The sequence below is a fragment of the Pongo abelii genome, chromosome 7, assembly GCF_028885655.2.
Source record: "Pongo abelii isolate AG06213 chromosome 7, NHGRI_mPonAbe1-v2.0_pri, whole genome shotgun sequence".
Lineage (NCBI taxonomy): Eukaryota > Metazoa > Chordata > Mammalia > Primates > Hominidae > Pongo > Pongo abelii.
Genome location: NC_071992.2, coordinates 84212846 through 84357024, shown reverse-complemented (window position 1 = coordinate 84357024; position 144179 = coordinate 84212846). Strand labels below are relative to the sequence as shown.

Here is a 144179-nt window from a genome sequence, read left to right as displayed (position 1 = left end):
AAAGAGTAATAGCTAATAAGTCAACAGTGAGAATACAATGAAATTTTTTAAATATGCTCAATCAAAAGAAGACATAGAGGGCAAAAAAGAATAAATAGTACATAACCATATAACCCACAAACTTCAGCCACTTTGATGTTTAACTCCAAACTGTCTTTTCAAAATTCTCTGCTTAGCCTTTTTAACCTATGCTACAGTCTGGAAAATATCTCTAGGTAAAACGCTGGAGCAGTTATATAATTCACCTCACTTGTTTTTATCCTCTCAGAGATCACAGTCCTGTGCTGCCTGTTGTCCAGTGTTTGAAATAGGTGTTTCATATGTTTTGTTTAGTTTTAAAATTGTTTATTCTGGAAAGATATATCTAGACCTTGTTTCTCCATTATGGATGGAAGTAGGCTTTTGATACCTGAGCAATATTTTTTAACTAAGGTTTTTAATGCCAGAACTTCTCTAAACTGGAGATTCTTAATAGGGCATTTATTTAGTATGTGCCAGGCATTGTAACTAACATGTAATGTTCTTTGGTCTTCTCTTGAATCTTATCATGTTGGTACTATTCTTGTCCCCATTTTATAGATGAAAAAAATGGGAGAAGTTAAGTACTCTGCCCAAGGTCCCACAGTTAGTAAATGGCATAGATGGATCTCAAACCCACGACTGCCTACACTAGTTTGTACTCCTAACCACTACTGTTATTATATATTGGGTTTGACTTACTGCTTTGGGCATGTCTTAGAAGGGGAAGAAGTGACCTTTACAAATTATTTATAAAAAGGAAACAGACTGTATTCAAAGTTACCCCTCTCTTGCTTTCTTCATATTATGATATGTTTTTCTGAGGGGCATATGAGAAGTGATGTTATATCTAGGAGTCAATGAGGGTAACACTGAAATTTTTCCTGTCCATAAGCCTCATCTTTCATTAGTGACCTCTGGAAAATTGTCGTGAACAACTGCTAATGAACTAGAGGTGCTATGAATGCTTAATAAGAGATACATACATTAAAGAAAGATAGATAAAAACTGAAAATACAAAGCAACCTAACCAAATGGCCAAAGGTACTGCACTAGGTAATGGTGTCAAATTAAATGTGGGCACACTCTTACTTATTACATAAGCTGCTTTCTTTTTCCTCCTGAAAATAGGGATTGAAATTTGCCTTTCTCTTTCTTAAAATTTCCTTTCTTACTCTTGAGTATCAAATTTCATTAGACTTGAGACAGTAATTTTTATAGACCTCTCCTTAAAAGTCAAAATAAAACTTTTCTGTTTGTGGTTTTTAACAGGTAGGGAAGTGGCAGTAAACAAAATTAAGATTTTAGCCATGGTAGTTCTTTTTGTGTAACTATGTCTTCCTCCTTTTATTACATTTAAACCCCTTTGACAGTAGTCCTATGACCCTACAACAAACTTACTAAGACTGCATTCAGTTTTCTGTAAAGTAAAGTAAAAGTGTCTTCATATAGGTAGCCCACCAAGCACTGGGTTGAGGGTCTAGGGTGAACTTTCAAAGACAGGATCATAGTTTAGAGCTGTAAATGGAATTTAAATGTTTTTGCAGCTGGAAACTGTCTGTGTGCAGTTTACGTCACGTGGCCCAACTCAAGGCTTCAGTAAATGGGTCTGTCCTTCCCAAGGTTTATCTGTGGTCATGATATCCCACAAATAAAATATAAATGGTATTAAGGTGCTTTGAAATGTACCTCATCTGGCTATAGTCCTGGGAGCTAAATGAAAAAAAAATGCCGAAGAGAGTAGAAATTCAGCATTTTTGTTATGCTCAATGGATTTTCTTTAAGACACTTGCCCTAATGGTGTTAATGGATTCTAATGTACCCTTATCTTTATAAGGTCCTTTCACTTAAAAAAAAAGTACAACCATTAAGGAAATTAAACATGAGTAGGTGAGCAGGGGCTGGGGCAAAGAATAGGGCAGCTTTGCATTTCTATTTTTTTGCATTGCCTTGTATAGGTTTTCATAAGTATTTTGTTCAAAAAGCAACTCTAATGCAAGTATCAAACTCTAAATAGAACAAATACCTTGATTTTCAATTTTTCATATGAAAACAGGTTTGCACATTTTTTCTCCATTTTTTTATGCTCTCATATTCTATTTAATATGCCTGGAATTAATAAATTAATATTTTGTATAATTATATGTAAATATTTCATTATATGTTAAAGTTTTAAATATATTTATTACATGTAATTAGACATGTTTCTGCCTGCTACTTAATATATTGTATGTTTTACATTTGTACTTTTTTTCTGTACTGGGTATTCTCTAAATACACATAGACGCATGCACAAACATGTACTTTCCAAACTCGTTTTCTGTATTTGTATAAGCCACCATGAACAATTTGGAGGAAAGAGGAAGTTAATGAGTTAATGAAGTAAACAAAAGAAATACATTAAATAACAGCTTAAGTATGTGACAGCCTCCACTTCAATCAGCCCAGTCTTTAATAACCATGCATATGATGTAGTGGGAGGAAAAGCAAGGAAGAAGTGCCATATACATCCAAACAACAGCACAAATGATGAAAAGGGTAAAGTGCAAATACATTTTGATTTTAATGTTACTTAACTCTTTTAGTGCCCTAGAGAAGAAATATTGAGTTCAACCAAAGGATACTGTCTGAAACCATCCAGAACTGACCCTCTAATTGCTCTGAGGGAAGCAGAATGACTCACAGAGGAGAGGTCGCAGGCTGCACGGGCCATTGGCCTGGGAGGGGTTAAGCAACTTTATCTGATCTTCAGCTATTTTACTTAACAATTAATGACCTACAGTCTGGACAAGTTAAAAGCTAGAAGTGAAGCCAGGACTCCTTGAGACTCCAGCTGGCATTAAGTGACAAGAAAGAATTCAGAGGCCAGACAAAGCTGTTATTATGAGCCATTGGCGAGGAAGAAAATGAAATTTTTAAATGGGGGAAAAATGATGAAGAATACAAGGTAGAACTCAGCAGCAATGTTATGTTGTGTTTTGAGCAAATTAAACCTCAGTTTTTAAATCTTTTTGCTTTCATTGTTAAATCTGATAAAATTTCAATCATAGAAAATTTTAATACTGTTAATGAAAGTGGTGATAAATAACAGTATCCATGATAAATGTATAGTGCCTGCAAAGTAAAAGATGATGATCAATTATTTTTCATTGACATTTCAACCAAAAGGCATGTGACATTTATTGATTACATTCTTTGGAAATAGTGCCAGTTGTCTTTTCAGCAGAAAAAATAATCTTGATGTATTTTCTTGCTATCTTTTTAGAAAAACATTCTAATCTCATAGCTTAGTTAATGGGTTCTGAAAATTACCAAATTATAAAAGATAAAAACTAGTGAGTTTAAACATTAATATTAGTCATTAATGTTAGTCTGAATGTTAGATCAATGTTATTGGGAGAAATAAAAGGTCTCTAAAAACCCTAGGATCATAAAATGCTTATCTGAATTTTATATACCTATATTATAGGGAATGGAATATCTATTAAATTAAGTCTAAAAAGTAACAGAAAAAGTGCTAATTGTAGCACTTGTCTGTACCTCCAGTACAGACAAGATATAAATGAATTGATGTAGACAGAGATAGGCTATGTTGTTCTAAGTCTTGGATATGCAGGAATCTCCAAAATCGGCAATTAGATGACTTTGGGGCTATTGTGTGCATCTGCCATTACAATCCACCGATTAAACTTATAATTGCCAGTTGTATCAGTAAACTAAATGCAGCATAGAAAAACTTCACTTTCTGAGGGGTCTTGGTTGTAAAAGTACATAAGAAGGTATACAGACTCTAGAATATTAAAAAGACAAATGCAAGACATGAGTAGATAATATGGTGTGAACATCAGTTATATGTGAAGAATATGTGCATTTTAAAAACAGAAGACTGTATGGTCACATTTGGAATGAACTGCCGTATTGGTGTCTTAGTATTGACATAGTAGGTTAGAAGCAAAAGCCCATCCAAAAGCATGTAGTAAGAAGCTTGGGAGAATTGAGGAAAAATAATATCACAATATTCAAAAGACTTCATCATTTTAACTTTCCATTGTTCAACCGTTGTTTAAATCTAAAACTTGCTTCTTAAACCTGTTGCTTAACAATAATTGTTTTAAGGATTTCCTTTCAATAGTCACCTTTACCAGATTCTTGCATTTAATCTGTTTCTAGGGCAAATCCTGCGTAAACACCTATTGACCCAAGTAAGATGTGGGACTCTACTGTAGTTTAGCATTTACTAGAGGGGAATCAACAGTTACGATTGCTTCTGAAACTTAAACCTGGGAGTTCCGCGGACAAATTCCCCTTGATAAGGCTGAAGTCCCTAACTATCATCAAAATTACTGATTTTAAAATTTCTCCTGGGAAGGAAAAATAGCATTAGCAATTTGAGACTCTTAACCAATGTTTTTATATCACAGTATATTTAGTGTCAACATTTCCCAGAAGACAGTTTACTTATATTGCTAAATGGTGAAACATGAATGCTTGCAAATTCCTCTGACAGAGCTCTCTCTGACTATGGCTGCTCATTCTTGATGGGATAGAGTCTAAATTTCTGAGTACAGTGTAAATCACCTGGTGTCCCAGCCAAACTCAATGAAGATTGAATGGCCTATCCTCATCTCTCTGACACATCTATTTCCATTAACCAAATTACCCTGAGATTCTCTCCAGGGGAAAGAAAATGGATATTTGGGGCCTGGGAGAAAATTCAACCTGGAGGAAAAAAAGTTGGCATGAATAACTACATCAGCCACAGGGTCAGTGATCGTTTCAGAGACAGTGTTCTGGTTATTACCTGAACTGCACATTTTCTTGCCACAATAATGATAATGCTATGTTCTGAAGGAAGGAAATCTACTTTAAAAAGTTAGAACCTTACCAGCTGAAGCTCTAAGTAGCCTTGCGATGGGGCTTTTTTTTTTTAAAAGAGCTTATCAACAGAGAAAAAGGAGAGTTTCTTTATCCATTTTGAGTTGAGGTTGACCTGAGCAGAGCTCTTTAGTTTAATTCGGTCCCATTTGTCAGTTTTTGCTTTTTTCACAATTGTTTTTGGAGTCTTTGTCATGAAGTTTTTGCCCATGCCTATGTCCTGAATGGTATTGCCTAGATTTTCTTCTAGGTTTTTTTATAGTTTTGGGTTTTACATATAAGTCTTTAATACATGTTTTGTTGATTTGTGTATATGGTATAAGGAAGGAGTCCAGTTTGACATACTACTGACAGTGCGACAGTAGTATAACTGGTAGAGTCACTGGTGACAGTGACCTACACAGAAGAATGTGGCTTGGAGGCCTGGTGACAATTATGGGATGTGGCAGCCTGAAACATATCAGCTATGCATGTGGAATGGTAGGAACATATCTATAAAATACCAAATGGCTGTAGCCCCAGGGCATTATGGAATGGTTAAAAGAAGAAATTTTATTTGTTGTATTCAATCCTGTTTCACCAACAACCAGCATTGGGTCATACAAATAGTAGGTACTCAAATTATATTTCTTGAATGAATAAATAAATGACAAGAATCAATTGGCCATGGAGACATAAAAGGGGACAATCACCTGGGAGCTCATTCTTTTTTTTTTTCAAATAATTCTTTTTTAAAATTTTAAGTTCAGGGGTATATGTGCAGGATGTGCAGGTTTGTTACATAGGTAAATGTGCGCCGTGGTGGTTTGCTGCACAGATCATCCCATCACCTAGGTATTAAGCCCAGCACGCCTTAGCTATTCTTCCTGATGCTCTTTCTCCTCCCCCTACCCTCTGACAGACCCAGGTGTGTGTTGCTCCCCTCCCCATGTGTCCATGTGTTTTCATCATTCAGCTACCACTTATAAGTGGGAATATGAGGTATTTGGTTTTCTGTTCCTGTGTTAGTTTGCTGAGGAGAATGGCTTCCAGCTCCATCCATGTCCCTGCAAAGGATATGATCTTGTTCTTTTTATGGCTGCATAGTATTCCATGGTGTATATGTACAACATTTTCTTTATCTAGTCTATCATTGATGGGCATTTAGGCTGATTCTATGTCTTTGCTATTGTGAATAGTGCTGCAATCAACATACACATGCATATATCTTTATAATATAATGATTTATATTTTGGGGGGTATATACCCAGTAATGGGATTGCTAGGTCAACTGGTATTTCTGCCCCTAGGTCTTTGAGGAATTGCCACACTGTCTTCCACAATTGTTGAACTACTTTACACTCCCACTAACAGTGTAAAAGAATTCCTTTTTCTCCACAACCTCGCCAGTATGTGTTGTTTTTTGACTTAATAATAGCCATTATGATTAGAGTGAGGTGGTATATCATTGTGGTTTTGATTTGCATTTCTCTGATGATTAGTGATGTTGAGCGTTTTAAAATATGTTTGCTGCCTGCATGCATGTGTTCTTTTGAGGAGTGTCTGCTCATGTTCTTTGCCCACTTTGTAATAGTGTTTTGTTTTCTTCTTGTAAGTTAGCTTAAGTTCCTTGTAGACTCTGCATATTAGACCTTTGTCAGATGGACAGATTGCAAAAATTTTCTCCTATTCTGTAGGTTGTCTGTCCACTCTGATGATAGTTTCTTTTGCTGCGTGGAAACTCTTTAGTTTAATTAGATTCCATTTGTCAATTTTTGCTTTTGTTGCAATTGCTTTTGATGATTTCCTCATGAAACTTTTGCCCATGCCTATGTCCTGAATGGTATTGCCTAGTTTTCTTCTAGGGTTGTTATAGTTTTGGGTTTTACATTTGAGTGTGTAATCCATCCCAAATTGATTTTTGTATATGGTATAAGGAAGGGGTCCAGTTTCAATTTTCTGCAGGGGGCTAGCCAGTTCTCCCAGCACCATTTGTTAAATAGGGAATGCTTTCTCTATTGCTTGCTTTTGTCAGGTTTGTTGAAAATCAGGTGTCTGTAAGTGTGTGATCTTATTTCTGTGTTCTCTATTCTGTTCCATTGGCCTATGTGTTTGTTCTTGTACCAGTACCATCCCGTTTTGGTTACTTTAGCCTTGTAGTATAGTTTGAAGTCAGGTAGCATGATGCCTCTAGCTTTGTTCTTTTTGCTTAGGATAGTCTTGGCTATTCAGGTTTTTTGGTTCCATATGAATTTTAAAATAGTTTCTTCTAATTCTGAGAATAGTATCAATGATAGTTCGATGGGAATAGCAATGAATCTATAAATAGCTTTGGGTTGTATGGTCATTTTTACCACATTGATTCTTCCTATTCATGCGCATAAAATGTTTCTCCATTTGTTCATGTCATCTCTAATTTCTTTGAGAAGTGATTTGTAGTTCTCTTTGAAGAGGTCCTTTACTTCCCTTCTTAGACGTATTCCTAGGCATTTTATTCTTTTTGTGGCAATTGTGAACGGGAGTTAATTCATGATTTGGCTCTCTGCTTGCCTGTTGGTGTATAGGAATGCTAGCAATTTTTGCGCATTGATTTTGTATCTTGAGACTTTGCCAAAGCTGTTTATCAGCTTAAGAAGCTTTTGGGATGAGACAGTGGGGTTTTCTAGATACAGGATCATGTCATCTTCAAACAAAGAGAGTTTGACTTCCACTTTTCCTATTTGGATGCCTTTTATTTCTTTCTCTTGCCTGATTGCCTCAGCCAGAATTTGCAACATTATGTTCAACAGGAGTGGTGAGAGAGGGCAACCTTGTCTTGCACCAGTTTTCAAGGGGAATGCTCCAGCTTTTGCCCATTCAGTATAATATTGGTTGGGGGTTTGTCATATATAGCTCTTATTATTTTGAGGTATGTTCCTTCAATACCTAGCTTATTGAGGGTTTTTAACATGAAGGGATGCTGAATTTTATCGAAGGCCTTTTCTGCATCTATTGAGATAATCATGAGGTTTTTGTCATTAGATCTGTTTATGTGATGAATCACATTTATTGATTTGCATATGCCAAACCAACCTTGCATGCCGGGGATGAAGCCTACTTGATTGTGGTGGATAGGCTTTTTGATGTGCTTCTAGCTTCAATTTGCCAGTATTTTGTTGAGGATTTTTGCATTGATATTCATTAAAGTTATTGGCCTGAAGTTTTCTGTTTTTGTTGTATAATATCTTTGCCAGGTTTTGGTATCAGGATGATGCTGGCCTCATAGAATGAGTTAGTGAGGAGTCCCTTCTTTTTAAATTTTTAGAATAGTTTCAGTAGAAACGGTGCCAGCTCTTCTTTCTACCTCTGGTAGAGTTCAGCTGTGAATCCATCTGGTCCTGGGCTTTTTTGTTGTTGTTGTTGGTAGGCTATTTATTACTGCCTCAATTTTAGAACTCATTATTGGTCTGCTCAGGGATTCAATTTCTTCCAGGTTCAATCTTAGGAGGGTATATTTGTCCAGGAATTTATTCATTTCTTCTAGATTTTGTAGTTTATGTGCAATGAGGTGTTTATAGTATTCTCTGATGGTTTTTGTATTTCTGTGAGGTCAGCAGTGATATCCCCCTTATCATTTCTGATTGTGTTTATTTGAAATATTTTCTCTTTCCTTCTTTATTAATCTAACTAGCAGTCTATCTATTTTATTATTAAAAAAACAGTTACAGGATTTGTTGATTTTTTTTGAAGGGTTTTTTGTGTCTTATCTCCTTCAGTTCAGCTCTGATCTTGGTTATTTCTTGTCTTCTGCTGGCTTCAGGGTTTATTTTTTCTTGGTTCTCTAGTTATTTTAGTTGTGATGTTACATTGTTAACTTAAGATCTTTTAAACTCTTTGATGTGGACATTTACTGCTATAAATTTCCGTCTTAACTCTGCTCTAGCTGAGTCCCAGAGATTCTAGTACATTGTCTCTTTATTCTCTTTAGTTTAAAAAACTTCTTGATTCCTGCCTTAATTTCATTATTTACCCAAGAGGTACTCAGGAGCAGATTGTTCAGTTTCCATGTAGTTGTGTGGTTTTGAGTGAGTTTCTTCATCTTTAGTTCTGCTTTGATTGCACTGTGGTATGAGAGACTCTTTGTTATGATGTCAGTTATTTTGCATTTGCTGAGGAGTGTTTTACTTCCCATTAGGTGATCAATTTTAGAGTAAGTGCCATGTGGCAATAAGAAGAACATCTATTCTGTCATTTTTGCATGGAGAGTTCTGTGTGTATCTATCAGGTCCACTTGATCCAGACTTGAGTTCAAGTCCTGAAATATTTGTTGACTTTCTGTCTTGATGATCTGTCTAATATTGTCAGTGGGGTGTTAAAGTCTTCCACTATTATTGGGTGGGATTATAAATCTCTTTGAAGTTTCTAATAACTTGGCTTATGAATCTGGGTGCTCCTGTATTGGGAGCATATTTTTTAGTATAGTTAGCTCTTCTTACTGAATTGAATGCTTTACCATTATGTAATGCCTTCCTTTGTCATTTTTGATTCTTCTTGGTTTAAAGTCTGTTTTGTCAGAAACTAGGATTTCAACCCCTGCTTTTTTTCTGTTTTCCATTTGTTTGGTAAATTTTCTTCCATCCGTTTATTTTGAGCCTATGTGTGTCTTTGGACATGAGATGGGTCTCTTGAAGACAGCATACTGATGGGTCTTGTCTCTTTATCCAGCTTGTCACTCTGTCTTTTAATTGGGGCACTTAGCCCATTTACATTTAAGGTTAGTATTGTTATGTGTGAATTTGATCGTGTCATCATGATGCTAGCTGGTTATTTTGCAGACTTGTTTATGTGGTCACTTCATAGTGCTACTGGTCTGTGTATTTCAGTGTGTTTTTGTAGTGGATGGTTGTAGTTTTTCTTTTCCATATTTAGTGCTTCCTTTAGGAGCTCTTGCAAGACAGGCCTGGTGGTAACGAATTTAACCTCAGAACTTGCTTTTCTGAAAAGGATCTTATTTCTCCTTCACTTATGAAGCTTAGTTTGGCCAGATATGAAATTCTAGGTTGGAAATTCTTGTCTTTAAGAATGTTGAATATTGCCCCCCACTCTCTTCTAGCTTGTAGGCTTTCCACTGAGAGGTCTGCTGTTAGTCTGATGGGCTTCCCTGTGTAGGTGACCCGGCCTTTCTCTCTGGCTGCCCTTAACATTTTTTCTTTTATTTCAAACTTGGAGAATCTGAAAATTATGTTTCTTGGGGATGATCTTTTCATGGAGTATCTTACTGAGGTTCTCTGGATTTCCTGAATTTGAAGATTGGCATTTCTTGCTAGGTTGGGGGAGTTCTCCTGGATGATATCCTGAAGTATGTTTTCCAACTTGCTTCCATTCTCTCCATCTCTTTCAGATATCTCAATAAGTCATAGAGTTGGTCTCTTTACATAGTCTCATATTTCTTGGAGGTTTTATTCATTCTTTGCATTCTTGTTTCTCTATTCTTGTCTGTCTCTCTTATTTTGGAAAGAGTCTTCAAGCTCTGAGATTCTTTTCTCTGCTTGGTCTATTCTGCTATTAATACTTGTGATTGCATTGTGAAGTTCTTGTAGTGTGTTTTTCAGCTCTAACAGGTCAGTCATGTTCCTCTCTAAGCTGGCTATTTTGGCTGTCAGCTCCTGAATTATTTGATCATGATTCTTAGCTTCTTTGCATTGGGTTACAACATGCTTCTTTGGTGAAATTTGTTGTTACCCACCTTCTGAAACCTACTTCTGTCATTTCAGCCATCTCAGCCTCAGCCCAGTTCTAAGCTTTTGGTGAAGAGGTGTTGTGGTCATTTGGAGGAAAAGGGGTCTCTCTGGCTTTTTGAGTTTTCAGTGTTTTGCATTGATTCTTTCTCGGCTTTGTAGAAATTTAAAATATACATGGTGCTGAGGCTGGACATGTCTATTTTGAAAAAATTTTGTGAATGATTTTAATGAGCATTCCTGACTATGAACCACTGATCCCAGCATACCAGACTGACTGAAGTTCCCAAACACCCTCATGAGCTATCAGGCTTTGGTATATTTTTTTCTTGCTGTTTACACTGCCCAACCTCATAATCTACATCTCACTTTTTATTTTGGACACATCCTGTTCATCTTTCAGAACTCTATTCATCTGGTTTCTCTGAAATTCTTCAGGAATATTGTCTTATTTATTAATTCCTTGTAGTGTCTGGCATTCAGTAGGTGATCAAAAAATATTACTTGATGAATGAATAAATTAATGAATGATTAAATTTTGCTAAGGGCTTTGGTAGATTACAAAATAAATAAAATGTAATCCCTTCCCTCTCAATAGTAGGAAGATATTATATATTATAAGGCAGAGTATAAGAAATGCCATAAAATCTTATTTTGCATGTTCAAAGGAGGAAGGATCTTATTAATTTCTAGTTTCCTAAAGACTGATTTAAAACATCAGGATGAGTACACACATAGAAAAGGTGATGGGGCTGTGGTTGGGGAAGAAGAACACAGGAGAATGGCATCAATAAAGACACAGATGATGGAAGCCAGGAATGATGTTTTTCTAAATGAAAGTGCCTTAGTATGTTTGGGTTGCTATTACAAAAACATCATAGCCTGGGTAGCTTACAAACAACAGAAATTCATTTCTGACAGTTCTGGAGGCTGGAGAGTCCAAGGTCCAAGCGCCAGCTGATTTGGTTCTGGTGAGGGCCTGCTTCCTGGTTCATAGATGTCCATCTTCTCCCTGTGTCTTCATATGGTAGAAGGGGCAAAAGAGATCTCTCAAACCTCTTTTATGCAGACACTAATCCCATTCATGAGGTCTCCACCTTATGACTTGATCACCTCTTGGAGGTCCTACCTCCAAATACTATTACATTGGAAGCCAGGATTTCAACATATGAACTTTTAGGGGACATATACATTTAGTTTATAGCGAAGGGGAAAAGCTAAGTCCAGGAAGGGCAGCCACCTGACTTAGCCCTTGAGGCATGACACATCCTGCAGGGGGTATCACACAAGGAAACTCCTGTGTCAGTCAGGGGGCAGAGGAAAGAAGAGAAGTGTGGGTGAGAGATTTTATTGTAGTTCCTGTGGAAAGGCATGGGCGAGGCAGGAAAAGCAAGCTAAGATTGGCTGGTTTGAATAATTCCAGTGGGCTTTGAGACATAGAGACTTTTCCTAATTTTCTGGTACCTGGACCCTGAGTGATGAGGACAGGTGGATAGTGGCCAAGATAGTGAAAGCCCAATAATGAAGTGGTTTGGGGTTTGGATAGGTTGGTTTGCCATTACAAAGCCCTGTCTTGGTTAAGTAGTTTTCTGTCTCTAGGAACTGGCTAACCCTGAGAGGCGCAGTTTCTCCAGAGTCAGCAAGGTCTCAGATTTTAAAAGCATCAGAGTACAGAAAATAAAAGACAGGGTTAATACAGGCAGGTTGGAGACATAGTCATGCAGGGACCTGAACTCTAGATTGAGAAGTTTATAGTAAATTAAGTAAATAATGGGGCAGAAAGGGGACAGGCCTGCATACATTATTCAAGTATATGTAAATTAACTACTGCCTTAGGTTTAGGTGTAATATGATTTGTTTTTTCTTTCATCATCTTCACTGCCCTCCAGCCAGGGTGATAGAGCAAGACTCCGTCTCAAAGAATGAAAAAAAAAAAAAGAGTAACAATGGCAGCTCTAAATATTTCTAGAGGTGAGGGGGTTTAGCTATGCATGTGTTAGATTAATACAGTTTATAGTATCAGCCAAACTCTGATGAATCCTGGCTCTCCCACTTATTAGCTGCATTAGTTCTTTTGGGCTGCTATGGCAATGAAACATACACCGTAGCTTATAAACAACAGAAATTTATTGCATACAGTTCTGGAGACTGAGAAGTCCAAGATTAAGTCACCAGCAGATTTTGTGTCTCATAAGGGCCCGCTTTCTGGCTTATAGATGGCTCCTTTTAGGTGTGTTCTCTTGTGGTGGAAGATGGAAGACAGCACTCTGGGGGCTCTTTTATAAGGCCACTAATCCCATTCATGAGGTTGGAGCTCTCCCAGAGGCCTCGCTTTCTAATACCATCACATTGGGGATTAAGTTTCAACATATTAATTTTGAGAGGACACAGCAATCAAACCATAGCACTAGCTGTGTTACTTTTTGTCACATTTCTGGGTTGTCACTCTTCTGGCTTCAGTTTCCCCATCTGTTAAAATGGAAATAATTGTAGCAGAAGTCTTATAGAATTGTGAGGATTCAATGAGTTAATACAAAGAAACCACTTTTGAAGTCCTTGGCAAATAGTAAGCACTCAGTAAGTGTTAGCGTTAACTTTTTTTTTTTTTTTTAGTGTTTTCGTTTTCAAATACATTGCTTTCATCTATATACAAATTATTTTTTTACATTAAAATACAGCTTCGTGATTTATTACAGAGTGACAAAAGTCTGCAATAATCACAGACCTGAACTGAAAATGGAATTCCAACATCTCCTCCAGATGTTCATTCCCTTTTGGTTCTCTTGCTGTTTCCTCGCCAACTCTGAGGTGCAATCCTCTTTTTATATTTGAAAAAGCCACTTCCTTGTTTCCCATCCTTCTCATGTAGATGAAATCCTAGCAAAGGTCGTAGGGTACATGCAGGAGCACAGCCCTCCGTATACCATGCTATGTTAAGTAAGAAGGCAGTAAAGGAATGAAGCTGAAGGTATAAAGATGCACTTCCAGCCCTGACCCTCACCTTATACTCACAAATTTACAGATAAGCTTCAAATATGTCTATCTCACCACAGAAAGTAGAATTCACCATTTTCAGAGATCTTCTGAGCAGTGGGCCTGCTGTTTTTTGATCATTGGAATCATTCCTCCTGAAAAATCTCATAAGAAGCTAATGAGAAATGTATCTAAAGGTAAACTGTAATTCTGGAAATAATAACATGGGGTAAAATAAAGGTAGAAGGCTTTGGTATTTGATAAGGAATATTGGAAAGTGCAGCTGATTAGTAAGCAACTTGTCAGTGTTGTTTAGCCAGTTCCACTTAAGCATTAAGTGGACTAACTGGTTGGCATAATTATATAAGAAAAATAGATGCTGAATGTGTACCTTCCGTAGTAGAACTGGACTTTTTCTTTGGCTTTACTGTAGCCTAGGTAAATAATCCCTCTAGAAAGAATCAGTCTTTTTATTTTTTCATAGTGTCAAACAACTTTATGATTTCTAGTAGCATTCTCCAACATGCTACTATTAGAAAGTGGCCTGGGAATTAAATACAACATCATAAGCCAGTCTGTTTGGAGTTTCTTATAGCATAGCTTGGTTTCCTAGAGATCAGTCTAAATTTAAAAAGTACAAGACCAGCTACATGACAGTTGAGTCCCACTGAAGTGTGGGAAACCACCAGACCTTAACATCTCTTAGCTTTACTCACTGCTATGATCTGAGAGCTTGTGTCCGACACCTTCCCCAATTCATAAAAATTGAAATTCTAACCCCCAAGGTGATGGTATTTGGAAATGGGGCCTTCTGGAAGGTGATTAAATCATGAGGATTTAATCACTAATAGGATTAGTGCCTGTATAAAGGCAGATCCCTTGATATAAAGGCAGATCCGGCAGATCCCTTGCTCTTTCCACCATGTAAGGTTACAGTGAGAAGGTGGCTGTCTAAGAGAAGGAGGCCCTACACAAGACATTGAATCTGCTGGCATCTTGATCTTGGGATTCCCAGCCACTAGAACTGTAAGAAATAAATTTCTGTTCTTTATAAGCCACTTAGTTTATGGTATTTTGTTATACCAGCCTGAATGGACTAAAACAATCATTAATTACAATAACCTCAGAGATTGTCTTTTCCCATATGCTCCACGGAGGGCTGGTATTTTCATGTAGGGTTTACAAAAAGGCTGCAATAAATGAATGGAAAGGTGCTAAAAATTTCCAGTTGACTGGAGTCTTCAAAGGAACTACAATCGCTCTTTTGTGGACCTCTTAGTTGCTGCCTATACAGTATGTATTTGTAGTCTTGCTCTAGGGCTATGTTAATAATCCCATCCTTTGTCACTATATAGTCCAAAGGGACTTGCACTATCTGGACATTCTACAGAGCATCATATTATCCAATATAATGATGACATCATTTAATAGCAATAGATAAGCAAGAATAACAAGTATGTTGGAGCACTTGGTGAGACATATGCTCCGGAAGATAGGAGATAAACTTAGTGAGTACTCAGGTTTTGCAGTAAGGTTTTTAGGGGTTCAGTTGTCTGGAGGTACCAGTAAGAGAATTAATTTAGACCTCTTGGATCAACCAAGATCCTCTTGGATTTGCAAGTGAGACTATCTTTGTGTTCCATGTTAACACCCATAAAATATTATCTACTAAGAAATCACACTAAACAACCAGGTAGATAGAATAACCCAGTTGATTGACATGAGGTAGCATCTGTCATTTGATTAATCAATGCAGTATCCACAGTAGCAAGGGTGGGTGCTACACATGGGCTCACCATAGCATGGTCTCCCACTCAGCAAGGCTGATGTAGCTACTAAAGCTGCTGATGTCCCAGTGTTAGCAACATAAGAAAATACTGAGACCCCAGTGAAGCATCATCCCTTAAGGAAATCAACCAGCTATATAATGGCAAGTTGATTACATTGAACCCCTTTTATTCTGGAAGGGGCTGTAGTTTCTCTTAATTAATTATAATTGATAAATGTTCTAGGTATGTTTTGTCTTTCCCTCTCATAGCGTCTTAAATAGCACTACTATTGGAAGGCACATGTAAGACAATGGCTACGTGAATATGAGATTTGCTGGTTCTATCTCATGTTGCACTCTTAGAAGCCGCCAAACTAATAGAATATTGGAATGGCTTGCTTGAGGCGTAGGGAGGCACTAGCATTGTGATGATCTGTGAGGATGGGGAGCCATCTTCCATAACACAGAATATACCCTAAATCACCAACCATTATATGGTGCTCTGTTTACAACAGATAGAACACACAAGATGGGAAGCCAAGAGTTTAAAGTAGGAGTGGCCTGTTGTATAAGTTTTCTATTATTGCCATAACAAAATACCAAAACTTAAAAACAATAACCATTTATTATTTCACAGCTCTTTAAGTTAAATGTCTTGTAGACTTGGCTTGGTCCCTGCTTAGAGTCTCACAAAGCTGAAATCAAGGTGTTGGCAAGCCTGTACATCTTTCTGGAAGCTCTGGATATGAATCCGCTTCCAAGTTCATGCATGTTGTTGGTCAAATTTAGTTCTTTCAAATTTAATTCTAGTCTAGTCTGTTTCTCTGCTGCTTGTTAGCTGGGGCTGGTCTTGGCTCCTAGAAGCTGCCTGCATTCCTTCTCATGCTTTCCATGTGTCCCTGTCAAGCAATGGCAGATCAAGTCTCTTTCACACTTCAAATCTCTCTGACTTCACTTTTACTGTACCTCTTTGACTCAAGCTGGATAATTTTTTTTGTTTTTAAGGGCTCATGTGATTAGATTGGGTTCACTCAAATAATCCAGGGTAATATTTTCATCTTAAGGCTTATAACTTTAATTAGATCAGCAAAGTCTCTTTTGCCATGTAACATATTCACAGGTTTCTGGGATTCAAGTGTAGACATATTTGGGTGCCATTCTGCTTACCACACACTAACTACCATCACTCCCAGTAACCTTCTTGGGGAATCTGTGCCTCCTGTCCTTATTATGCTCTGATCTAGAGGTCCTGGTTCCCAGAAAGCAAATGCTTTGACACAGCAAGTCGAAGGGGACACAGCAAGTTCCTAACTCTATCTTATTCAAATTAGCAATCAATAATGAAGAGCACAACTGTGAAGAATGATATTTGAATAATACAAAATGCAACAATTAGAGTACTGCAGTTAAAAAGTATGACATGTTGGTGGTGCATGCCCTTTTGCATTTGTAGGCACAATTTCCTATCTTCTAAAGGCATGGCAGGAGGGAGGGAACTCCTGCATTTTCAGTTACTCTGGGAAGGCTGAGGAGAAGGTGTGATCTGATAAGCTCCATAAATGATAGAAGGGAGGGAACTATCAAGAGGCGAGGGAGAAGACATTCCAGACATAGCTCAGGCCCTGGGAATGCACAGATGAAAGGCCTGATGTGCCTCCCTATCTGGGTGGAGGGGAACAGATGAGTGGGAGAGTAAAGGGTAGTGAAGGAGGATCCTGAGAAATCTGAAGGGAGCTGGGGACTCGAAGATGAAGCACTTGGTCATGTTGTATATAGAATAATTAAAAGCTTCTTTAGAGTTTTCATGAGTGTAAAATGATCAAAGTGGTGGAAAGAAAAGATAATTTAGGATGAAATGATTATGACTGACCTTAGAAAAAATAAATATATGACCACGTTTTTAGTAAGATATTTTCTATCAGTTTAAACAACTGGGAGATTCTGAATTAGAAAAAAAAAATTGAGTAACTGAGGAAAACTAAGTGTCAAAACCTTAAAAAGTTATATGACAAAATTTAACCACTGAAGAAGCTGAAACTTTCTTTTCCCCAGTGTTATCTAAACTGTTTTTTTCTCAAGATAATTTCTCAGTCTTTAGTGCAATAAGATGTTCTTTGTTGCTAACAGAGTACATTACTAAGCATGAAATTACTACATAATATTTGCAGTGACATGTTTTAAAGCTCCAGATTGCGTCAACAATAGTACTAAAAATTTTCTTCTACAAGACATATTATAACTTCATTACAGGCTACTTTAAGTTCTTTTTAGAAAACAGGTGGTGTATAAAAACTCCACCCCTACAGGTGCCAAGGAAGATGAGCTGAAAAGAATAACCCCCTATAGCATTTGCTGTGTTCCAGATGCTTCCCTAAACACCTGAGGCACATAATGTGTTCAATCTTCACAGCAGCCCTAAGAAGTAGGTACTTTATTAATAGAGATTAAGTGGCTTGCCCATGGTTACAGAACAGATACTTGGTGGAGTCAGAGCTTGAGTTTAGGCGTTCTGACATTACCGTCTGTGCTCTATCTAAACCACTACACCAGGGCTTAGCAATCTATGGTCTGTAGGCAACAATTGGCCTCCACCTGTTTTTGTGAGTAAAGTTTTATTAGAACACAGCCATGACCATTTATGTAAGGGTTGTCCATGGCTGCTTTTGCTCTACAAAGGTATGTTTGAGTAGTACCAACAAAGGTGATAGGCATGGCCTGAAAAGCCTAACATATTTACTAATTGGCCCTTTATGGTGAACATTTTGCTGATTCTTTCACTGCACTCACTATAGAGTTGCTTTCTGACAACTGAATTAGAGTTTGGCCTCATGGTAAAGTCTTTATCTCCATTAAAACAATTTATGTACTTCACTAGGTTTAGCATCTGAAGGGAAATAACTTACTGAGAATTCCAGATTTTACAGTGAGTTTAGGAAAAGATATTGAGCCTCTTTTCTCCTTTTAGTCCTTACAACATTTTAAGGAGAAAAATTCTATCCTGCCTTCTGCTTCTAGTTGGAAACAAATTTAAATTTGCAGAGAAGGTGTATCGGTCAGAGCTCTTCAGGAAAACAAAGCCAGTAGAAGAAAGAAAAAGCTGGGCACAGTGGCTCACGCCTGTAATCCCAGCACTTTAGGAGTCTGAGGTGGGCGGATCACGAGGTCAAGAAATTAAGACCATCCTGGCCAACATGGTGAAACCCTGTCTCTACCAAAAATACAAAAATTAGCTGGGTGTGGTGGTGTGTGCCTATAATCCCAGCCACTCGGCAGGCTGAGGTAGAAGAATCACTTGAATCCGGTAGGTGGAGGTTGCAGGGAGCTGAGATCGCACCATTGCACTCTAGCCTGGGTGACAAGAGTGAAACTCCATTTCAAAAAAAAAAAAAAAAGAAAAGAATGTATATAAAAAGAGACTTATTAAAAGAAATTGGCTTCTGCGATTACGAAGGCTGAGGGTTCCATGATCTACCACCTACAAGTCAGAGATACTGGAGAGCTGGTGGTATAGTTCCAGTCCAAACCCAAAGGTCTAAGAACCATAAGAACCAATAGTGTAAGCTCCAGTCTTAGTGCAGGAGAAGACTGATGCCCCAGTTTTAAAACAGGCAAAAAGATCAAGTTCTTCCTTACTCCACCTTTTGCTCTATTCAGGCCTCTAATAGACTGGTTGAGGACCAACCACATTGGAGAGAGCATTTGCTTTACTCTACAAAGTAATCTGAGTACCCTACAGAGTAATCTGCTTTGCTCAAGCTACAGACTCAAATGTTAATCCCATCCAGAATCAGACACACTCAGAATGAGGTTTGTATTAGTCTAGTCTCACAACATACCCAAGACTGGGTAATTTATAAAGGAAAGAGGTTTAATTGACTCACAGTTCAGCATGGCTAGGGAGGCCTCAGGGAACTTACAGCAGAAGGGGAAGCAAACACATCCTTCTTTACATAGCAGCAGGAGAGAGAAGTGCTGAGTGAAGAGGGGGAAGCCCCTTAGAAAACTATCAGAACTCACTATCATGAGAACAGCATGAGGGTAACCACCCCCATGATTCAATTACCTCCCACCAGGTCCCTTCCATGACATGTGGGGATTATGGGAACTACAATTTAAGATGAGATTGGATGGAGACACAGACAAGCTACATAAAGGTTTAACCAAGTATCTAAGAACCCCATGTTTCAGTCAAGCTAATACATAAAATTAACCATCACGAAAAGAATTCTCCAATCTCTTTAATCTGAATTCAGGTCAAAATAGTTCTCTTAGGCCGTTACAACCTAACCATCTCAGCACAGGTAGCAAAGCTCACAGTTGCTTATAGGATCCAGTGTCATACCTTGTACATAGTTGAAAAACTCTTTCTTCAATAAATGTGTATTGAGACATTGTGGTGTGCCAGGCACTTATGATATGAAGGAGAGTAAGACTTAGACCCTGACCTAGGGGCTTATAGTCTAATAGCTGAGGAAGAGAAATATACAGATAAGTTTTTGTAGTATGTTCAATAAGCACTATGATAGAGGTAATTCGGTGTTGCTGTCTTAGCATATTTAAGAGACTTTTTACTCAAGTTTTAGGGTGACAGAGGTGAGCCTTAGGTAAGAGAGTTTCTTAGAGGAGATTCTCTTTTTAGCTAATTCCTCATAAAAGGATAAGATTTAGCTTGGCAAAGTTGAGGAAAGACATTCCAAGAGAAAGAACTACATATACAATGGCCTACAGGTAAGAGAGCTCAGAGTTTTGCAAGATGGCACGTAGCCTAGAGTAAGGAAGGAGACAATGCAATAGATAAGAGAGAAGACAAGAAGGTAAGCAAGAATCAGGTGATAAAGGGTTGGGGGAAGGAGCTTGAACTTTATAAGTAATAGAAAGCAATGGCAGAAGAGTGCTATGATCAGATATGTGCTATAGTGAAAGTTCACTGAATACATCTGATTTTTTTTCTTTCCTTTTTCTGTCTTTTTTTTTTCTTTTTTTGAGACAGTCTTGCTCTGTTGCCCAGGCTGGAGTGCAGTGACACAGCCTCAGCTTACTGCAACCTCTGCCTCCCAGGCTCAAGTGATTCTTGTGCCTTAGTCTCCCAACTAGCTGGGATTACAGATGTGCAAAATTACAGCTAATTTTTGTAATTTTAGTATAGACAGGGTTTCACCATGTTGGCCAGGATTGATTTGTTCTTTAATAGCACAGAACAGACTTAAGGTGGCCAAAACCATGTGACAAGGCATGGAGGACAGTTAGGTTCTTACTGAAATAATAGGGGGAGAGTTGATGGTGGCCAAAGAACTATTGAGATTTGAAAAAATTAGACATTGCTACTAAAATGTCTTTGAGAATGAGCTTATGGATGATGAATCAGAATTTTCTTCTCATTACAACTAATTTTTAATGTTATATATGTAAAATCAAAAATTGACCTTTGATCCTTAGAATCATTCCTTTTTAGAGCCCATCGAAATGCACAGGCAAATCTAATATTCCTTTTTGAAGTTTCTTTAACATCTCTCTATATGTGTCTGTGTATATAATTGCTTTTTCTTCCTTGATATGAACAGTAAAGAAAATATCTCCCAAGGTAATCATAAAAGATTCATCACATCAATTTTACAAAACCAATCTAATTTTTAAGAATACACTCAGTGCTCTAGAAACCGCCTAGTGAGGGAGAGTTAATTACCTAATCATCTCTAACTCCTGGGATTCCGAAAGTGGAGGCGGGAGGTAAATGAAAGTCTGCCCCAGAGTGCTGTGAAATGCTCCCAAATTGCCAACACTGTCCTGACACTGGCATGCCCAACTGTTATGTGCCAAAAAAAAAAGACATTTACTTATTTTTGATTCCACATCTATAGATCCAACAATTAACTCATGTCTCAGACACAATAAATTAGGGGAAATATGTTTAATTAAAAAGGAAAAAAAAAGAAGCTTATAAAAGTACATAACATCTTTTTGAAGTAATGACTTTAAATACAATGGATGTAATTTAAGATAATGGATGATTCTCCCAAACCTCTGTGGAGTGTTTGAAATCTATCAGTTTAATAATTTATAGATACGACTCTTCCCTGCCTGGAAAGCATTTTGCTCCTTTGGTTGATCCACTCTTCTCTTGGGATATTTCCATCTATATCAATTGGGAATTAAGAAAATAAGGTGAAAGGGATTCATAGGTTAAAAAAATTGAAAAAATTGATAACTTTTAACATTATGGATTTTTGGCAGTCAATCAAAAGTAGTCTAAACTCTTTAATATATTTTCTTAGTATATAATTATATAATTCTGGGCTTAGTATTATTCACTGATATATCCTGATCAAGCAAAGGAGAAGAATACAATTTAACAAAAAACCTGTACTTTCTCTAGATTTATTTGATTGTTAGGTTTTCAAGAACTGAAGATCAATGCAAAAACATTAAAATTGAAGTGAGTTTTATCATAAAAAACTAATAACAGTCATAATCTAGTAGGTTGAAAAGGTTCTGATGATTTTTAAATATTACTTTTTGTTCTATATGACATTAGTGTAAACTGTAATAAACAATTTAAAAAAGAGGAAGGAACACTAATAAAGAATTATAATAGATATTACTGAATGGATGATATTATTATTTACTGAACTCCTATTTTGTGTTAAAGACTCTTTAAATGCTTTATGTGTTATCTCACTGATTCTAGAAACCCCCAGAAGGTAAGTTGCATGAAGCAGAGATCATTTTGCCTGTTCTATTCATTATTGCTTGCCTAGCACTTAGAGTAGTCTCCAGCATATGGTAGGTATTTGTCAAATACAGTTATATATAATAATCCTATGAAACAGGCACTGTTATCTTCCCAACTTTACAGATGGAGAAACTGCAGCATACAGAGAGGCTAAGGTTTCAGAGTAGGGATTGGAAAATCAAGATCCAATGTTCTTAACCATTGTGCTAAGTTGCCTCCCATAAGCAAACAAAACCCACAATAAAAGCAGCAGATAATGTTACTATCATGCAACCACTAGCATTCTCATTGTCAGTCATGAGAAATCTTTTTACCTATAAAGTGTGTCCTAATTAGAGCTTGTCTTTCATTTTGCATTTTTATGCTTTTATCTGATGGTGTTTTCATTTGGGTGAATATCTGGGTCAATGGGTCAATGGTCAATGGTCTGGGTCAATGTTGATGTGTCTATTTCTTTCAGTGGTGCTGATAATTTTCATTTTCCTTCAAAAATGATAGTTTTTTCATCTTCTTTATTTTGAATCCCAGTGAAATCGACTCTTCTCAGTCATCATTTCCCTTAAGAGTTAAAAGAAAAACTCATTGGACATAATCAGGTTCATAAAGCTCCACCTTGAACAACATAGCACCACATGACAGTTAGGCAGGTAGATGCCATCACACAAAACATCTTTACTTCAATGTGTGAATGATGTTGACCCACTTGCTTGGTCCTCAGGCAATGCTTCAGAATTTCACTGCCAGTGTGATACCCAAATCTTTTTGAAGAGCTCTTTAAACTATGCTGTTCTGAAATTACTGAAGGTACTTCAAGTGTAATTTTAAAAAATTATTTTTTCTCAAAATGTGTGCAGCAACCATGTATAAATTGGGAAGTGATTGTATTCATTCAGGGCATCTCTCATTTCTGATTCATATTTATATCATTGCTGGCAATTCTTACGTATGGTTTTCAACAGATTATAAAATAGATTGTACTTTCACAATGTCAGATGGATCAAAATGTTGCTAGACTTTTGTCTTGAGCCAAAAATCTGAAATAGTTCGGAGACTCATATAATGGTTTCAACAATTCCAGGCAAACTGCCTTCATAGTGGGTATGATCAACATGTCTCCTTTTCTATTGGCTGAGGGGAAGCTATTCATTGTCTGAAAATTCTTCCCACCTTTGTGGAGTATCCTACCTTTTGAGGAAGAACCTGACACTTTTCACTGAAGCTGGAAATTTCAGAGCTTGCTTTTCCAGCCTCCCTTATGACTGGGGCTTGTGCACATGACCCAGGCCCACCAAGCAGATGCATTTCTATTGATGCTGAATTGGAAGCAATGGACAGGGTGGCGAAAAGAGGTAGAGACTGCAGAGAATCAAGTTAGGAAAAGGTGGCCACAGCTGCATCTGGTTTTCAGAGATAGAGTGGCAGCTGTTGAGTAGCAATGTGAAAGGCTAGTTTCACTACTTCTGACTGCAATATCTTTGGCCAGGGGCAACAATAATGTTTCTATTGTTTTAATCCTGAGGTACACTCTAGAGTTGTTTCTGACTGTGTAACCCTGAAGTCTTGTTCTTAGGATATTTAGAGATGTTTTTCATGCCAGAGACTGGATCTCTGATCTCCAAATTTACTTTCTCCTCTTTGTGTGGACAAAGCTAGACTACTTTTTCTAGTCTCCATCATGGTTAGGTGAGTCCATGTGACTTGGTTCTAGCCAGTGGGATGTGAAGGCCATAATGTGTACCATTATGAGCCCTAGCAGATAAAAAACATCCTACATGAGAATTATTTATTTTCCCCTTCAGCCAGCTGAATGCAGAAGACACGAGGTCCCCAGAGAAGGAAAGACGCAAAAGATAGAAGACCCATTTAAGCCTCATGCCACATAAAATAAACTTGTTAACCCACAGAGATATGGGTACTCATCTGTTAATGCAGCCATCATTATTTTAACTGTCGCCAAAACTTGTACCAGAAGTGGGTTGTTGTCATGTAAAACAAAACAAAACTATATCTTTGGCTTAGCAGTCAGATAGCAAGTGAAAGAAAACTGAAGACAAACTGGAAAGCTGGAGACCCATGTCATACAGTAACAAAACTTTGGGAAAACTCTTGCATAAAATAATTTAATCTCAATATGCCTACTGAGTTTATAGTTCTAAGATAAATGTTTACAAAGTGTCAGAATAGTAGTGTGTGTTGACTCTGTTATTTTAAGGTCTCTTATAAGAAAGAGAATCTGGATCATAAAAGAATTATCTGGTTTGCATGTAAAAATAATGGAAACTAGAGAGTACAGACATTTGGGTCCTTGAAAGTTTAGAAAAATCTCTTGTATTTAGATCTGGAGCAAAAAAAGAAAAGCCAAAGAGAGATTTTAAGAGACAAAGTTCCATTAAGACCCAGCCCTGTAGAAAAAAATCAGCTTAAGAATATGATCTTCCCACCCACATCTTGAAGCCAGAACCCTCAAGGTGTAAGGCTTTAAATATAGAGAGAAAAGGATAGGTACACAGAAGCAAGTACATGAATGAAGCTTGAGAATTATTTCTAGGAAAGAATTTTCGCTGTGGTGGTTAGTATATGAAACTTCCTTGAAGCAAATATTGGAAGTTTTTAAGTAGCCAAAAGCCCATATATGTACATTTAAATAGATTTTTTGGAATGATGCCTATTCTGTTTTTTTTTGTTTGCTTATTTATTTATTTATTTATTTATTTATTTTGATGGAGTCCTGCTCTGTCTCCTAGGCTAGAGTGCAGTGGAGAGATCTCGGCTCGTTGCGACCTCCACCTCCTGGGTTCAAGCAATTCTCTTGCCTCAGCCTCCCAAGTAGCTGGGATTACAGCACACACCACCATGCCAAGCTACTTTTTTTTTTTATAGTTTTAGTAGAGACAGAGTTTCGCCATGTTGGCCAGACTGGTCTCAAACTTCTGACTTCAGGTGATCCGCCCCCCCATGGCCTCTCAAAGTGATGCCTATTCTTACGTCTTACTCTTACCTTCAGTGTCTTATCTGATTGAAAGCATTTCCTAAAATTATTTTTAAAAATTAAGGACTATAAATGAAGTTAATGACAACATTAACTCTTGGAAAATTAATACTTAGGTAGTTTCCTCCACTCTTCTAAGTTAGTTAGCCTTTTTGTCACTGAAGTGAATAATTATCTAACTAGCGTTTCTGTTCAAGGTAATAGGAATTCTATTTTTATTCACTCATTCATTCCTCATTATTCAATAAATGTTTCTTGAGTTTCTACTGTATGTCAGATTTTGTGCTAGGTGTTCACAAATATATGTATCCTTTTGGTTATTATTAACTTAAAAAAACTCCTTTGAATGATCAACCTCCATGTTGTCTTCTCAAGCAGTTATAATTACAGGTGTTTGTTATTAAAATGAATAGTGTGAGTTTCTTTCAAAGTCATCACACCTGAACATAGATCCATTTGGGAAAAGAAAAAAAGACAATATATCAGGTGCAAACATAAAATTATTCCAGACAAGACAAAATCTTGATAGTAATTGTAGATTTTGAAAATTCCACTCCACTATTAATGCAGTAACATTGTTTCTTAGCCAACACAATATAAGACTAATGATTCTAAAAACCCATTTTAAAAATCGGCACTTGCACAACTCTATGTCATAATGCACTTGATAAGGTTATGCCTCATGTCCTTGACTTTAAGTCTTTTAAGAAATATTGTTTCATTTACTCTAATTGAAATTTAAGTCTTATTTTACTTTTTAGGTTTAAAATTTCTTATAATTTACTAACAAGGAACTGCAGTTCATTATGGTGGCTGTAGAAAATTTATGCACAGATGACAGAACCTGAATTAGTTTGTTCTCACATTGCTATAAAGTTACTCCCTGAGGCGGAGCTTGCAGTGGGCCGAGATCGCGCTACTGCACTCCAGCCTGGGCGACACAGTGAGACACCATCTCAAAAAAAAAAAAAAAAAAGATACTCCCCAAGACTGGGTAATTTATATAGGAAAGAGATTTCATTGATTCACAGTTCTACATGGCTGGGGAGGCCTCAGGAAACTTACAATCATGGTGGGAGGTGAAAGGAAAGCAAGGACCTTCTTCACGTGAACAGCAAGAGAGAAAAGAGCAAGTGAAGGAAGAACTTGCCAAACACCTATAAAACCATCAGATCTCATGAGAACTCACTCACTATCATGAGAAAAGCATGGAGGAAAAACTACCCCCATGATCAAATCACCTCCTATCAGGTTCCTCCCTCAACACCTGGGGATTATAATTCAAGATGAAATTTGGGTGGAGACACAAAGCCTAACCATATCAGAACCCAATGGAACTATTATTTTAATTGAGAAACTAACTTGTTTAGGCTAATTGTTTCAAGACATATGTATGAAATGTCTTCTATGCGCACGTCATTGTGTGTTAGGTGTGGAGGATGCCAGGAATAGCAAGCTCCATTCTTGCTAGGGACCAGGAATAAAGATAAGGCTAGTATTCAAATTATTGTAAGTGAAAGCATGCTATAATAGTGAGAAACAAGAAGAGTATAGGTGTAGAGACCATTTTCAGAGGCTCAGGAAACATTCTCAGAGCAATCAAAATTGGAACTGGACCAGCAAATGCAGTAGGATTTTAGCATGCGTGAATTGTGCCTGAGGGTTATATTCCAAGTAAAAGTGACCATAAGCAAAGTCATGCTGGTCTCTAAGTATGGAGTTTATACTTAGAGTAGTAAGCAGTCTGATTTTCTGAGAGAATAGGATATATGAGCAGAAACAGCATGAGATAAATTGGGAATACACATTGATATCTGATCACCTAAGACCATTTTATTTTATTTGGATATATATTAAGATATGGGATTGCTGGATTATAAGGCAGTGCTATTTTTCATTTTGATAAGCCTCCATACTGTTTTCCATAATATCTGTACCAACTTACATTCCGAGTTTATATTTTTACTTTGATGCGTTCTCACTTATGGGTCCACTTTTATTCTTCTGCATGTGACTATCTAGGTTTTCCAACACTACTTAAGAAACTATTCTTTCCCTAGTGTATGTTCTTAGTACCCTTGTCAAACATCAGTTAATCATAGATGCATGGATTTATTTCTGGGTTCTCTATTATGTTCCATTGGTCTATATGTATGCTTTTATGCTAGTACCATACTGTTTTAATTGCTGCAGCTTTATAACACCTTTTAAAGTCAGGAAGTGTGATGCCTTCAGCCCTGTTGCTCTTTCTCAGTATTGCTCTGGCTATTTGAATAATTTGCAGTTCCACATGAATTTTAGGATTGTTTCTTCTATTTATATAAAAATGCCATTATGATTTTGATAGAGATTCTATTGGATCTGTAGATTACTTTGGGTAGTATGAACATTTTAACAATATTAATTCTTCCTATCCATGAACACAGAATATCTTTCAATTTAAATGTGTATTATTTAATTTCCTTTATCAATGTTTGTTGAATTCCCCCTAGCTTTTGTTTGGAAAACAATTTCTCCATTTTTAAAAGATAATTTTGCTGGAGAGAGTATTTTTGATTAACAGTTTTTTTTTTAATTCTGTGCTGTGATATATCATGCTATTCTCTATTGGCCTGCAAAGTTTTTGCTGAGAGATCTACTGATAGCATTTTAAGGGTTGCTTTATATATGATTAGTTGCTTTTCTCTTGTCACTTTCACAATTCTGTCTTTGTTGCTGACTTTTGACAATTTAATTATAATGTATCTTGGTGCAGTCTCCTTTGTGTTGAAAATTTTCAGCTCCATTTTTGGAAAATTTGCAGCTTCATGAATCTTGATGTATATTTCTTTCTCAAGATTTGGGAAGTTTTCAGCTTTTATTTCTTTAAATAAGATTTCTTTCCCTTTCTTTCTGTTTTCTTCTTAGATACCCATAATGCTTATATTGGTTTGCTTTATGGTATTGTGTAAGTCCTGTAGATTTTCTTCACTTTTTTTACTTTATTCTTCTCTAACTGAAGAATTTCAAATACTCTGTATTCATTTCTGTAGATTCTTTCTTCTGCTTTATTGAGTCTTCTATTGAATCTCTCTATTGAATTCTTGAATTTCATTTATTGAATTCTTCACTTTCCGGATTTTTGTTTGGTTCTTTTTAAAATAATTTCTATCTCTTTGTTCATATATTGTTTTTCTGATTTCCTTGAGTTGTCTATATGTGCTCTCTTATAGCCCATTGAATTCTTTTAAAACAATTATTTTGAATTCTTTGTCAGGCAGTTTGTAGCTCTTCATTTATCTGGGCTCAGTTACTGGAAAATTATTGTGTTCCATTAGTTGGGTTATGTTTCCTTGATATTTTGTGTTTTTTGTAGACTTTTATTAATGTCTGCATAGTTGAAGGAACAGTCACCTATTCCAGACTTTGTGGACTAGCTGTGGTATGAAAAGACCTATATCTGTGGTGGATGCAAGGGCATTAGTGAGTGGGGTGTGATGGCTCTGGCTCTGGTGGGAGTAGTGGTGGGGGGTGGCACAGCAGCATAGACTCTGGGAAGCTCTGTCAACTGAGGTCAGCATAAGCAAAGACAGTGGGGGTCCTTGATAGTCAAAGCTGTGAGTGTCCATGGTGATGGTGAGGGTTGCTGGGGTCTTCCTAGTCTCCTTTTTCCCCACATAAGGAAGTCACAGCAGAGGCAATCTCTCTTAATGCCCAAGTTTGAGGTGTGGGCATGCACGTGGTGGTGCCAGAGTCTGGGGCATGAGCACACATATGGTGTGGTACTGGGATCCAAGAAGGCCATGTGCAGAGCTTCACTAGTACCAATGTTTAAGGTGTGGACATCCTCATGGCAGCAATAACACCAGTTTCTGTGGTGTAGCACATATAACGAGCAAGGAAGGGATAGTGCAGCTCCTTCTGGGCTTGAGAGTGGCACAGGAACATGGACTCTGGGCAGCTCTGTCAACCGGAGTCAGCATTGGCAAAGGCTAAAGAGGCTCAATGGCAAAAACCACTAGGATCATTGTGCTCTGTTTACCCCACTGGTAGAAGTCAGAGCCAAGGGGATCCCTCTTGGTGCTGACTGTGCCAGGCTGGGAAATGGAGTGACACAGGTAAAATGCTTTCTATATTTTTCTATGTTGGCTATCATTGGATTTTGTGCTCCACTGGGTTGCTTCATTGTCATTGTACTCTTGGGTTTTCCCACAGCTATTTTCATCAGTAGGTAGTTGTCTCGTTGTTTTTGTGGAGAGATGAGCATTGGGATTTCTTAGTTCACCATCTTTCAGACACCACTCATTGCTTTTTTAAAAAAAAAAAATCCTTTAAAACATAATAGCTGTTTTGGAGAGACATAACTCATTGTAAGTTAAATTTCTTTTATTTCCTAACTTTATGACATCACTGTCCAAGTCCTGGGTGTTTAATCTAGGAGAGTATGAATCAAATGAGCAGATGCTGCAGAGCACCTAACACACATTACTATCTTTAAACAAAGGGTAGTGAACTGAGGTGATCCTCGTTTGACATATTTTCTTCTATCTTACATTGTTATTCTCTGGATTTTTACTAGTCTTCTTATATATATATATTTTTTTCTTATTTATTTTCTAGAAAAAATTTTAACCTACTATTTATGTTAAAAGAACACACGAGAATATTAAGATTAACCAAAGCATAAAAGTTAATGTAAGCATAAAAGCTTATAAGTTAACATAAACAAGATAACTGTATCATATTTGAGTACAATGGGCAAAATATAGTTTAAAATATTATTTATGGCTTTTCTCACTCTCTTGCTTTTTAGTTCCTATGGCTTTGGAGGTTGATTAGAGATGCTGGGTATAGAAGAAAAACAAAAAAATGCTGAGAGAAGTTAAATTTGTGTACGATAGGACATGGAGCTTATTCTCCCAGGAAAATAGAATATTCCAAAAAATAAGAAGGTGAGATGGATGAGACAAGAAATCTTAGGCTTATTATCAACTGAAGTTTTTTTTTTTTTTTTTTAATTAGAGAAATTTGGAATGGTAAAGAATATTGGGAATAAGAATTTTTAAACAAGTTTTGCCTTTTCTCCATCTTCAACCCACATCAAGGGCATCTTTTCATATGAAAGATTGACATCACATTACTCTTCAAAACTTTGGAGTCATATTTATGTTTGCTTGGGTATGTCTATGTAATGAATCAATATGAACAGCAAGAAGACTTAGTTTTCCTAAGGATCCATAGGTTTACCATGGGTTTCTACACAAATGCTACTGTTTAATGATGAATATTTTGTAATAACCAACTAATAATCCCATCTTATACAAATTGTTCAGAATATCCCTTGGCATTTTTGTTACCTTATCTGCTCACAGCTCTCTTCCATACCCTTTTTACTCAGCCATATGACAACTTCTAGGCGATCCTCTTTCTTCTCAATTTCTCTTTGATGCTACATTTCTGTCTTCACTGCATTGGAACTTAACTGGCTGCAGTTCAGGGCCTTAAATGTGGGTTAATGCTAAGTAGCAACCTCTCTTTGCCATGGACAATACTGTTGAAGTAGTTGTTTGAAGAGGCCCCAATCCTGCTGATGGTGAGGCTGGACAAACAGACTGAACTAACTAAAGTTTCACTCAGAAAAGTTCTTAGGACAATTCTGTTAAATGCTTGGACTTAGCAGAATAGTGAAAAACACTGGAAAAGTTGCAATGTATCCATTGTGTACACTATTTCAAATAACATGTATAAATAAACTTGGCAGGAAAATTTTAATGTTAACATAGGACAGAGAAACAAAGAGACACAAAGCCTTTTAAAAGCCCTTGGAAGTATATACTTTTTTAGGAAGAATCAGTGCCCATTTAAGTTGAATAGAAGAAACATCTGCTGACAATTTGTGATGGTGATAATATGGCAGCCCTGAAGTATTTCACACTTATTCAGGCAACATGGTGCTTTTATCTCTCTAAGTAACCAGTGTGTGTCCTGTTGAGCAGTTACTTTGAAAGTAGTCTCTGTTCTCCTGATAGCTTTGTGTTCTCCTTTATTTCAGTGTAATTAATACGCTCAATATAAATAGCTAAATCTTCAAAAAGATTTGCCTGCCGTGCAAGCACTACATTTCCAATTACACACTAAATTAGGCACATGATTGAACATGAACACTAACATTTTCCAACAGGTGGTGAATAAGCAATTTCTATCCATCAACTCAACAACAGCTCTCCGGCCAAAGAGTCACTCTGTTTTAGAGTTCTTCTGATATACCAAGTGTTTTTAGTCAATTTAAAAAATTATTCCCTTAATAGAAAGATTTAGGGGAATAGAATGTCTAATTCTAATTCTAAATTGCAGAGCACAGCAACAGTTAGTATTTCCATATGTGAAACTAAGATATATATGAGATTTTGCGTGTGCTACAGAGTTGTATCAAGCTAAATCTAAGTAAACTTAGTGTTACACCTCTGATTTTTTGAGATCAATAATTCCTAACAGATTTTGAGAAGACACTATAGTGCCTCAGGTTTTTTTCAAACGTCAGATTTTTGAGTATAACTTTGAGATATAGGTGCAAAAATTATCTGTATTCTGAAAATTAATATTTCCAGTTTCAGTTTACACTGAATAAAAAAAGCAAAGTGGAGCTACTAAATTCAAGAAGATGTCAGAATGAAGTTGATGTAGGTTGATTCTAATACATGAGACACATTTCATCAGAATTCTGGGATTAGTTTACCTGTTTTTAAAATGGTCTTCACCATTAGATCATATCTGGACAAACCAAAAAACATAAATTAATCAGGTGAAAGAGTTGTTCTAATGGTCATCAAATGATTTTGGAGGAGCTTCCTAAACCACAAAGCACTTTCACTGATGAAGTCAAGGCATCATATAATGTTGTTGGCATAATGTGCTAACCAGGAGTAGCACATAGCAAGCAGAGAACAAAGTCTCTGACAATATCTAGTTATATTTTACTAGGCAAATCCCAAGAAAAGGTTATGAGCCAAGATTGTGAGACTCAAGTGTGTGTATTTAAATAGTCCTAGAGTCTAAAAAGTACCACCTACTTATTCTGTTTGTGCTAACTTGATATGGTGGGTGGAAGAGGAATAAAGTTGAATATGCATGGCGAAATGATGGAGCAGATTCAGGAGCATGAAATGGGAAGCGCAAATCTGCTAGTGACTTCTCAGCAAGAACTGGTTGTTGAGTGTGTTAATTTAACTGCTTTCTTTTGGGCTATTGGGAAAGGTAGATGCAATTCTCTCCCATAGCTTTTGGACCTACTATGCTATAAAGAAATAATCTTTCTTCATAAGAAAATGATAAGAAACTTACACATTATGCTTGCTGAGATCTATTTTTCCTCCCCAGTTTTGTGCTTCTACCATATAACTGTCAGATCATTAGATAATTTTTGTTATAACGGAAAAAAGGTAAGCATTTAGAAGAGACCTTGATCCAAAAACCTTAAAATTTTAATTCATTGATAACTAAAACTGCACTCAGACAAGGCACATTACAAGGTGAATCAATTATGGATGTACTAATATAAGAAGCCCAGTGAGTAAAATGAAACAATTGCCACAACAACAAGAAAAGCAAAAACAAATTTCTAAATATTAAAAAAGTAATGATCTCTTATAATTTAAAGTGGCAGCCAGAGTGCTCCTTGCTACTCATAAAAACATTTTTCTGGGAAGCAAAAGGCTTCCATTCAGACCTAAGCTTGAATATTTATCAAGTATGGAACACTGGGAAATGGTTGAAACTTAGAGGTCTCAGACCCATTATCTGACAGGCAAGGAACTGTACATGGGGAGGTTTTGATGATGGCATCAGTTCTAAACTCTTACGATTTGATTGCCATTGCCCTCTCAGACTAGGGCACCCTATAAGGTGGTAAGTAAATGTGGGATATTTTCCAATGAATTGTGTGTCTCACAATTCAGGAATTCTGATCTCTAACCCCCAGAGCTTTCTAGAGCTAAAAACTACTGCAAATTAAGGAATATAAAACTTTAGAGGTTTGTAATTTATATGAAGCTGGAAAAAATTTGGGAAAAAAGTATTAAAATGTGCTTGTAGCCTTCATAATTCTTCATTCTGCCAAAGGGAAATAGAAAACATCTATTTTAATAAGGGAATCAGAGAAAAGGGAAACTTCTATGTCCCACACATATTGAGTACACATCTTTATATATATAATATTTTCTGTTCAGTTCATTTTCTGAGATGTAAATATCAGCAACTTGCATTTCATCAGTTGCATTCTCTTTATCATATTCATATGCCCTGATTTACAAGAGTTTCTCTTCTATGCTTTCATTGATGAATGTGTTTCCTGATTTGGTCTGAACATTTCCAGTTATAGAACCATATCATCAGAAGATGATGGGCTTGAAATAATTGAGAAATGTAATGGATCTAAATTGTTACTCTTCAGCACTCTTAGCTCTGCATTAACACGTAATGTTAGGCTGGTTGGAGACCATGGAGAGCTGGCAAGCTGTTATTAGATGAAGAAAAACATTCTCTCTCTCTCTCTCTCTCTGTGTATATATTTTATAAAGCAACAGTTGAGAATTAGATATTATTTTTCATTCTGATTTCCTTACTTCACCTTCTTCTTAGTTCCAGAGAAAAAAGTGATAGAGATGAAGGAGTGTTGGCATTTCCCTTATGCTGACATTATGTAAAATTCTCACCAATTCTCATTTGGTGAGAATTGGTCTACAGGCTTTTTCACTAGGTGTTCATTGACGAATATTCAAGGTATTAACTTCTCCTGGGGGAATTTGCATCTTAATTAGGGCTTCTTAAGGATTTTAATACCTTCAAAGCCCTAAGAAACAAGACTCTAATGGAGAAATTGGAAACATTGTATCTAAAACCCACATGTCCTGGATTAGTTCAAATATTGTGTATCATTCCAAATATGTTTTTATCTTCTTCAATAGACACGACTCATTTAAAAGTTCTTCCAAATGTAGTTTACTTTAATGGCTTTTGCAAGTCTTGTCATATAGGAATAATCAAATCAAAAAAATCCTTTGTCAGATTGTGCTTATGTGTTGGCTTAGATATAAGGTCCAGTTAATTCTAACAGATAGATACTTTTACAGCTATTTTTGGAAGGAGGAATTGTTGGACTTTCTCAAGTCATACACATAGGGGAGTGAACAGGACAGGTTTGGCTCTGTGGACATTTGGCAGTGTATCCTTCAATTATTTTTTAGTTGGCAAAAATTCCACTTAAATGGAAGCTGCATTACTTTTTATTTTTTAGTGATGTAATACCCAAAGTCAAAGCTTCAGGTGGAATATGCTAGAGTGGGATTCTCATAATTAAAGACTGAGTGAAAAAAGAATTAATTCTACATTTACCTCCCAAACTACTCACTGGAGTGTACCATGACTGTTTAAGTTGCAGTCACTATAGTCATCCTCATGAGGGCAAATTCTTTGTAAAGCACTGGCTTGTTACACTGACTAAATTTGTACTGGAGTTCTCCACACCGTGATTGAGAGTCATTACAGAACACATAATTAACATCAATGACTGAAAATTCAGTTGTCTACAGTTGTAGATTATGGACCATGGATAATTAAAATATAATTAATGTGCTAATTAAGATGTCAGCAACAGAAATATTTTGTTAATTCAATGATAGTTAATGCAGTCATGGTCCTAACGCATTTTAATTCTTAATGGAGAAACACTGATCTCTAATGGCTAATACTTCTGCTTTATGATATGTACAAAAGCAGTCTTAGAGGAAGCTGTGTGCTTTCATATTTCATATGAGTCACCCAACAGACACATGCATAAGAGCAGAAATGTCTCATTAACAGACATATGGATCAAGGAGCATTTCTCAATTCAAACTTAATATCTTCCTGCCTACATTTTTAACTCGGTTTATTCTTTACTTGCTAATTTTATAATCCACAAAGTGTTATCAGGGTATTTCTTTAGTGTTCATGGCTAATGGGCCTTTAGCAAACTGAATAAATTATTTGGCAGTAATACTCCATTATCTAGGGTATTTTGCAAAAGTTTCTATGTTTTCACTTTTTAGAGCTGAGTGACATCAATTCTCTGAGAATAGGTTAGAAAGGAAGATCAAAAAATCTCAAAAAAGTGATTATGGCAAAAGGGAGAGTTGTAAAGAGAAAAATCCTGGTGCTGTTATCTTGCCTGCTTCCACAGAAGTGAAACAGCATTGTGCTTCCCCTGTATGCATGTCTGTGTTCTAACCTGCTACCCCTTAAGCGGTCTGCCTCATGCTATGAGCAGTTAGTGGTAGGTTATTTATTCAACAACTGGTTGGTCCCACCTACCAAATGTTTGACACTACGGAACTACCCAAAGTTGATATACGTTCTACCTATAAAAAGAGAATTCCCCACCAAGTTGTACAAACTAAAGCAGAAGTAAATAGAGAAAAAGCATTTTATGTTTGCCTGTATTGTATGTGGTTGACTGATGAGTATAAACTTTCAATAAAAGTGATTTAAAGAATCCCTCATAGTACCTTCAGTTTTAGTATATATTGGTTGAAAAAGTGACTAATAGCTATGACAAGTTCGATAATTCTTTAAATATATTATTTTATTATTTTATTAATCATACCATTCATACATATAAAATAATCATATGTATATACAATTCTCAGTATGTACATTTGTAAGACATATACAAGTTAGTCTTCAGGGAATTCTTGATGTTTTAACGGATTCTAAGTCTCTGAAAAAAAGTTAGAATCCCCCAAATTCCACTCCCCTTACAGATGCCTTTGCCTAAACTAAACCAAGGGATTGAAAAATATTCACTTAGATGATCAGTCCTTTAGATTTTACAGTATTTTTTGGCAATAAGATATGAATTTTTAAAAAACCTATTGGTACATATAAATTATAGTGCAATGGCATTGGCAGCATATAAATGGTATATACAATAAGAGCTGTAGGATTTATAAGTAGACTGTCATGGGATAGTATGGTGGAGAAGGTTTCATAGAGGCGATGGGGACAGGAACTGAGACTTGAACTATGACGAGGCATGAGCTAGGCTGCAAAGAGGCATGAGGCCATTCCAAGCAGAAAGCAAAAATGGAGAGATAGTCATGAGCATTGTACCAGTGGGGAATGTGAGGAGGCTGGCATTGTAGAGTGAAATATGTACTTGAGGATTGGATTTGGATTATGGGCAGGCAGGATTGCAAAGGTAATTTGAAGTTAGAATATTGTTAGCAAATAACAAAAAGGGACTTTCCCATGTATAACAGCCAGGAGGAAAGGGATAACATTATACCTGAAGACATTTATCTGGAATTCCCTTGGGGTGCATGTGTCACTCAAAAGTATGGGTGCTCTTAAGGTCTTCTTGCTCATGACCACCAGTAGACCACAGAGGAAAATCTACACCATATATATTCTGGGGAGCTGAGATGTGAGAAGAAACATCAGGAACTATAAAATAGTGCTAGGTATTCTTAGACCTAATTCTAATTTTGCTACTTATCATTTTTTTGTGAAGGCACTAAGTTCAACTTTGAAAAAAAAAAGTTCCCTGTTCAACTTTTGGGGACAGAAAAGTTAAAGAGCATCCGAAAAGATGACAACTTACATCTTCTTGATACCTGCTGGATGCTGGGAGGAGACACAGGAGCATGACTAGGTAGGATAAGCTATGATCTGCTGTAGAGAACAGGCTGAGTTTGAAAGAGACAACCGGGCACTGTGGGTCATGTGTGTAATCCCAGCACTTTGGGAGGCTGAGGTGGGCAGAACACTTGAAGTCAGGAGTTCGAGACCAGCCTGGCCAACATGGCAAAACTCTGTCTCTACTAAAAATACAAAAAAAAATTGCCAGGCATGGTGGTGTGTGCCTGTAGTCCCAGCTATTCGAGAGGCTGAAACAGGAGAATTGCTTGGAGATTGCAGTGAGCCGAGATCGCTCCACTGCACTCCAGGCTGGGTGACAGAGCGGGACTTCATCTCAAAAAAGAAAAAAAGAAAAAGGAGAAACTAGGTCAGAGAAATGGACCATTTGTTTAATCGGCTGGAGACCCCTTGAATTCTGTAACAATTGTCCCTGTAAATGACTGTTGTGCTAAGGTTTCTGAGGAGTAATGAGAGCTTTTGAGCAGGGAAATAACAGGATGAAAGGAGGAATTTAACAAGACAATTCAGGCAGAGGGGTGCAGGCATAAGGAAAAAACAGAGGCAGGAAGAACAGTTATGCAGTTATTGCAAAGGTCTAGATGTCTGGAGATGAGCATGGACTGGGCAATGATAGAAATGAAGGAAAAAGAGGCAGACTCCAGAGATAATTCATAGGAGATTGGTCAGACTCAATAGCTATCTTTCCTATTACCTGGAGGAGTAAAGGCTCATTCAGAAGCTTCGAGCTTAGAGTACCAAGACTATGATAGCATTGCTGATATCCAAAGAGAAAGTAAGATGGACATATTGGGGTATAGAGAAACAAGATCTGTTTGGGTCTGAGTGTTTTGTATTTGATGAAAATAGTGGAGATACAACTGGAAATTCCTGAAGGATAGTAAGAGATTAAACATTTGGCTGTGAAGGGAAGAGTAGGTATATTTTTAAAGACTTTCCTTCTCACCCTGGAAATATTTTTTTTTCCAGGACAGAATAGATTATAAAGGAGAAATTGAACAGGAGATGAGAGCATTCAAGAGCTCCATTCAAAATTGTGAAACATGATTTTCTGTTTGATACTATTCTTCTTTCATTTATTCATTCAACAGATGACAAAGTTCAATGATAATCATTCTTTGAAGTTTAGCTACCCAAACTGGAGCCATGTCAAAAGACTCCTTGAAGAATGATTGCTGGGGAAGAAATCAATGGCATCAACAGAAAGAACAAAGACAGAAAATGTGAAAGGCAAGGGGAAAAGAAAAAGAAAGACATAAAAATTTAAGAAAAAAGAGGCAAAAGAAAACTAAAAAAATAGAGACTAGATTTCTTTAATGGCTCCAACAGAAATAAAAAAAAAAAAACTACATCTGCCTTTTGCTTTTGAATAAATAGAACATTTTACCAATAATGCCAAGATGAATCACAACACACATTTTACATATCTTGTAATTTTCCTATACGCTGCAAAGACAACATAGTTGAGCTAATACTACCCAAGTCTTACATGTAATTATAGGATGCCTATAGCATTTCTAGTATAATATATTAATGAAAACCAGTTCTTTAATTATGGCATAATATCATGAAAAGGTTTTATAGTCACTTGCTAAAACAGACCAAAAAAACATTTTCCCAAATATAGCTGAGGAAAAGTAGAATTGTATCTTGATGTCAGTAGATGCCTCTGCCAGGGTGTAGAAACAGCTTTTCCTGTCATTAAAAGGACAAACTGTAATCCATCTGCCGTGTATAGTTTGACAATCTGCAATCTTTAAACAGTAGGAGGGAAAGACATGTCTTCCAAAATTTCCCCTGAAGAAGGAGGCTTTCAGCAGTTCCCAATTACTATCTAGGCTGAATGTCTCACTTGAGACATCTGCTCAGCAGTTAGTAGTGAAAACCTGGCATACAGGAGATCAGAGGTGTGCCTCATAATTATTGTTGGCCTTAAAGTGGCCAACTTTTAGAATACAAGCCAATCACTAAGCTTCAGGTGTGCATTTTGGCAACCTTTGGTGGGGTGCCAGTATAAACCCCCAGACCTAACTTTTGTGCACATAAACTTCTGAGATGATAATCTTTCTAAAGTTCAAGGTGGAAAAATTCACTGTGAAGTGAGTCTGGGTTCAGTAATGAGTCAAAGATCTTAACACATTTCTACTGATAATGGAAGAATGAAAATCATAGAATGCCATAGATCTATGTTTCCTGCAGATAAGGATTGCTTTCTCGGGACCCATTCAGTTCATTACATTTATTAAACCAACTAAAAATCTTTCCTGGCACTGGTTCAGAATGCACAAAGCTGTTCTCTACAAAAACCTACTTTAGTTACCACGTGGGTGGTTTCCCAGGTAGGGGTGATTTTAAAGGGAAAATAAGAAAATGGAAGATTCGTTTTTGCAGATTTAGGCTTACCTTCTGAAATCTTGAGAATGCTGGGTGAGATTTAAGACAGACTCTGTCGTCCTATCATCAGTGAAATGCAAATCAAAACCACAATGAGATACTATCTCACACCAGTCAGAATGTCTTTTGATAAAGAGTCAAAAAATAACAGATGTTGGCGAGGCTGTGGAGAAAAGGGTGAACTGATACACTGTTGCAATGTAAATTAGTCCAGCCACTGTGGAGGGCAGTTTGGAGAGTTTGGAAAGAAATGAGAGTTGAACTACCATTCAAACCAGCAATTCCATTACTAGATAGGTCTAGATGTTTGGAAAATAAATTGCTGTACCAAAAAGGAAACATGCACTTGTATGTTCATTGCAGCACTATTCACAATAGCAAAAACATGGAATGAACCCAGTTGCCCATCAACAGTGGATTGGATTAAAAAAAATATGGTACATATACACCATGGAATACTACATAGCCATAAACAAGAATAAAATCATGTCATTTCCAGCAATATGGATGTAGCTGGAGGCCATTATCCTAAGTGAATGAACGTAAAAAAAGAAAATCAAATGCTGCATGCTCTTATTTATAAGTGGGAGGACTAATGGACTTAATGGTGGGACTAATAGACACTGGGGACTACTTCAGGGGGTGAGAGAGGGAGGGGGGAAGGGCTGAAAAACTACCCATCGGGTATTATGCCCACTACCTTTGTGACAGGCTCAGTCATACTCCAAACCCCAGCACCACACGATATACCTTTGTAACAAACCTGCACATGTACTTCCTGATTCCAAAATAAAAGTTGGAAAAGAAAATAAAAAAGACGAACTCTTTGGGGAAAAGCAATAAGCTGAAAGGTACAAATAACAGTATTGTTAATGGGGAAAAGAACCAGTTGATGCTTTCTCCATGTGCAACAGTGAGATTGTTTCAAAACAAGTACCATCTGCAAGTATCCCTTCCCAACAGCCAAAAGACCTAATGAGGGAGAAGAAAATGACAACCAAATGTAATATGGGATCCTAGATTGGACCTCAGAAAAGAAAAAGGGCACTAGCAGAAAAACAAGTAAAATCTGAATAAATTCTATAGTTTAGTTAGTGGTAATTCTACTATGTTTGTGCAAGACGCCAATATTAAGGGAAGCTGGGTGAAGGGTGGATAGGATATTTCTGTATCATCTTTGCAACACTTTTGCAAATCTAAAATTACTTTGAAATAAAAAGTTAAAAGAAAACAGAGTCTTCAGTAGGAAAATTAGTCCCTGTGCTAAACACTATTTACCAGTGTAAAGCCAAATCAACATGCTAATAGTTCTTATTTTGAACTATTATGGAATTACGGAATTATAAAATTTCAATTATTGTGGAAAATATATTAATGCTGAGTTAGGTGTTTCTTTCTTTCTTTTTTTTTTTTTTAATTGTATAAATGAGAGAACCAAGGCAAGAGCTGTGAAGTGACTTCCTTAGGAATCCACATTTAATTACACGGAGAGCTGGGAAAAACGCCTAGATTTTGTGCTTCTTTGTCCAATGTCACAGGCGTAACCTAAGTAGCATGTTACTTCTCTGAAATCAACAACCAATTCCTAAATGAGAAACAAGCATCTAATGTGTTCAAAGCACTGTGCTAGACTCTGAAAATACATGGTGCTCTCTCTGTCCATGACAAAGTCTATACTTGTAGCTATGTCTCTTTAAAATTCTCACAGTGTAGCTGAGAAGGCATATGCACTGCTAACTGAAGGTTTAAAACCAGTCGGCACTAAACATTTTATGTTAAATGAGCAATTTTGACAATAATTATCAAAAATTATAGTTTAAGTAGAAATCATTATACAACAAGACTCTTTACTGAAAAAAGTTAACCCTGTGTTGTTCCTCCATATATCAGCTCTGAAAGCATCCAGAACTCTGAGCTGGCAGGAGAGCAGAGGAAATACTGACTCAATTTGTTACCACTATGTCCTTCTCTGACTCCTTGCACGTAATGTAGAGGATCGTGGTGGTAACGGAAAGAAGCTTGCCATACTTCCTTCGGACAAGATGCCTTTGCCCCTTTCTGTATTTTTTCCAGGGAATGTTACCTCAAGGGAAATATAAGGAGGTTATTCATGTCAGAAACAGTGTTCTAAAAGTACAATGTAAGTAAAATATATTGTCTGGAAAGGGAGCAAAGAAGTTAAAGAAGGAAAGATGAGCAGCCTGCACAAATAGTGAAATGAGAGAGTTTCATATGTTTCCATGATTTTAATTGTGGAAAATGTGGAAGGGGTGAGTTGAAGTTGTCTCATCAGTGGCTTTGATTTTAGCAATTTGTATTCCTAAAAGCAAGCCTTCCTGAACAGGCAGGACCTTGCAGCAGAATTGCAGAGTACATGTTGCCAAGTGCATAAATAAGTTTATTTTCCAACTTTCGTCAACATTAAGCCATCACAATTTTCTCTTTTTTTCTTCAAGAAATCAAAGGTTATTATAAAGCCTTTGTAGAACAACCCCAGCTCGCCATCAGGTCTTTATTTTCTTCAGGCTCATCTTACATTCATCCTAGGGCAGTAGTTTAATATGTATTATGAGTTGCTTGACAATCCTAGATTTTGCATTCAGATACAATGTTTCCTTGAGAATTCTAGAATGATAGTCAACCTGGTATAAGATTCTGTAGTAACACATCAATTTTTCCTGAAAAGCAAATGTCAGTCTTATTATGCTCCACAGGAGATCAGATATTGTTTGAAGGCAGTGACTGGGTCTCCAGCGGCTTTGTAACCCACCCATCCCTTGACACTGTTTTCTCAACAGTAAGTGTTTAATAAATCTTAACTGACTGGCTCACTGAGTAAATGAATAAATGAGTGATTTGTTGAATGAGTTAAATAAATGATTTCACATAAATCATTGTTAACAATGCCTGGCATTTCTTCCCCAAGAGGCAGATCCTGTGATTTAAAATTATTCTATTAAATAAAAAAAGGTTCGTACCCATTCAAAGTCAAAGGGAGAGATGAAACAAATTTCTAGTCAATTCAAGGTTCACATTCACTTTTGCAAAATATATTTTCAGCTTCAAATATCCAGTGTTCCATGTTCCAGGCACTTAGTTTTGAATAAATAAACCTGGCCAAATAACCTCCTGGTCTCAGGTCTCATCCTGGCATTCTTGTTTCCCCTCCCGTTCTCCTTTCCCTCCTTCCTGTGGGCCTTTGTTCATTCTGTTGCTGTTTCCTGCAATGTCCTTTCTCAACATGATCAACCGCAAACTCCAGCCCACGTTCCAACATCTAGGGCACATCCAACCTGTGCTCCCCTAATTATTGTTGGCAAATGTGTTCTGCTTTCCCTTAGCCTTATAAGATTCTCTCAAGAAAATGAGTGAGGGTTCAGTGGTGTATGCTCACTTAGAAAACTGACATACATTTGGAACTTCAGTAATTCCTCTCCTTTCCTCGGCACTAGCCCCAGGACCTTCTTACCATTCCTGCAACATGGATCGTGTGCTCCTATCTCTGATTCTTACTGTTTTCTCTGCCTGGAAAACTCTTCCCCACATCACCTTGCGGCTTGCTCTCTCCTTTTGTTCAGGTCTCTGCTCAGGTGAGACACTATTGCTGAGGATTTACCTGCCGACCCTTCATCTTCATATGAAGAATGGCCTTGTGTTACTTACTGCTGAATTCCCTGACACACACTGGGCACTCAATAAACATTTATTAATATGTAGAGTAATAAAATAATACATTTTCTTTAATTCATGAGGCATATTAGCATATTAAATGATCAAAGGAAAGAAATACCATGAACTTACTTGCCCATGCTAGACCACACTTTAAGAAAGACAGCTGCAAGGTGTACAGACTTCTCCCTCCTCAGAACTACGACACCGTTTGTCAGAAGTGGCATATAGTTTACTGTCATGTTCATTAATTAATTAATGGGTATTATTTCATCATTTCTCCTCCCTCCAACTAGCTTTGAGCTTCCTTGAGTTCAGAGACCACAGCAAACATTCTTCTGCATCTTTATGGAGCTTAACAAAGTGCAAGATGCACAGCAAACCCTCAGCCGATTGCTGATTGGCAGAGCTTTCTCAGTTGTGATAAAGCAGAGTTGAGCAGATTGATGGAGAGTACACTCTCCTATTAGAAACGTTGAGCTTTAAAAATAAAATTAATGCTAAATTAGCATTAATAAGAAATTTCTGAAAGAAAATGTTTCCTTTTTTTTTTTTGAGACACAGTCTAGCTCTGTTGCCCAGGCTAGAGTGCAGTGGCATGATCTCTGATCTCTGCGCTCACTGCAACCTCTGTTTCTGGGGTTCAAGCAATTCTCCTGCCTCAGGCTCCCAAGTAGCTGGTACTACAGGTACATGCCACCATGCCTGGCTAATTTTTGTATTTTTAGTAGAGACAGGGTTTCATTTCTCCTATTAGAAACGTTGAGCTTTAAAATAAAATTAATGCTAAATTAGCATTAATAAGAAATTTTTGAAAGAAAATGTTTCTTTTTTTTTTTTTTGAGACAGAGTCTAGCTCTGTTGCCCAGGCTGGAATGCAGTGGCGTGATCTCTGTGCTCACTGCAAGCTCTGCTTCTGGGGTTCAAGCAATTCTCCTGCCTCAGCCTCCCAAGTAGCTGGGAATACAGGCACGTGCCACCATGCCTGGCTAATTTTTGTATTTTTAGTAGAGACAGGGTTTCATCATGTTGGCCAGGCCGGTCTCAAACTCCTAATCTCAGGTGACCCACCTGCCTTGGCCTCCCAAAGTGCTGGGATTACAGATGTGAGCCACTGCACTTGGCCAGGAAAATATTTACTTTTCTTTGTAACCAAATATGTGTTGTCACATCCAATTCGAATATGGATATAGTTTTCTTGGAGTTTAATTTTGTTGGTTTAATAGTGGAAAGATATATATATATATATATATATATATATATGCATACCATCAAAATGAAAAGAAAATGAAAAGAAAAGCATAAATTCTATAGACAGATTTTCAAATGCTTCTCTGGAAAATGACATTATTGATTGTTTTGGATATGAAGATTGGACAAAGTATCTAGAACTTTGCCTCAGAAAACTTAGACAAAGCCAAAACATTTTAATAAAACCTTATATTCAAAATGGATATAAAATCATCATGATTTCAAGGAAGTAATTTTTTTCAGATTTGAAGATACTGAAATGGCCTTGTTTCTTTCAAGAAGAGATGGATGAGATGGGTACAAGAGTTTCTCTCTTTTTCCTAGGAAAAGCACACACAAGAATGGCTTAGCCATAAACATCTGGTGAGTCAACACTGGACTTTTATGAGGATTCTGGTCTTTTCTTTCTTAGGGCAATGACTCAACTAATTGCCCAAGGGACACATGAAGTACAATATTTTTATGACAGTATTTTTTATTCTTTCATAGTGGTCACTAAAGAAAAAATTGTTGCTTGGAAACATAGACTCACAGGGCTATGTTTAAAAGATACAAACTGCTACTGAGTCTTGTTTTTATTCTCATTTTAAAGTTTACATAAACTGAATTTGTTTCCCTCAAGTAAATGTAAAATAATTTTTTGACATTTAAATACCATCAATATGCTTTAAAAATATTTTAAAATTAAGAGTTATTACAAATTTTAAACTTGGCAATAGTCATAAATACATGTCAAAACCAAAATAGAAAAAGTTAAAGAATATACCTTCAAGAACATGAAGGCATGAACAAACATGTATTAGGATTGTTATAATAAAAGTTCCTGTTATGATTTATAAATATGCTTGTGAAAGTACTTAGGTAGGAGACATTTAAGCTATCATAATTCAGGAAAGGTAAATTATAGAGTAAAGGTGTTTGTATGTCTTATCTATTACAACCCTTTTTGCTTTTTTTTTACATGCTACCATAAATATTAATTACAAAATGACTTCTGTAGGACTTCTAATATTGATTGTGTGTGTATCTAGGTACTCTATCAAAAGAAAGAGATGCAATGTAGATAGAAGCCTTCATCTTTCGAAGTAACAGACAAACTAGAATTTAAGCATTCCAAACGCTAGAGTATTGTTTAATCAGGTATTGCCCAAGTTGTGCTCCAAGTTGGTGGAGGGATGTGAGTGATGGTAAGGCTGAGGTGATACGCCGTGAGTTGGAACTGGAGCATCCTCACTCAAGAAGACAGGTGAGGGGGAGGCAGACCAAAGTCATGAACAAGTAGATTGAGGCTGAAGACCAAGGTAAATCTCCAGAGATGAGCGAGCAAAAGACACAGGGGAGGACAGAGCGAGGGCTGGGGCGGCGTGCTCTCTGACTTTCATGAGCTTGACTTGGACGCGTAATGGATGGGTGGACTTCAGGGACCTCAGAGAGTGCTGAAAGATGGGACTGTGGACAAGTCATTGCACTCCCTGGCCTCTGTAATAAAGAATGAAAAGAGCTCTGTGGTGCTCAGGGAGTGCAGCTGCAGGAGACATCACACAGTCACCTGGAAAACAGACTCCGGCTCCGCCCCTGCCTGACCTGCCCTATCGGCACACACTCTGATCACATTTCAAGCTATATCCGCAACATTTAACTTTCTTTTCTGGCCTGTTATGCTTCTCTCTCAGTTTGTTCCTTTTTTATTTCCATCCGCTTTCCCCAGTCTCTCTAGAATACTGGTGAATAGTTATCTGTCTAGTTAACTCAGAGTTTACCTCATTCAGTCATGACAACAATTCAGTGAAGCATTTCCTTCCCTGCTTTGCAGATGGGAAAAAGTGTGGCAGCTTGCTCCCTCAAACCATAATCTACAAAGAAACTGGCACCAGTTATGTTGTCAACTGTGTTGTAAAATACAAATAAATAAAAATCTACCATGATCGTCCCACTCATAAGTAGCCACTGTTGATACCTGGTGTGGAAATATATATGTATATCTGAAATTGGGATCAAATTGTTTTTGTAGTCCCCATCCAAGAATAACATATTACATGTATTTTTTTTTTCTCATTTCGGTCAGAGCTCTTTATGGTCACTTTAGAAAGTGCTCATATTTTTCATTCTCTTTTGTTTTTGAAAAGATGGGGTCTTACTAGGTTGGCCAGGCTGGTCTCAAACTCCTGACCTCAAGCAATCCTCCCTCCTCAGTGTCTCAAAGTGCTGAGATTATAGGTGTGAGCCACTGTGCCCAGCCATATTTTTTATTTTTACCTCGTTTCCCTACACCTCCTAAACTATCAAGGTAAGATTATCACCAGCTGCTAGATTCTTCTCTGAGCCACTTTAGCACAATGTATTAGTCTGTTCTCACGCTGTTATAAAGACAAACCTGAGACTGAGTAATTGATAAGGAAAGAGATTTAAGGACTCACAGTTCCACATGGCTGGGGAGGACTCACAATCATAGTGAAAGGCAAAGGAGAAGCAAAGGCATGTCTAACATGGCGGCCAGCAAGAGGGCATGTGCTGGGGAATTCCCCTTTATGAACTCATTAGATCTCCTGAGACTTATTCACTACCACAGGATCAGTATGGGGGAAACCGCCCCCATGATTCAATTTCTCCACCTGGCCCCGCCCTTGACACATGGGGATTATTACAATTCAAGGTTTGGGTGGGGACACAGCCAAACCATGTCACACAGTCTCCACTGTTATGAAGTTTGGCCTCAAAGAGGAGGTTCCTATGACATATTCTAAGTTAACAAATAGAAGCACTTTTACACATTTAGTTACCTCTATTATATCTGTGAGCTCACAGATATTCATGGTTTCAGTCTAAGAGGAAGGAGAATATTGAAAAATGATTTAGTTTATCAACACAGAATATCTTTGGAGAAAAGCAAAGGAAACTTCAGGACGAAATTCAAACTTTTAGCAAATTTTGATTTACACACTTCAATCAAAGGGCAACTTTTGTCTCCACGAATCTATACTGTCTGGTTTGTCCATTCCCAGCTAGCTTTTTGCCTTAATTTGGATAAGTCTAAGTGCAGCCTTATCAATCCAGGCCTGTTTCTTGGTGCTGTCACGAACAGTTGGCTCTGGCACACATAATGACACTTGGAAGGAAAGTCTTATTTTAACAACGCTGTTGACTTTCTAACTTCTGCATTACCACAGTCATCAGAGTCCAATTTACTCTTCAGGGGCCCTAATCATTCTATAGCTGAACTGGACAGAAAGAAAATAACTTGTTCACTTAACAGAAAGAAAGTCTATACTCCCAAAACAAAATGAGTCAGACAGTGATCTTTGAATTAACAGGCTCTGCTGACGGACTCTTTTCCCTACTTTTCATCAGTCTGGTGACAGTGGACTCTGGACAGAGATAAATGAGAGGTCAAGCTACCCTTCATTTTTCCAGAGGATTATTTCACCCACAGATAAGGCACAAAGAAGGAAGTAATAGTCAAGACCAGCCTGTGAGAAAACAACAAAAAAAGGATAACTAACAAAAGCCCCATTCTCCAGCTCTTGCCCCGGCCAGCGCTTCAGCACGGTGAGCACTCCCACTATAGCAAGCAGAGTTTGTTATTTTTTTCAGTGAGGGGGGTAATAACCCAACAAAGCTAATATGTGGCAAAGTTGATTGTGCCTCAAATAGTAGATGCTTGTGTTACTTTTCCTAACTTTATAGCTGGTGTTAGAATACCAAAAGAAAATTTTTAAAAAGTTTCTGCACCCAGTTTTTTTCATAGTACCGAAAGCCTGGCACCATACAAAAGAAGGTATGCTAAAATATATTTACTGACTGGTTTTAAATGAAGAGAAGAGTGATAAACTTCATAATGTCATTGTGAGATTTAAGTTTTCATTCTCCGTTTTGAGGAAGGAAAATAACTTTCCAAATGCTGTTATTATTCTTAGGATATATTGAGGAAACGAGAAGGATTATCATGATAATAAGTAAAAAGCAAACACAAAGATACACATGAACTTGTTATAGACTTTCTTATTGTTAAATTTGATTTCATCAACAATAAGAAAGAAGTAAGTCTACTTCCTTTTTGAGTCACTGTCAAACTTTATTCTACTATGGAAGATAATTTTTAGATTCTTTGAATTTTCTCAGGGAAATCCTAATCCTAATATATAAAGGACTTGAAGAGTTGTCATTTCTATTTCTCCGATTATTTTAAATTTATGGTTGAAAGCAACATAGAGACAGAATGAGTTTTTAGAGACTTAGCACTCCTTAAGGTTGCCAAATTAAACTCAGCAATTACAATTACTACTGATAAAACTACATTTAAATAAACACATCAATTAATGTATTTTCTCTAGGAAGTACTTGAGAAAACAGAACGCACAAATGGCTTATATGCTGCAGAATAAAACAGGTACATGAGAATCAAAAGATTTAGCTGATAATGACTTCTGTTTATGTGGATGTTACAGACATTACATGCAAACCAGCTCATTTTCACAAGGTGCATAGTGAAAAATGCTTTTCATGGTATTTCAAGAATAATTCTACCTAGGTTTTATGCTTATCTCTTGTTTAGAGGTTCAAATTAAATAGTTTCACTCTGTAGACTGTAGAGTGCTATGCAAATGGCAGTAGAGCAGCTTCAGAACCACTTCTAACTGTAACATTAAGTCAAACTGATGAGCACGCACATCTATTTGTCTACAATTTGTTTATGGTTCTGATTATACAGCTATGGGCTCTTTCATACCCACGTTATTTTGCCCCACAACCTTCCTCCTATGTCCCCTGGAACTTTTTCTCCATGGTTAACATCATCTCTCACATGCTCAAACACTTCTTATGCTCACTTTTTATCTTCCTGTTAACTAAGCCTTGTCTCACCCCTGAAGGAAGAGCTTCATCCCTTTCCAGTGAAGGCTGCTTGCCCTGTATGATGCAGGGTCAAAGTATCAGGTGCTCCTCAACTACCCAATCCACCGGTGCATCATGAGTCCTCAACATCCATGTAAACCACTTTTCCTATAAAGAGCAAATGGTAAATATTTCAGGTTTATGGACCATAAGTCTCTGATGCAATTGCTGAACTCTGCCATTGTAGCATGAATGCAGCTGTAGACAATATGTACATAAATGGACATGGCTGTGTTCCCATAATGCCTTATTTTTAAAAATAGGCAACTGACAAGTGAATCATAGTTTGCTGATTCCTGTGATATGTAAATGCATAAACAAAATTGTGACATACTTACACAATGAGATACTATACAGCAATGGGTATAAGTGACCTACAACTACATGTAGAAAAATGAATGAATTTTACAAACCATTGAGTGAAGGAAACCAGAGGGAAAAAAATACATATTATTTGATTCCATAGTAGTGCAAAGATGGGTGAAACGAATTTATGGTATTAGAAATGTGGAGGGGAGTTTCCCCTGGAGGGGGAGGTAGGAACTGCATGAAAGCATGAGGAGGCCTTCACAGTACTGGAATGCCCTATTTCTTGACTTGAGTCCTGTTATGCAGATGTTCGGTTTGTAAAACTTCAGCTAGCAGAATGGTTGTGGTATGTACATTTTTATGTATGTATATTATACTTCAATTAAAATATCATCTATTGTATACTGTGGGGAATACATTTTAAACAATTATTGGAGTTCGACTAAAATTCATGCAAAGAGCTCCAGATGGAAGCACAGTCTCCTAGAAAGAGCTATTCTCATGACAGAGACTGTTTTTCTTTTTGCAGATGCAAAACTCTTCATAATATATTAATAATCTAAACTACTCTTAAAATGCAGTGGCCTGCAAATATAATAAAAATAACCAAATGTGTTTTTGTGTCTCATTCTTTTCTGAAACTACTCTTTAACTGGTATCTCGGGACAACTTTAGGCATGAGAACAAACCCATTTGAAAGGAACACTTTGGCTTCATGGTTCTCACGGAATTCTAATGAGGAATGGGTCATTTTCTGGCACTAGGTAAGTGATTCTGACATAACCTGGACCTGTATAATCATATGATTAGAGCATTTAGGGAGAAAATGTATCACACACAGAAAATGATAGTAATAATAATTTATCAGTAATAAAGTAAATATGCATAGAGAACTTTAGAAGTGTTTTTTGTCGACGAATTCTTTTTCAGTCTTACCATCACTATCTGAGCCTCACTGTTGTATACCTAGATTACTGCATTAATGTTTTTTCATTCTGGTCACTTCTGTGCTGCTTTCTCCTTCTCTTTTAAATCCAACTTCACAACATTGCCAAAATGAATCTCCGAAAAGACCAAAATTTGTTAATGTCATTACTCTTATCAAAAGCTATGAGGTTCCCCATTTTCTATCAGAATGAAGGCCTGACACTAAATTGGCCTTCAATAACCACTACTGACCCATAATGTATGTGCTGTCTAAACTAGCCACCTTTTGCTACCTTTTGGCTTATTCATGAATCTGAATGTAATAAACTCATCAGTCCTACTCCTTCTTCCAGGGCCAGCTCTGATGCCACCTCATCTGAGAAGCTTTACAGCATCATCCCAGAGGTAGTTATATGCTCCTTCCTTCCAGTTAGTGCTATGTGAACTAACTGTAACTAACTGTATACACAGTTATTTCGATATGTCTTAAATCTCCAATTCAATTGTTAGGCTCTTATTAAAAATATCCTATTTTTCTCTTCAGTGCAATATACAACTTTATACATTGTAGGTACTCAAAAAATATTAATTTAATAGATGAAAAATTAGCAAATTAAAGGAAACTATATTAAGCAATGAAACTGTATTTATCTGGAAAAAAATTTCATACAAACTCTAGAATTGTGATAGTCTATCAGAGAATACTCAAAGTAAATGATGCTACTACTAGTTATTAACACTGTTATAGAGGAAGCCAAAAGCTGCTACATTCTTTACATTTTTATCCTGCTTTATTTTGCTCTGAGAGTGTTGTCTTTAACATACAAAATGCATTTTCAATGCACAGGATTTCAAGTTTCTTTCAAATCGGTAGCCTTACAATTATGGATTTTAATGAGGTATATATTTTGGAAGCTTAAATAGATAATTTCAATGCATAGTGTAATACTGAAGAGCCCAGAAGAGGAAAAGATTAATTCTGCCTCCTAGAAAGATGTGGGTGCCGAACAAAAGAAGTCATGAAACACTTCACCAAGGTGGAGACACAAGATAGGTGTTGGGGAATGAACAGGAGTGTGTCAGAGGAATGAAGCTTAGAAATGCAGTCTAGGCAGAAAAAAGAGAAAGGCTGTTACTCGGAGGAAATATATGTAAAATTCTAAATCCTTAACCTGTTCGTCCGTGATCTGTCTTGTGCCAGTCTCTTCAGCCTTCTCTCTCTTCCTTTTGCTCCAGCAATATTGATCACTTGCAGTTCCTTACCTGTAATTACATTATTTATGACTTCTGTTTAGAAAATTAGAACATGCACAAACCGAGAAAACATCTCAGACAAGGTTTGAGAGGTTCCAGAACCTCTAGCTGAGCAAATTGGTAGTTTTCTCTTGCATGAAGGCAGTCTGTAAAGAGGAGAGGTGATTGTTTTATCAAAAGCCCTACTGAACAACAACAAAAATCCACACAACATACCAAAGAAACTACAAAACATGGCACAAGCAAAGAAACAAAATACAGCTCAGAAATGGACCCTAAAGAAACAGATCTTTGAACTACCTGAACAAAAGCTTAAAGTAACTATTTTAAAGATGCTTAGAAGAGATGTGTGGAGGGAGGAGCCAAGATGGCCGAATAGGAACAGCTCTGGTCTACAGCTCCCAGTGTGAGAGACGCAGAAGACGGGTGATTTCTGCATTTCCATCTGAGGTACTGGGTTCATCTCACTAGGGAGTGCCAGACAGTGGGCACAGGTCAGTGGGTGCACTCACCATGCGCGAGCCGAAGAAGGGCGAGGCATTGCCTCACTCGGGAAGTGCAAGGGGTCAGGGAGTTCCCTTTACTAGTCAAAGAAAGGGGTGACACAGAGCATCTGGAAAATGGGGTCACTCCCACCCGAATACTGCACTTTTCCGACGGGCTTAAAAAACGGCACACCAGGAGATTGTATCCCGCACCTGGCTCGGAGGGTCCTACGCCCACGGAGTCTCGCTGATTGCTAGCACAGCAGTCTGAGATCAAATTGCAAGGTGGCAGCGAGGCTGGGGGGAGGGGCGCCCGCCATTGCCCAGGCTTGCTTAGGTAAACAAAGCAGCTGGGAAGCTCGAACTGGGTGGAGCCCACCACAGCTCAAGGAGGCCTGCCTGCCTCTGTAGGCTCCACCTCTGGGGGCAGGGCACAGAGAAACAAAAAGACAGCAGTAACCTCTGCAGACTTAAATGTCCCTGTCTGACAGCTTTGAAGAGAGCAGTGGTTCTCCCAGCATGCAGCTGGAGATCTGAGAACGGGCAGACTGCCTCCTCAAGTGGGTCCCTGACCCCTGACCCCTGAGCAGCCTAACTGGGAGGCACCCCCCAGCAGAGGCAGACTGACACCTCACACGGCCAGCCAGGTACTCCAACAGACCAGCAGCTGAGGGTCCTGTCTGTTAGAAGGAAAACTAACAAACAGAAAGGACATCCACACCAAAAACCCATCTGTACATCACCATCATCAAAGACCAAAAGTAGATAAAACCACAAAGATGGGGAAAAAACAGAGCAGAAAAACTGGAAACTCTACAAAGCAGAGCACCTCTCCTCCTCCAAAGGAACGCAGTTCCTCACCAGCAACGGATCAAAGCTGGACGGAGAATGACTTTGACGAGCTGAGAGAAGAAGGCTTCAGATGATCAAATTACTCCGAGCTACAGGAGGATATTCAAACCAAAGGCAAAGAAGTTGAAAACTTTGAAAAAAATTTAGAAGAATGTATAACTAGAATAACCAATACAGAGAAGTGCTTAAAGGAGCTGATGGAGCTGAAAACCAAGGCTTGAGAACTACGTGAAGAATGCAGAAGCCTCAGGAGCCGATGCGATCAAATGGAAGAAAGGGTATCAGCGATGGAAGATGAAATGAATGAAATGAAGTGAGAAGGGAAGTTTAGAGAAAAAAGAATAAAAAGAAACGAGCAAAGCCTCCAAGAAATATGGGACTATGTGAAAAGACCAAATCTACGTCTGATTGGTGTACCTGAAAGTGACGGGGAGAATGGAACCAAGTTGGAAAACACTCTGCAGGATATTATCCAGGAGAACTTCCCCAATCTAGCAAGGCAGGCCAACATTCAGATTCACGAAATACAGAGAACGCCACAAAGATACTCCTCGAGAAGAGCAACTCCAAGACACATAATTGTCAGATTCACCAAAGTAGAAATGAAGGAAAAAAATGTTAAGGGCAGCCAGAGAAAAGGTCAGGTTACCCTCACAGGGAAGCCCATCAGACTAACAGTGGATCTCTCAGCAGAAACTCTACAAGCCGGAAGAGAGTGGGGGCCAATATTCAACATTCTTAAAGAAAAGAATTTTCAACCCAGAATTTCAAATCCAGCCAAACTAAGCTTCATAAGTGAAGGAGAAATAAAATACTTTACAGACAAGCAAATGCTGAGGGATTTTGTCACCACCAGGCCTGCCCTACAAGAGCTCCTGAAGGAAGCGCTAAACATGGAAAGGCACAACCAGTACCAGCTGCTGCAAAATCATGCCAAAATGTAAAGACCATCGAGACTAGGAAGAGACTGCATCAACTAACGAGCAAAATAACCACCTAACATCATAATGACAGGATCAAATTCACACATAACAATATTAACTTTAAATGTAAATGGACTAAATGCTCCAATTAAAAGACACAGACTAGCAAATTGGATAAAGACTCAAGACCCATCAGTGTGCTGTATTCAGGAAACCCATCTCACGTGCAGAGACACATATAGGCTCAAAATAAAAGGATGGAGGAAGATCTACCAAGCAAATGGAAAGCAAAAAAAGGCAGGGGTTGCAATCCTAGTCTCTGATAAAACAGACTTTAAAACAACAAAGATCAAAAGAGAAAAAGAAGGCCATTACATAATGGTGAAGGGATCAATTCAACAAGAAGAGCTAACTATCCTAAATATATATGCACCCAACAGGAGCACCCAGATTCATAAAGCAAGTCCTGAGTGACCTACAAAGAGACTTAGACTCCCACACATTAATAATAGGAGACTTTAACACCCCACTGTCAACATTAGACAGATCAACAAGACAGAAAGTCAACAAGGATACCCAGGAATTGAACTCAGCTCTGCACCAAGCGGACCTAATAGACATCTACAGAACTCTCCACCCCAAATCAACAGAATATACATTTTTTTCAGCACCACACCACACCTATTCCAAAATTGACCACATAGTTGGAAGTAAAGCTCTCCTCAGTAAATGTAAAAGAACAGAAATTATAACAAACTGTCTCTCAGATCACAGTGCAATCAAGCTAGAACTCAGGATTAAGAATCTCACTCAAAACCGCTCAACTACATGGAAACTGAACAACCTGCTCTTGAATGACTACTGGGTACATAACGAAATGAAGGCAGAAATAAAGATGTTCTTTGAAACCAACAAGAACCAAGACACAACATACCAGAATCTCTGGGATGCATTCAAAGCAGTGTGTAGAGGGAAATTTATAGCACTAAATGCCCACAAGAGAAAGCAGGAAAGATCCAAAATTGACACCCTAACATCACAAGTAAAAGAACTAGAAAAGCAAGAGCAAACACATTCAAAAGCTAGCAGAAGGCAAGAAATAACTAAAATCAGAGCAGAACTGAAGGAAATAGAGACACAAAAAAACCTTCAAAAAATTAATGAATCCAGGAGCTGGTTTTTTGAAAGGATCAACAAAATTGATAGACTGCTAGCAAGATTAATAAAGAAAAAAAGAGAGAAGAATCAAATAGATGCAATAAAAAATGATAAAGGGGATATCACCACCGATCCCACAGAAATACAAACTACCATCAGAGAATACTACAAACACCTCTACACAAATAAACTAGAAAATCTAGAAGAAATGGATAAATTCCTCGACACATACACCCTCCCAAGACTAAACCAGGAAGAAGTTGAATCTCTGAATAGACCAATAACAGGAGCTGAGAAAAACAAGCAATGGGGAAAGGATTCCCTATTTAATAAATGGTGCTGGGAAAACTGGCTAGCATATGTAGAAAGCTGAAACTGGATCCCTTTCTTACACCTTATACAATAATCAATTCAAGATGGATTAAAGACTTAAACATTAGACCTAAAACCATAAAAACCCTAGAAGAAAACCTAGGCATTACCATTCAGGACATAGGCATGGGCAAGGACTTCATGTGTAAAACACCAAAAGCAATGGCAACAAAAGCCAAAACTGACAAATGGGATCTAATTAAACTAAAGAGCTTCTGCACAGCAAAAGAAACTACCATCAGAGTGAACAGGCAACCTACAAAGTGGGAGAACATTTTCGCAACCTACTCATCTGACAAAGGGCTAATATCCAGAATCTACAATGAACTCCAACAAATTTACAAGAAAAAAACAAACAACCCCATCAAAAAGTGGGCGAAGGACATGAACAGACACTTCTCAAAAGAAGACATTTATGCAGCCAAAAGACACATGAAAAAATGCTCATCGTCACTGGCCATCAGAGAAATACAAATCAAAACCACAATGAGATACCATCTCACACCAGTTAGAATGGCAATCATTAAAAAGTCAGGAAACAACAGGTGCTGGAGAGGATGTGGAGAAATAGGAACACTTTTACACTGTTGGTGGGACTGTAAACTAGTTCAACCCTTGTGGAAGTCAGTGTGGCGATTCCTCAGGGATCTAGAACTAGAAATTCCATTTGACCCAGCCATCCCATTACTAGGTGTACACCCAAAGGACTATAAATCATGCTGCTATAAAGACACATGCACACATATGTTTATTGCGGCATTATTCACAATAACAAAGACTTGGAACCAACCCAAATGTCCAACAACGATAGACTGGATTAAGAAAATGTGGCACATATACACCATGGAATACTATGCAGCCATAAAAAATGATGAGTTCATGTCCTTTGTAGGGACATGGATGAAATTGGAAATCATCATTCTCAGTAAACTATCGCAAGAACAAAAAACCAAGCACCGCATATTCTCACTCATAGGTGGGAATTGAACAATGAGAACACATGGACACAGGAAGGGGATCATCACACTGTGGGGACTATTGTGGCGTGGGGGGAGGGGGGAGGGATAGCATTGGGAGATATACCTAATGCTAGATGACGAGTTAGTGGGTGCAGTGCACCAGCATGGCACATGTATACATATGTAACTAACCTGCATATTGCGCACATGTACCCTAAAACCTAAAGTATAATAATAATAAATAAAGAAAGAAAGAAAGAAAAAAAGATGCTTAATAAGCTAAAAGAGAACAAAGACAAGTAAACAAAATAAAAAAAATGCATAAACAGAATGAGACTATCAACAATGAAATAGAAACTGTAAAAAAGAACCAAACAGAAATTCTGGCACTGAATAACACTATAACAAAATTGAAAAATTATCTAGAAAATCCACAGCAGACTTAAGCAGAAGAAAGAAAGAATCAATGAGTTTGAAGTCACGTCATTTGAAATCATTAAGTCAGAGGAGCAAAAAGAAAAAAGAATGCATAAAAGTGAAGAGAGCCTAAGGGATTTATGCAGTATCATCAAATAAAAAATATTTGCAATTTGGAAGTCCAAGAAAAAGATTAAAAAAGAGGCACTGAGCCTATGGGAAAAAAAATAATGGCCAAAAAGTCCCCAAATTTGAGTAAAGAAATGGGCATACAAATTCAAGAACTTCAATGTAATCCAACTATGGTAAATCCAAAGAGACCCACACCAAGGTATGTTATATTTAAATTGTTGGAAGTCAGAGACAAAACGAGACTCTTGAAAGCAGCAAGAGAATGTGACTCATCGCATACGAGGGAACCTCTATAAAATTCTGAGTGGATTTCTTAGCAGAAACCTGGCAGGCTAGACGGCAGTGAGATGACACATTCAACATGATGGTAGGGAGGCAGGGGAAACTGTCAAACAAGAATACCATGAACAGCAAATTTTTTCTTTAAAAATGAAAGCAAAATTAAGACTTTTCCAGATAAATAAAAGTTGAGGGAGGTCATTCCCACTATACCCGCTTTATAGGAAATGCTGAAGGGAGTCCATATGTTGAAACAAAGGGATACTAGCAAGCAACAGGAAGAAAGCCATATAAAAATAGAAAGTTTTATGCTAAAGGTAAATACATGGACAGATACAGTAATCTGTATTATTGTATTTTTGGTGCATAAATCCACTTTTAATTCTTGTATAGAATTTGAAAGACAAAAGCATAAAAGCTATGAACATCTGTTAATAAATGTATAATATATAAAGATATAATATGTGATATTAATAACATAAGATGTGTGGGGGGGAACAACAATACACAAAAGGAAATGAGAAAGAAATCAATGCATGACACTACAAGGAATGAACAAAACACAAAAGAAGGCAATAAGAAAGAAAAGGGAAAAAGGCCAAAAGACATATAGAAAACAATTAACAGGATGGTAATTAGTGAGCCCTTCCCTGTCAGTAATTACATTAAATATAAATTGGTTAAACTCCCAAATGGAAAAGCATAGATAGGCTAAGATTTCTCTTTTTAAAACAACAACAACAACAACAACAACAAAATAAACAAAAAAGCCAGAATTTATGCACTGTCTACAAGAGGCTTACTTTAGACCTAATGATATATATAAACTGAAAGTCAAGAGATGAAGAAAGATAATCCATATGAATGGTTAACCAACAGATAAAATTGACTTTAAGTCAAAACTGTTACAAGAGACAAATAAGGACATTATATAATGACAAAAACATCAATACACCAAGAAGATATAGCAATTATAAATATACGTACACCAAAAATTAGAGCTTCCAAATATATGAAGCATACATCAATAGAATTGAAGGAAGACACAGTGACACAATAACAGTAGAAGATGTCAATGGTCAATGTCCACTTTAAATAAAGAACAGAACAACCAAACAGAAGACCAAAGAGTAAGCAGAGGACTTAAATAAAACTACATATCATTTGGACTTACCAGACACAAAGAGCACACTCCATCAACAACAGCAGAATATGCGTTCTTCTCGAGCGTACATGGAACATCCTTCAGCATAGACTACACATTGGGCCACAAGGACATTTTAGCAAATTTAAAAATATAGAAATTATACAAAGTATTTTTTTTGATTATGATAGAATGAAATTAGAAATCAGTGGCAGAAGAAAAACTGGAAAATCTACAAATACATGAAAGTTAAGCAACATGATGTCATCTTAAGTAATCAATGGGTGAAAGAAGAAATCAAAGAGAAATTACAAAATGCCTTGAGACAAAGGAAAATAAAAACACAACATAGCAAAACTTAGGTAATGCAGTAAAAGCAGTGTGAAGAGGGAAATTTATAGCTGTAAATGTTGCTATTAAAAAAGAGAAATAATTAAAGTCAACAACCCATCTTCACACTTCAAGGAACTAGAAAAGCAGCAAACTAAAACTGAAGTTAGCATAAAGAAATAATAAAGATTACAGTAGAGATAAATGAAATAGAGAATTGAAAAACAAAAATAAACAATGAAATGGAATGTTAATTTTTTAGATGATCAACAAAATTGACATCCTTAGTTACATTAACTAAGAAAAAAAGAGAGAAGAGTCAAACATATAAAATCAGAAATGAAAGAGACATCATTACTGATGGCACTGAAACAAACCTCCCAAGAAAGAAAAGCCAGAACCAGATGGCTTCATCGAAGAATTTCCCCCAACATTTAATGAAGAGTCAATAATAATCTTCTTTAAAATCTTTTTAAAAATTGAAGAGAACACTTCCCAAATAATTCTATGACACCATCTTTACCCTGATACCAATGACATAAAAAAATAAAATTACTGATCAAAATCTCTTATTGATGCAAAAATCCTCACCAAAACACCAGTAAACCAAATTCTATAGCACATGAATAGGATTATAAGCCATGACCAAGTGGGATTTATTCCTGAAATGCAAGGAAGAGTCAACACACAAAAATTGATCAATATAATACATCACATTTACAGAATGAATAACAAAAACTACTTATCTCAATTGATACAGAAAAAGTATTTGACAAGATTCAGCACCTTTATAATGTTAAAAACACAAACTAGGAATAGAAGGAAACTATCTCAACATAATAAAGTCCATATATGAAAACCCACAGTTAATATACTCAATGATAAAAGACTGAAAGGTTTTCCTTTAAGATTAAAGACATGACAAGAATGCTGCATGTATATTAGATATAGAACTGAAAGCACTAGCCAGAATAGTTAGGAAGAAAAGGAAATAAAAGATATTCAAATTTGAAAATAAGAATTAAAATTATCTCTGTTCACAGATTACATAATCTTAGAAAACATGCATAAAAAACTGTCAGAACTATTAAACAAATTTAGCAAAGTTGCAAGATACAAAATCAACACACAAAAATCAGTTGCATTTCATATGGTAACAATAAACAATCCATAGAGAAAATTAAGAAAACGATTCCATTTATGACAGCACCAAAAAATAAAATACTTAGGAATAAACATAACCAAGGAGGTGAAAAACTTGTACACTGACAATTACAAAATATTCCTGAAAGAAATAAAAGCAGATACAAATAAATGGCAAGACATTCTATGTTCATGGATTAGAAGACTTAATATTGTTAAGATGTCCATATTATCCAAAGTGACCTGCAGATTCAACCACAATCTGTATCAAAATCCCAGCAATATTTCTTTTTCAGAAATAGAAAAACCCATAAAAAAAACCGTGAAATTTTAAGAGACCCAGAATAGTCTGAACAATATAGAAAAATTAAAAAAAATGGAAGTGTTATACTTCTTGTTTTCAAAACATATTACAAAACTATAGTAATCAAAACATTGTAGTACTGGTTTAAAGATAGATATATAGTCCATTGGAATAGAATGAAAAGCCAGACAAGAGTTCTAAGTTCACTCAATGGGGAAAGGACAGTCTCTTCAACAAATAGTGTTGGGAAAACTGGATATCCTCATGTAAAAGTTAGATTTTTACACCACATACAAAAATTAACTCAAAATAAATTAAGGACCTACATATAAGACCCAAACTATAAAACTCCTAGAAGAAATCACGATGGCAAAACTTCATAAATTTGAATTTGGCAGTGATTTCTTAGACATTACATCAAAAGTATAGGCAGCAAAAACAAAAATAGACAACTTGGACTATATCAAATTTAAAAACTTCTGTGCACCAAGGAGCATTGTCAATACAGTAAAAAGTCAATCTACAGAATGGGAGAAATATTTGCAAATCGTATTTCTCATTAGTGATTCATACTGAGAATTTATTTTTAAAAACTTCCTGTAACCAAAAAATGACAACAAAAAATCCACAAATAATCCAATTAAAAATTGGCAAAGGACTTAAATAAACATTACTCCAAAGATGATATTTAAATAGCCAACAAACGTATGAAAATAAGCTCAACATCACTAGTCATTAGAAAAATGCAAATCAGAACTACAGTGAGCTATCACTCCCTACCCATCAAAATGGCTACTATCAAAAAAACAAAAATAACAAGTGTTAGGGAGGATGTGGAGAAACTGGAACTCTTGTACAACGTTGATGGGATTGTAAAATAGTGCAATTGCTATGAAAATCAGCATGACAGTTTCTCAAAAAAGTGAAAATAGAACTACCGTATGACTCAGCAGTCCCACTTCTGGATATATTTCCAAAAGGATTAAAAGCAGGATCTCAAAGATATTTTTGCACTCCCATGTTTACTGCAGTGTTATTCACAATAGCCAAAGGTGGAAACAAGCTAAATGTTTATTGGCAGATAAATGGATAAAGAAAATGTGGTATATATACAATGAAATATTATTAATTCTTAAAAAGGAAGGGAATCTTGTCACATGCTACAGTATGGATGAACCTTAAGGACATTACAGTGAATTAAGCCAGTCATGAAAAGACAAATATTGTATGATTTCACTTATACGAGGTGTCTAAAGTAGTCAAATTTATAGAAACAGGAAGTAGCATGGTGGTTACCAGGGGATGGGGAGAGGCGTGAAATGGAAAGTTTTTGTTAAATGGGTACAGAGTTTCAATGTGCAAGATGAAAAATTTCTGGAGATTTGTTGCACAACAATGGGAATATAGTTAACACTATCAAAGAGTGCACTTAAAAATGGTCAAGATGGTAAATTTTGTTATATGTTTCCTATCGCAGTTTTAAAACCCACAAAACAAACAAAACAAAAATCTGATTGAGAAATAGGTGCTGGGAGGTCAGAGCCCAAGCAGCAACATGTTGCCTAATTGTGCCTCTGCCCTTGTTACTGTTGGTCTCTGTAGTTTTCCATTTTCCCATCTTCTGCTGGGAGAGTATAATTATTCTTGGATACCTGTGCTTGTATCTGTCAAGGACCTAATGAAGAATGCATGCTTTCCAGAAGGAAAGTAGTTCAATTTTAGAATAGAATCTACTCCTTTTCAGGGTTTGTATCTCTGGTAACATGAGATCTACACACTCATTGATCATGTTATCCCCAAAAGAACAATTGACCATAATAATCATAATAATTGTTATCATGTATAAAGTGAGTAATGTGTGCCGGGTACTTAGAATAAGGTAGTAACCTATTTAATGCCTACAACAACATGTGAGGTTGACGTTATTATTATCTCCATCTTACAGATGGGGAAACTAAGCAAGTTTCATAATATCAGAGGAGACCCTAAAACAGACCTCTGATGAATGCTAATAAATTGTGTGTGTGTGTGTGTGTCTTATTACTCTAATGAATTATTCATTTTGACCAAAAAGAAAAAAAATAGTTTGCAGGGAGTCTGTGCATTCAACAAACATTTGTTGATCACATTCTATATGGGGGAGAGAGAGGAGTGGGAGAGTTGGTGAAAGGGAAGGAAATTCTGTGCTCTTATATATAAAAATTGGTTTAATAAATTCTTCTCCTTTCCACCTAAATGAGGTCAGCCAAAATTTGGTAAAAGTGTCCCATTAGTAGGAGGGAACAAGATAATGATGAGGAACAGGCCTGGGCGGAGTGTCATGGTAAGAGTTTCATGTAATTCTGTGGAGACAATAATTGGAAGAAGAATCCAGTCGTTTCAATTAGAAATATTTGAGTCTATTGCAATTACTGAAAAGATACAAATATATACCAATTTTCCACCTGGTTTTAATTACTATACCTGCACAATGGAGTGTCCATAATAGATTTTCACACAAATACAGTAAAAGGAAAGAGGATAAAGAAGGACATTGTTCCAAATGACTTTAATCAAACTGGTTAGACTGTGTCTCCCAGAGGGGTAAAGCATGTCCAGAAATAAGGTAGCAATACTTAGAAAACAAAGTGATTGTTTTAGACCCTATATAATCATTTGGTGACTGGTTTAGTGTAAAAAATTCTTACTTTGCCCCTGAAGAGTATTTTTGGTCATGAAGAAACTCCTTTCAGTACAAAAGTATACTTAGTATGCTACAGACAGAATTTCACAGAACAGAAATGCAAAGTGTTAATTAATTTGGAAATCTATATTGTAGTATTAAGTAATGAGAATTTGCTTATTCATGGTTAGAGAATATTCAATTAATCTTTTAAGCTTATATATTCACTGTAGGTGGCAGAGTAAAAACTTCATAGAGAATTCATCTGATGTAAAATATATATATTATTTATAAACTCTTATGAATACCATATTTTGCCTTTTGATGTAAACAGCCAGATGTTACCCTTATGGAGTAATTGAAAATTATTAAAATATGCTTTTGGCTCATTTCATCAAATAAATACATTTCTCAATTTAAAAAGGAACTTAAATTGAGACAAGAAAAAGGGCAAGACATGTAGTTAAAACACTTTTTAAAAAACTGCTGTGGATCCCAAATGTCCCAAATGTTGAAATATAACAAAAATTCTTCAAGATGCCTAAGGAATGAACATATAAACAATGTGTAGCCAATAGTGTAGCACCACCAGAATAATGAGAGTTTTATTTAATCCAGATTTCCAGAAGTAAATGTGATTTAACTATTTTGTGAAAATCATGGTACAATTAACCAGTCATGAGAATGTCTAATACTTTTCATGTACTAAAAATGAGTATCATTTTAAAAGACTTTCCTTTTCAAAGAGAAGCTTTCATAAATAAACCGGGCTATATTCTTTCTTAACATGCACTCTGAAGTACTATTAGCATAATGGGAATTTTACACAAGCATTAAGGAAAACATATCTCATTTGGGAGTCTGATTTCCAGTTTAGATCCATGGTAATATTGCACCTGGTATCTTTAAATAAAATAGGGAGTTTATGCATGCAGAAGGTGGTAATAAATTATATGCTAAACAGTCATTCTTAAGAGATGAGAACTGATCCCTTAGGGTTTTGACTGTGTTAAAATTGAAAGGAAGAAAAGATACAAACCAGCAAACAGAAAGCTTATGGCTAGTCTTGTGAAGTATTCAAATCTCAGATTTTTGGTTTTACATGACAATTAATGTAGAAGATAAACATAGAGATAAAAAATTGTTTTAAACTCTTATCTTTTTCTAACAACAAAGTATACATCATTGACAATCACATGAATACTATTAATTTTTTTCTTTTGCCAATGAATACAGAGGTTGCATAATGAAGGTGGTAATCATTTCTTGCACTACCATGGTGATGAACTATACAGTGTCTGAATGAAATAGGGAAAAATAGCCAAGTCCAGTTATTTGAGTTCAGCAGCTTCTAAATGTGTGCGTGTGTGTGTGATGGATATTCATTGGGATGACAATTGTGATACATTTATTAGTAAATGATGATTTTTTTCTTGGCATAAGTAATTTTCATGATCCAGTTCATGGGCTATTCATTTGCATTTAGAAGCACATCTTCATGTGATGCCACATCAGATCATTGATGACTAAACATTTTAGTCCGTCTCTCTCATCTTGATGTTTTTCACATACTATTGTTCATCTTTTCACCTCTTAGGTTATAATTGTTGTATTCCTAGGTTCTTGCATGTTTTATAGCAGCAGAGTTCCCCATGGGGATGCAGCCAGAATCTAATGTGTCATGATCAGCAGTGATATGACACAGATGATTTATTATGAATAACATGGTACTAAGGTTCATGGAAAGTGTTTTTTTTTTTTTAAAAAAAAAAAAGACTATCCTTATAATATCACCCATTGTCTCAATCACATTGGATTTGGAGTTACATAGGTGTTCTTGTGGAAGTAAGCATTATCTCAATACATCCATGAGGATGTGTTAGATGTCCTCCTTTATCACTGCCCTTCTGGAAAATATAATTGAAAAATCTGATTTATAAAATGCCACAGTGAAGAGATGCTGGCCAAAGGGTACAAACTTTCAATTATGGAAAAAATAAATTCTGGAGACCCAATGTATATTATGATGACTATAGTTAATAATGTATAGTTTTATCACATATAAATAAAAAACATTTTACCACATATAAATATAGCAAAACATCATATGTACACCTAAAATATACACAACTTTTGTCAATTATACCTCCATAATCTTTTTTCCTGAAAAAAAGGAAAATCCCAAATTAACCAGATGAAGTGGTTTGAGATTTAACCAGGCAATCTATCACATTTTGTATTATTGCCCTCAATAAAATGGCGATGGATTCTTTGAAATGACAGTTCAGGTGCTCCATGAATACATCATAAGCTTCAAGGGCTTAAATGGTCCATCTGCTCCAATTGCCCCAGAAGAAATAAGCTCAGAACCGTTACATGTAGAATAGCAATGCACTGGTCTCCACTTTTGCCACTGAAAAATAATGACAAAAATAAGTAACAACTTTTCTTTATTGAACATGTATCATGCTGAAACTATCTATCTATCTATCTATCTATCTATCTATCTATCTCTACATATATATACAGCCTTATATATATATATATTGAAAATATATATATATGTTCAATAGCTCTTCAAGTTAGGATTATAGTCTCTGCTGTCCAAATGAAATAACTGGGCTTTAGCTGTAAATGGTTGAGCAGCGACTTCAGTCTGGCTTTAAAGTCAAAGCTCTTTCTACAAAAAGATGCTGCTTCTCAAATCTCACAGAGGACCAAACATTAACTGATGGACTAGATTCAATTACAATAAAGCAAATTGGTCTTGAAAACAGGCAGTTCCTGTGGATGTTTTCCAACAGTGTGATGTAGTCACATAGATCTAATAACACAATAATAGCAACTTGGAAATTCCTCTCCTAGCAAGTATAAGTGTATCTAGTAAGTACATGCATGTATATGTTCATTGCAGCAATATTCACGACAGCAAAGACATAGAATCAACCTAGATGTCCATGAATGATAGACTGGATAAAGAAAATGTGGTACATATACATCATGGAATACTATGCAGCCATAAAACGGAATGAGATCATGTTCCTTGCAGTGACACGGATGGAGCTGAAGGCCATCATCTTTAGAAAACTAACACAGGGACAGAAAACCAAATGCCACATGTTCTCACTTATAAGTGGGAGCTAAATGATGAGAACACATGGACACATAGAGGGGAGCAGCACACACCAGGGCCTTTCAGAGTGTGGAGGGTGGGAGGAGGGAGAGGATCAGGAAAAATCACTAATGGGTCCTAGGCTTAATACCTCAGTGGTGAAATATTCTGTACAACAGTTCCCCATGACACAAGTTTACCTATGTAAAAAACCTGCACTTGTACATCTGAACTAGAGAAGCTACTGAGAATTTGAATGTTGAATATTATGCACTTCTTAAAAGTAAAAGCTTTCACTGACTCAAATTCTTATTCAATACTAAACATGGAATATAGGCTGAAAACGAAGCCAGTATCTGCAAAATTCTTGCAAGGCAGTTGAGTTGGTTGTCTCCTACCATACCAGGATATATTAATTAATGATGGAAATTTCAATTTAAACTGAATGTAACTTTTGTGCCGTGGCTTAAAGGGAAAAATGTGCTCAAATTACTCAGCCATGTTAGGAATTAAACTTATGTTTCTTACAAGTTTTAGAAATAAAGTTTCTTAATTTTTTTCAATATATTAAGTCTTTGATATTTCAGGATTATTTATTCATACTTTTCCCACAACAGAGGTAAAAAAACGCAAGTGCACATAGATGGTGTTTACACAGTCTTTCCTAGGAATCTTCTATGAAATGATTATAACTTTGTTGCTCTTGTTACTACAAACAAGCTGTTTACTGAAGCCTTGTCCTACAAATGGTATCTCAGTTAATACATAGTAAATGCAAAGCAAAGAAACTATTTTCTTTTATGCTAGAAGTCAGAAATCAAAGTGTCACAGGGCCGTGCTCCTTCTGAAACTCGTAGGGGAATCTTTCCTTAGTTCTCTATCTTCTGGTAGTTTGTCGGCAATCCTTATGGTTCCTTGGCATGTAGAGTCATCACTTCCATCCTCTGCTATCACATGGACTCTTTCCTCAGTGTGTCTATCTCTTATTTTTATAAGAACACTAATCATATTGGATTAGGGGCTCAACCTTTCCAGTATAATCTCATCTTAACGAAGTACATCTACAACAATGTAATTAGTTAATGACCATATTTTCAAATAAGGTCATATTCTGAAACATTAGGGGTTAGATTTCAACATATCTCTTTTAGGGGGGACCCAATTCAACCCCTCACAGGAAAATATGAAATAATTGTCTTAGAGAGGACAGTAAATCAAGTAGAATGCTGAGATTGGACTGTCTAGTGGCTCTGAGGGTTCGCTTATGTTTTGCGTTGTCAAAGTCCAAGACATCATTGTCAACTTGGCCATCTCAAACCTGTGATATGACAAATATAGGTGTGTTTCTTATTTTGTCATTGTATTGATTTAATTTTTGTTTTACACTAATTTTAGTAACTCCACTTTCCTGCCAGAGGACAAAAATATTACTCCCCCAAATGAAGGCATGGCCTAGCTAAATAGCATGTACCTCTGTCTACTGAAACTTCTTTTTGCTAATAGTGTAAAAAAAGGAATAAAACCTGAAGAAATTGCTTAGTTTAAGTGCTCATATTCTTACAATCATGAGGAGAAATTTGTTTGTGTACTACACATATATAGTTGCAAAGTAAGTCACTCTCAGACCAGATAGAAGGTCTGTCTTTCAGAACTATTCTGGCTAAAAAGCAAAGAAATCATGCTGGAAACCTGAAGTAAAATATCTTTTCTCTATGGTTAGATATTTAAAGACAATACTGGCTGGGCATGGTAGTCACACCTGTAATCCCAGTACTTTGGTAGGCTAAGGCACAAGGATTGCTTGAGGCCAGGAGTTCCAGACCGGCCTAGGCAATGCAGCGAGACCTCTGTCTCTACACAAATAAAAATAAAAATTAGCCAGGCATGGTGGCATGCACCTGTAGTCCCAGCTACATGGGAGGCTGAGGAGGGAGGATCCTTTGAGCCCGGGAGTTTGAGGCTGCAGTGAGTTATGATAGTGCCAACTGCACTTCAGCCTGGGCAACAGAGCAAGAGTCTATCTCAATAAAAATAATACATTAATTAATCAAATTAAGACAATACCTGTGGAAACATTGTTTCTTGCTGGCTTTGACGGTATAGGGAGAGAATAACACTGTACTTCATTTTTGAGAACCAGAATAAAGTAGTGAACAGACAGAGGAGATCTCTGCTTAAATGAAAGTGAAGACAGAAACTAGTAGAAAACAATAACAAGCAATACGATATTAAAGCTGTGCTGTCCAATATGAGTTTAAGTGACAGAATATAGACCCTCCCCTTCCCTTCAACCAGCTGACTTACACAGGACCTAAGGAGCATAATTTATTCATCCATTCCTCAATCCACAAATACTTATTGAGTTTCCACTATCTGTCAGGAAGTGTGCTGAATTCTGCGTAATGATGAATATACAGACAATGATCTCTTAACCTTGCCACAACTGCCAAGATCCCTCCTTCCATAAAAAGAATTTAGACAATGTCAACCATTGACGTTCAAATATATACAAGCATCAGAAGGTAGGAGTAAAAAATCAAGAGAAATTTGTGGACTTTGTGGAGAGGATTCATGCTGAGGGAGAGAGGATGGTCTAGTGAACTGTCTTGGCAAAGGCTGTGAGCAGTAGCTGGGAGAAATGGCTCCAGGTTCAGACTGCGGCTGTTACATACACTTATGGTGACCCAGCTGCCCTACAGGCATGTATGCACCTGTGTATGTGTGCATCTTCGAGAATAGCCTGGGGCAAGCAGGATGTGCTGGGGCCTCCAAAATGGCTTTATACAGGAAGGAAGGAGTCCTTATTTCCCTTTCCATTTCACGGTGGAGAATGGGTAGTCACGGGAACCAGGATTGCCAGTGGGCATCAAGTCTGGGCAGTGGGCCAGGTGAGCAATGGGGAGTGGCCTCAACACCACCATGGATGACGGGGAGGCCAATGATGAGAGCAGCTGGGGTTGAATACTCCGGACTGCAAGACAAAGGCAGAGAGGCAATGGTCAGGTGGGGTGGGAGCCTAAAGATGATGCAGGGACCTGACACTCAGCAAATTTTGAACAACCTGAGGGCCCAAACTTGGTGGAGTTTACTTAACAAACACTGAGCTTCCAAGGCCAGGCCCTGAGGTAAACACTCTTTAGAAATGTTAACCCATTGAATTCTCACAACACCATGTACTAAGTGCTGTTATTCCCTTCACCAACAGACAAGGAGACTGAGGCACAGGGAGGCTAAGTAAGTTGCACAAGGTCTCATTGCTAGAGATAGCAAGGTTGGGTTCAAAGCCAGGCAGTATGGCCCCAGAGTCTGTGGTTTTAGCCACAGTGCTAAGCTGTCTGAAAAACAGGGCTCTCTGGCCCGCAGGTTCATGTAGTCATTTGATAACTATTCCTTAAATGCTGCACTGATTGCCATTCTTGGTGCTAGGAATAAAGTAGTGAACAGACAGAGGAGAACTCAGTTTAAATGAAAGCAAGGACACAAATTGGTAGAAAACAATAACAAGTAATAAGATATTAAAGCAGTGCTGTCCAATATGATGGCCTGTGTGACTGGGAAACTGATTTTAAAATTATATTTAATTTAAATTAATTTATATTTAAATTTAAAAATTAATACTCAGTTCAGTTTTTGGGAAAGTTTTCAGTGTATTGGAGCAACTTGGGTATGCAGGTCTATTTTTTCAATTGTAAATGTTATGAAATCTGAAGACAGATCAACCATTTCAGAAAAAAAAGCATCTGTATTGAGATGTGCTGTCAGGGGAAAATACACCCCAGATTTAAAGGATTTAGTAGCACATATATTATAAAATAGCTCATTAATAGTTTTTATATTGATTATATGTTAAAATAATAATACTTGGAGGCCAGGCGTGGTGGCTCAAGCCTGTAATCCTAGCACTTTGGAAGGTAGAGGTGGGCAGATCTCTGGAGCTCAGGAGTTCAAGACCAGCCTGGGCAACATGGTGAAACGCCATTTCTACAAAAAGTACAAATATTAGCTGGGCGTGGTGGCTAGTGTCTATAGTCCCAGCTACTTGGGGAGCTGAGGCAGGAGGATTGCTTGCCCAGGACATCAAAGAGGCTGCAGTGAGCCATGGTCACACCACTGCACTCCATCCTGGGAAACAGAGTGGTACCCTGTCTCCAAAAAAAAACTATCTATCTATCTATCTATCTATCTATCTATCTACATATATATGCATACACACATATATAGTATATGTGTATATTTCTTAATATATTGGGTTAAATACAATAGACTATTAAAATTAATTTCAGCTGTTTCTTTTCTTTTTTTTTTTTTTTTTGAGACGGCGTCTCGCTCTGTCGCCCAGGCTGGAGTGCAGTGGTGCGATCTCAGCTCACTGCAACCTCTGCCTCCCGGGTTGAAGCCATTTTCCTGCTTCAGCCTCCCGAGTAGATGGGACTACAGGAGCCCGCCACCACGCCCAGCTAATTTTTTGTATTTTTAGTAGAGACAGGGTTTCACCTTGTTAGCCAGGATGGTCTCGATCTCCTGACCTCGTGATCCACCTGCCTTGGCCTCCCAAAGTGCTGGGATTACAGGCATGAGCCGCCGTGCCCCACCTCTTTTAACTTTTTAAAAGGTGACTACTAAAAATTTTATAATTACCTATGTGTTTCGCATTATATTTCTCTTAGAGAGTACTCTAATAGAGAGTAGTAGACGTGATAAACAAAATAAAATAATGGGGCCGGGTGCAGTGGCTCACACCTGTAATCCCAGTACTTTGGGAGGCTGAGGCTACCGGATCACGAGGTCAGGAGTTTGAGACCAGCCTGACCAACATGGTGAAACCCCGTCTCTACTAAAAACACAAAAATTATCCGGGCGTGGTGGCGCATGCCAGTAATCCCAGCTACTCAGGAGGCTGAGGCAGGAGAATCGCTTGAACCCAGGAGGCAGAGGTTGCAGTGAGCAGAGATCATGCCACTGCACTCCAGCCTGGGCAACAGAGTGAGACTCTGTCTCAAAATGATAATAATAATAATAATGATGAAGAGTGTTGGGTAACTAATTTATTTTTCCTCTTTTCTATTTTATTGTTGTAAGAACACACACGTTGAAATCTATGAGCTTGACAACGTTTTAAGTGTATAATACAGTGTTGTTATTTATAGGCACAATGTTGTATGACAGATTCCTGGAACTTATTCATTTTTCATAACTGGAACTTTGTTTTCCTTTTTTAAAATGGTGTCTTGCTCTGTCACCCAGGCTGGAGTGCACTGGCACGATAATAGCTCACTGCATTCTTGAACTCCTGGGCTAAGTGACCCTCTGGCCTCAGTCTCTTGAAGAGCCGATACTACAGATTTGCACCACCACACCCAGCTAATTTTCTTTTTAATTTCTATTTTGTAGAGATGGGGTCTTGCTGTGTTAACCAAGCAGATCTTGAAGTCCGCAATTGAAACTTCATACCCATCTGACTCCCAGGGAACGGAACCCTGGGCTGCAGCAGTGAGGGAGGTGAATCCTAGCCACTAAACCACCAGAGAGCATCAGGCAGCTTCTTTAGACTGTGTAATTGGGCAGAGATCGTAGAGATTCACTCAGAGGAAGGAATTTCTGGGGGAACAATGTACTAGGTGGACGAGTGTAGGTATAGTGCCTTGCCTGTGAGTGAAGGGAAGGAGGCACTTGCTGCTGGGCCGAGCAGGCAAGGGGCTGTGAGAAATGTCAGACTGGAGGGTAGGGGTCAGCTTCTAGGGCCTTGGAGGCCACAACAGAGTTGAGAATCCTCTTAAATGTGATGGAAGTCACTGGAGGCTGTCTAAATGGGAGAGTGTCACAATCTGATTGATAGAGAAGGGAGACAGCAACACAAGTGAGGAGTGGTGCCTGAGCTGACTGCAGTGCGCTGTGGTATGGCTGGTTCTCCTGGAGCCTGTTTTGCAGAACTAAGGGGCAGGAAAACCAGGAGTCAGGGCCAGAGTCTGCCTGGAAGTCATTACTGTGTACACTGTGTGAGCTACCATAGTAGCATGTCCTTAGTTGTGGCTTCAGGCTGGTGAGGCCCTAAAATATTTGGGTTTCACTAGAATAGGATCTGGCATACATTTAATATTCAATGGGTGTTTATTGAATTAAAAATATGGACAATGACAATGACAGTGTTTCTTCCGAGAACAGGAGGCAAATTCTCATGTCGAGGTTATCCCACTTCTGATTCATCCCATTTGGGAACATTTTAGTAGTAATGTAATCAACATTAGCCCTTGGTGTGGGAACGCCACTAATGGTTACACTGGGCAAGAGGCTGAAAGCCAGAGCCCGAATTCTCCTGGCCTTGAGTTGTAGTGGATTTTTATGAGATCATATCGGTTAAACAGTAGGGGATGAGGACAAATTACGTGCTGTTGATCAAGGAGATGGAGGTGATGATGGGGGTGAGTGCTGAGGAATGACAGGCTTTCAGTAGCATGGAAATGAGCACATTCACTTTTCCTTGGAAGGATGTGGCCTGGTGAGGTGGAGAAAGAATGATGTACTAGAGGTCAGGAGTGCAGTTGTCAATGGTTCTTCCAATCTCTGCTGTCTGGCCTTGGGCAACCCACTTCTTTTTCTGGGCCTCTGTTGCTAGTAGGATGAACTAGTTTTCTATCTCCTTAAAATCATCAGGTGCATTCTGCCTGCACTGGCTGGACATATGAATCAAGAATTTAGTGAATACTACAATGTCAAATTTATTTCATCACTTTTCCCTGTGGACTATCAGATTGCCACATAAACCATGTCTGTCTGAAGTCTATTTGTTCTGGACAATTTACACCTTATTTGAACAAACCTTGCCAATCCAACAGCAGAAATTAATCACTAAAATTTCATAATTGCTGCTAAGTGGGTTTAACTTTACATCCTCACAATAGGTACTAGGCTAAATGCACTCAAAACAGTCTCTGGTATGCAACCACAATATTTACTTAAGATCCAGAGAGGTAAATGGATATCCCAGAGTCTAATTACCAGCAGGATGAAAAGGAGTCACCAATCGAATCACACCTTTCTAAATTATACAAGACACTTAAATGTCACAATAGAAAGTAAAGGACAATGAACTTATGAGTGTTTGTAGTATGAATTTATTTCTCTCCACTGATATTGTCTTCATGTCAGAGGAAAGTTTGAGAAATCAGATATTTTCTAAGCTAGTTAAAATTTTAGAACTAGTATAGGGAAAACTATTTCAAGGCTGTGCCAACTCTGATTTGGTATTGCACCTTTTCTAGGCTCTCCTGAGGGGTTCTAAAAGTTTTTATGTATAAAGGTAGGATGCTAACTAAGTGTGTCATAGCAAAGGTTTGTGAGCTGTGTCCTACAAAGAAATGATATTAGATCATTTCAGCAGAAAAACAAAGAATATATAAAGTGAAATCATACTTATTATCCTACATGTTTTAGTCCAGAGTGCTAAAGTACTTAGGGCAAGAGCTAAAAGAATCATGTCCAAATCCCACCACAAAATTAAATCTGAATTGAGAACTGAAAAAAACAAAAACAAACAAACAAAAAAACCCCTGGCTCGGAAAGGTAAAATGTAGAATGCATTCTCTTTTAGAAAGATTAAGATCTGCCTAGAAAGGGTAAGGTGAGCAGGCAAGGAGAAAGGAGACTTTTCATATTAAACAAACATGCATTCTTCTTAAAATAATATGAACATTTGAAAGTATACATCATTCATTCTTTCAACAAATATGTTGAAATTATAATATGGTAGGAAGTGTTTTAGGTGTTGGGTCCAGTTCTAGGTGTTGGATATACTGAAAAACACATAGCAGTCAATGGAGATGGATCAGATTCATCCATGAGATCACAGATTGTCTATCACAGTCCCTGTGGAATGCCTAGCATTTTTTTGAACTGTGGTAGCCCAAGAATATACGAAATGTAGTGTGCTTCTATTCAATCCAAGAGACTTATTATCTAGCTGGGGAAGCAGGATGCATTTATATAAACAATGATAGCCTCATCCAAGACAATATATAGGCAAACATGGTAATTTGGCACAATTCATAGTTCTCACATTTTGATGGCATTCAAGGCTCATTTTGCGATAGAGTTTGGTAGGAAAAGCTTCAGGAAATAAGCAAAGGTGAACCATTTCTTGAAAAAAGCAGAGAATGAAGATGATAGGTTAAAATAAAGAAGGATATGTATGAATTTGCTCTTTTTTGGAGGACATGAGGAGCTGTCAAGGGAGCACTATTCAGGGAGTGTTTAGAGATCTAGTATGTAGTCACTCTACGAAAATTAATTAACTTTCAAAACTCCTGCCGAAGAAGCTACAGAAGCCATCTTTCTGTGTGTAAATAAGGAAGCGGTGGTGTGGAAACATTAAACACACTTGCTGGGTTTGAAAACGTGATGGTCTGATGGGGCCCTTGGTGTCTGCTTGGACACTGTCTCACAGTGCCGCATCCCCTGCCGTGGGGGACCAAGGACTCTCTTCTCACATGTCAGATTCCCTTTAAATTTCATTCTCCTCTCATACCGATGAAGCATTCAGTATTTGCTTTCAAGTAGATGATTGCCATATTTGCTCTTTTTTTCTCTCAAAAGATTCTCTCCATTTATTACCTTGCCCATACTTGTTGCTTTTCTTTAAGTTCATTAAAGTGGCACTGTTTGGTTTTGAAGACCCTTAAAGCCACAATGAGAAATGATTGAGTTTTATCCCCAGTTAAAGAAACATTCTAGTGGATATTTCTGCTATCATAATAAAGGCAGCATCTCTAATATTAGACATAGTCATTATTTTAAAACCATTATGAAGTATCTAAGTCGTGCACTCAAAAGGCTAAGCATCCCAGCGTGAGTTAAACAAATTCTGCCTTCCAGAAGTACACAACTTCAAATCATCACTGAAATCATTCAGATGACCATTAGCTCATCTCTATGATATTACTGTATAATGTCAACTATTACACATTATCAGAAAAAGCAATATTTTGCAATGTGGTGTCCATAACTATACATTGTATCTTGGTTTCAACATTCTTCATTGACAGCTGACATTAGAACCACTCAACACATTTCGTCAAACGAGTGCATTTAAAGCCCATTTAAAAAATTTTGCCAAGTTTCTCCCTTTCATGAAATAGCTATATCCACAACTTTTCTTTGCCAGATGTATCAGCTTACATTTTTTTGTCCTGATCTCACTTTATCATAGGTTTCTAATCTGATATCTCTTTAGTATATTGTTATAACATCTCTAACCTTGTTGAAATGTAACAATCTTAAATATAAAAAGGGCCTGTTGGAAGTCAGGAGATCGAGCTCATCCTGGCTAACACAGTGAAACCCCGTCTCTACTAAAAATACAAAAAAATTAGCCGGGCGTGATGGCGGGCGCCTGTAATCCCAGCTACTCGGGAGGCTGAGGCAGGAGAATGGCGTGAGCCCGGGAGGCGGAGCTTGCAGTGAGCCGAGATCGCGCCACTGCACTCCAGCCTGGGCGATGTAGCAAGACTCCGTCTCAAAAAAAAAAAAAACCGCCTGTTGGTAGATTATTCACGAATTTGTACATTACATAGTAAACATACTCAATTCTTTCTTCTAGGGGAAAAAAGTGACCCTCCCTTTATGAATTTACTCTCCAACTTTTTTGAACCAGCAACCTAACATTCACTGAGGTTCAAAAATTGGTAATAGTTTTGAGAACTTCAGTCCAATGTCTCTGGGAATAAGGAAATCCACCTTTATTATCTATCAATACTGTTACAAAGCTGAAAATGACAAAATTAGGGATAATATTTAGAGATGTGTATTGCATTTACTGTATATAAAAGAATGTGGGAATATGTTTATGTGTGTATACATACATACATATATAAATACATATACATATATGTTCACATACATATATATCATCAGCCTTCTTACAATAAAACTGTGAAAAGAAAGAGGAGAGTCAGGAGAGATAAGAGAATGAAAATTAAAAAAAAAAAAGAGGTAGAGTTTAAGGCACAGTAGTGATAGCTTTTAGAAATGGCAATGAGAGAATGAGGACAAGTCAGAATATTCACAAACAGGGCCAGAGGCAAAAAGAAAACACAGAACTGCTGTATGCATTTGAAAACAAAGTTGACTGTGAAAGGATTATCTGCACTTCAATTGTCCTTGAAGGCACCATCATGGCAGAAAAAAACAAAAAACAGAAAACAAAGCAAGGCCCACTAGGACTTCAGTAGCTCCCTAGGGTCTGGCTGGTTTTCAGCCACCCTAGACTCCAGGGTAAGTGTAATTTATTTCTTATCAATGTGCTTGCTGGAGGCACAACAGGCAGTAAAATAGCATAAAAAGAAAAGCAAAAAGGAACTGAAAAAATAAGGTGCAAAAAGAAGTACTGTAAATAGTAAAATGACAGTTTCTTTTATTTTAAGGTAGGTGTGGTGCAGCAAAGCACAATAAAATATTATAGACTGTATTATCTTAATGCAAGCATTTAGACAATTAGCAGAATATCTATATATCAGTGTCTATTACCAAGTCATATTGAGATAAAAAGTAAAAACAAATTTAGATTGATCTACTCCAGGTATTGTTCATCAGTAACACATGAGGATTTTGTTTACTTGCAATATTTTACTCTCTCTTCCTCCACTATTGTTTTGTTTCTTCTTCAGTAACTTTGGTAACTTCGATAAAGTTAAATCTCTACTTCTTATTTTATCAACTTTCCTCAGTATCCTTTGATACAGTTTATTATTGCATTGCCTTTACCTTCATCTTTTCTTTCATTCCCATTTCCAGGTCTCAAATTTTGCTAGTTGTACTTTTATTGCACAATTGTGAGCACTGTTATATTGAGTTTTGTAACCATAAGCAAATCTATGTGTTTTGTTTATAGGTTGATCTTGAAAAGTGAATCAATAGTGCTTACATTATCATGAATATGGATATATTTTTCTTTGCTCAGTGAAGTACTGTTCTAAATCTTAAAAGAGAAAGATAAAAGGATTTATAAAGGGGAAAAAAAGGGAAATCTTGATGGATCAGTGTGATATTAGGTCAATTACCTTGTGTAATATCAAGACTCAGAAGGGCAATCATTAAAATTCTTCTCAGACTCCATGTCATTCATCTAAGGCTTTTAAAAAGAGCTATATCCATCACTTGCCTACATTAGAGCTCTGGAGTTTTACAGCAGTGATTCTCAGGGAGATGAGGATGTTTTTAAATTGCCATCATGCTTATTTTAAAAAGCAGAATATTTTAGCTAACTATGTTTATTTTCCAGAGAAGATTTAGTGCTTCTAATTGAGATAGTATTTAAAAAGACTTGATATATTGTAGGTCATAAAAACTGTGAAGAATAATACTAAAGCACATTAACGTGGCTTTTTCAAACAATGGATTTCTGAACACCGTTTTAGGGTTGAAGCAATGGCTGGAGTTTAGCTTTAGCTGTGCTTGCATCTAGGCAGGCACCAGAGAATAGTGGGAAGAGCCGGTGAGCGTGAGCAGAAGGGAGGGGAGAGGTCAGCTTTTCTTTCCTGGCCTGGACTTTAGGCTCCATTAAGAGAAAGCCTTGTGATACGGTTTGGCTGTGTCCCCACCCAAATCTCATCTGGAATTGTAGCTCCCATAATCCCCACATGTCGTGCTAGGGAACGGGTGGGAGGTAATTGAATCACGGGGGCAGGTTTCTCCCCTGCTGTTCTCGTGATCATGAATAAGTCTCACGAGATCTGATGGTTTCATAAAGGGCAGTTCCCCTGCATAAGTTCTCTTGCCTGCTACCATGTAAGTCGTGTCTTTACTCATCCATTGCCTTCCACCATGCTTGTGAGGCCTCCCCAGCCATGTGGAACTGTGAGTCCCCTAAACCTCTTTTTCTTTGTAAATTACCCAGTCTCGAGTATTTCTTCATAGCAGTATGAAAATGGACTAATACGCCATGATAACAGAATAAATTCATTATCCCTCAAAGCCATTGCACCTTTGCTTTTTTGTTTATAGAGAGTGAACTAGTGCATGCAAAAAGACCTTTTTCTCTGTTTTTGTTTTTTATCTTTTTGTAGTTTTGGATTAATGTTCTCTAATATCCTCTGGTTTCCTGCCTCACTCATACAGCTATTTCTGAGGAAAGTTGATCACATGGTTAACCAAGCTGGCCACAGCTGATCGGATAAAGAGTGGGTGCCAATATGCATCACAATTGGGATCTCGGGTGCAAGTCAGATAAATTGTTAACTTATAAGAAAAGATATTTTGGAGGGAGCAGATAATTGGGAAGCTCATAGGATTTACGGGAAGCTTGGAAAACCATTCCCCCAAAAAAGGAGTGTAGGGGCAGCAGGGAACACTGCTTATGGCATGTCTTAGGGACAGTCTATTTAAGACACCACTGCTCCAGCTATTGGTCTCTGGGCCACACTGAAACACCATTGTGAATCATCTCTAAATGACCCCAGGAATTTTTGTCACTTCTGATTGGAATACCAGGTGGTAACACCTGTTTTTTAGAGCCCCGGTCATGTGCCTATTCATTAAGAAACAGAAAGGAGAAATTTTTTGTTTCCTGTGGCTGCTACCAAAACCACATGTAATGGAAAGTATAAACAAATAGGAAGGAAGTTCAGAAGGAGGGCAGCCAAAATTGGGAAAACTCTCTGTGGTACTTGCCCCAAGGGCAGCCTGATGCTAGGCTGGCCTGAAGCCTGTCAGGTAGTCTAGAATAAGTGCTCTGCTCAATAGGGATAGCAAATATGATGAGAAGCAATCAGATTTTTTTTTCCTCTTAAAAAGTTGAAATGTGAGAGAGTCAGTAGTTTCTTTAGGGTCCTATAAGCTGAAAAGCACACAAAGTATAGGCATTTAGCCAAAACCACAAGATAGGAGAAAGTATGCCTGAGCAGAAGTCATGAACCTGATAGCATTGCAGAGAGAAGTCAGTTACCAGCAAGACAGAAGGATTCATTTCATTACCGTGAGCACCAAACTAAGGGAGGAAGTGTTGGAAATGTTACATTGAGGAAAAGCACAATAATCTGGTTTCTAGAGCTGTGTGTATCATGAATGACCTTTTCATTATTTTTGGGATTCTATGTTACATGGATGTCCCTATATCTTTCATTTTTTAAAAATCATCTTTGTTTTAATTAGTTTAAAAATTAAATGTCCTTACTGAATAGACTAACAAGTAGATTTGCTTACAAAACAAAGACATTTCTATCTAGCATATGTGAAGGGCAAGGCAGACAGGTGGGTTTTACTTCACAGAGTGGAGGCATCTTTGCTAATTTTAATGTAAGACTTCAAGAGTTGTTCTAGTAATTCCAATCAGTAGAAAGAAAAGAGATAAACAAGTCCAGGACAGGCATATTTTTTAAAAAATAAAGTTTCCCAATCAATTCTGCTCACATCTCAAGTGTGAGAATGTAGTCACAGGACCACATGTATTCACAAAGACATCTGGGAAATTTTGTCTCTTAACTGGGCAACCAGGTGCCTAGAAGGAAGAGGGGGACAGATTGAAGTGGAATGAGGATTTCTGAGTTAAGCTGAGCGTGTCTCTCCTCCTAACAAGCCTTACCTTTATTGGAAAGCTGTATTTGATGCATAAACACCCTTGAGGAGAAAACAAGAGTTACTTTACAGGTAGACAAATGCAGACATTACCCTGATGACAAAAGATTAGTATGTGATATCTTTCTACCCTATTTTCCAAGTCCTACCTAAATGATTCATTCTATAGAATAGAGTTCTAAGCAAAAAATGTGGTGCTTCTTGTGGTGCCTCACCATGATCTCCTTGCCAGGGCCCATGTACCCATCCTCCAGCTTCTGGGAATACTAACTGCTGAAGGCTATGTCCCTTATTAGGACAGCTATGTCCCTTACTGGAAATTTCCCTTATTTGCAAGACATTGCTGTGCGCAAGTTCCCATCCTTTCATCCCCACCAGAGGCTTGCCTCTAGCCAATGACACAAGGCAACTCTGAAGGACCTTCTTAAGTCCAGAACTCTCTGTACTGGCTTCCTTTGCAAGCCATGTTGTGAGTCAGCATTTCCCAGTTCCCAGGCCTGCCTTCCCCCCTTAAGAAAAGATATATTGCCTTAGAAACCTTTGCATACAAATCCCTGTATCTCACTGTGTTTTCAAGAAAGCAAGACTGACACATAATGTGGTATGGAAGAGAATTTATGAAAATTTGATTAATAATGAGTGAACTACAAGAACATTTCAACATGATTACAGTAATTTGGTTGCAATTTTTATATATATTTTAAAACCTTGCTTTGGGCTAGAATTCCATTCACAGTCAAACATTAAGAAGAAACTGTGGGAGGTTGTAGGTTGTCTGAATTTATGGTTATAAAATTCAAAAGCTTTTTCATAATAAATATAGGAATGTTTACCTTCAAATGTCCTAGCACATATTCTGGAAGCAGCGTGTAATTCTTTATCCTACATCGTAAAAGAAATTATTGCAAATGGGAGACGTGTTAAGCCTAAATTAACAAAGAGGAAGTACTTGAGTCTCATTAATTATACAGGAAAAAGAGCCCAGAAAAGGCTGCTAAAAAGTCAAATGACAATGGAGGATCAAAACATGGAGTTAAAAAATCACTTGGGGAAAACACTCCTTGGCTTTGAATTCCGTAATGTACTTATTGGAATGAGTATTGTCTGACACTAACCAGAAGGCCATCTGAAATCTTTCCTTGACACTCTCTCTAGGAAAAGGAACAATTGATGAAGATTTGGTGGAAAACCACATATATTCAAAATGTCTCATAAATACAATCTACATAAGTTCGTTTTTCAAATATATATGAAAAGTCAGATTTAATCTGAATATCTTATGTTACACAATGTTAAGTATTCCTGTACCTTATCTATTATGATAAATGAAATTCAGATCTTAAATTGCTTCTTTATCTTTCCTAGAACTGCCATTACAAAAAAATCTTTCAGCACATAAAGCAAACTATCCATCTGTTAATCAGATGTTCAATATTATTTACTCTCAACCCAGTAAACAGATGTTTATTATATTTAGCTACCAAATTATGCCAATCCAGAGAGAAAAATATTCCAAATAATGAACACAAACTGTGACTAAAAATTTGCTAGTAATTAATGTGAAATTCTAGCAGTCTGAGAATGATGTAAAAATGAAGGACACTACAAATCATTATAATTATCTGATGAGCTTAATTTCTAACTAACACATCTTGGCCATTTCTTTTAAGCAGTTCAGGTAGGTTGTTGTTGCTTTGGAGTTTTTCGTGTGTTTGTTTGTTTTTAATATAAGGAATATCCCTCAAAAGCAGAAACAATAGAAATGAAAATAATTTTAAATAGCTTCTAAAATATTAGTCATGAAATTACAAGTTCTCCAGTATGTTGATTCTAAAAATCATACTTTGTTGTGACTAAAATTTAAAGAGTGTATGAGATTGCTGTTTGTTTTTTTAATATATATATATTTTTTTATTATACTTTAAGTTCTAGGGTACATGTGCACAACGTGCAGATTTGTTACATATGTATACATGTGCCATGTTGGTGTGCTGCACTCATTAACTCGTCATTTACATTAGGTATATCTCCTAATGCTATCCCTCCCCCCTCCCCCCACCCCACAACAGGCCCTGGTGTGTGATGTTCCCTTTCCTGTGTCTTGTGTTATCATTGTTCAATTCTAGATGCTTCCCTTATTTTAATGTTTTGTGATTAGAAATTTCTTGCCTTCATGCATGTGGGTATGCTTGTTTTTTTTTTTCTTCTTTAAGAGCAACTTTTGAATACTCTTCAAATCACTGCACTTTTCACTCTTTCACTACTTTTAGGTCTTAAATTTCTTTGTTCTAAATTAGAGAACTTCCAAGAAAGGCCACAATGGGTCCTGATGCATCTTTGAATCTGACTCTGATAAGAAAATATTGAAAACATGTAAGAGTAATGATTGTTCATGTTCTTTTCCATGTGTGAACATACTGGTTATGAGAAACAGAGGATGAGTAATTTGATAGACACGGGGTCTATTAATGTTAGCAAAAAGTTGAGATATACGATCAAGGCACTTGATTCCTTATAACCTTGTTCTGGGCCATGCTCTGGGCCCTGCATGAGGTTGCAAATTGTCACAGAAAAGAAATTCTATAGGTTTTTAGTGCCTTCCTTTCTTCATCTCTATCTACTCTTTTACTGACACCTGACTTTGATCTTAGCGGTGGCTCACGCCTGTAATCCCAGCACTTTGGGAGGTCGAGGTGGGTGGATCATGAGATTAGGAGATCAAGACAATCCTGGCTAACATGGTGAAACCCAGTCTCTAATAAAAATACAAAAATTAGCCGGGCATGGTGGTGGGTGCCTGTAGTCCCAGCTACTCGGGAGGCTGAGGCAGGAGAATGGCGTGAACCCAGGAGGCAGAGCTTGCAGTGAGCCAAGATGGCACCACTGCACGCCAGCCTGGGCGACAGTGCGAGACTCCATCTCAAAAAAAAAAAAATTAGTTTTTCTGTATTTCTAGCCTTCGTTTCTTACTTACTACCATGTCTTAGAGCTCATTGCTTTTAAATTTAGCTCTGGCTTAATCTTAGGGTTAAGTTACTCTGCTCTCAGGATAGCTCTTACTGGTTCAGCCTGGAATATCCAGTCCCCATCATACTCTTGGCATGGCCTAGTCAAGCTAAGCATCAACATTATTAAAAGACCTCCTAATGCCAAGGTCAATGACTGGGGAAATCATAATGAAGAGTTATCAGGGGTACTAAGATTCCTTCCCTTTGTCAACCCAGCACCTCTGAGAATAGGAATTCATCTAAGGTTGACAATGCTCTCCTTGACTTATCATTACATTAAAAGTCAGCTGAAAGCGAATATATCAAAAGCTACCTTCACTGTAAGTATCTAAACCCAAAGCATTCTAGTTTCTTCATAGTTCATGGTTTTTAGAGATCTGTATCCAGACTTAGACAGCTGTAGACTCAAGGCCACTAGCAAACTTATCTGTTAAGCACAAGTCTGAACATGGCCCTGACTCATGTGGATACATACCACTGATAGTTGTCCCTTGATGGGTGAAGCCACAAAGGCTAATGTCATTATGTCCCAGTTTGCACACCTAAAAATGAGGCAGGAGAGTGTGTGTTCACTGCCTGTAATCTGTGTTGGCATTTGATCTGATACAATATTAACCTCAGTTTGATTATTTTCTTCTCTCTGTGTTAAGTGGATGTCATGATAGTTTGATATGAAGTTCTAACTCTTATTTTGGTATAACTTACAATGGAAATGAAAAACAACTAAAGCTTTTGAATGGATGATTCTAAAAATAAACAGGAAGCATTGTTTTTCATAAAAGGATTAGAAATTGAGTGAATTAATCTAAACCACATCAGTGAGTTAGTGAAAGGGTTGAGAATAGACTTCACGGTTTGTGACATCTGGTCTAGTTCTTAGACTTCTTGTCTACTGTCTCACTGTGTGTTCTTGGAAAGATCACTTCCCGTATATTCATCTTATGGGAAAATTACATTGAACCCGTCTTATAAATGTACTAAGGGAAATCTAAAATTCCCTGAGGGCTGGACGAGCGTCTGTTTTTACTTGCTTACACATGCATTGCTGCCTCTCACAACTGAACAGGACATTCCTGATGACTTACTATCTGTGCACATTTCAAAAGACCAACCCAAGGCAAAGTTTTTTTTCCTTAACCCACATAACTTTTATGGACTTCTATTGATGGGACAGGTTCTAAGGATCTTGGTAAAGAGACTGTGACAGCTATTCCTGACATAAACTGCTTCAGACTTCTGCCCTCTGTCTTTTCAAAAATTTCAAATTCCTCTTCAATTCTAAGTATTTATGTAAGGAAGACCCCTATTGCTTGTTAGTAGTTTTTAACACTTGCCAATGTGTTAACATGGCTAATTAGACCCCACTGGTAATTGCAAGGGGCACTTTCTGGGAGCAGTCAGGGAAGAGTTGGAGAAGACAGCCCAGAGAAAAAGAGGCAGCTGTGACTTTCCTGTGTTGGAGTGTCAAGTGGTTTTATTTTCTGTCTTTAATTTTCTGCTTTGAATCCACTGCTTCTGAGTACTAACTCCAAGTCGAGTCCAGGTAAAGAAATGGAAACTCCCACTTTGGCGTTATCTCCATGAATGCATCAAAGTGATATGGGTGAGCAAGTTGTTGATGTCATTCACCAGACTCATGGTTGTGGAGAGGGGCAGAAGAGACACTTTCAGTTCCATCTGGTATTCTCAAATGGAACTACTCATAGAGAGGCTGCAAAGTCAATATTTTTCTCTGTTTCACTGGGTTCTAGAGTTGAGGTGAGAGGCTGAGGAAGTTGGATTCCAGAGTCCCCACTATCACTCAAACCATCAAAATACTGATTTGACTAGTACTTACCTCTTTCATTTTATTGGAGAAAAAAAAATAATATCGGTCTAAGTTTTTCATTCAGGTTCTTATAGATAAGAATATAACCTTATAGATAAGAACCACGTTATTTTTAAGAATTTTTACCGTTGCTAAAATAACTGGGAAACACCACACATGCTCTACTTTTATATTTTCATGTCACAGTAGAATTGTTGATCAGAATATGTTGCCAGGAGCAGAGCTCTATCTCCCTGGATGCTGTCATCATGGCCAGAAAGATGTGTTTCAATGAAGTACCATCAAAAACATGGACCACATCAAAAATGTGAGTCATACAGTCTCCATACCTAATCAGTCTGCTGAAACTAATAATACCGATTACAGCATGCCTAGAGTTTCTTTTAAATTCTTCCAAAAAATGATATACTGAGAGAAATATATAAGCTATTAAAAATGAAGGGCAAGCAGGCAACTGGGAGCTAAAGTGCAAACATGCCACTTTAAATGGGAACACATGGCAACTGGAAGACAGGCATGGAAAATAAGTGGTAACACAAGCAATTGGGAGCATGAATGACTTAGAAGCGGGTGTCTTCAGATCCCTAATGAGAACTGTTTTGCTCCATGTCCACCCTGTCCCACCACTCCATCATTCTTGGGCCATTTCCAGGCTGGGTGGGATTCGGGAGAAGCAACATCATGGGTAAAAACTCACTAATATTAACAATACTCCCTGAACAAAACTTACAGATTGATACATGAGGTTACATCAAAGCCAAAACTAGTTTGTGTGATATTTCATAGACAGAGTAAAAACTGGACTGATTTATGTTTTTGGCTAGAAGATGGAGTTTTTCATGACAAATTAACTGATTTGCTTTGCTTGCAGCAAAATTAGTAATCTGTTTCATTTTAAAATAAATGATGGGCCTTGCTGAGAAATCTAGTCTTTCCTTTTTAATAACAATATTTAAAATACACATGCATTGGGACAATTAGGAAAAGGTAGTGCTGAGAATATAATAAACAATTACACTAAACTCTAAGGTTATTTTCACTTAAATAAAAAGTGGTAAACCTTATTTCCTTAGAATATTTTTCATGAACAAGAAAATAACATTGCTTCACAACTTAAGCCTGAGGGAGTGGAGATACATTCTCTCTTGTCACTCCTCAATGTAATCACCCACTTCCTTTAGTCACCACAAGGCAAACCAGTCTCAGAGAAAATAGTCAGTGTTGATGGTATAGAATAGGAAGCATCAAGGTGACAGAAACAAAACCAAACAAAAGAAGCGGAAAAAAGTACAAGGCAATTTGGGTCATTGGTCATCCCTTTGCATGTTTTCTGATTGAATATGTTGATTGATTGAGAAGATTTTGCTAAAACCTATAAACTAAGTTACACCCTTGCTAAAACTTAAGAAGATAAAGAAGGTCATGGACTAGCATTCTCATTAACTAGTGCATGTTTGGGAATGAATAATATGGATATATATAGCACACAGCGATTTATACAGCAGTGGTAGACGGAGTTACTAGAGATTGAGCTTAGACTTAAGGAGTTGTGCTATGTGCAGCTTTCTGCTAGAGGCATTCACTCACCAGCTGCATATAAGTTGGTCTTGTTTGAATGAAGCTGAAAGGACTATAGATACACTTTTTTGTATAATGCATTGTTAGAGAGGATGAATAACTAATAAGTGAAGACAAAATGAAAGCATTTGTCTAAGGAGGCAAAGACAAATTCAAATCTTATGGTACTTCTTTTACAATGTGTTTTACTCCAATTATTGTGAACAAGTCTGTCTGTCTGAGTGCCACTCTGTAAGGGATAGTGGTTAAACACACAACCTTTGGGGTCCAGCAGAGGTAAGGTCAAACTTTATCTTCGCCACATATGATTGGTTGAATCTTTAGCGAATTGCTAAACTCTTAAAATGTCCAGTTCCTTATCTGTTAAGTTGAATGCTAATCCCTCTGGTTGAGAATTAAATGAGATAATGTGGATAAAAAGCTCAACAGAAGGTCTAGAACTTATTAGAAGAATAATCAATGCTGGAGGAGATGCTAATCCTTGACCACACTCCTTCTTTATCACTATGCCCCTGTTCATCCCCACTCCCCTTCTTTCTCTCCTTGGACTCACCAGGCTCATTCCCATTTTGTACTCTGATTCTTATCTTTTGTCCCTCTTATCCTCCATGCATATAGACCACCTTTCCTGTCCTTTCTGCTCTTTGCAAAGCAAAGCTTAGTTGGGTGTTAGGACATTTTCTTTTACTTTTCCTGTTGCCTGGGTAGTTCTTTCCCTGATCTTTATGTGGCTATATTCTTCTCTTTGGTTTGGTCTAATCTTTCTTGTCACATCCTCAATTACACTTTTCCTGAACACTGTGATGACAGTAGCGTCCCAGCTCTCTAGATACTGACATTGCCCAATGTTATTTTCTTTAAAGCCTGTGTCACTAACTTACATTGATTTCCTGCCTCCTTCCACTGGAATGTAAGCTCCATGGGACCCCTTCCGCATGCCCAGCATCTAAACTTGTGTATGACATGTAGTACCTGTTCAAAAACTTGTCTTGAAAAAAGGAATGAATTTATTGAGTCTCTACCGTGTGCTAGGTACTACCAGGGACTAGGAATCTGGCAGTCAGAAAAATGGAGGCCTTTCATGTATGTATGGAACTTATAATGCAGTGGAACAGATACAGAACAAATAACTAGATAAATAAATACCTAATCACAAACTGTAGGTGAACCTGATTGATTTAGAAGGTGAGGAAAGTATTCCTGAGGAAATTATATTTGAGATATTTGAGACTTAGAGATGAAGGAGTAAGAGCTAACCAGGAGATGAGGATGCAGATGGGAAGAGGAGATCCTTATTGTATGTGCTGGCCTTGAAGTAGAGCAGGAGAGTGGAACCACAGAGCCAAGGCATGGCCCATGGAGTGCTCACACTTCTGCAAGTGCCTTTGGGAATGAATCCAAGAATGAGGCTGTAGTGACTGAAATCCAGTTGAAATTCCAAGCCTAGGAATTCTGGGGATACCTCTTTTTTTTTTTAATTCCTTTTAGTTTTCTCAGAAGGTTAATTCCTTTCTTTTGCTAAGATGGGTAAAAAGGAAAGCCCTGAATGAGGTCTTTCTATATTTTCACATTAATCCACATTGTTATTAATGAGGAAGGAAATAGAGTACCGTCTGCAAAACTGGGTGAGAACTGACCAATGATTGACTCTGGTACACAGTAAAACTAATATAAAAAAGAGGAAAGTCCAAATAATTGTAGTTCATATGGTAAAAATGTAGACACAAATTTTACAGTATTTTTTACATAATAGTTTATATAAATGCAAAAAAGGAAATTTATTAACAATAATCTAAGTTAAAACCTGGATTTTTAAAATAAGACTGGCAAGCAAGTGGAATAGAGATATACGGGGTTAAGTAAAAGTATATAAAATCCTCCACTTAGATAAGGAACAGTCTAATGCTACTGTATTTGGTTTAAAGTTTGATAATTGAAGAACTATACCTTAAAGAAGCCTTTGAAAGATAATGGTAACACTACTAGTATTAAAAAGAGGCCAAATACTTTTTTAAACACTAGAGAAGACCAAAGCTAAGACAACATATTCTACAATATTCCTCATAGCAGAAAATAGAAAACAAGGACAAAAAATCAGCTGATAAAAGTGAGGCTGAAGTAATCAGTTATGGAAAAACACAAATTACTTTAAAACTCTGTTTAAAACAGACACTGAGATTGAGTTAGTAAACAAAATCCAGCTAAAAACATTATGCTCACCCTGCACATCTAACCAAAAGTGATGCAAAATGTTAAAAATGAAAGAGCAGATACGTTAGGCAAAAGAAATAAAGAAACAAAGGAGGGTGAGGGAAAATGAGTGCAATATTAAACATAGGAAAGTAGAAGTGGTAGTACACGCAAAGAGAGTCATTTTCAACTAAAAAACAATACAGTTTACAAGTGAAGATCAATGCTCATGAGATAGCGTGTGGTGACCAAACTAACATCAAACTACATTAAACAGAAACTAAGACCGAAGGAATCAATAGAAACAGAGTTGTGAGAAATTTTACTACCTCACTTGGCCCTCAGGTTTAAAGAATTAAAGCAGACTTAAAAAAAGGGTCAGTGACACACAATTACCCATGTAACAAACCTGCACATGTACTCCCTGAACCTAAAATAAAAGTAGAAAAAAAGTAAACGTGTAAAGCATTACAATTATGTGTTTCCTTAACATTGAATAACCAATATAACAATAAAGTGTTACTTTTCTCATCTACCAGTGATGTGGCTTTGTTTCTCCCTGTGTAAATTGAGGATAATAATACCTACTCATAGTCACTATGAAGATTAAATGAGATAATATTTATAATTACATAGTGTAGTACCAAGTAAACTCTTAAAATGATATTATCATTATTGTTATTAATAAGAAACATTCTGTCTACAAAATATAAGTAGAAACTAGTTATTCATTCCAAATTTGGGTGGAATGTTCTTAAAAATAGGCCCCCATTATATGTGACAAAGAAAACCTCTAAAGAAAAATTGAACCAATTTCCAATAAAAATAGAAGTAAATAATAAAAGTTTATTTAAAGAGAATGCAGGCACATGTAAATTTAAACCAATCATTTCTAATATTTAGAAACTCTCTAGATATGATTATTAAATCCTCAGGGATACAACTAAAGCTGCACTGAAATAAAAATTCTATGATTTAAAATCTTTTGTTAGAAAGTAAAAATAAATAAGCTAAACACATAACTAAAACTTTTAAAATGGCAATAAAATTACAGTAAGGAAGCAGGAAGAAACAATAAAAAGAAAGGTAGGAAAATGATTATAAAACATCAAAAGTTTAATTGATATTTTGGTAGGCAGAATAATGCCCCCACAAAAGATATTGGTACTCTAACCCCCAAATGTGTGAACATGTTAGTTTACGCTGCAAAGAAGAATTAAGGTCGCAGGGAGAATTAAAGTTACTAATTAGCTGACTTTAAAATAGAGACATTATTCTGTTTAGTCTGGATGAGCCCAGTGAAATCACAAAGGTCCTTAAAAGTGGAAGAGGGAGGTGGAAGTGGGGACAGTCAGGGGCAGATGTGACTGCAGAAGGTCAGAGTGACGTGATGTGAAAAGTACTCACCTGTTGCTGACTTCAAAGGTGGAGGAGGGGCCTATGAGCCAAGGAATGGGGGTGGACTCTAGAACCTGGAAAAAGCAAGGAAGTGGAACATCACTTAGAGCCCACAGAGAGGAGTGAAGACCCATGATGCCTTGATTTTAGTATAGTGAGACTCCTGTCACATTTCTTACTCACAGAAAATGATACATTTGTGTTTCTTTAAGCCACCAAGTTTGTGGCAATTTGTTACAGCAATGATAGAAAAGTAATACAGATATATTCAGGAACTTGTTTATTAAAAAATAATCAGATAAGTCCTCCTTCTGGCAATGCTTTGAAAAAGGAAAAAAATACTCAATAAAAATTGAGGAGCAGATTTTAATGAGATTAATAAAAGAGACAAAATATGCAATTATAGTGCATATAATTCTATGGTGATATATTTGAAAGTCTTGAGGAAATAGAATATTTTAAGAAAAATATAAATTAATAAAGCTAACTCAAGAGCAATCCCAAGGGGGCCCACAGACCCTCTGAAGGAAGTGGACTGCTCTTGCAGGACCCAGGAGACCCCCCGCAAAACTGTGAGTGCCCCAACCTCAGAATTGGAAAAGGGAGACCCTCTACTCCTGAACACACACCCCCACTGGAGAAGCTGAAGGTCTGTTAGCGGGAGAAGTTTCTGACTTTACCTGGAGCTGAGTCAATTTGGAGAGCCAAGTGAAATACAGGGGTAGACGAAGCAGCAGGAAGGCCCTGGGAGCTCGCTGGTCCCAAAGCGGCCCATGCCTGCCTGGCACCATAGGGATCCAACAGGAGAGGAGCAGGTGGTAAAACTCCACAGGGAGAAGGAAATCTCTAGCTAAACCCCGTAACAATTTGAACAGGGTGAGAAGCCTCCTGGCCAGAACTCGGGGGAGGGTGCAAATCTGGTGTGCAGACCTCACAGGCTGGGGTCAGAACCAAGCCCTTTCTTTTGCAGCTGGGAGGTGGGTAGCCTGGGGCAGGTTTTCAAGCCCTTATGCTTTCTGCCTGGAAATGGTATGGGGGCTGTTGCAGGGGGACACGGTCTGGGGGCTGTTGCAGGGGGACACGGTGGGAGTGAGACCGACCCTTCGGTTTGTGTGGGAGCTAGGTGAGGCCTGTGACTGCCGGCTTTCCCCCACTTCCCTGACAACCTGCATGTCTCAGCAGAGGCAGCCATAATCCTCCTAGGTACACAACTCCAGTGACCTGTGAATCTCACCACCACCCCCCACAGCAGCCCCAGCAAGACCTGGCCAAGGAGAGTCTGAGCTCAGACATGCCAAGCCCCATCCCTACCTGATGGTCCTTCCCTACCTGACCTGCTAGCAGAAGACAAAGGGCATATAATCTTGGGAGTTCTAGGGCCCCGCCCACTGAAATTCCTCACCTTATTACTACGGTTGATGCTTTCTGGAAAGTGCCACCTCCTGGCAGGAGACCAACCAGCACAAAAATACAGCATTAAATCACCAAAGCTAAGAACTTTCACAAAGTCCATTGCATCTCCCTGCCCCCTGCCACCTCCACCAGAACAGGCATGGTCTCTGTCCACAACAGAGACCTATAGATGGTTCACATCACAAAACTCTGTGCAGAGAACCCCCATTAGCCCCCACCTCCCCACCAGAGATGGGTGTACTCACTGGGTGGCTAGACGCAGAAGAGAGAAAACAATCACTGCAGTTCAACTCACAGGAAGCCACATTCATAGGAAAAGGGGGAGAGTACTATATCAAGGGAATACTCTGTGGAACAAAGAAATCTGAAAAACAGCCTTCAGCCCTAGACCTTCCCTCTGACAGAGCCTACCCAAATGAGAAGGAACCAGAAAACCAATCCTGGTAATATGACAAAACAAGGCTCTTCAACACCCCCCCAAAAATCACACTAGTTCACTAGCAATGGACCCAAACCAAGAAGAAATCCCTGATTTACCTGAAAAAGAATTCAGGGGGTTAGCTATTAAGCTAATCAGGGAGGCACTCAATAAAGGTGAAGCCCAGTGCAAGGAAATCCAAAATATGATACAAGAAGTGAAGGGAGAAACATTCAAGGAAATAGATATCTCAAAGAAAAAACAATCAAAAATTCAGGAAACTTTGGATACACTGTTAGAAATGCAAAATACTCTGAAAAGTCTTAGCAATAGAATTGAACAAGCAGAAGAAAGAAATTCAGATCTTGAAGTCAAGGTCTTTGAATTAACCCAATCCAACAAAGACAAAGAAAGAAGAATAAGAAAATATGAGCAAAGCCTCCAAGAAGTCTGGGATTATGGTAAACGACCAAACTTAAGAATAATCAGTGTTCCCAAGGAAGAAGAGAATTCTAAAAGCTTGGAAAAGATATTTGGGGAAATAATCGAGGAAAACTTCCCTGGCCTTGCTAGAGACCTAGACATTCTAAATACAAGAAGCACGAAGAATACCCAGGAAATTCATGGCAAAAAGATCTTCACCCAGGCACATTGTCATCAGGTTATCCAAAGTTCCAAAGTTAAGACAAAAGAAAGAATCTTAAGAGCTGTAAGACAGAAGCACCAGGCAAATCTTCAGCCTCCTCAAACAAAACAATTATTAGCCAAGAATTTTGAATCCAGTGAAACTAAGCATCATATATGAAGGAAAGATACAGCCAATGGGATTCTACTCAGCCATAAAAAAGAATGAATTAACATTTGCAGTGACCTGGATGAGATTGGAGACTATTATTCTAAGTGAAGTAACTCAGGAATGGAAAACTAAACATTGTATGTTCTCACTGATATGTGGGAGCTGAGCTATGAAGACACAAAGGCATAAGAATGATGCAATGGACTTTGGGGACTTGAGGGGAAGAGTGGGAGGAGGGCGAGGGATAGAAGATTACAAATATGGTACAGTGTATAGTACTCGGGTGATGGGTGCACCAAAATCTCACAAATCACCACTAAAGAACTTACTCATGTAACCAAATACACCTGTACCCCAATAACTTATGGAAAAATAAAAAAAAATTAAAAATGAAGAAAAAAGCTAACTCAAGAATGGTTAGAAGCCTAAATTAACTGATAAATACAGAAGAAATAGAGAAAATGTGTACAAAATAATTTCATTCAGACAAGTCTCTTGTCAGACTGTTGATGAACTTATTTTTTAAAGGCAAAAATTTCTGTACTATGTAAACATTTGCAGGATTTAGAAGAATAAAGAAATCTCCTCCATTGATTTTATAAAGTTAGTAGACCCCGGAGACCAAAACTGGAGAAATATAATCCAGAAAAGTAAAGTAGACAACTTTATTTCTAAGTATAACAATAAAATTTATTGAAGTAGAACTTGGAATATTATTCCTAAGAGTTTAAGATATGAGGATAGTGGCAATACAGTATGAGTGAGGGGCACAACAGGAGCAGGATAGTTATACATTCTACACCAACACGTATTCCAGATAATTAAAGAGCTAAATATTATTTCTGTCTAACAAATCTACAGTAAGTAATGTTATAATGAGGGAAGCATCATAAATTGAAATGTAGGGTGTATTCTCATGTTCTTGTTTATAAACAATGCAATAAATTATGCAATCCATTTATACTTGGAGTAGGAAGCAAAATTTGCCCAGAATTAGATAGGAGAGAATAAACATCCATAGCTTGCTTTGTGAGTTCAGGATGTAAAGAACCACTCCGGCATCCAATAATGTATCTACACACTTAAGCCTGAATTCCAGCATATGGACAACAGAAGGAAAAGCTTTTATTGCTGCAGGAGGCTAACAGAGAGGCTTGCAATTCAACATCTTGATCATATAAAGTTAAATTAATTTTAATGTATTAGTTAACAACCAACCAACCAACTGGTGGAGTTAAATATCTGTTATAATTTAATATAGTCCCTGTTTAATCCCCTAAGGGAAAATTTCTCTTTATCTTCAGAAGTTGCTTAGTAGGCACAGTTAAGTTTTACAGCATCAGGAAACCAGTGGTAGCTTGGTAACCTAAAGGCTATCTCTCTAGGAAAAACAGAACTCAGATGATCTAAAAGGCATCTGAAAGAAAGGCATCTGAAAGGCATTATGAAAAAACTCCTGGTTTTTATTTTTGTATTTTTTCCACATTTACTTCCACATAAATAATATTTTCTCCAGTTCTTAATTTTCATTATTTCTAAACCAATCATTCCTAATATTTGGCTTATTTAATAATTTTCTATTTGTTATTAAACAGAACTAATGATATTATAACTGATGTCTTCTTGAATATGAAGAAACAGTAATGTATATCACTTGATGTTTTTAGGAGTTTACTTAACGGTGTACACAGGAAATGTCAGACTGTTAATGTTTCTAAAAAGTAGGGCATCTATTTTCTTCTTATACTCTGGGCTGAAAATGATTTTTTTCCCCTGCTGAAAGTGCCTTCCATCAATAGAGTATGTAGAAAGTACTAACGTTTCAGGGAAACATCGATCCCATACAGAGAACACGGTTGCCAGGGAAAAAGGTACAAAGCATTAAACTTAAAGAGAATACATTCACTGAACATTGCCCGGCACATAATAGATTATCAATAATATTTCTCAGATAAATGAATACATGAATTCTCTATTAAAAAAACGAACAGGCAGATAGAAATGAACTATGAGTATTGAAAGGTAAGAAAATTGGTGGAGGAAATGCATTGTTTTCAATAAATGTTTAAAAATTTAACTTTCAGCAAATTGATCTTTCAAGGCACTTTATGACAAGTAACAAGGGTTCTGAAAAGGAATACATATTTTCAACCGTACCTATATAGAAGAACAATAATGACTGAAACAAAGTAACGGACCCAGAGGAGTGAGAGACCAAATTCTCAGCAGAATGATCAAGTTTTGTCATTCATTCTTTGGTGACAGGGTACAACCTGTTGTACAGTCTGTGATTTTTTTTTCTTTCAAATACATCATTCATGTACCCATTTGGTCATTTATTTCTTTAGACATTCAATAACTATTCATTTAACAGATACTTTTTACATACCTCTGTATCCCAGCCAGTCTTCTAGGCACCAAAGGGGTGGAAAATGAACGGATCAAGTTAAGTCACTGGTTTCTTAGTGCTTCTGTGTTACTAGGAGCCTTAGGTAATAAATACACATCTGATGTTATATGCTATGGATAAAATTATAGCAGGATAGGAGGATAGAGAATGCTGTGCGTGAGCATGTGATTATGTTCTGTATAATAATCAGGAAAGACTTCACAATAGATGACATTTGAGTTGGTGCTTGAAGATATAGAGTGAGCCATACAAATATCTACAGGAGAAAAAGATCCCATAAACTTTTCTGAGCTGAATCTAGGGAGGTGAGGGGCAAACAGGAAGCGCAGATACAAATGCAGAAGTTGCCTGAAAGCCCTGATTGCTTTCTCAGCAGGGAAGCTTGTAGCCTGGGGCAAGATCTTAGCCCTGCCTGCCATGCCACCTGTACGACACAGCACAGGCAGCCATAATCCCATTTGGACCATAGCTCCATTGGCCTGAGAACCACCCTGCTGTCTCCCGCAATGGCCTCTGCAAGCCCCAGTGAGGAGAGTCTGGCAGCTCAAACCCGCCTAACCCTGTCCCCACATGATGGTTTTTCTCCACCCATCCTGGTAGCTGAAGGGAGACAACAGGGATAATCTCTTGGAAGCTCTATGGCCCCACCCTTCACCTGAGAAACTTGAATGCTTATCCTGGCCAATTTAGGGCAAGCTTATATTCCCCTTCTACCACCACAGCTGGTGCTCTCTTGAAAGCGCCATCTCCTGGCTGGAGGCCAACCAACCCAAGCCATTACAGCAACTCATAACAGAACCAGTCGGCTCCAAAGAAGGAGAAAACAACAGCTGTTTCTGCTGCCTGCAACATCCTGGCTAACCAGAGGTCCTGAATATGTCCACATGACAACTTCACTGTTAGCATAACCAGCATTCGAGAAAAGCAGCACACTAAACAAAACTATAGCCAAGGACTCTCACAGAATCCACTATACTTCCCTGCCACCTCCACTGGAGATGGTGCTGTTGTCCACAGCTGGGAGACATGAAGATAGATCACATCACAGGACTCTTTGCAGACATTTTCCAGCACCAGCCCAGAGCTTGGTAGTCTCTCTGGGTAGCTAGACCCAGAAAGACAATAACAATCTCTGAGGTCCTGCTCTCAGGAAGCCCCATCCTTAGGGGAAGGGAGAGAGCACTACATCAACGGATCACCCTGAGGGACAAAAGAATCTGAACAGCATCCCTTGAATCCCAGATCTCTCTGCTGAAACAGTCTACCCAAATAAGAAGGAACCAGAAAAGTAATTCTTGTAATATGACAAAACAAGGTTCTATGACACCCCCAAAAGATCACACTAGCTCTCCAGCAATAGATACAAACCAAGAAGAAATCTCTGAATTGCCAGATAAAGAATTCCAAAGGTTGATAATTGTTAGTAAGTTACTCAAGGAGGTACCAAACAAAGGTGAACATCAACTTAAACAAAATACAGTATATGAATGAAAAAGTCTCCACAGAAATAGATATCATAAAGAAAAAAATCACAAGTTCTGGAAATGGAAGACATTTAGAGAAATACCAAATACAATGGAAAATTTCAATAGACTAAACAAGTAGAAAACAAACAAACAAACAAAAAACAACTTCACAGCTTGAAGACAAGGCTTTTGAATTAACCCAATCCAACAAAGACAAAGAAAAAATAATTTTTTAAAAAATGAAAAAAGCCTCCAAGAAATGTGGGATTATGTTTAAAAAGCAAGCATAAGAATAATTGGTGTTCCTCAGGAAGGAGATAAATATAAAAGTTTGGAAAACATATTTGAGGGAATAATCGAGGAAAACTTCCCTGGCCTTGCTAGAGATCTAGAACTCTGAATACCAGAAGCTCAAAGAATACCCAGAAAATTCACTGCAAAAAGATCATCATCTAGGCACATAGTCAACAGGTTATTTAAAGTCAAAACAAAGAAAAGAATCTTAAGAGCTGTGAAGCAAAAGCATCAGGTAACCTATAAAGGAAAACCTATCAGATTAACAGGTTTCTAAGCAGAAACCCTACAAGCTAGAAGGGATTAGGGTCCTATATTCAGCCTCTGATATGGTTTGGCTGTGTCCCCACCAAATCTCAATTTGAATTGTATCTCCCAGAATTCCCACATGTCGTGGGAGAGATCCAGGGAGAGGTAATTGAATCATGGGAGCCTGTCTTTCCCATGCTATTCTTTTGATAGTGAGTAAGTCTCACGAGATCTGATGGTTTTATCAGGGGTTTCCACTTTTGCTTCTTCCTCATTCTCTTTTGCACCACCATTTAAGAAATGCCTTTTGCCCTCTGCCATGATTGTGAGACCTTCCCCAGCCATGTGGAACTACAAGCCCAATTAAACTTCTTTTTCTTTCCAGTTTTGGATATGTCTTTATTAGCAGTGTGAAAATGAACTAATACAGTAAATAGGTACCAGTAGAGTGGGGAGTTGCTGAAAAGATACCCAAAAATGTGGAAGTGACTTTGGAACTGGGTAACAGGCAGAGGTTGGAACAGTTTGGAGGGCTCAGAAGAAGACAGGAAAATGTCGGAAAGTTTGGAACTTCCTGGAGACTTGTTGAATGGCTTTGCCCAAAATACTGACAGCGAAACGGACAATAAGGTCCAGGCTGAGGTGGTCTCAGATGGAGATGAGGAACTTGTCGGGAACTGGGAACTGGAGCAAAGGTGACTCTTGTTATGTTTTAGCAGAGACTGGTGGCATTTTTTACCTGACCTAGAGATTTGTGGAACTTTGAACTTGAGAGAGATGATTTAGGGTATTTTTTTTTTTAAGACGGAGTCTCACTCTGTCACCCAGGCTGGAGTGGCTCAGTGGCACAATCTTGGCTCACTGCAAGCTCCGCCTCCCGGGTTCATGCCATTCTCCTGCCTCAGCCTCCCGAGTGACTGGGACTACAGGTATCCACCACCACACCCAGCTAATTTTTTGTATTTTTATTAGAGATGGGGTTTCACCATGTTAGCCAGGATGGTCTCAATCTCCTGACCTCGTGATCCACCCACCTCGGCCTCCCAAAGTGCTGGGATTACAAGCTTGAGCCACCACACCTGACCCATTTAGGGTATCTTTTGGAAGAAATTTCTAAGCAGCAAAGCATACAAAAGGTGACTTGGGTACTGTTTAAAACATTCAGTTTTAAAAGGGAAACACAGCATAAAAGTTCAGAAAATTTGCAGCCTAACTATGTGATAAAAAAGAAAAACCCATTTTCTGGGGAGAAATTCAAGCCGGCTACAGAAATTTGCATAAGTAGCAAGGAACCTTATGTTAATCCCCAAGACCATAGGCAAAATGTCTCCAGGCCATGTCAGAGACATTCATGGCAGCCCTCCTATCACAGGCCCAGAGGCCCAGGAGGAAAATGTGGTTTTGTGGGCTGGGCCCAGGGTCCCCATGCTATGTACAGCCTAGGGACTTGGTGCCCTGTGTCCCAGCCACTCCAGCTGTGGCTGAAAGGGGCCAACATACAGCTCAGGCTGTGGCTTCAGAAGGTAGAAGCCTCTAGCCTTGGCAGCTTCCATGTGGTGTTGAGCCTTCGGGTACACAGAAGTCAAGAACTGAGGTTTGGGAACCTCCGCCTAGATTTCAGAAGATGTTTGGAAACACCTGGATGCCCAGGTAAAAGATTGCTGCAGGAGCAGGGCCCTCATGGACAACCTCTGCCAGGGCAATGCAGAAGAGAAATGTGGGGACAGAGCCCCCACACAGAGTCCCTAGTGGGGTGCTGCCTACTGGAGCTGTGAGAAGAGGGTGACTGTCCTCTGGACTGCAGAATGGTAGATCTACCAAAAGCTTGCACCCTGCATCCAGAAAAGCCTCAACACCAGCCCATGAAAGCAGCCAGAAAGGAGGCTGTACCCTCCAAACCACAAGGATGGAGCTGAACAAGACTATAGAAACCCATCTCTTGCATCAGTGTAATCTGATGTGAGACCCGGCGTCAAAGGACATCATTTTGGAACTTTAAAGTTTGACTGCCCTGCTGGATTTTGGACTTGCATGGGCCCTGTAATCTCTTTGTTTTGGTCAATTTCTCCCATTTGAAATTGGGATACAATTCAAATTGTATCTAGGAAGTAACTAGCTTGCTTTTGGTTTTGCAGGTTCATAGGCAGAAGGAACTTGCCTTTTCTCAGATGACACTTTGGATGGTGGACTTCTGGGTTAACACTGAAATGAGTTAAGACTTTGGGGGACTGTTGGGAAGGAGTGACTGGTTTTGAAATATGAGGACATGAGATTTGGAGGGGCCAGGAGCAGAATGATATAGTTTGACTGTGTCCCCACCAAAATCTCAACTTGAATTGTATTTCACAGAATTCACACGTCATGGGAGGGACCCAGGAGTAGGTAATTGAATCATGGGGGACAGTCTTTCCTGTGCTATTCTCATGATAGTGAATAAGTCTCAAGAGATCTGATGGGTTTATCAGGGGTTTCTGCTTTTGCTTCTTCCTCATTTTCTCTTGCTACCACCATGTAAGAAGTGCCCTTTGCCTCCTGACATGATTCTGAGGCATCCTCAGCCATGTGGAACTGTAAGTCCAATTAAACCTTTTTTTTCTTCCCAGCCTTGAGTAAGTCTTTTTATTTTTTATTTTTTATTTGTTTATTTTGCTTTAAGTTCTAGGATACACATGCACAATGTGCAGGTTTGTTACATATGTATACATGTGCCATGTTAGTGTGCCGCACCCGTTAACTCATCATTTACATTAGGTATGTCTCCTAATGCTATCCCTCCCCCTTCCCCCCACCCTCTGGCAGGCCCTGGTGTGTGATGTTCCCCACCCTGTGTCCATGTGTTCTTATTGTTCAATTCCCACCTATGAGTGACAAGATGCAGTGTTTGGTTTTCTGTCCTTGCAGTAGTTTGCTCAGAAGGATGGTTTCCAGCTTCATCCATGTCCCTATAAAGCACATGAACTCATCCTTTTTTAGGGCCTCATAGTATTCCATGGTGTATATGTGCCACATTTTCTTTTTTTTTTTTTTTGCAGTTTATGTAAAAATTTATTTGACCAAAATGTAGAAAAAGTGATACTATTACATATGATACAGTTGCAAGAATCTAAAGTAAAGTGTGGATTTTATTCCATTGCACAATTTGCTAGTGTATTTCCTGGGTAGTGTGGTGCTGAATAAATAGGAGTGGGGTGGTGGGGTGGGTTGGGTAAGGGATTCAGATAAGCCAGAAGCAGGGTGATTTTTAGTCAGAATTGTAAACTTTAGTCAGCCCCCACACGCTGCTGGGGATTGTGGAATGTTCCAGCTCTGAGATGTTAACTGAGAAAAGAGAAGTCAAACAAAGCCGATACGTGCAGCCCTGTCTACAGAATCCTTCATCATCCAGTTTAATCAGGAGTTTCTTGGTCTTTTATTAACTTGGTCCCAAAGAAGGAATTCAAGTCCTAGATAAGTAAATCTTCAATTTGCTATTCCCTGAAGTATGGAAATGAAGTTGGACCAATTTTTAATCTCTGCTGCCAGAGAGGCCCTTTCTGCTAATAGATAAAAACTCTTTTGCTCAACTTAGTAATGACTTGTAGTCTTCTGGATATGCCTGATCTGAATTGGACTGAACTCCACCATATTCCTGCTGAGTGGGTCATTATTGGAATGAGACATTTGCTCTTCAGAGAGCAACTTTATTTTTATTTTTTCTTGAGATGGAGTCTCACTCTGTTGACCAGGCTGGAGTGCAGTGGTGCGATCTCGGCTCACTGCAATCTCCACTTCCTGGGTTCAAGCGATCCTTCTGCCTCAGGCTCCCGAGTAGCTGGGACTACAGGCAGGCGTCACCATAATTTTTGTATTTTTAGTAGAGACATGGTTTCGCCATGTTGGCTGGGCTGGTCTCGAACTCCCGACCTCAAGTGATCTGTCCTGGCCTCCCAAAGTGTTGGGATTACAGGAGAAAGCCACCGCGCCCGGCCAGGGAACAACTTTAGAATGAAGGAAATATGCAAAAGAACATCACATCAAGGATCTATTACTTATCACCTATTAATTACTATATGTGGGTAATTATGACCATTTCCCAAGCATTCTACGTTGACTGCTTGAGAGGATGTTTGTTCTGCATGGTAGAGTGTGGAGAAGGGCCAGGATTCTTAAATTAATCTATCTGTGGGTTATGACTTCCCACAATAGCCACCCCCGGCCCCCACCAGCCCTTTTATTGGCTCTGGATGGAAAATCCCTATCCATGTGTTGGTCCCTGATCTCTCCTATAGTTTGACCAACAGTTGACCCAAAAGGTTATGGTCTTCAGCGTTTTAATTATATCCACGACTAGATACTGGGGTCTGTGTTCTTCAAAGTGTGGGGCTGCCTATTCTCCCAGGAACCAAATGGCCTCCATCTTAAGAAAGTGTGCTTACTAGGAAATATCCTGCCTACCTTAGGAATAAATGCAACTTAAGGAAAAAATAAGAGAGCTGAAAAAACTGGTGCCATTTGAAAAAGGGAAGGAATGAGATTTAACTGGTGCTCAAAGCTTCTCCGATACAAAATATTTGGTCATGTATTCATAATTTGCTTGACATTTCCAGCAAAGCGAAGATGGCAATAACAAAAGGAACTTCTTAGAAGAGAAGAGAAAGACCCACGGAGCTCCGGAGTTTCTGCTGGAACAAGACTCTTCTGTTTTGCTTATATACAGTTAAGTTCGTTTAGTGTCTGATCCAGTGTGTGATGTAAGCCCACGTTCTCTTCTTTGGCCTGGGCAAGTTTCTCTTCCAGGTCATCAGTCGTCTTTTCCAGTTTTGCAACCGTTCTCTCTGCAAATTCAGCACAGGTCTCAGCCTCTTTCAGTTTGTCAGACAGAAGTTTAATTTCTTCTTCATATTTGTCCTCCTTTTCAGAATACTTTTCAGATGCAGCTTCCAGCGATTTCGGATTGCTAGTAACGTTCTTGAGTACTTCTTCATCCAGCTCACCACATTTTAGTTCAGACACCTCCGCACGCACCTCCGCACGCTCCTCTGCCCTCTTCAGCTCACCCTCCAGGATGACCAGCTTAGGAGCTACCTCCTCGTATTTGCTGTCAGCCTTTTCCGCAGTGTGCTTGGCCTCTTTGAGCTGCATCTCCTGAATCTCCATCTTCTCCTCATCCTTGAGGGCCTGGTTTTCTATCACCTTCATTCCTCTCTCACTCTCATCTGCAGCTTTTTCTGCCTCCTCCAGCTTCTGCAGGGCTGTGGCCAGTCGTTCCTGAGCCCTGTCCAACTCCTCCTCAAGATGCTGGATGCGTCGGTTGAGGGCGGCCACATCACCTTCAGCTTTCTCGCGCCGCTCCCGCTCTTCGTCCAGCTCCCGCTGCAGGCCCTGCGCGGTCTTCCGCCTCCTCTGCCTGCTGCTGCAGGGCCTGGATCTTGCGTTTCACCGCCTCCAGGGAGTTGAGGGGGCACGGAGGCGCGGAGGCACAGAGGCGTGGAGGCACAGAGGCGCAGAGGCTCAGAGGCGCGGAGGCACAGAGGCGCAGAGGCTCAGAGGCACAGGGGCAGCGGCGGACCTCGGCTGGGCTGGGCTCTGCCAAGAGCTGCACGGCCGCACCCGGCCCCCCAAGCCTTTGCCTGCTGGGTGGCCGCCCCCGCCTCTCCTGGCCCGCCCGCCACATTTTCTTAATCCAGTGTATCATTGATGGACATTTGGGTTGGTTCCAAGTCTTTGCTATTGTGAATAGTGCCGCAATAAACATACGTGTGTATGTGTCTTTATAGCAGCATGATTTATATTCCTTTGGGTATATACCCAGTAATGGGATGGCTGGGTCAAATGGTATTTCTAGTTCTAGATTCTTGAGGAATCTCCACACTGTCTTCCACAATGGTTGAATTAGTTTACAGTCCCACCAACAGTGTACAAGCTTTCCTATTTCTCCACATCCTCTCCAGCACCTGTTGTTTCCTGACTTTTTAATGATCACCGTTCTAACTGGTGTGAGATGGTATCTCATTGCGGTTTTGATTTGCATTTCTCTGATGACCAGTGATGATGAGCATTTTTTCATGTGTCTGTTGGCTGCATAAATGTCTTCTTTTGAGAAGTGTCTGTTCCTATCCTTTGCCCACTTTCTGATGGGGTTGTTTGATTTTTTCTTGTAAATTTGTTTAAGCTCTTTGTAGATTCTGGATATTAGCCCTTTGTCAGATGGGTAGATGTAAAAATTTTCTCCCATTCTGTAGGTTGCCTGTCCACTCTGATGTAGTTTATTTTGCTGTGCAGAAGCTCTTTAGTTTAATTAGATCCCATTTGTCAGTTTTGGCTTTTGTTGCCATTGCTTTAAGTGTTTTAGTCATGAAGTCCTTGTCCATGCCTATGTTCTGAATGGTATTGCCTAGGTTTTCTTCTAGGGTTTCTATGGTTTTAGGTCTAATATTTAAGTCTTTAATCCATCTTGAATTGATTTTTGTATAAGGTGTAAGGAAGGGATCCAATTTCAGCTTTCTACATATGGCTAGCCAGTTTTCCCAGCACCATTTATTAAGTAGGGAATCCTTTCCCCATGTCTTGTTTTTGTCAGGTTTGTCAAAGATCAGATGGCTGTAGACGTGTGGTAATATTTCTGAGGGCTCTATTCTGTTCATTGGTCTATATCTCTGTTTTGGTACCAGTACCATGCTGTTTTGGTTACTGTAGCCTTGTAGTATAGTTTGAAGTCAGGTAGTGTGATGCCTCCAGCTTTGTTCTTTTGGCTTAGGATTGTCTTGGCAATGCCGGCTCTCTTTTGGTTCCATATGAACTTTAAAGTAGTTTTTTCAATTCTGTGAAGAAAGTCATTGGTAGCTTGATGGGGATGGCATTGAATCTGTAAATTACCTTGGGCAGTATGGCCATTTTCACGATATTGATTCTTCCTATCCATGAGCATGGAATGTTCTTCCATTTCTTTGTGTCCTCTTTTATTTCGCTGAGCAGTGTTTTGTAGTGCTCCTTGAAGAGGTCCTTCGTATCTCTTGTAAGTTGGATTCCTAGGTATTTTATTCTCTTTGAAGCAACAGTGAATGGGATTTCACTCATGATTTGGCTCTCTGTTTGTCTATTTTTGGTGTATAAGAATGCTTGTGATTTTTCACATTGATTTTGTATCCTGAGACGTTGCTGAAGTTGCTTATCAGCTTAAGGAGATTTTGGGCTGAGATGATGGGGTTTTCTACATATACAATCATGTCATCTGCAAACAGGGACAATTTGACTTCCTCTTTTCCTAATTGAATACCCTTTATTTCTTTCCCCTGCCTGATTGCCCTGGCCAGAATTTCCAACACTGTGTTGAATAGGAGTGGTGAGAGAGGGCATCCCTGTCTTGTGCCAGCTTTCAAAGGGAATGCTTCCAATTTTTGCCCATTCAATATGATATTGGCTGTGGGTTTGTCATAGATAGCTCTTATTATTTTGAGATACATCCCATCAATACCTAATTTATTGAGAGTTTTTAGCATGAAGGGTTGTTGAATTTTATCAAAGGCCTTTTCTGCAACTATTGAGATAGTCATGTGGTTTTTGTCTTTGGTTTTGTTTATATGATAGATTACGTTTATTGATTTGTGTATGTTGAACCAGCCTTGCATCCCAGGGATGAAGCCAACTTGACCATGGTGGATAAGCTTTTTGATGTGCTGCTGGATTCGGTTTGCAAGTATTTTATTGAGGATTTTTGCATTGATGTTCATTAGGGATATTGGTCTAAAATTCTCTTTTTTTTTTTTTTGTTGTGTCTCTGCCAGGCTTTGGTATCAGGATGACGTTGGCCTCATAAAATGAATTAGGGAGGATTCTCTCTTTTTCTATTGATTGGAATAGTTTCAGAAGGAAAGGTACCAGCTCCTCTTTGTACCTCTGGTAGAATTCGGCTGTGAATCCATCTGATCCTGGACTTTTTTTGGCTGGTAGGCTATTAATTATTGCCTCAATTTCAGAGCCTGTTATTGGTCTATTCAGGGATTCAACTTCTTCCTGGTTTAGTCTTGGGAGGGTGTATGTGTCTGGGAATTTGTCCATTTCTTCTAGATTTTCTAGTTTATTTGCATAGAGGTGTTTATAGTATTCTCTTATCGTATTTTGTATTTCTGTGGAATCGGTGGTGATATCCCCTTTATCATTTTTTATTGTGTCTATTTGATTCTTCTCTCTTTTCTTCTTTATTAGTCTTGCTAGCTGTCTATCGATTTTGTTGATCTTTTCAAAAAACCAGCTCCTGGATTCATTGATTTTTTGAAGGTTTTTTATGTCTCTATCTCCTTCAGTTTTGCTCTGATCTTAGTTATTTCCTGCCTCCTGCTAGCTTTTGAATGTGTTTGCTCTTGCTTCTCTAGTTCTTTTAATTGTGATGTTAGGGTGTCAATTTTAGATCTCTCCTGCTTTCTCTTGTGGGCATCTAGTGCTATAAATTTCCTTCTACACACTGCTTTAAATGTGTCCCAGATATTCTGGTATGTTGTGTCTTTGTTCTCATTGGTTTCAAAGAACATCTTTATTTCTGCCTTCATTTCATTATGTACCCAGTGGTCATTCAGGAGCAGGTTGTTCAGTTTCCATGTAGTTGAGCGGTTTTGAGTGAGTTTCTTAATCCTGAGTTCTAGTTTGATTGTACTGTGGTCTGAGAGACAGTTTGTTATAATTTCTGTTCTTTTACATTTGCTGAGGAGTGCTTTACCTCCAACTATGTGGTCAATTCTGGAATCAGTGTGATGTGGTGCTAAGAAGAATGTATATTCTGTTGACGTGGGGTGGAGAGTTCTGTAGATGTCTATTAGGTCTGCTTGGTGCAAAGCTGAGTTCAATTCCTGGATATCCTTGTTAACTTTCTGTCTCGTTGATCTGTCTAATGTTGACAGTGGGGTGTTAAAGCCTCCCATTATTATTGTGTGGGAGTCTAAGTCTCTTTGTAGGTCTCTAAGGACTTGCTTTATGAATCTGGGTGCTCCTGTATTGGTTGCATGTATATTTAGCATAGTTAGCTCTTCTTGTTGAATTGATCCCTTTACCATTATGTAATGGCCTTCTTTGTCTCTTTTGATCTTTGTTGGTTTAAAGTGTGTTTTATCAGAGACTAGGATTGCAACCCCTGCCTTTTTTTTGTTTTCCATTTGCTTGGTAGATCTTCCTCCATCTCTTTATTTTGAGCCTATGTGTGTCTCTGCACATGAGATGGGTCTCCTGAATACAGCACACTGATGGGTCTTGACTCTTTATCCAATTTGCCAGTCTGTGTCTTTTAATTGGAGTATGTCTTTATCAGCAGTGTGAAAACAGACTAATACAGCTTCCTTAAACAAAATAATTATCAGCTAAGAATTTTGTATCCTGTGAAATTAAGCTTCATAAAGGAAGAAGAGATAAAACCCTTTTCAGACAAACAAATCCTGAGAGAATTCACCACTACCAAGCCAGCATCACAAAAAAAATGCTAAAAGGATTTTTAAATCTTGAAACAAAATCTTGAAATACACCAAAATAGAACATCCTTAAAGCATAAATTTCACAGGATCTATATAACAATAACAGAATGAAAAAAAAACATATTCAGGCAGCATCTAGCATGATGAATAGAACAGTACCTTGCATTTCAATACTAACATTGAATGTAAATGGCCTAAATGCTCCTCTTAAAAGATGCAGAATTGCAGAATGAATAAAAATCCACCAACCAAGTATCTGTCATCTTCAAGAGACTCACTTAACACATAAAGACTCAGATAACCTTAAGGTAAAAAGATGAAAAAAATATATTCCATGTAAATCAAAACTGAAAGCAAGCAGGAGTAGCTACTCTATCAGACAAAACAGACTTTAAGGCAACAACAGTTAAAAAAGACAAGGAGGGATGTTATATAATGATAAAAGGATTAGTCCAACAGGAAAACATCACAATCCTAAATATATATATATCTAACACTGGAGTTCCCAAATTTATAAAACAATTACTACCAGACCTAAGAAATGAGATGGATGGCAACATAATAATAGTGGGGTACTTAAATATTCCACTGACAGCACTAGAGAGGTCATCAAGACAGAAAGTCAACAAAAAAAAGTGGACTTAAACTCCACCCTAGAACAATTAGACTTAACAGATATTACAGAATAGTCTATACAACTACAGAATATACATTCTTTTCATCAGCACATGAAACATTCTCCAAGACTGACCATGTAATAAGCCACAAAACAAGTCTCAATAAATTTAAGAAAATCAAAATTATATCAAATATTCTCTCAGACTACTGTATAATAAAATTGAAAATTAAATCCAAAAGAAACCCTCAAAAACTATACAAACATATGAAGATTAAATAATCTGCTCCTGAAAGATCTTTGAGTCAACAATAAAATCAAGATGGAAGTTTCAAAATTCTTTGAACTGAACCATAATAGTGACACAACCTATTAGAACCTCTGGGGTACAGCAAAACACAGTGCTAAGAGGAAGTTCATAGCATTAAATGCCTATGTCAAAAAGTCTGAAAGAGCACAAATAGGCAATCTAAGCTCACACTTGAAGGAACTAGAGAAACAAGAACAAACCAAACCCAAACCTAGCAGAAGAAAAGAAATGACAAAGATCAGAGCAGAACTAAACGAAATTGAAACAATTAAATACAAAAGATAAATAAAACAAAAAGCTGGTTCTTTGAAAACATAAACAAAATCAATACACCATTAGTAAGCTTGGCCAAGAAAAGAAGAGAGAAGATCCAAATAAGGCCAATTAGAAATGAAACAGGAGATACTACAACCATACCACAGAAATACACAAGATTATTCAAGGCCACTATGAATACCTTTATGCACACAAACTAGAAAATCTAGGAGATGGATAAATTCCTGGAAAAATACAACACTGCTAGATTAAACCAGGAAGAAATAGAAACTCTGAATAGACCAATAAGAAGTAGCAAGATTGAAACAGTAATTAAAAAAATTGCCAACAAAAAGTCCTGGACCAGAGGGATTCACAGTTGAATTCTATCAGACATTCAAAGAAGAATTGTTACCAATCTTATAGAAAATATTCCAAAAGTCAAAGAGGGAATCCTCCCTAAATCATTTTATGAAGGCAATATCACCCTAATATCAAAACCAGGAAAAGACATAACAACAACAACAACAAACCATAGCCCAATATGAAAATAGATGCAAAAATCCTCAACAAATTACTAGCTAACCAAACCCAACAGCATATCAAAAAGATAATCCACAATGATCAAGTGGGTTTCATACCAGGGATGCAGGGATGGTTTAACATAAGCAAGTCAATAAATGTGATACACTACATAAATAGCACTAAAATAAAAAATTACATGCTCATCTCAACAGATGCAGGAAAAGCATTTGACAAAATCCAGCATCACTTTAAAACTAAAACCCTCAGCAATAGAAGGGACATACCTTAATGTTAAAAAGTCATCTATGACGAACCATAGCCAACATTATACTGAACGGGAAAGAGTTGAAAGCAGTTTGTCTGAGAACTGGAACAAGACAAGGATGCCCACTTTCACCACTTCTATTCAACCTAGTACTGGAAGTTCTAGCCAGAGCAATCAGACAAGATAAAGAAATAAAAGATATCCAAATCTGAAAAGAGGAAGTCAAACTGTTCCTGTTCACCAATGATATAATCGTATACTTAGAAAACTGTAAATACTCATCCAAAAAGCTCCTAGATCTGATAAATCAATTTAGTAAACTTTCAGGATACAAAATCAATGTACACAAATCAGTAGCACTGCTATACACCAACAGCAAGGAAGCTGAGAATCAAATCAAGAACTCAATCCCTTTACCATAGCTGCAATAAAATGAAATAAAATAAAATACTTAGGACTGTATCTAACTAAGGATGTGAAAGACCTGTACAACAAAAACAGTGCTGAAAGAAATCACAGATGGTCGGACGCGGTGGCTCATGCCTGTAATCCCAGCACTTTGGGAGGCTGAGGCAGGTGGATCACGGGGTCAGGAGTTCCATACCAGCCTGACCAACATGCTGAAACCCCGTCTCTACTAAAAACAAAACAAAACAAAGTTAGCCAGGCGGGGTGGCATACACCTGTAATCCCAGCTACTCAGGAGACTGAGACAGGAAAATTGCTTGAACCCAAGAGGTGGAGGTTGCAGTGAGCAGAGATTGAGCCACTGCCCTCCAGCCTGGTTGACAGAGGGAGACCCTGTCTCAAAAAAAAAAAAAAAAAAAATTAGAGATGACACAAACAAATGAAAACACATCCCATGCTCACGGATGGGTAGAATCAATGTTGTGAAAATAACCATACTGCCAACATCAATCTATAAATTCAGTGTAATTCCTATGAAAATACCATCATCCCTTTTCACATAACTAAAAAAAAATCCTAAAATTCATACAGAACCAAAAAAAGAGCCTGTATATTCAAAGTAAGACTAAGCAAAAATAGCAAGTCTGGAGGCATCACATTACCTGACTTCAAAGGATACTATAAGTCTACAGTTACCAAAACAGCATGGTGCTGGTGTAAAAATAGGCAAGTAGACCAATGGAACAGAATAGAGAACCCAGAAATAAAGCCAAATACTTACAGCCAACTGATCTTTGACAAGTCAAAACAAAACCTAAAGTGGGGAAATGACACCCTGTTCAACAAATGGTGCTGGGATAATTGGCAAGCCACACGTAGAAGAATGAAACTGGCTCCCATCTTTCACCTTATACAAAAATCAACTCAAGATGAGTCTAAGACCTGAAACCATAAAAATTTTAGAAGATAACATCAGAAAAAAATCTTCTAGACATTGGCTTAGGCAAAGATTTCATGACCAAGAACCCAAAAGCAAATGCAATAAAAACAAAGATAAATAGATGGAACTTAATTAAACTAAAAAGCTTCTGCACAGCAAAAGAAATAATCAGCGAAGTAAGCAGACAAATCACAGAATGGGAGAAAATATTTGCAAACTATGCATCTGACTGAGGACTAATATCCAGATTCTATAAAGAACTCAAACAAATCAGAAAAAAAAGAAACCAAAACCAAATAATCCCATCAAAAAGTGAGCTAAGGACATGAATAGACAATTCTCAAAAGAAAATATACAAATGGTCACAAACATGAAAAAATGCTCAACATCACTAATTATCAGGGAAATGCAAATCAAAACCACAATGTGATGCTACCTTTCTCCTGTGAGAAAGGCCATAATTAAAAAATGAAAAAAATAATAGATGATGGCATGGATGTAGTGAAAAGGGAACACTTTTACACTGTTGGTGGGAAAGTAAACTAGTACAACCACTATGAAAAACAGTATGGAGACTCCTTAAAGTTAAGTCAAAGTAGAGCTACCATTTGATCCAGCAACCCCACTACTGGGTAATCACCCAGAGGAAAAGAAGTCATTGTATGGAAAAGTCACTTGCACACACATGTTTATAGCAGCACAATTCGCAATTGCAAAAATATAGAACCAGCCTAACTGCTCATCAACCAACAAGTGGATAAAGAAAATATGGTTGCTTTTGCAGCAACGTGGATGGAGTTGGAGAACATCATTCTAAGTGAAGTAACTCAGGAATGGAAAACCAAATGTCATATGTTCTCACTTAAAAGTGGAAGTTAAGCTATGAGGATGTAAAGGCATAAGAATGACATAATGGACTTTGGGGACTGGGGGGAGTGGGGGAGGGAGTGAGGGATAAAAGACTACACATTGGGTATAGTGCACACTGCTTGGGTGATGGGTACACCAAAATCTAGAAATTACCACTAAAGAACCTATCCACGTAACAAAACACCACCTTTCCCCACAAACCATTGGAAAAAAAAATATTAACCTTTGGGTGATCACCTATAAAGTGAAGGAAAATTTTTTGATCCCTGATTCTGAATGCTATTTAATATTTAAAAGTTGAAGAGAAGAAGGAAAGTTATCAGACAAGACTAAAAGATGCAAGCAGTGAGAAAAAACAAAACAAAGTGTTATCTCAGAAGCCAAGTTATGAAAGGATTTCTAAAGGACGGCATCATCAACTGCATTAAATATTGTTGGAAAGGCTAGTAAAATAAAGTGAGAACTGACTTGCTCTCATGGGTCTGGGATTCCCCTCTCCTACTTGGAAACACCCAGCGTTCCAGACTGGTGAAGCTACTTCTACTCTGTTAGGCAGCACCAGGAGCGATAGTAGCATCAGATAAAGCAGATGAGAATAACAAAGCAAAGGGTCTGAAAATTGAACTGCTCTTGAAATCATAGTCTACAAAAGGAGGCCAGGACCTTGTAATCAACATAAACAGGGTGACTGCCTGCTAAAATACAAGATATAATACAAAGATAAAATACAAGATATAATAAGATATATCTTATATATATCTTTTTATAAGATATATCTTATAAAAATACAAGATATAATACAAAGATAAAATACAAGATATAATAAGATATATCTTATTATATCTTTTTATAAGATATATCTTATAAAAAGAACCAAATAGAAATTAAAGAACCAAAAAACATAATAATGGAAAAATAAATTTGCCAAATGGACTTAATATTAGAGTGGATATGACAAAGGAGAGAATCAGTGAATTTAAAGACATATCAATATAATTTATCCCAATCCAAACAACAGGGAGAATGCAGACTGTAAAATAAACAAACAAACAAAAAACAAAAATAGCACCTCCAACACCTGTGGGACAAAATCAAAAGATCCATCACGTGTTGTATTAGAAGCCCACAGGATGGGAGAAAATGAACCTGAAAAAGTGTTCAAGGAAATAATGGCTAAAAACTTCCCAAATTGGGCAAAAGACATAATCTTGCAGATTCAAGAAGCTGAGTGATCTCAAATAGAATAAACTCAAAGAAACCTGTGCCAAGACATATCATAAATAAACTTCTAAAAATAACTGAAGACAAAAAATATATATTGAAAGCAGCCATAGAGAAACAATGCATTTCCTATAGGGACACCAATTCAAGTGATGGTGAACTTTCATCTGAAAGCACAGAGAACAAAAGGGCTAAAAGAAAATAACTTTCAACTGTCAATTCTACATTCAACAAAAGTGTACTTCAAAAATTAAGGCAAAATAAATACTTTTTCAGATGAAGGAAAACTAAAAGAATGTGTTGCCAGCAGGTCTACTGTTAAAGGCTGATGAAAGGAAATTCTTAAAACGAAAAGGCAATGATAAGAGAAAGAACCCTAGAGCACTAGGAAAGAAGGAGGAATAAAAAGAAGTATAGCTACACGTAATAGTCTATCCTTTACCTCATGAGTTTTATAAATCATATTTTATGAATGAAACAAAAAGTTTAACATCATCTCAGACTCAAGACAATGGTACTTAAAATGGCAAAGGTAAAATAAAGTGTTAAGATGTTGATATCAGTAAAGGAATTATTTGTCATACATATATACAGTAACACACAGAGCAACCACTATAAAAAATACACACAAAAAATAAAAAAGCCAAGATAGAATCTGAAGAAATGTTCAAGTAATGTATCATAAGGAGTGAGAGAGAGAGAGAGGAAAGAAAACAAATAGTTTTATATAAAGTTAAAATTGGAAGTTTCTTAAAAAATTCAACATGTAATCATCTATAATCCAGCAATTACACTCCTATGCATTTTACATGTTCACATATAATTGCTCATAGCAAATTTTTTTTATCCATAATTGCCCCAAACTGGAAGCAGCTCAGATGTTCTAGAACGGATGAATGGTTAAAGAAACTGTGGTACTCCCATACCACAGAACACTACTCAGCAAAGAAAAGGAATAGACTATTGATACATGCAACAACTTACGTGAATGTCTAGGATGAAACAGTTAATCTCTAAAGTTTATATACTCTATAATTCCATCAATATACCATTTTGAAATGACAAAATTTTCCAAATGGAGAACGGATTTATGGTTGTAAGAGATTAGGATACAGGGGTCAGGGAGTAGCTGGATGTGGAATGAGAGAGAGGTGGATTTGTTTATTAAAGAGCCACATGAAGGATTCTTGCAGTGATGCAGTGGTTCAGCATCTTGACTGTAATGGTAGATACATGAGCCTACACATGTGATAAAATTGTATACAACTACTTAGACATATGCGCACAAATGAGTACCAGTAAAACTGGAGAAGTGTGAATAAGATGGCTGACTGTATCAATGCCAATATACTGGTTGTGATATTATACTACAGCATTGTGCAATATTACCATTGAGAAAAACTAGGTAAAGGATACAGATGATATCTCTGTATTATTTTTTACAACTGTATGTGAATCTACAAAAACCTAAAAAGTAAAATTTAAATTAAGTGTGTTAATACCAAGACGTTTTGAGTATCCTAGTCAAGTATGCTTAACAATTCAATCAAGGAGTCATATAACTCATTGGTCCCAGTCCAGCGTTTCTGATGAGTTGACAGTTCTTCATCTTTAAATAAATATTTGAGCATCCACATCCATATATTAAGACTGCGTGAACTTTCATTATTTTATTAGTGCCAAAATGTTCTCTCTCTCTCTCTCTCTCAATGGTAGCAGAAGTAAAGAGGGAAGAGGGAGAAATTAGTTTCCAAAGGGTTACTTTGACTGGTGAGACCTGGAGTCCTGTTTATTCATAACTGTACTACAAAAACGACATAGGGCAGACAAGTGCTGTTATTTAATAAGCAGCAGCCTGAGAGAGTTGAGCAAACAATCTCCATGTATTTCAAATGATCACCAAAACCAAGAATGGAGCAATGAGAGGATAAGCATAATGCATTAACTGAGTCACTGTCTCCATTTCTTCCTGGGAAAATGCAAAAATACAAAACACACACACCCAAAAGGATACAATGAAATCCCTTCTGAGATGTCTTTCATTTCACTGGGAGAGAGGATGTGACTTAAATAGATTTTATGGTATTCTTAAAAAATAAAATTACCTTGAGTAAGGACATGATATAAATCACAAGTAGTATGTTCTGTGAAAATGTCATGGAGAAGAATTCCATAGCTGCAGATCTTTTATCTAAAAATAAACAAAAGACAGCAATTACACATTGCCCTGCATAAAACACTGAGAAATTACAGTTGCATAGGTTTTTCAAAAATTCCAATATATTCAGTATTATGCTTACAACACCTTTTCCAACATGAATACACTTCTACATGAAAAAATTCATTAGTGCTTTCTTTAAGCCAGATTGCTTGGTAGACAAACTCTAAGAATCATCAGTCTTAATCAAAAAGGCATGTGTCTATGGAACAGTTTTTTTTCTTTTCCCTCCTTTTAGCGTCTTTGTCATGTGATAAATTAATTATTCACATTTATATCCACTTCACTTTTATGTAGAGACTATTCCTATATCAGGTATCTCTTTGTTTATCTATCTTAGTCAAAGTTTGGTCTGATTTGGCCTAATTTATCTTGTTCCCTTAAAGAAACATTTTCTAATGCCCTAATCTGTTTCCTATAAAAACATATAATCCCATATTCCTGAAGTCTCAATTACTTTTCCAATAAACATTTTCCTATGTCATTCATTAAATATCACTATTGTTGTATTAGTTTGCTAAGGCTGCTGTAGCAAATAGGGCAAACTGGGAGGTTTAAAGTGGCAGAAATTTGTTCTCTCACAGATCTGGAGTCTAGTGGCTCCAAAGTCAAGGTCTTGGCGGGGCCATGCTCCTCCTGAAGTCTCCTGGGAAAAGTCTTTCCTTGCCTTTTCTGTCTTCCAGTGGTTGCTGGCAGTTCTTGGTGGGAGATGCATGACTCCACTCTTTGCTTCCATTGTTGTATGGATTCTCTCTGTGAATCAGTGTCCAGTTTTTCCTCTTCTTACAAGGACATTAGTTATTAGATTTGAGTCTACCCTAATTCAGTATGTCCTGATTTTAATTTAATTACATCTGTAACGACCCTATTGCCAAGTAAAGTAATATTCACACATACTGAACATACCTAACATATCAAGTTAGGAATTGAACACAATTTTTGGGTGAATGCAATTGAACCCAAACAATTCAGAAGTTTATCTTAACTCATGCTAGTAGATTATGATAAGAAAGATATGTGTTAGTTAATAGTGATCCCATGCAGCTCTAAGATTAACATAATATTTTTCTGATTATAGTTTTCTTAATGTTATTAAAGTAACTGAGAAAATATACACATGATTTTCAGCTTTTTACACTTACAGGGATATGTCAACTTGAATAGAGAAAAATTAAGTCATGTTCACAGTTGAGTATAATTTACATAGTATTTTGAATGATGAAGGATTTATTTACTTCTGCATGAATGGTTCCTGTATATGATACATATTTGAAAAGCACAAAAAGAAATAATCTTTCATCCTTCTTCCAGCCATTTCCTTCCCTAGAAGCAATTATGGTATCAGTACTTTGTGAATTTTTCCAGAAATATTTTTTGCACATACCAGCTATGTATGTATGTATGTATGTATGTATGTATCTATCTATCTAATCTTTTATCTATCTCTATTATCTATCTATTAAAAAATCACCACACACAAATCGTAGCATAGTATCCACATTCTGCACCATTCTCTTTCACTTAATAAACAAAACTCACTTTTTACCCCTTATTCTCTTCTAGGTACTGTCCTATTTCTTCAGTTTCTTTTTATCAAAACACCTCCAGCAAGTCTTCTCTCCACATTGTTCCCTTTGACTCACTTCCTCCTCCCCCTTGGCCCCCCCACCCCACTCCACTGGAATTGCCTCCACCATCCAATAGTGATCCCGTGTACCACTGTCACTTTCACTTACCCTATCTTCCTACACGTCACTTCCTCCCATTAATCATGATAATTTATGTATATTTGTTGATTGGTTGTCTCTCAACTAGAATGTAAGCTCCACAAGTGCAGGGGCATTAATTGTCTTAGTAGCTATTTTACTCCCAGCAGCAATTTGATGATGAAAAATAGTATCTTGTAGTTTTAATTTACACTTCTCTTAATATGAGTGAGGGTGATCACCTTTTCAGATGTTTAAGAGTTATTTCTATTTTTGTTTTAGTGTACTATCTGTACATATTCTTTGTCTATTTTTAATTAGGTCTTGGTTTTATTCTCATTGATTTATAGGAATTTTATATATCAAGAAAATTCGGATTTTTTCCTCTGACCTGCTCTTCACCACCATACCACAGTCCTTCCTTTCATTCCTCAGCTGGTCTCATTTGGATTTAAATATTCTTTGCTTTTCAAGCTCGCTCCAATTTCCATGCTTTTGAAATACCCTGTCCTTCTATTAGAGAGTTCATAAATTAGGTACAGGCATCATTGCCCACCTTCATGCCAAAGTGGATTTACCATTTAGTCAGTTACTAGTACGGATGCTCGATTTCCATAAGAAAATGTTAATCCTGTCTTCTATACTGCATATAATCAAAACATATAAATTTGCCACCAGTCAGCAAATTGGAATATTTATAAATCAGATTTATTGCCAGAAAATATAAGTTCACCTCTCTGCCCTTTCTGTAACCACTCGTGTATCCTATTTGGCTTTTTTCACCAGAGAGCTTTGATCCAAATTGACTAATCCCATTTAGCAACTTTTGGAGACCTTCGGTTGATAATATAATTGTATCTCTATTAATAACCATAACTTCTTTTAACTTTATATATATATAAGCTACTTCAAAATCTTTTAGAAGTGGCATATAAAAAAATTTGTATAGCATCCAGTGGAGTACTTGGCACATATATTAAAAAAAGAATAATGATATTCTCATGATTAAAGAATAAATTCTGTATAATGCTTTTTTCTTTTCTTAACTTTTAAGTTCATGGGTACATGTGCAAAATGTGCAGATTTGTTATAATACATAGGTAAATGTGTGTCACGGGGAAATTGTTATATGGATTATTTCATCAGACAGGTATTAGGTCTAGTACTCATTAGTTATTCTTCGTGATCCTCTCCCTCCTCTCACCTTCCAACCTCCAGTAGGCCCCAGTGTGTGCTGCTCCCCTCTATGTTTCCATGTGTTCTCATCATTTAGCTCTCACTTATAAGTGAGAACATGTGGTATTTGGTTTTCTGTTCCAGTGTTAGTTTCCTGAAGATAATGGCTTCCAACACCATTCATGTCCCTGCAAAGGACATGAACTTGTTCCTTTTTATGGCTGCATAGTATTCCATGGTGTATATATACCACAGTTTCTTAATCCAATCTGTTGTTGATGGGCATTTAGGTTGATTCCATGTCTTTGCTATTGTGAATAGTGCTGCAATGAACATTCACATCCATGTGCTTTTATGGTAGAATAATTTATATTCCTCTAGGTATATACCCAGTGATGGAATTGCTGGGTCGAATGTTAGTTCTCCTTTAAGCTCTTTGAGGAATTGCCATACTGCTTTCCATAATGGTTGAACTAATTTACACTCCCATCACCAATGTATATACGTGTTTTTTTTTTCTCTACAACCTCACCAGCATCTGTTATTTTTGGACTTTTTAATAATAGGGATTCTGACTGGTGTGTGATGGTGTATCATTGTGGTTTTGATTTGCATTTCTCTAATTATCAGTGATATTGAGCTTTTTTCATATGCTAGTTAGCTGCAGGTATGTCTTTGCGAAGGATGATGGCCTCCAGCTCCAGCCTTTTTCAAATTAAGAAAAATCTTATATATAGAAGGTTGTTGAAATGGTAAAATATAGCATAATTTTTCAAAAAATAATAAAATGATTAGCAACTGTACATAGCTCCCAGCTCTAACATGAATGAATAACATGCAAAGTGTCTGTTTAATGTTAAGTTGTATTAGATAATATCTTCAGTTCAGGGTAGATTTAATTCCAGATTTGCTATTTCAAATGTAGCAATTGTAGATTTTCTTTTACTATCTTCTCCTTATAATAAGAAATAGATTATTTAAATTGCAAAATTATACAAACAAATAGAGCCCCTTACACATAATGTGCTTGTGAATGAGAAGCATAGGTGAGTATAGTCATACACAAGTTCAGAAATCTCAGCTTTCTAGAAATGGAAGGGAAAGCTCACAAATCATAACGTTATTGCAACATTTCTGGTAGAATGAGACATTTGGAGGGCAAAATTTAATGAAACACTTTGTATAACTTTAAAAGTTTTACATTTTAACTGACATTTGAATATATTAGACAACATAAAAAGGAACTTTTCATTTTAAACTCAGTATGTTGGAGTAAACAACTAATATACATAATATTATACCAAAAAGTGACATTATATCAGTATAATAGAAGTCTGGATTGAGTTTTGTTGAAATTTGATAAAGCTTGGTGAGATTACATTAAAAGTGGAAGAGAAAATTTCAAGTAAATTAAAAATTTTTAAATGACTCTATCCCAGTGTCATTCTTATTTTTAAAAATAATTCAATTAATTCATTAATGAGTGCCTATACTGTGTGCCAAGATTGTTTTGGACACTAGAATGAATGAATGGATGTTAGTAGTTCAATATTCTAATTAGTTCTTTGAACTAAGCCTTTCAGGCTTTCATAAAACATTTATTTTTGCATAGAAAATACCTGACCACCCATCTAGAATGTTCCAGAATGTTCTTAAATGTCCTCCATTCTGCCTACCAATTTTTTTTTGTTTTATTTTAAACACTCAGGTCAATTCTATCTAGCCCCTTCTGTAGAACCTTTTGTGACCCCTTTGGCACAAGGCCTTGCACATAGTAGATGACCAATAAGTACTTGTTAGTTTAATACCAATGATGGAAACAGCATTCAAAATGTACTATAAATATGCCTTCAAACACATTCATTTTTAAGAAAGACTAAACATGTGAATCTAGTACTATATGGTAAATAGAAATCTGCTAGAAAGGGGAAATATGGATTCCCCTCACTAAAGATTTCTATAATTCAATAAATATAGATAAGTAAATAAGCCATTAAGGACAGGTGTATTTCAACTTAAAAGTTTACATGATTGCAAGAGTCAAATCTATCTTGAGTAGCATTGGTAGACTTAGCAAATGAAAATATGGGCCACTCAGTTAAATGTGAATTTCAGATAAACAACAAAAAAGTTTTTTTGTAAAAGTATGGTGTTGTTTTTCTAAAATTTACATTTTACTGGGCTTCTTGTATTTTGTCTGGCCACCCTAATCTTGAGGAGTAGTTCTGTCCTGGTTTGTGCTAAAGGCTAACACTGGGTTTTCTAGTGGAGAAGTTAGTGGGCACACTGCCACTTTGTGGCAGCCAAGAGCAACGACATTATTGCTTTTGGGAGAAAAAAGGTGGTGGTCCAATGATTATTTTATTTCCAGTGTGCATAACATATCAGATACTAAGATAAACTAAAGTGACCTTTAAAGAAAGAAGTATGGAAACAGCCATGCTTATCACAGATAACATTAGTTTTGGTTGGCATGGTGGCAAGATTTATCTCCTTTCTGAAGAACTGATATGCCAACATTTCTACATAAGGTTTTGGAGAAATGGGCGGATGGCTTTACCAGTGAATATTGCCAGAAACAATATGTGAACTATTCTCATGTGACCGACAGTAATTATAAGGAACTGCATATAAGAACATGATGGTATGAACTGCCAACACAATTCTGCTTTTATTTAGCACTATCAAGCCAACGTTTGTTTTTACAAGACCTCTAAGGCCGTCATTTTTACCAGTAAGAAGGCGAAAGGATAAACCAATTTCCTGAAGGTTGCACACTAGATCAATAATAGAGTTGAAGGGATGAGTAAAAATTCCCTACCTTCCAACTGTTGAAGACTTTCATTAACTCAGAATGACTATTGTTTTCTTAAATGAGCCTCTTTCAAGACCCTTAAAATATTATTTCAGAAATACTAGCCATACATGTGGAAGTAATAATCTTGTGATAATTTAAGGCATCCTTGTAGAAACTAAAGAAATCCCAACTTAAAAATTCTCAGATATCTTCAGAATCTCCAAAGCAAACAGAACCTTCAAAAATTTATCTTCCGTTGTCCCTTTTTCTTCTTAATGAATCATTTACCTTATACTTTTATGGTTTTTTGAAGAATAAGTATTATTGAGATATAGTTATTTTTTAAATCCACACAAGAATATATTTAAAAGTTAATTGACAATAAGCTATCAAAAACTTATTTACTAATACTGTAAAAATTATTTTAATTAATTCTTAATTTTGTGTGGCTACACTTAAACACTCAAACCTTGACAATAAACAGAGGTAGAAAGTAGAAGTCCAAATATACACCAAATCATTATTTTCATTTGTATTACAAACTATAGCAGGTATAATATATGTTAAAGTATTTGAAGCTATTTTTACCCTGAAAAATAAGAAGTTATTGGGCCTTATTCATCTTTAAAAAATTATGGGCTTATTAGTTGTCAAGCAAAGGCAAATATTGGTTGATTTTCCAGAAGCCACAGTTGGCTATAATACTTTATTGAGAGTGTTTCAGTTTAATCTTGATGGAAGATTACCCAATACATCAAAATTTCAGTAATTTGTCTACAGACAGTTGACAATTAGAAAAATATGTATATGTCACATTATTTAGTTTAGCAGTCTGCCAAATATGCCATGTAATTCTATGATGGAAGAAACAGCGCAAGGTCATGCTGGCCTTAACCACTTGCTGGAAGAACTGCTGACCTTACATAACCCTTTAACAGTGAACTGGGCGTTCCAGAAAATAAGCAGGTAGTGTAGAAAAGAGAGATCATATGAGACTGGGTGGGAAATGGGTATGAACAGAATCTAGCACACTAATGCAAATTCTTTTGGTGTGTTTGTGTGATTTGTAGTACGTAAAAAGATGGTCACAATGTATTCAGACAAAATCAGTACCATGCAGAATGCTTTACTAAAATACAGGTTTGTGTCACAAAATAAATTGGGGGTGATATTGGAAAGTGAGTGTTTCTATTTTAAGAGTAGCTGGTCATAAATTCAGGACTTCTTTTGCTACCTTTGTTCATAGAAATACAATGACTTCTAGGGCTTAGATTTTCCTTGTGCATTTGTATATAAGTACAAATGTGTGCTGCTATTATTCTGTTACTTATTTTGCTTACCAGTATTGCTTTTTTGTCACTCCTCTGCAGTGTACCTTCCACCTCTTTGGTGTGTCTGAATAGTATCCAGTTCCATTCTACTACTTTCTTCCCATTCTTAATCCAAATGATGTCATAACATAATTTATTCTTACAGAGTTTATCCAGAAACCCATGCAACAAGGCACAGTAATTATCCTATCTTTGACAATGAAGAAAACATGAATATATGAACAATGTTAATAATTAGCAGAGACCCAAGTCGTTTTATTTTTATGTATTTATTTTTTTAAGACGGGTCTCACTCTGCTGCCCAGGCTGGAGTAAAGTGATGTGATCATGGCTCACATGATCCCTGTGAGCTCAGTCTCTGTGAGGCTGCCTTGACCTCATGGGCTCAAGCAATCCTTTCCCCTTAGCCCGCTGAGTAGCGGGACCACAGGGGCGCACCACAAGGCAAGGTTAATTTTTGCATTTTTATTAGAGATGAGTTTTCACCACATTGTCCAAGCTGGTCTTCAATTCCTGGGCTAAAGCGATCCGGCCACCTTGGCTTCCCAAAATGCTGAGATTACAGGCATGAGCCACTGTGCCCATGCCCACCCTCATCCCCAAAGTCACTTTAAAATCTGGACTTCATTTCATCAAGATACAGCCCTAAGAAATATTACACCTGCTCAAATGAAATTATTTAAATTCTGTTCTATAGAAAGTGGAATCCAATAAAAGAAATTGAAGGTAATAATATTCACTTGAATGTATATGTACTTTTCGGAATTTAAAAGAAACAAAGTGTTGTAGCTCTTCTAGAATTGGTCTAGCAGGTCTTCGGGTTTTTAACTGGAAACCCTCCCCATGTGGAGAGAGGCTGAGAAACAATCAAAATACAGATTCTAAAACTCCCAACGATTAGAGATTGTTTTTTATTACTAGTTCAGTTTTGATGATATGAGAATGATTATTTCCTTGGGAAAAGCTAGCACTTGAAAACAATACCATCATCTGAAAAACTTGGCTTTCCTTGATCAAATAATATCAATTACTAATCAGTAATTCAAACAGTGTATGGAAAGTTAATTTCAGAACTGAAGTGATTTTAAAAATCTATAGTAAAGGGATTCATAGTTTCATCCTCTGAAATCCTGGCAATGTTCCTGGACCTACGCAAAACTCTAAGAACTATTAATAATGTTTAAAAAGGTGGTTCTGGAACAAAAAAAGTTTAAATTCTACCCAGAAATACAAAACAGGCCTTTTTTCTGTTCATCTTGCTTTTCATATTGTTTTATCTGATGCCAATTTTTGTATTATAAAATCTGTTTTACAGCATTACAGTCTTTTTCACCTATTCTTGTGTTTTAAGTCAAAATTTTATTAACACCAATTATTGCCAGTAGGGTTTTCATTTAATGTTCTAAGTATCTTTACTTTCAAAGTCAGATATGAGAAAGGTATGAAATTGACAAGCGGGGAAAGGTGCTGCAAGAAACTTTCCACTCATTCTTTAAGACACATCTCAAAGGTTATTGCCTATATAAAGTCTTCCCAGACTTCTCCACCCCTTCCAGAATACTAGCTATATTCTCCTCAGAGTTCCTGTAATCCTCCCCAGGTGTCCTTCCCTTACTACAGTGAGCTCTGAGAATGGGCTGTTCTTATCTGCAACTGTAATGCATAGGACATTGATCATGACACAGCAAGTCTGTCAATCATTGCTTATTGAATAAGTTTCAATATTTGTTGAAAAAATAAATGAATAAAAAGATCTGCAATCTACTAAGAATCTCTCCATATGCTTACAAAAAGTAGCAACCTAAGTTATCATCAATTAAACACTGAGTGGTCCGGTTAAATATCCAAGTCTAAGTGAATTAGAGAGATTAAAACAAAACAAAACTTATAAACCTGGTAAATACAATTTTCAAGTGAGCACATAGGCATACTTTTGTTATTCTCACATAAAGACATTTGCTTTGTAGTCTTTTCTATTTCAAAGGTTTTCTATTTGGGGAGTATGTAGTTATTGGTCAGTACTTTTGGTTGCAAGTAACAGAAACTGTCTCAAACAAGGTTAAGTTAAAAGGAGAAATATATTGTCTCACAAAAGGATGGTGGAAGAGCTATGCTTGGGCCTTAAACCAAATCAGAGTTCTCTCTCTCTTTCTGCGTTTTCTATTTGGTTTCCTATTCTATTTTTTTTCCCTTTTTGTACCCACCAGAAGGAGATCATGATCATAAGGCAATGTTGCCCTTATACTCTAATATTTCTGTCCCCAGAGATGAAAGACGTTCTTTCTCACAAGCTCTAGATATAAAATTCTAGGAAGCATTTGTGCAGTCTAGCTTGAGGTCTGTGTCTACTCCTGAATCAGTCAGAGACGGTTGTTCCACCCTTGGTTACACGCACACTTTTGAAATCAGGGGCAAAATTTGCTTATACAAAAAGAAGCAGCACATACTAGAGAGATAGAGATGATGGTAAATACAAGGAGAGGTGTCATATTTTTCCTTTATTTGCTTGTAAAGAACCTCTCAATAATTCCAACCTGTGGTTCAGCATATGCAAATTCATAAATGTGATTCATCACATAAACAAAATTAAAACCAAAAACCATATGATCATCTCAATAGACACAGAATATGCTTTCAATAAAATTCAACAACCCTTCATGTTAAAAACCTTCAGCAAACTAGGCACCAAAGGAGCATACCTCAAAATAACAAGAGCTATCTATGACAAACCCACAGTCAACATCACACTGAACAGGCAAAAGCTAGAAGAATTCCCCTTGAAAATCAGAACAAGACAAGGATGCCCAGTCTCACCACTCCTATTCAACATAATACTGGAAGTCCTATCCAGAGTAACCAGGCAAGAGAAAGAAATAAAAGGCATCCAAATAGGAAGGAAGTCAAACTATCTCTCTTTGCAGATGATAAGATTCTATGCCTCGAAATCCCCGTAGCCTCTACCCAAAGGCTCTTAGACTGATAAGCAACTTCAATAAAGTTTCAGGATACAAAATCAGTGTACAAAAATCAGTAGCATATCTCTACACCAATAATGCCCAAGCTAAAAGTCAAATAAAGAACACAATCCTATTAGTAATAGCCACAAAAAGAATAAAATACCTAGGAATACAGCTAACCAGAGAGGTGAAAGATCTCTACAATGAGAATTATAAAACACTGCTCAAAGTAATCAGAGATGACACAAACAAATGAAAAAAAATTCTGTGCTTATAGATAGGAAGAATCAATATTGTTAAAATGGCCACACTGCCCAAAGCAATTTACAGGTTCAATGCTATTCCTATCAAACTACCAATGGCATTTTTCATAAAATTAGAAAAAACTAGTCTGAAATTCATATGGAAGCAAAAAAGAGCTCAAACAGCTAAAGCAATTCTAAGCAAAAAGAACAATGCTGGAGGCATCACACTACCCAACTTCAAACTGTACTACAAGGCTACAGTAACCAAAATCGGATGGTACTGGTACAAAAACAGACATGTAGACCAATTAAACAGGCGCAAGAACTCAGAAATAATGCCATACACTTTTAATCATCTGATCTACAACAAAGTCAACAATAACAAGCAATGAAGAAAGGACTCCCCATTTAATAAATGGTGCTGGGATAACTGGCTAGCCATAGACAGAATATTGAAATGACTCCTTCCTTTCACCATATACAAAAATCAACTTAAAGGTTGATTAAAGACTTAAATGTAAAACCTAAAATTATAGAAATCCTGGAAGATAAGCTAGGAAATACCATTTGGGGTATTGGAATTGGCAAACATTTCATGACAAAGACTCCAAAAACAATTGCAACAAAAACAAAAGTTGACAATGGGATCTAATTAAACTAAAGAGTTTCTATGTAGCAAAAGAAACTATCAACAGAGTAAACATACAGCTTACAGAATGGGAGAAAATATTTGCAAACTGTGCATATAACAAAGGTTCAATTTCCAGAATCTATGAAGAACTTAAATTAACATGCAAAAAACAAACAATTCATTAAAAAATGGGCAAAGAATATGAACAGACACTTCTGAAAAGGAGACATACATGCAGCCAAGAAGCATATGAAAAAATGCAATTGGGCAAGGTGGCTCACACCTGTAATCCCAGAACTTTGGGAGGCCAAGGCATGTGGATCACGAGGTCAAGAGTTTGAGACAATCCTGGCCAACATGGTGAAAGCCCATCTTTACTAAAAATGCGAAAATTAGCTGGACATGGTGGTGCGTGCCTGTAGTGCCAGCTACTTGGGAGGCTAAGGCAGGAGAATCACTTGAACCCGGGAGGCAGAGGTTGCAGTGAGCCGAGTTTGTGCCACTGCACTCCAGCCTGGTGACAATGTGAGACCTGTCTCAAAAGAAAAAAAAGCTCAACTTCACTAATAATTAGAGAAATGCAAAAACCACAATGAGATACCATCTTACACCCATCAGAATGGCTAATAAAAAGTCAAAAAATAGCAGATCCTAGTGAGGTTGCAGAGAAAAGGAAATGCTCTTATGCTGCTCCTTGGAATGTAAATTAGTTCAGCCACTATGAAAAGCAGTTTGGAGATTTCTCAAGGAACTTAAAACGGAACTACCATTCGACCTAGCAATTCCATTACTGGGTATATACCCAAAGGGTTATAAATCATTCTACCATAAAAATGCATGCACATGTATGTTATTTGTAGCACTATTCACAATAGCAAAGACATGGAATCGACCTAGATGCCAATCAATGGTGGACTGCATAAAGAAAATGTGGTACATATACACCATGGAATACTATGCAGCCATAAAAAAGAATGAAATCATGTCCTTTGAAACAACATGAATGGAGCTGGAGGCCATTATCCTACGTGAATTAACCCAGGAACAGAAAGCCAAATACCACGTGTTCTCACTTATAAGTGGGAGCTAAACATTGAGTACACATGGACACAAAGAAAGGAACAATAGACACCAGGGCCTACTTAAGGGTGGAGGGTGGGAGGAGAGTAAGGATTGAGAAATTACCTATTCAGTACTATGCTCATTACCTGGGCTACAAAATAATCTATACATCAAACCAGTGTGACACACAATTCACCCATGCAACAAACCTGCACATGTACCCCCTAAACTTAAAATTAAATTTGGAAAAAAATATTCTAACCTAGTTGAAAAAAATTTGTTCAGTTCTCAACCAAGATGGCTAGTCAGTTCAACATACCAGTAGAGGACAACCATGGTGGTACAGACGGTTTCAAATGGAGATTGGTAAAGAAAGAGCTCACGGAACAGAGGCACATGGAAAAGTAAAAAGCCGAGTCACAAGAGATAGGAAGCAGGGATTCTTTGCAGTCAAGGGTTTCTGTTCACAGGGCATGGTGATGTTTCCAGGATGCTAACTACCATAATCTCAGATACTAAGGCTATATAATAGGGAATATGGGCTGCTCAAAATATTGCTCACTAAAGGGTATCAAATAATTGATTTCTACACCACGTACTCTGAACTTAACCTGGTTTGTAACATAATGAAATCTTGTGATACAGAGAGAGGAAAAAAGTAAGTTATTAGCAAAAATGTTCTCAATGCTTTGCCAAACTGATTGCTGTCACAGATAATAAGTAATAGGACCAAACTTTGAAACTAGATGTACATAAATATAAATATAGTATGTATTTAAGCATTTTGAACTAAATTATATTGAATTTCAACTTTTCCAAAGTTTATGTTCTTTAAGAATAACCCAGTTTTTTTTTAGACTCCAAGCCAGAATAGTATGCTATTTTGCAGAGCTGGCAGAATAGAGTGTACTAAGACTTTTCTGCTTATTTTTAGTCATCTACTGGAATAGTTTCTTCACATTTAAAAAGTCAGCTTTACTGTAGCTCTCATACTGTGAAATCTTTTACTAAATCTTCCTACTTAACAGATTTCCTTAGTATTCCATTAGTAAGAATGATAAAATCAGAGCATAATTACATTCATTTTGGATTCTTTGCACACAAGTGTTGACTGGTGTATGGCTAGTATTTAAAGCTAACAATTTTCTATGAAAAAAAGGTTGTTTTAAGAGAAATAAGAAATAAGAAACCTCTTGTATGACCTTTAAGAATCCACTTGAACATACAATCGATGTTATCAAAACCCATTCTAATGAATAGTTGATCCCTTGTAATACCTCATTCACTTTTTCCTGTTTGCAATATTAAAAAAGTAAGCATGAGTAAGAAATAAACTAAGTCTATTATCTCTAATATCTATGTTAATAGGATCTTAAGAAGAAAATGCCATAACTTATATAAAGTTCTCTAATATTGGAAACACAAGTTCACTTCTAATTGGCATTTTGTGTAAAAAAGACATTGACCTCCAGGTGAGTAGCTTTCCTTGCAACTCTGGCATCTATAGTTGGATTTACTTCTGTGGACAAGAATTGTTCATTCATTACTTCATTCAGCAAATATTCCCCACACAATTAGTAATTCCATAGAGTACATTATTCAACCCCAAGGGCAACCCACTCCATAGCCTGTAATTTTCTTCTAAGATGTCAAAGCCATTGATTTGGTCATGATATTGATCTATTAACAATGAGTTTTTCATTTGCAAGTGTGAAAAATGACCAGATAGCACTGCTGGGCCATGTTTGACCAATGTGTATAACTGGGATGGTAATAATTTAGTTCACTTTAATGTTATAAAAAGAAAATACAATATGTTAAAAGACTTGTAAAGTCATGAAGCGAGTAGCTCACAATACCTGACCTGAAGACAGGCTTTCCATATCCAAGATCACTCTTCCTGAAAACAGGCTGAGTCACATTAAACAGAGAAAAGAGTAAATCTTTGGGTCCAGTACCACATCACATTGTTTCTTCTAGTTCATAAAATCCAAAGGACTCAGATAAACCAGGAGAACCGTTAAACTCATCATTTCTTGATTAACTCAAATTCCAAGGTGAAATGGCTGGTCTAAATACAGCACTGTTTAAAGGAAATATTTTTGTGAATTCCAAAGAAGCTCTTGAAGGCTACTGTCTTTGGATCATTTGCTATTTCTGTTTATTTGAATTTAAACATCTAAATTCACTCTTGGCAAAATAGGCTATTTTCTTTTGAATTCTTAACTATGTCACTGACTAATCATCAAGATAGAATTACTTCTGAGGTTAAAACAGACCCTTGAGATTTGGTGGTTCACTGCATTCACTTCCTCTAAAATTCTAGTAGTTCATGCTTGTGAAATTTCCTTAATTTGACCTAAGTTACTTGATATGGAAAATAAACTACACTAATCAAATTATTTAAGCATCTCACTATTTCCCTGTTTGGGCAACCTGGAAATCATGTCAGTTAGCTTATTTAGGACTCTAGTATTGTGATTGGCAGAAGACCTAAGGAATTTAAACAGAACAAAACAAAGTGGAAAAGCAATATCTAATAAAAATCAAAACAAATAAAAATACTGGTCATTCTAAAACATCCCTCCACCAAACACATTTGAAATTCAGGCTTATATTTTATTTTTTCCACATGGATGAGAAATACGAAATTGGAATTTGTTACTTTTTCTTAGTGTGCTTACTCTAATGCAAGCCTCGTCGTACTAATGAGTAGCAGAATTTCAGGACTGGTGTCTTCTAGTTCACTTGTAGTGGCAGTCATTTCTTACCACAAATCCTTTTTGAGGGAGGATAATATTAACAAGTCATTTAATAAAGCACTTGCAATCCCCATGCATAATACAAGTTTGACAATTGTGAGACACTAGAGCAGCAGTCGACCTACTGATATTAAATAACTCCTTTAAATATGAAAAAGGTATTATGTATTTTTTTCTTACATCACAAATGAAATCTAATCTAACTCCAAATATTTTAATGTGCCTTCTAAAGATCTTTTCCTCAACAAATCTTATCTGCACTCTTCTTGAAATAAATTGAAATCATTTTCAAATATTTACTATGTATCAAATAAATCCCTTGCCATTCCATCTATACCTAAAAGGGTGTGGTTTGATCATTTTATTTTTTTCTGAACATTCTATAAAACATATTATGTATCTGAACCACCATAAAATACTATTCTTGCAACATTGCCAATTTCAAAATGCTCCGTTGAATAGTTTATCATTGGTGTTCTCCATTTCCTTTCTTGATCCTCTTTGAGAATCAGCCAAGCAAATGCTAGCTAAATTTATTTGCACTTATTAATGTGTCTTAGTCTGAACATTTCTTACTGAAAGGAAATCATGGGGCCAGAAAGAATAAAACCCAATTTTTGGCTGAGGCTCTAATAGCATGGGGGTAATATTAGATGAAAAATAGAGACGGAGGGAATGTAAACGTTAGTTTATTCAGTTCAACTGATTTTCTTCCTATTAAGGTGCATTCTGTTAGATAGTTTTCCTCCTGCTTACTAAATAGTTAAGCCCTGACATCATAAAGAAAACTGCAATTCACATCACTAAGGCTAATGTCACCCAAAGATAACTTGCTATTTTAAATAATATGGAAACTGCATTGGGATGACAGATAAGTGTAACAATCCATTTTATTTTTAACTGCTTTTGATGTGTTCCAGACTTTGAATATTCAGACAGAAGAATAATGGAAAAGTTATTTTTTCCCCTTAAATCACACCTCCACACCCCAAACTACTATTCCTCCACCCTCACTCCTGAACTTTTTGAACAAAATTGATGGATCAAACTCTCCTTTTCTTGCCAGGAGAATAGTCCTGGACTGAGCTTCAGAAGATCTCAGATCACTGACATTCTGTCTAGAAGAATACTCCAAGATATATTTCTAAGTAATATTCCTTCTCTTGTTGGGGGAAATTAGAGAAGATTTCTACCTGGTGCCATATCAACTCAAGGATAGAGTCAAATACTGAGAAGCTCTGTCATCTGTCTTTGGATCTCCTTCTGTGAGCATTTATGCTGAGGCTCCACAGTAGGACCACATTTCTGTCACAGACCAGCAGTGGGAAACCAGGACTAGACCCACAGCTCATACTTTCCAGCTTGTTGTATCATCCTTTGAAATGTTCAGCATTGATCCCAAAAAGAATCTTAGCCAGGATTTGCAAATAACATCATTGTTCAATACAAAATGTATGTATATTATTCTTCCAATGAATCTTTCTACGGGGCAAAAAGAAGCAATGGTCCACAATAGCCATTATTGCCTGTTCAAAGAACTTACATTAGCTATTTTAGGGTAGGCGTATTAGAAATACATTACCTTGGTTTTTCTTCTTAAAATATTTTGATTTTTCCTCATTCCTGAAGGATATTTTCTCCTGATGTAGAAGTCTTAGCTGACAGTGTTTCTCTTTTTGTACTTGAAAGATGTTGTACCACTTCCTTTTGGCCTCCACGGTTTTAGATGAGAAATCTGTTGTCTTTTGTTCTGTAATAGGTAACGTGTTGCTTCTCTCTGGGTGCTTTCAAGGTTTTTCTTTGTTTTTACATTTTGAAAATTTAATTGTGATGTATCTTGGCATATTTGTCTAACTTTATCCTATTTGAAGTTTGCTAAATTTCCTGAAGTGTAAATCCTGAAGTGCCTACCCGCATTAACCAGTTTTCTACCTAAATGAATTATCATTCAAGAATTTACAAAAAATAACAACCTTGTCATTCCCACTATTATAGATATTATAACCCTACTCATCCTATACTTTTATATATGCCTAATCTATTCTACTTCAGTCACATTATTCCCCATATCCAATAACATAAAAATAAAGTGACAGTTTGAAAACACAAAGCCCATACTACTTCTCCCCCCACTCATCACCCTCGCCATCTTCCTCCTACCAATCTCCCCACTTACCCTGCTTATCTTCTAGAAATTTAGGTTAAACAAGACCAAGAGCCTTCAAAGCCCTTAGTAAGTAGACTATACTTAATTTCTGAAAACCCAAGGACTGCAAAACTCTAATCTGCAAATTTGAGAACTTTTCAGTCATCATTTCATGGAATACATTTTCAATAATGTTCTTTTTTTAAATCTCCTTCTGGGCCTTTGATAATAAGCATGCTAGATCTTTTGGTATTGTTTCACAGGTTCTTGATACTCTGTTAATTTTTTCTCAGTCTATTTTCTCTCTATAGTTAAGAGTGGAAAAATTCCATAGATCTGTTTTCAAATTCATTGATTCGATCCGTCATCTCCATTCTGTGATTAAGCCCAATCATCAGGTTGTATTATTGTTATATTTTTTAGTTCTATAATTTCCATTTGGTTCTTTTTGTATAACTGTTGTTTCTCCACTCAGATGTTTTGTTTCTTAAATTTGTGTCAGGGGAATTTGTCGTTGCTACATGAAATATTTTTGTAATTACTGCTTTAAAATCCTTGTCACTTATTTCCAACATCTGATTCACTTGGGTGCTGGTGTCTGTTGTCTTTTCTCACTCAAGTTGGAATTTTCCTGTGAGTTTCTTACCGTATGATGGACAATTTGGGTATTAGATTATGAAACTAAGGATTCAATTTATCCTTTTTTTTTTTTTGAAGCAATTGCCCTGTTGATGTGTAGTGTGAATGTGAGAGTCAGACAGATATTTATACGTAGCTTTACCCCTTTTTTGCTGCAGAAGCGGGTTAGAAATTTAGCTCACCACTAGTTTCTGATCACACCAGTCGTAAGTGGAGTGCTAACTGATCCTGCCTCCCACCACTTCGTTCTGCCTCATTGATACCTGATGGAGATGAAGGCTCAGCTTCCCACCATGCCCTGCTGACACCATGGTGGGGGAAAATGGAGTAGTATGGTACTGTACCTCTTCATTCAGTCTTGTTGCTGCTGGATACGCACAGGTGTTCCGCTCCCTCCTGAGTCTGCTGACGCCAGGAACGTTAACTAGTCCTGACTTGCAACACATTTTCCAGTCTTCATGTTGAGTGGGGGCAGAGGTTCAGGTCCCTGCATAGAAAGAGTGGTATCACCCAGTGGAGGAAAGGGTGCATCACTGCTTGTTTTCACAGGGTGGAGGGGTAAAGTGGAAGGTTACTTCCTTGCTCATTCCCACTGAAACCATGGGGATTGAAGAAGGATTTTCTGTTAATGATTGGATGCAGTTGGGCCAAAAATGTTTTCTGTTGATAGGTCACCTTTTCCTTACACCTTGGCGAGAGGGAACAGAACACTCTAGAAATCTTGTGTGTTGTTTTGAGTGTCTGTTGGCAGTTTGCAGTTGAAGCCTTCTTCAGTGTTCCGTCTAGGATATATAGGAGGCAATTACGAAAACTGAGGTCACTCACCCCTGTGTTGCTCCTCAAGTCCTGAGGTCCCTAGGCAGTCTATTGTCTTTTTACTTTTCAAGGTCTTTCTATACTTGTTTGTTGTAGTATATCTGGAGTTTTTATAATTTTTCAAGAGAGAACCTGGGAGGAGTGAAGTCTACTCCATCTTGGCTGGAATCAAAATTCCCATTGTAGATTTTTTTTTACATATATACATATATAAAAAATTAGTGAAATCAATTCAGTGCTAATAAGAAAACTTCATGTATTCTCCACATTTTAATGTAGACCTTATTATGTGTAATTCTGGAACAAAAGGACCAAAAATTTTACTAAGAAACTATTTCCTGTGCTATTTTGTAAATTTGTGGGCACACAAATCATTATTTATACCTGAAAGTCTTCTGCCATCTCCAGCTCAGTGGTTATTCCGTAAATATATTACTTGTTTTTGTTGCGAACAAAGTTAGACCATACCATGGACAAAATATTTCAATTCTTACTATAATTTGCAAATTGTTTTATGATAAAAACAGAGTCTTCAGGCACCTCAGGGACCTGGGGCAGGAACAATGGACACTGGTGTACAATATATAAGAAGAAGTGAGGTGAAGGAAACAGGATAGACTCTTTGAAGTTCAGCTGGAATTGATGGTATTGGTGTGAATTCACAATTTTTATTTTATATATATATATATATAGATAGATAAGTGGATATAGAAAAAGATGCACAGGTGAGTAAATTTGTAAGTGTGTACGTGGATATATGTGTGTGTATATGTGTGTGTGTGGAGTGTGTTTCCTGGTTCTATCCTCTATTCTCTGAGACAGACTAGAAAGCAATGACACCACAGTAGCAATGAGCACACTGAGAAGCCAGATGTTGTTTTCTAAATATTATTTCCCCACAAAAGGAACCAGGGACTCCTGGAGAAACAACTGATCTCAGATTCAGAGCAAAAAAAAATGTACAAGAACCTTGAACACCTTTTTGTGTGAAAAAATAGGAATTGCTTAAAGAATGATGGGGAAATACCAAGAAACCAGCTTAGGGGTGCTTTTATTAGCCAAATCTAGAAATAAATTAGCATTGAAAAAAGTATGATAGTAAAGGATTATAACCAATTAGAAAACTGGAATCTGTAAGTACATGCTGATCTGAGTGAATGAATGAATAAATGAAGGAAAAAGCTCTATCTGAAGGTAGTATGCCAACTAATAAGAAATGATTGATTTTAAAAATGACTGGCTTTGGCTACCTCATGGTAATAACTGATTCAGACAAAAATTATCAAAACATACTCAAACCCTCTTGTGAATGTTTGATAGGTAGTAGAATAATTAAATAGTTATAAAGTATCTTTTCATTAAGTACTTATTAAAATATTTGAAATGCAAAAACATCATTAAGTATTCTTAAATTGTAGAAATCTGGCAGACACTTGGCTAACCAAGTGGTAAAACCAACATCACATGCATCTATTGAAATAATATAATGAGAAGAATACAGGATTTTCTGGGGTGCTCGTGCCAAAAAATGCATAACCTGCATTTTTTTCTAGGAAATATCAAACAAACCCCAAATGAGGAATGTTCTACAAAGTAACTCATCTATATGCCTCAAAAAATGTTCAGAACATGAAATTCAGGGAAAAAATAAAATCCTGAGGAACTGTTACAATTTACAAGGTTAAAGGGATGCGACAACTAAATGATTGGATCCTGAACCAGAAGGGAAAGAGCTTATAAATATTATTGATGCAATCCACACAATCTGAATGGGGCCTATGAATTGGATGGTATTATTTTATTGGTGTTGATTTCCTCATGTTTATGATTATACTTTAATTATAAAACAGCATGCTTTTGTGTGTGTAAAAATGTATACTAAAATACTTAGAGGTAATGGGGCATTATATCTCCAACTTTTGAACAATTAAAAAATGAAAAAATGTATATATATATATGCACACACATATGTATGTATAATGTATGCAAGGGGAGAGAAGAAGAGGGAAGAGATAGCAATGGAAGATGTAGAGAGAGAGAGAGAGAGAGGGAAATATAGAAAAATTCTTGTACCTGGGATATCTGCATGAAGAGTATGTAGGAGAAACAATGTTTTCAGTTTAGGGCAGTGTCTCTTTTGATTTCCAGTACTGATGTTTCAGTTCTAATCCTTTGGTAATTGAACTTGGAAATGAATAAATCTGGATAGTAAGAGATTTTGCATTTGCTAAGATGATAGGATTTCATTAATAATGATTTGACTAAATAATGCTTACTAAAGAGGATTTAGGTTTGCATTCCTTTTTGCAAGCCAATGGTATAAATTATTTTAAATCATTATTGTGACTGGCTCTGGGCACATCGAACCCCTATGAATTTGGTAGAGTCATATAACCTTCTTTAACTAGTGAAATGTGAGCAGAGTATCAAGTTTCATTTTCAGGTGAAAGTTTTAAGAACCAGTGTATCATTATTTTTATTTCCCTTACTGACCAAGGAAGCATGTGTCATATTGAAATGAAGTTTCCTTCATCTTGGGACCTTGAGTAAGCTGAATTTAGAGCTTAGCTGACCAATGATTGATATCAAAGTCAATGATAAATTAAACTCTGATATTTTGGTGGCTGTTTGTTAAGGTCGTATAACCTAGCTGGTTATAATCACTAGCCTTGGCTGATCTTCACTATATGACAGACACCATGCTTAGTGTTTACGTAGATTAGCTCACTGAATATAATCATCCATGAGGTTGATTTTATTGCCTCCATTTCACACATGCAGAAAGTGAATCTCAGACAGATTAAGTAACTTGACTAAGGTCACAAAGCTAAGCTGTGACAGGACTGGAAAAGATATCTTCAAACACAGAATAACATAAATTGTGAAACATGCTGTCCACTTGCATATAACCATTGGAATAACAGCGAGAAATAAATCGCATCCAATCATTAGGCTAATTTGAATTGATAAGCTTTTCTTATCAGCTTTTGGCATGCTGACCTTGTGGTGGGAAACACTAGGGGTCCAGAAGAGTCAGAGATCTCTAAGTGAAAAATAGCTCACTTTTGAGCTTCCTCTATCTGTGTGACCTTGGATGGTCTATTTAACCCTCTCAGTTTCTATTTCCCATATACAAAATGGGGTGAAAAAATGTCAACCACAATGGACTACTCTGAGATGTAAATTAATTATATTTGAAAAATACTGCTAAATTCGTTCTCTTTTTTCTTCCCTCAAGTGAGGGATTCTCTCTCTGTCTCTCTTTCTTTCTATATGATAAGTGGTTTAAAAACATTCTATGATGCAGTCAGTTTGATAATTCACGAACCTCCCAGTTACTTCAAATTAATGAGAAGATCTCAAAAGTTAAAAAAAGAACAATTTTCATTAAACATTTTTTTGTGGAACTTCATACATAAAAGATTACAGGATAAGAAATACACTGCTTTGTGATATAAGGAGTAGAATCACAGGCTTTAAAATTCCAGTCACATAATTTCCTGAATTGTCTGGTTTGAAAATTTGGGCTATTCAGACTACCTCTGCCATGCACACATGGGTAGCTCTCCATTCTCTGGGAGGGTGGTCTTTTCCAGGAACTTTCAGTTGCAAACTATCACAGGAAAATCTATTCTCTGGCCAGTCCTCTGATTCCCTATTTCCATTTGAGCATGTTTGTCAGTCAATAAATTCCTGCCTTTTGCATGTCTCTCTATATATCTGGTGTTCTTCATTAAACAATGAAATACCCAAGCACTTTCCACTTTCTTGACTTCAGCTGAAACGTGTTTGGCAAGGCATGAACATAACTCAGCCTGCTCTTTATGGCTTAATGGGGAAAAGCCATTCCATGCCAATGTGAATTTCCTCACTGTTCTGTTATGCTCAGTGACACCAGTGAGTGCTTTCTTCTTAAATAAGATGGAAATATTCTGATATTGCCAGACAATTACTTGATAGTACTTGGCTTTTGTTTATACATTTACCAATGATCCCACTGGAGGCTCCCTAATAGAAGTAGTGTTGGCCAAACTAAAAGAGCCCTTGGAATTCCAGTAACATAGGCTGCTTGCTTTTTCCCTTTCTTGTTTATTTTCAGTCTATAGTTTGATTAGGTTAAATTTCCTTTATTTAGACTTCAGCAAGAACAACTGACATAAAGAAAAGTAGGTTCCCTGAAACTTAATTTGAAGAGACAGTGAAGTAAATCACTGACATAAAAATATCAGGTCACATACACAGGCTTATTCATCCTGTGAACCAAATGGGCCCTAGTGGAGCGCTCCTTACTACCAGCACTAGGACAAGTATGTGTCCACAGGTCAACTGGCACCCTGGAATTCAGAGGAGCTGTGGTGCTCTGATTTTCTGTTTGGCAAACTGTAGTCTCATTGTAAAATTAAGGTTTGGCAGCATGTTTGGCATCAGATGGAAATATGTGCATTTAGTCAACTTGACACTTGCACAATACTGTTGAAAGTACTCTGAGTACATGACTTTGAACTTTTTCTGCAAGAACAAGAAGAAACTCAGATCAATGTGGTATGATAATGAGAGCTGTTTTCAAGATTCACTTGGTCCATCATTCAAGATGGCTCAGTATTTGTTCAAAAGTCTTCCAAAACATGGATCGTTTTTATATTTCTAGGGAAAATAAGTGGAGGAGGTAAAGTTTTTCCCATGGTCTCATGTACTTTTGTCACTAGGATACAGTCATGTAATCATCCATTTCTTTCTCTTCCTACTGCTATGACTTTTATTTAGTCACTGAATGTTTAATCATCAGTCTTCACATGGACTAGTATAGTAACGTTTTCATAAGTCCCCACACTCTTCTGCATTTAAAATACTGCAGTTAGTTTACTATTCCCTAAGGAACAACTCCAATATCATGTACTCATCTGTGCAAACACTTTAATGGTTTACCACTGCCATCCCAGGAATAGCATACCCCTTCTACAATGTGATCTCAACCTTCGTACTGAATCTATTATATTCTCCTTCAGGTACAAACACACGTATACAGCATTTCCACACATGCCCATACTTCCTTGCACCATGTCTTTGCTGTTTACGTTCTTCAGGACTACCTTTCTCTATCTTTTTATGCTTAGATTGTACACAATTTTACCACTCACTGAAACTATTGCTCCCATTTGGAGTCTTTCTTTATCCTAAGTGTTTTGCAATTAAAAAAACCTTCTCTCCTATAATATATATCTATTCAAATTAATACAATTTTTTTCTTATAGATATCTAAAGATATAGTTTGTCGAAACTCTTCTTTGAGGAATTTTATTTGTAAGTTTTACAGTTGTTTATAAAATATAGATATGGGTTTCATATAAAACTTTAGATGGGCACATATGTTATTGAGGTTCTATATATGGTTTAAAAGATTTAGTCTTTCAAATTACCTCCCTACAGAGTGAGCATGACGAACTCTTCTTTTCCAATTATATAATTCTATTTTAAAGTGGCCTTTCCTCAATAAATCACATGTGAAAACCATTTAAAAGAAACCATTTGCTTATGAGCCCTTCACAAATATAACAGTGTGTGTATCATTTTTCTAGTCATGCATTCTTTCATTTTCTACCAAAGTTATTTATGTAAATGTCTTCTCCTTTACTAGTCTCTTAGTTTGTTGAAGAAAGGATGTATGCCCGATTCCTCTGCAGTTTCCTGAAATTCTGGATACATAATGTTACATAAATTGTGAGTAAAATAATGGCTCAATCAATCTTATAAGTCATTGTTGTCACCTTTCCAATTTAAAGTCTATGTAAAGCTTAGGTAGTTATATCATGCAAGACAAAAACTGTGCAAAACAAAAGTGTTTTTGATGATAAAAAATGGATAACTCACATCGGTAAGTAATTTAGAAAATTCTATTTAGCTTCCACAATTTTAAACATAAGCAGGAAACACATTCCAATTTTCTCCATCTAGAAAGAAATCAAACTAATTCAGTAAATAAGTAATATTCTATTTTTTACAAGCCTCATTTTAAAATAAATTCAGTCATAAATTTGTAAGTAGTTTTTCTGTGAATTTTGCTCTCATATTACTTTATGGATAAGGTTCTAATATAAACATACAAAATATTTGGAACGGTAGTAATATTTTTGATTCCTCTGAGAGTAGGATATCTGTTAATTAATTTATGTTACTTCATGTAAAAAGGAATTTTAAACTCTGTCTTGAGACATTATACAATTGCTATTGAGATTAAAAAGAAGTTACATGAGCCCACATTTTGATTGTCAAGGAAAGTGAGGAGCAGAAGGACACAAACAATTTTTTTTGACGTACTTCAGCCATTACTTTCATTTTTCTCCCACTTTTACTCTTCTGCCATTGCCATTTGCCAAACAGAGTTGCCTACATAGCAAAAAGAGAGAGGTTCTGTGATTTGTTGCACCTGTCTTCAAGATTTTGACCACCTTCTACTGGAGGTGCAGTAGGGTGCTATACAGGCCAGAAGGAGCTACCAGTATGTGGGGGAAACAATCAGGTTTATTTGAAATCCCCAGGTTCTGACTCTTTAAGTTTCTAGGTCCTTCAGAGAAAGTACTGCCTAGCATAAATATAAGGCAAAAGATGATGTCAGCCACATTTTTCAATAGGACAGATTGATAACAAGCAAAGCTGTTTGCAAAAAGCAGAGGTAAAGCTCCTGCATATTTTATAAAATCTAGTACTCTTGGTCTTCTGGAGGTAGACTGAGATCCAAGATTGCCAAAGTCTTTATTTTATTCACCCTCACATAAGAATGAAAGAGGAGAGGGTCAGGAAATTATTGTTTTCAATGTGAAAGCATGAAATAAACAGCATGGACCAGAAATCACTGAGCTCATATTTCACAGTTTAGTTAAGGAGCGAAAAGAGCAGCAACAGGAAACCTGCTTCAAGGGGTTCTTTTGGGGGGTGTGGGGTGGGGGACCAAGCTGTCAGGGCCATTTGGAATATTCTGGAATATTACTTGCTTTTGGTTTATATTAAAAGCTATATAGCGATGCCAGTGTTAGTGACAAGGTAATTGTCTAACATTTCTATGGATCTTCTCATCAACATTTTGAAACTCTTAGGGTATTTATGTTTTTCTTGTTTTATTACTGTTTGGATGTTGTGTGGTCAACAATCTTGAATAGCCCAAAAATTCTGGGATATCTCTGGTAAACAAGATCATAGGAATGAGGCAGCGGTCACTGGGTCAATTCCCACTGACTCATGAGTGGGCTCTTTGACCCCACCTCACCCCCCTCCACCACCAGGCTGGGTCACAGTGGCTGCTCTAACAGTTATCAGTGCTGCCAAGCCAAGTTTCTGACTTGTGGGAGGAGGGATGTGGAGGAAGTCCAGGAGAAGAACTGCTCAGGTGCTTCACTTCTGTTCCCTCCCTTCTGGCTCTATCTTTGCTTTACTGATGGACTCAAAAGTCCACAACCTTTATTAAAATTCTAGTTGCAAAACTGTGGTTTCTTTACCTTCTGATAATGGACTAAGATTGTCTGAGGTGGAGAAAGGATTGGGGAGAGCATGAATCAGAATGTTTTGTAAAAATATCTCTCTCTTTCTCTCTCTCCTTCACTCCCTTCTAAATGGTTTACCACAAAAGATCTTTTAAAAAGCGGCTGTGGGGCTTTGTTAAGTACACAGCTGGGACAAACCCAGTGGCCTTTGTTTTCTTGACAATGAGATATTCCATGTTGCAATGCAGAACAAAGCATATTTTTGATAGAAAAAAATAATGCATCTTCCTAGTTGCACTATTTTGCGTGGCAGTAATTTACCATGAATTTCCCAATATATGGCCATCCCATCATACTCTTTTTGCTTTAGCTTATGGCTACAGATTCATCTCTTAGAGCCTCCATTTTTAGAAAATCTTTTAATAAGACCTCAAATTCTAAATACTAACAGCTATTGTTACTAATAATTACTAACAATTACATTATTTAATATTCCATTATCAAAGTGGAAAGCATTCCTGTAATAGTTAATTAAGTGTTATATGTGGAAGACTACCTATAGCCTATTTTCAGTCATTTATCTTCTTGTAAAATGTGTATAATTTGAAAAACGTAGTGTTATAGATATAACCAAAATTACACAGAGTTCTCTGATCATCCTCTCCCAGTTAATGCTATAGTTTTAAATTTGAAACAAGAAGTAACACTTAAAAGCAAGATGAAAGTAGAACGTGTTTATAATCTCCCACTACTGTTCTGTTATTCATAAACATTTTAAAGGAAGATGTGCAGGTACAAGGAATCCAGGGCCCCTGTTTTTCCTGCCCCTCTGCAGCCACCACCCTTTGAGTACTTGCTTGCTGGAGATTATAGCCCAGCTCCCTCCTCCATCCTTTCCACCCCACTACCCCTATACCATATGTAATACGTCTGGGGTTGAAACACCATCGTAGGCCACTTGCCTCATGCAGAAAACATTATTGTACTCTACATAGTCAGAGCCTAGAGGAACATTGAAGTGCTTACCTGGTTCAGATTGCCAGCATATTTTCACGATTCTATGTTTTCCCTACCATTGGTCCTTCTCTCCAAAGATCTCTAAGAAAGCTTTGTCACCTAATGCCACTCTTATTCCACCTCAGGTATAATGGCAAGTTTTGATTGAGTTCCTCTTGATCTCAAGAAAGTTGTTGCTAAGGCTGATTTTTTATTTGCGATCTCTTGTTCTCATATGCTGCTATTTTTACCTAATTTTCCCAAAGTCTTCATATTTGTTTCAGCTTCTAAAGAAAATTGAGTCCTCTTCTTCACTCTCTGTCTCCTCTCTGATTAACTTCTTATTCTCTACTTTCCACACCAAAGATATGGTTGTTCATTTCTATTGTTTATCTGAGATTTTTTTCTTGCCCTCAGGCTCACAAGCTGCAACCCTAGCATTAATGAGTGTATGCACACATCCATTCAGAATAGACATATACAAAAATGATATTCTGTTTACAAAAGTTTCATGGATGAATTATAATGGAAGTAATTTCTTACTATCTTTTATGGTGCTACATATTTTAGTTTTGCCTTTGAAAATTTGGTTACCATTAAAAATTTCCAACTTATCTACAAGTAACATATTAGCATACCGAATAAAAATAGTGTAAAAATTGGGTTAATGGTATTTTTTCTTTTTTATTTGAAGTTACTCATCTTCTTCCACACAACCATTTCTTTGTTACCTATAGAGAAAATAGAAGACTAGAAAGCAGTTTATGCATGGCCACACAAAAACGGAAGTAGGCTCAAACTAGTGATATGTCTCTCTTGACAGAGGACCATTATGTGATTCTTATTAAAATGCAGTTACCAAATGGCATTTTTGTGTGTGGCACTCTACGAGTACTTGCTTGCTGGAGGTTATAGCCCAGCAAGCAACACCATCTATGAAGTATAACAGAAACAGACCTGAAAAGGCACTATGATTCTGCCCTCTTGTTACAAAATAACCTCTTTAGAAATGCAAATCAAAACCACAATGGGATACCATCTCACGCCAGTTAGAATGGTGATCATTAAAAAGTCAGGAAACAACAGATGTTGGAGAGGATGTGGAGAAACAGGAATGCTTTTACCCTGTTGGTGGGAGTGTAAATTATTTCAACCATTGTGGAAGACAGTGCAGCGATTCCTTGGGATCTAGAACTAGAAATACCATTTGACCCACCAATCCCATTACTGAGTATATACCCAAAGGATTATAAATCATTCTACTATAAAGACACATGCACACGTATGCTTATTGCAGCACTGTTCACAATAGCAAAGTCTTGGAACCAACCCAAATGCCCATCAATGATAGACTGGATTAAGAAAATGTGGCACATATATACCATGGAATACTATGCAGCCGTAAAAAAAAGGATGAGTTCACGTCCTTTGCAGGGACATGGATGAAACTGGAAACCATCATTCTCAGCAAAGTAACACAAGAAGAGAAAACCAAACACCGCATGTTTTCACTCATAAGTGGGAGTTGAACAATGAGAACACATGGACACAAGGAGGGGAACATCACACACTGGGGCCTGTCATGGGTGGGGGTGCTGGGGGAGGGATAGCATTAGGAGAAATACCTAATGTAAATGACGAGTTGATGGGTGTAGCAAACCAACATGGCACATGTATACCTATGTAACAAACCTGCACATTGTGCACATGTACCCAAGAACTTAAAGTATAATAATAATTTTAAAAAACCCTCTTCAATAAAAAGTTATTAGCTGGGGATGAGTGTGGGCTCCGTCTCAGTGCAGCTCTAGTTCTGGCTAAAATGGGCTAAGCATACTGCTTCTATCTATGCCACTAATTACAAATAAAAACCTAAGGTAGAATACACAGAGCAACTATCTGAGGGCCCTGACAATAATAACAAGTAAATTGGGGACCAAAATAAACACTAGAAGAATTACCTATACAGTGGTGAATTTCCTGTTTCAGTTATTTATTTTCGCTGTTATCTTCTGGCTGAGCAGCTCAAACCTCTGAAGTGCACAGTAGTAATGAGCAGACAAAATTCAAGAGAACCCCACCCTCCTTGTTTTGGCCATACGTCAGAAAGAAGGAGCTCTGTGGGACAAAGATGGCAGGGTGTGTGCAGGGAAACTTTTTAAAATTTTCAATAAAAACTCTCTTGTCTGGCTCCAGGCAAACCCCAGTCATGATCAGGGGCACTCTTTCACCATTGTCACCATACAGTCACCTACAACTCTAAGAAAAAAACCCTTTCCTCTGACCAGAGGACCCTATATTCCAAAGAGTGAAGAAAACAATCCTCATTATTTTTCTTGCTCCCCATTCTCTAGCCTCTCTACTCCCAAGGTAGACCCAGTTTGGCAGACTCCAAAAGCATGGAGAAGTCAGAACCTCAGCTTTTTAGCAGAGGGCCAGGTAAAAGGGTCTCAAGGAGCCCTGATAGAGTGGGGAAATCACAGAGGGAATTTTGTGGGGAAAATCACAAAATCTCAAAAGATTTTCTTTTAAAAAAATTAACTAAAAAACAGCCTCAGTCAGGTCCTTCAGAAGGTGTTCCAGAAGAAGACATTGTTAGCCTAGGAGATGACAGCTCCATCCGTGTTATTGCTCCTGGAGACCTTCCAGTGAGACAGGATATGGAGGTGGAAGACAGTGACATTGATGATCCTGGCCCTGGGTAGGCCTAGGCTAATGGGTGTGTTTGCATCTTAGTTTTTAACAACAATGTTTAAAAGGTAAAAAAAAAAAAAAAAATTAAAAAATAAACTGCTTATGAAATAAGGATATAAAGAAAGGAGATATTTTTATGTAGCTGTACAATGTGTTTGTGTTTTAAGTTATTACAAGAGTCAAAAGTTGAAAAAATTAATATGCTTATAAAGTTAAAAAGTTACAATAAGCTAAGGTTAATTTCTTATTAAAGAAAGAAAAATATTTTATAAATTTAGTGTAGCCTAAGTGTACAGTGTTTGTGAAGACTACGGCAGTGCACAGTCATGTCCTAGGCCTTCACATTCACTCACCACTCACTCACTCACCCAGAGCAACTTCCAGTCCTGCAAGCTCCATTCATAGTAAGAGCTCTCTCTATACAGGTGTACCTTTTAATATTTTATACTGTATTTTTACTGTTTCTTTTCTATGTTTCGATAAATTTAGTTACACAAATACTTACCATTGTGTTACAATTGCCTACAGTATTCAGTGCAGCAAGACGCTGTGCAGGTTTTAACCTAGGAGCAATAGGCCATGCCATATAGCCTAGGTGTGTACAGTAGCCCAGACCATCTAGGTTTGTGTGTAAGTACACTCTATGATGTTCGCATAATGACAAAATCACTTAATGATGCATTTCTCAGAACACATCCCTGTCGTTAAGAGACACATGGCTATATACATGTAAATATATATGCACACATTTGATTGTTAATTGTCTATTTCAACCACAAGAGAGGGCATGACTGTTTTGTTAACTCCTGTCCATATCCTTAGCACCTACAAAAAAATTTGGCATACTTTATGCTAAACTTTATGCTAAGGGGTAAAATCATTTCTGATGAAAGAATAAAGGAATAAATAAGCTCAAATCATTTTCTAAGGGTTGGCCAATACAAAGACATTAAAAAAGATTCCACAACAGTGGAAAATTATAGGTAAATATCACTGTAAGTATCAACACAAATAAATACAGATACAATTCAACAATACGTTAAAAGTACCTTTGTGCCTCTTCACACCCACAATAGTGATAGAGAAAAATAGGAATATGTTTCCTTGATGTAACTAAAAACTTGTATATCTCATCCCAAAAACTGAAGTGAGAATACAATGATACTACAAAGACTTTTATTAATGGGAGGGATAAGACAAGGATACCACATTACAAAAATAAAACTGCCGGCCAATGGAAATAAATAAGAGAAGAAATAAGAGCACAAATATTGGAAAGGAATAATCAAAGTACCATTTTTTGCAGATGGTTTGACTATAATTACAAATGAACAACTAGAAACATTAAGAAATAAGATAGGCCGGGCGTGATGGCTCACGCCTGT

At 37.2% G+C, this 144179-nt stretch overlaps 1 long non-coding RNA gene, 1 other non-coding gene and 1 pseudogene across 2 annotated transcripts; 1 reads left to right on the top strand and 2 right to left on the bottom strand.

Moving 5' to 3' along the window:
- Positions 1-62364: 62364 nt before the first annotated feature.
- On the bottom strand, positions 62365-131527 carry LOC134761943 (uncharacterized). Its single transcript, XR_010141175.1, has 4 exons — positions 131158-131527; positions 113249-113334; positions 89260-89324; positions 62365-64986 (listed from the first exon to the last, which is right to left on the bottom strand). It is a non-coding gene; the product is annotated as an uncharacterized LOC134761943 (long non-coding RNA).
- LOC100453822 (tropomyosin alpha-4 chain-like) lies at positions 100590-101949 on the bottom strand (annotated as a pseudogene).
- LOC112134782 (U7 small nuclear RNA) lies at positions 121150-121211 on the top strand. Its single transcript, XR_002916134.2, has one exon. It is a non-coding gene; the product is annotated as a U7 small nuclear RNA (small nuclear RNA).
- Positions 131528-144179: the final 12652 nt, after the last annotated feature.